The sequence below is a fragment of the Manacus candei genome, unplaced genomic scaffold (assembly GCF_025592945.1).
Source record: "Manacus candei isolate 608988 ecotype Guabito, Panama unplaced genomic scaffold, ASM2559294v1 h1tg000014l, whole genome shotgun sequence".
Taxonomy (NCBI): domain Eukaryota; kingdom Metazoa; phylum Chordata; class Aves; order Passeriformes; family Pipridae; genus Manacus; species Manacus candei.
The window spans coordinates 33,932,562-34,076,740 of NW_026138062.1; the positions used below are offsets into that span (position 1 = coordinate 33,932,562).

The 144,179-nt window shown below is 41.7% G+C and overlaps 2 protein-coding genes across 5 annotated transcripts; one reads left to right on the forward strand and one right to left on the reverse strand.

Annotated features, from left to right (window-relative positions):
• Positions 1-39,331: 39,331 nt before the first annotated feature.
• On the reverse strand, positions 39,332-57,192 carry POLR1D (RNA polymerase I and III subunit D). The gene is made up of 3 exons (XM_051779075.1): positions 57,058-57,192; positions 48,901-48,975; positions 39,332-40,712 (listed from the first exon to the last, which is right to left on the reverse strand). Exons 1-3 carry the CDS (start codon positions 57,081-57,083, stop codon positions 40,427-40,429), a joined length of 387 nt encoding a protein of 128 aa, XP_051635035.1. The 5' UTR covers positions 57,084-57,192; the 3' UTR covers positions 39,332-40,426.
• Positions 57,193-57,602: 410 nt separating this feature from the next.
• Positions 57,603-115,107, forward strand: LNX2 (ligand of numb-protein X 2). Of its 4 annotated transcripts, none has more exons than XM_051779022.1 (10): positions 57,603-57,879; positions 89,991-90,515; positions 97,526-97,764; positions 98,814-99,013; positions 102,586-102,957; positions 104,461-104,607; positions 105,822-105,999; positions 107,715-107,946; positions 109,714-109,872; positions 112,735-115,107. In XM_051779022.1, the coding sequence occupies exons 2-10, from the start codon at positions 90,115-90,117 to the stop codon at positions 112,868-112,870; spliced, it is 2,064 nt and encodes a 687-aa protein (XP_051634982.1). In that variant the 5' UTR covers positions 57,603-57,879; positions 89,991-90,114; the 3' UTR covers positions 112,871-115,107. The 4 variants fall into 4 exon arrangements, with proteins under 4 accessions (XP_051634982.1, XP_051634986.1, XP_051634984.1 ...); XM_051779026.1 differs by lacking the exon at positions 57,603-57,879 and adding an exon at positions 63,420-64,939; XM_051779024.1 differs by lacking the exon at positions 57,603-57,879 and adding an exon at positions 64,961-64,980.
• The last annotated feature ends 29,072 nt before the right edge of the window (positions 115,108-144,179 follow it).

Consider the following 144,179-nt stretch of genomic DNA (forward strand, 5'->3'; position numbering starts at 1 on the left):
ATGCCTAACTCAAATGCATGTGCCCAGCTGAAGTCCACTTGTACTCTCTGTGCTGTTCTGCCTCAGCTGTTGCCTTTTCTCATGGATGGAAGCTGTAACTCTTCGGAGCATGGACTCTTCAGAAGCCATGGGGTTGCCTAGTGTGGGCTGTGTGGAACCCCTCTACTTCCACTTTGACTTTTACACATGAATCATTGCTTTTTTGACACCTCTTGCAGCTTGTATAGGTGAGGTCAGAGCCTTTTAATTCTGCTCCTGTCCCAGAGTATGGAAACTAGTTAGAACCCTGTGTGGGTTTGGTCTCCCTGTCCTGGGATACAAAACCGATCCATTAGATTTTAGCCATTTCTCTTTACTCTGTATTTTCTCACTTTTCCCTCTAGTTTTTCAGTTTCACTGCTTCTTTGCATGCTTTCCCTACTTTTCCTTCTCTTCCTCAGAGTGTTTGTCATTTTCTCCATCACCATGTTCCCTCGCTGTATCTCTTTTCTTCTCTTCAGTCAGATCACTATCTCAGTAAATGGAACAAATCTAATCACTTTTTGTCCAGAAGTGTGAGAGAAAAGGTTTGAGTCAGAAGTCTTCCAATTATTGCCTCCAAAAGATAAAACTAGGAGGGTTGATAATGTCTTCTCCAAATTTTTCACATTATCCCGATGAAGGGTTAGGGATAAAAAAAAAAAGAGCATACCACAAAAGGGCAGTATTTTGTCTGCTGCAGATTAGGAGATTCTACTGTCTTGGTCACAGACCCATAAAAAGAAACAATAAGTTAATACTGCCATAAAGAGCAGGCTGGCAGAAAAGCAATGTTGCAATCTGGAAAGATGAGGAGATAAACTTCAGAAATTTCTGCAGATGTCAGGAGACTAATTGTGCCCAGAGGTGAACAAATACTTAAGCTCAGTCTTCAACATAGAATGAAAAAGCTCAGCAATTGCACAAACTGTCCCTTCTTCTTCTTCAGAGATTTTAACCAAACTTCCACTTGTTCTTTTTTTCATGACCAAGCTTAGATCAGATATTGAAATACTTTCCTTCTTGGTTAAAAACAGCTGGAAAGGGACTGAAAGAGGGGAAGGTATCAAAATTCCAAATCCAGGGTGGCTTTTTGTGTGTTCATTAGTATACTTAATGTACACACAACAGTGCCTAGGACATCCTCTTTGCTAAGTAATATACTGGTCAAGTTGCTTAAGTAAAAGATAGGAGACTCTCTGCAAGAGGAACATCATTATTACAGCAATGTTTGAAGGGTAAAACTATGATCAATACATGTTCTCCAGTTGTTTGGTCATTAAAATAGCCACAGATTTGGCTTGACCCAACGGAGGAATCAAGGTCACATAAAGGAGCTTAAATATCTGCTCACCAGTACTGGTATGACACAGACATCTCTTCCTCAGCCACTTCTGTGTCTGGTAGCCGGCAGGCAGTGCAGAGCCCTCTCTGAAGCCTTTCTGCCATCCACAAAGACTCTTCAGCACTGACAAAGGCAGAGCAAGAAAAAACGGAACTAGCCCTCATACTTGCATTTTCAGTTTTATCCCCTTTGACAGACGAGCTGTCCTACACCAAGAAAAAACAGACTGAAATGTGCCTGCCATGAGTTTCCACCTCACTTGTCCTGGACACTATCTGCCTTTCATGCCATCAAATCCCTTTGTTTCCTCATATCAGGAGAGTTCTTCCTCCCTTCAGAAGGGATAGGAGTTTTTTATCACCAGTGGTCTCAAAACTACATCTTCCTTTTGGAGCTGAGGCAGTGAAGGAAAGATCCTGAGCCCAATTTGCTTTGCTGTTCCAGGCAGGATTCTGCAGCACTTCAGTATAGGAAGCACCTTAATCTTAAGGAAGGGCAGCAGTACTTTGGAGGACACAGTGATAAACCTTGACATTGCTGGGCTTTCCTCTTCGATATTGCAGTCATTTTGGTACTTGTAGCTCACAAGTCCTGGCCTTATTGTCATCCTCTTCATGAAGCTCTTTGCCCAGGGTATTTACCTGGGCTGATCTGTTTTTAGGTACCACATTTTTCACCACCTGGTCCATCCATGTTTTGGTCAGAATGCTATCTTTGGCTTAGGGAAGCTTGGCTTGTCTCACCAGAGAGAAAAAACAAATCATTTGCAGTACTGAGTGCTTCCACGGAGAAAAAGCCATATAACAGCTCTCCCTTATTTTAGACATTTTGGGAGAGTTATTTTTAGATTTGATTACTAAATCAACTTTGTATAAATTACTAAATCAATTGTGTGCATTTTGTTTGCACACACCTTTTGACTTTACTATGGTACTTAATGTGAAAACTTGCACATATACATGCACATACACAGAGGCAGACACTGAGCATAAATACGTGTCTCTCCCAAGGCAGCAGAAGTGCAGGACTTACTTCTTACAGACTTTGTGGCTTAGGCTCTGCCCCTCAGGTTGTCAGGATTAGAAAGAACCTGCAGGTGAATCCAGCTGCAACTGCAGGCTGTTACTGTCCCCCTGGCCTGGAGACGTGGCCTCCTGAGGTTCTGGACCACTTGTCCCTGCCCTATGGCCACTACACGTGCTCCTGCACAGCCTGGGGTTGCTGGATTAGACAGTTTTACAAACTCATCAAAGCTGTATTTTAAAAGGAAGAGGAAGTATCTGACAGGTTTACCCCATCTTATTTAAGCAATAGATTCAACGGAGCATATATGTATTTCTTAGAGGAATTTAAAAAGGGTTAGGAAGGAAGAGGAAGGAGGTTTTATTGTAAGGAGGCACAACTGCAGGACTTGTGTTGTTTGTGGCATGCTATTACACGAGGGTGTGTGTCTGTATGCTGGTTGCTCACTTCCCTGGTATGTTGGGTGACCCAGCAGAAACGCATTTTCGTGTGGGATTTGGACATCCCACTTTTGTAAACATGAGTTTCCTGTGGGGAATGGCCTGTGGGGAGGGCAATGCACAGCACCATGGGTCCATCCAGGGGGCTGATCACGGTCAGCATGAAGCAGAGGGGCCCCATCCCAGCCAGGGATCCTGGGCAAAGTACCCCTATGGTCAGCTCTGCTCCCATCAGTTACCACCCTGCATGACCAGCCAGGATGCTGTGCCCATAGTTTCTGGAGAGGCTTTCCAAGAGTCCCTGACATACTTTCCTAAGATATCCCCAGAGGGATAAAAGGCTGGGGTCAGAGTAATTTGTTTCTCCACAGCAAGTTTGCAGGAACAAGCAGCATTCAGGGTGCTCCCCAGGCCCGGGGGGTGCAGCCCTCAGCTTCTCCTGCTGACTTTTGCTGCTCACTTTTCTCACATGGGGGATGTTTGTGTGTGGCTGTGAAAGGGGGTCTCTTGTTTGTACCACGGCCATCACCACGTAGCACACAATGACACACAGGCTGCTTGGGGATAGCCTCTGAAGTGACAGTGGCTTTGTGGTGCTGCTGGCTGGGTTTTGGCAGGTCACAGTGCTGGCCATAACCAGGAGTCCTCAAGCTTGGTGTCCATGGTGGTAACAGCTCCACAACTTCTGTGTTGTTGCATATTTCAGAAAGGCTTCTCTGCCTCTTCCTAGAGTAATACGATTTAGATCAGTGCTAAAATCTTGCTTCGAAGGAAGGAGACCTTCTGAGAGAATTACTGTATTGGTTGCATGGGATAGGGAAAAAGAGTACGAGAGCATGTGTGTGTTGTGCTCGTCTATTCAGGACTGTTCCAAGCTTGTCTGTAGGTGAGTTGCTCCTTTGAGACAGATGTTTGCAATCTAAATTAGGTCTAAATCTAAAATACTTTGCAGACATGACAGCAACTCCCATGTAAAACCTGCCCAGAAGTAGGTTGAATACCCAGTGAAGGCTGCTAATACAGAATCAAAATCATGACGAATGTTTTCCACTCTCTGAAAAACAAAGTCAAAGAAATACAAAATATGTCAGTATAACTAAACATAAGAAAAAAACCCCCAAACTAAACCCACACATACAAAGGTGCAAGTCTGAGTTTGAAAATCACTGTTGTGGTTTCCACAAAGCCTATAAGTATGCAGAATGTAATTCAACTGCTTGTTAGTTCAGGTTATTTGTCAGGAATCAATTCAACAGTGTAATGCTCTTCTGAGACCAGCTCATTCTGCAGACTCCCAATCACTTCAGAAGCTGCTGTCAGTGGGCTCTTTGCCTGGGAAGCATTGCAGGTCCTGCCCCATCTCTGTCACAGCTTGGAAATTTTGTTTGAGGTTTTAAGAATACTACCTTGTTTTCTGTGTTTCTTCTACATTTGAATTGTATTTCTCCTGTTTATATGAGCTTGTTCAACCCAGGCTATGTGGGAAAAGCAGTGTAAGTTCAACACCCCTTGCACATGTCCCTTTGGCGGCCCCTTCAGTTATGCTTGCAAGTGAGAAATAGTGAAGGTTACCACTGCTGCAGTTCTCTTAAGAGGAGGGGAAGGCAGCCAAGATAAGAGTGTGCACAAGGTAAGAGCACTACCACCTCCAGTTTCAACAAATATTATTGTTACTATTTAAAATTTAATGGTACAAATGAGGTAATAATTAGGAGAAGTTCTCCCTTGGCCATGGAAAAATGTCACTAACAGAGTCTCACAGAATAGCTCAGGAGAGAGAGGCACATGTTTCATTGGAGTTAAAAATTAACAAAGGACATCAAACAAAAAAATAACCCATTCATTTGATATTTTTTTAAAATTGTAAGTTTGGAAAAAAAATATGTTGCCATTAATGATGCATACCCCATTTGGTTTTTATTTCTCAGACCAGCATATCATACTTATTCTGTCACTGCTCCAATCTGCTGCTTAACATCAGCCTCTGGGCAGTTGGGCAAAGTGTATGGCTGCTGGCATTTGTCCACCTCTCAGCCTCCAACAGGACCAGTGCTGATGATGTCCTTACAAGGGAAAAACTACATCTATGCTTCTTTGCCTCAAATTAAACTTTATTTCTTAAATATTATCACATCTTCGGGTTTCTGGTCAAATGTGCTTTGAAGTCAGTGGAAGAAATGCCACCGCTCACAATGGCTTTTGAACACCTACCACCTTGCAATGCTTTTCCATGGGTTTGTAGTTGTCCCCTCTTCAATGGATTTGTTTTGTGCTGTTCTTCACACCAGCAAGAGGAATAAGTTTCAGCATCCTCTGATCCTCCTTCCACTTCATGGTTTATCCTCACAAAGCTCTATACACCATTCTAACATCAGAGGGTTCATGGAGCACTGTGCAGCCAAGCACCCCACGTCCTGAATGTACCAACAGCAACAGCAGGAGCTGCTGAGCTGTGCTCACACTTTAGAGGGCCTTCAGAGAAGGGAAGTCTTGTGTGACCAAATCCAAGGTAGGAGCTCATGTCAGGCAACACAACTTTCTTAAGATATGTTTACTACATTAGGGGTTTTGTAGGGAGCAATAGCATTATTTTCAAGCAAGTCCCTAGCTATCTGCTTATATCACACTTAGGCTTGGTTGATAGAATGGTTTGAGTATATGCAAGTCAAGTGCTTTCTGGAAAAGAACAAATTGGGAAGCTCTGCCCAAGAGGCATGTGAAGTGAGATACAGCCTGTAAACATGGGCATGAGGACCTGAACTGGTAACTGGGCCCTCAAGAAGCAGTAAAGCAGAGGCACAGTGGAAACATTTGGACCAAATCTTGCTCAGAAGATGGCCCCTCATCTGAAAATGAATGTAGAAGATGAGATTGCAGAGGCTTCAGGCTACACGCCTGCCCCTACTATGCTGCATTGCTGGTTGGGCCAGTGCAGCCCCAGAAGACAAAGTACACCCATCCATGAGGACAAGTATGTTCTCTCCATAGCCAGGCCATCCAAATTCACCATGCTCAGTCTGCGACTTTGTGTCCAAGTTATTGAGTGGATGGAAAGCTGAACCACAACGGCAAAGCAATACATTTAAAAACTAAATACTGTTTGTTTCACTCCTTATAAGTAGCCATGTTTTGACCCCTTTGCTGAAGAGATTTCAAGGGTCTGGGTCACTAAACTTAGCTTTCTCTGCTGGGACATCACTGACAATCATAAGCGTGACTTCCACAATGCACGTATCAATCATGGAACGCAGGAAACCACAATCAATGTATGGCCTGTCCCCATCTACCTGCACAGTAGCAACTATTTCCTGGAAGGCCACTTTTATGAAGCTTCACCTCCAAAAGAAGAGTGTAAAGCAGAGTACATGCTCACTGCTTGGTTTCTTCTGGAGGACAATTGCCCTGCAAGCTGTGCACAGTGCCTTCCAGCACAGGAGGCCAAATCCCAAAGAGAGAATAATAATGTGCCTGAGTCACATTTGCTACTTTGTCATCCATTACAGAGCTCTGCATCCAGAAGTAGGAAAGCACTGAAGAACAAGGGTGTTAGAGCCCAGAAACAACCAAAGCCCTATTTCTGTGTTAACCACAGTACAATATCTCCACCTTACTGTACAGACTTGATGAAAACTATGGTATTTTTAACCTTTGATGACACTAGGAGTCAGAGAAGGCTCTGAATTTACAGGTTTTACATCGGTTGACATTTTTCATTTTTTTATTAGTGTCATTAGAATAGAATAAACTCATGAGACATAAGGACATAAGTTCAATGCAATTAGTTAATATAATTAATAACAGGAAAGACGCTTGTCTTTCTACTGCAGAAGATGAAAACCAGCCACAAATATATTCTTGAGGTTTTTTTTCTGCATATGTCTCAAAGATTCCTTTGTCCACTTTCTAGATTGCTCTTAGAAATGCCTTTTTCAAGCAGTGATTATTCATGGTTTCACAATGGACATGGAGGTCACTATTAGAATCAAAAAATTAAAACCTCCAAATTTTTCTTTTGCCATTAACTTCTAATATGGAACAAAAAAAGTCTTTATTTCCTTCAATAATAGATAAGGGTCAAAGGCTACACATTAAAATCCCCTCCATTAGGCACAGTCAATTGAATTTTGAAGTTAGGTTTTCTATTCTGGAGTCTTGGTTGGGAACTAAATATAAGAAGAAGTCACATTTCCTGGAAAAAAAAAAAGCCTGAGGACAAAGGGACCTGCTCATGAGTGTTCACACGACTCTGGGCTATAGCAGCACTACAGACCAGGTTCTGACTCTTAGCTCTAAGGAGGCAGTGATGGATGATGTCCCAGTGTGAAGGCTGAGCAGTGATAAATGAGGCAGCCATGCTGAGCACACTCAGGGTAGCATGGTAGTTTTACAACACATCATAAAACAACACTGGCTGCCGCTTTGATGGACAAAACTCATGGAGACTGGAGAGGAAATATCAGTTGCCTGTGACAAGGCATTGGGAAGGTCTGACTGGCAACTGAATGCAAACAAGAGCACCTTTGCTGGTGCTTCTGCTGGGAGAGCAAGGACAGCTATTTTGTAGGTAAAGACAGCTTGTGCCTTTTCTCTGTGGCTGGCCATTGAGGAGCTGTGGGTCAAGAATGCTAACCCAGGAGACAAAATCTCTGAGGTGTTTTGAACCTTGGTCTCAGACACATAGGTATGGTGGGACATTTGGTACCTCGCTCCTGGACTTTGGAAAGAGACAGGTGCCAAAACTGTGTGGTAAAAAATTCACAGAGATTAACTGACTGAGTTCATGTTTTCACCAGTCCTTTGAGTGTATTTTCCTTGTTGAAGGTAGGTGCTCTCAAGCCTGGGTGAGAGGCAAGTTGCCAGCTGATACATCTTCAGCGACCAATTTCTGTGACCTGCAGCTCTGCGAGAGCAACCAGGGACAGCACTGGGTCTGGCTGAGACAGGGAGCTGGTGTGGGTGGCAGGGGGCAGGAGGGAAAGAGGTGTTGAAGAGGATTAAAGTGAAATCAAAGTAACAGCCCTTTGCTAATGCCCATTTCATTGTCTTAGCTGTTGGCCCCGGATGGCACAGAGTGGCATGGTAAGACCTCCAGAAACATCTGGCACAGTCATTGACTATGTAAGAGTGGGAGTCATCACATTCACCCTTGGCTGCCCAGATGCTGGAGTCAAGGGGAGGTAAGTCATCTGGGCTCTGCTGTAGTTCATGGAGGGAGGGAGGCATCACCAGCCATTAACTAATCCCCCAGCAGGGCAATCTCATTTCCCTAGAACCCCATCCCAAAACTCAGTGACATATATCACCTGTCAGAGTCACACTCCACATCTGAGCAATGACTGTGACCACACTGCAGTTACATTATCCAAAGCTGAAAACTCTCCTGCACATGACTGACTTTCCACATGTGAGCACATGGTGTTAAGAAGTTAAGAACATGCAGCAGTTCTTAGAGGCAATACTGAAGACAGAGAGCCTTTAAGACAATTTTCAGTTCCTTTTGCCCTTCACAAAGTCAGAGTGTCTTAAAAAAGGGCCCATCCTTTCTTCAATTGAATGATTCAATTTTTCTTATTTGATAAAATTTATTCTGTGTAATGGGCTAGATAGATGACCTACAATACTGGCCCTTTTTGAAATCCCTAACTTTCTTGATCCTGTAAATGTGTATGTCATTGGGGTTCTAGGTCAGGCCTGAAAACAACATATAGCTCAACTGAAAAAAAAATAAACCTTCACCAGAAGAAAAATGGAGATGAGGAGCATGGAGGCAGTGAACAGTGATTCGAGAGCAATAAATGGAAGTATTGATCTTAGGAATGAGAAGGTTGTCCTCCAGGCTCCAGGGTACTGAGTACATGTCCCCTCACATTGAACTCAGGGTGAGACCCCTACACAGAAGTATCTGACCCTCCTGTCCAGTCTTCCTCAGCTACCAACAGCAATGTGGTCCTGTGAAATGTATGCAAAGATTCAAAAGTGAGATGTCAAAGGGGGAAAAACACGGTGATGGAAAGTATCAGAAACCAAATAAATTGAAACAAGTATCCCGTCCTGTACACGGTCTGCTGCGCCTGCTATTAGGAAAGTTCACTTTCCTGTAGTAGACACCATCCCTATCACAAATTGCTTGGCACCTCTTCTTTGAAAAACCCTTGGTCCCACCTGTTGTCAACCCAGCAGCCTGTAATCCTGAAGTTTGGATTACCCAAAATTGTGTGACACATAACTACAGATGGTCCAATAATAGCAAGTTGGACATTTCTGAGAAAAATATGTATTTCTACCTATGCTTGATGCAAAATTTTTATTCACTGTGAAGTGGTGAAAGGACTAGACCTTCCTTAAAAGGGAATTTCTGCTCCTTCATTGTGCCTGAGATGCACACGGATCGGTAAAGATGTCATGAACTCTGAGCTTGGCTTGATACCCTGGGCTCTCATGTACGTACTGCAGAGCACTCTCTGTGCAAAGCAAGGGAGAAAGAAGCACACTTCAGATCCATGAATTGCTAAATTGCAATTCAGAACAAATGTTGCCCTACGGCTGCCAAAGTTGAATGCAGAGGAATAGGAAACCTGGATCCAGTCCCAGGCAGGGTATGTTTGGTCTGATGCAAACAAACATGTTTGCATTGATCTGGACCTCAAAACACAGAGGGAAACAAAACCAGTCCCCAAGCAGGAGGACATTAGCCCTTATGATTCAAGACCAAGATCCAAGAAATATCAATGGGGCATATATAGTGGCAGCTTTGCAAGGCAATGGGACCTCAGAACTACAGCTGTTGGCCATTGCCTGCACCCTGTTCTGCACCCATCCTTCTGCGGGCTTCTTGACCTGCTCCTCTGTGTAACCCTGCAGCATCCCCCATCAAGTTGGGCATTTTTACCCAGAATCCTCAAAGACTGGCTTTGTAGTTTTCATTTCTTTTTAACTTGTATTTGGAGAGAGATTAAGGCCTCCTGTTGTATGATTCCTTTTGATTGGTGCACTGCAGTGAAGTGTACACCTGCAAACTCCCTTTTTTGCATGCTAAGGAGTGAGTTCAGTTTTCCTAACCAGACAGTGTCTCCACTGGTTCAGGATCCTCCTCAGGTTCAGAATGAGGGTAGTCATCACTTCTGCCTCTCATCTCAATGATAAGCAATGCAGAGAGCTCCAGATCTCAGTGAATAATGAGTCCAGCTCCCAGATATTATGTTTGCAATAATAAATCTGAACTTGTCTTCTTTGTTTGTGGTGTTTTCTAACCAGTAGCAGCCACCTTTTCAAACTCTCATCTGCAATTTGGACACCATGCAACATGCTATGGCTGTTTCTTAGCCCAGGCCAAGAATATCTTATAACTGGGACTGAGAAAAATTAGAAATCAAGAGACATTCATCAAGTCTGCCAAACCTAGTAAACGGTAAAGCTCATTTTTTTTTGCTGCTGCTGCTGCTGTCAGATCAGCCTGTCCCATTTGCTGTGCTGATCTGGCAAAAGGTAACCCAGAGGAGGACTTTCTGTCCCATTGCAGACTCTCCCCACAGCGCTCTTTCCCTGTCCCTATGTCTTCAAGACATTCTCCTTTCTGCTCCTTTTTATTTGGTTGCTCATTTCTGTTACCTTGGACACAAGGCTTGTGCTTGTAGCTGCTCTGCTTTTCATCTACAGAACAAGTCCAGCTCCAACCACCATTGAGCCTCTGAATTAGATTTAGTTTTTTCTCCACTTTTTTTCTTTACTCTTTACTTTGTCTTTCCTGCTGTGGTCTAAAAAAATTATATTTGGTTCTTGTTTCATAAGCTAAGAAAATGACACATTAAAAAAACCACAACCATAACTGCTTTTACCTTCCCAAGTAAACAACATCCAAACTCCCATGTTCTCTTGAATGGATAACAGTGGTAACTGAACCTGGTGAAAACTCTTGAAGACAATTTTCTATCATATAGAAATCTATCATATAGACATTTTTGTCAAAATCAAAATGTGCCTAGGGAAGATACCAAGCATGAAAAATTTTCAGTTAGAAGAACTTGCAGTGGTTTTATTATTCTTTATTATTCCACACTAAAGGATATTGTGACATATTCAATTTTGATAAAGTCAAAATAAAATGATTTGATATTTTTATTCTAGTACTGGTGCTATTGTAGCACATATCATTACCTAACATTTTATTATGATGTTTTCTCTGTATTAAAGTTAAATGAACTGTAAAATGAAAATGTACTGAATTACCAAAGCAAAATCTTTCAAGGATCCTAAGTCATACTTTTTTTTTTTTTATTGAAATGTGAATTCAGCAGAAATTTTTAGGTACTGGCTTTGCTCAATATGAAATGCCAAGGAGTATTCAGAGCACTCCTCTCCCTTCTTCCAACCGCCTTGGAATGGAACAGTTGGCTTCCTGTTGCTCCAAGTACACTCCTATCCATCATGGGACTCCTTTTATAGGTAGCAGGTTATCATAATCTGCTATTATTGTGAAACACAATTCATGAGCTGCCAGTAACACCATAGGTTGGCTTTAAGGTTGATGTGTCTGATAGCAAAATGCATCAAGCACAAACCATGTCATAGCTACTTATGGGAAGAAAAATCATCTGCTTGTGCTCAGGAAATATCAAACCAACAAAAAACTATGTTAGTTCAAAGGAAAACACAGAAGCAAATAAAGTTCACATCAGTGCAGAGTAGACAAAATATCTGTTCTCTGCCTTTTGACTTCTGTGAAGCAGAATTTAATGAAACCCTTCTAATAAAATGCCAAAATGTTTGAACTCATCTACTTGCACCAAGTCAGGGTGCACTGACTACATGCTCACTACAGCTTAAGATTTTTGGTTTCAGTTTCACAGTAGTAATTCTTCATTAAATTTAGTTGAAATGGGATGTGTATTTAAAGTAAACGAGGATGTTCACATGGCCTTTTCATTGGATTGACTAAAGCTATTCAAACTCCTGATTTCAGGCAAGCCTTAACCATGTTCTGTCACTGATGAGGCTGAACTGATATGTAGAAGGAAGGTATCTCCAAGATCCTGCAAAGCTGAAACATGACATGGCTCAGTGGGAAGACATTATTGTACCATGAACTTCTAAAAATTAATTTTCCTGTCCAAACATTCTCTATTGCTTCTCAGATCAAGATAACCTTTGTACAAGTCTGTATGGAGCAAAGTGAACTTTGCTGCTGAGATTGGAATTCTAGGGAAGAGCCATGGGCAAATTACTATTGAATTTCTTCTTCAAGGGATAATTTAACAGCGATCATGTTCAGTATGATCCATGTGACTTTTGAATGGAGTAGAGATGATGTAAATTTCTCCTTTTTTTTTTTTTTTTCACAACTGTGATGCCAGTCTGTTTTATGCAGTGACTTAACCTTTTAGCCCCACACAGGTATAAATTACTTTGATGAAATGCTTACAGACCTGTAACCTCTTCTTGCAACCTCATCCAAAGAGTTGATCTCTAACTGACTTTCCTGCATTTGCTCACCTGTATCTGCCTTGGCACAGTGGAAGCAAAAAAAGCTGGTTTTAACAACAAAACCCCCACATTCTCTCCTTCTCATAGAAATCATTAAATATCTCATGAGAGACTTGGCAGTGGTCCAGTGAAAATTCCCTTGTCCTTTTGTTCTAATCCAGCTACCATGAGCAGAAACAACTAAAACTGAGGCTTTGACTCTAGAAGTGCATTGGTGTCGGGGTGGACCCTCCCTAATTCCTGTTTGCAGTCTGGGAGCCCTGTAAGAGAGTGGTTAGTCTTTACTGTGCATCCCCTGTAGACCCAAATAATAGGGAAAGCATGAACACTTGGTTATTCCTTTCCAAAAAGTGTAGGTAGCTTTTATTCCTTTCCATGCCTCCTGGAAACAGCCCATCTACCTTAGTTACCATCTAGTCCTCAAACTTGACAGCAGAGAATCATAGAATCACCAGCTACACTGAGTCGGAAGGGATCCATCAGGATCATTGAGTCCAGATCCTGGCCCTGTGCAGGACACCCCAGGAGTCACACCATGTGACTGAGAGCGTTGTCCAAACACTTCTTGAACTCAGGCAGGCTTGGTACTGTGACCATTTCCCTGGGGAGCCTGTTCCAGTGCTCAACCACCCTCTGGGTGAAAAACATTTTCCCTGATATCCAGCCTAAACCTTCTCTGACTCAGTTTCATGCCATTTCCTTGAGTCCTGTCACTGGTCATGAGAGTGAAGAGATGATGCAGTGCCCACCAGACCTGTCCACTCTAGAACTTTAGAAGCAGTGTCTTAGCTTTGTGACTGCTGTCATCCAGCTAGGATGCTAGTTATGGCACTCAAGAGAAGGGTGAAAGAATCATAATCATTATTATGCTCATTTCTACCAGACTTTGGTTCTACAGTATTTCCCTTTCTTTAATGTAGAGTTGTGACAGGACATGAAATACTGGGCAGCTGGAAGGTTTATTTCTCTCCATTGTCCAGCTGTGACTCTCAGAGCACTATAAATTGCTGAAGATGTTGCCTTCATGAATCTTACATCCTTCTCCAGGCTGATGGATGTGAGAATATGTATAATACCCCATTGTCTGCAGTCCTACATGATATAGGCACTTGCTCGTTACTGTACTTTGGCAGGATTGTCTCCTCATGTGTACAGTTTAATACACACACCGTCATCACCACAGTAAGATTTGTTTATATGCTCTATGTTTTAAACTACAAAGTTGTTAAAATGTTTGGGGCTTAGGTTTGTGGTTTGTTTTTTTTTAATGGAACTTTAACTTGCGAATCTAACATTTTTGGAGAAAGCTCAGATTGTTAAGGAATCAGCAGGACACATCACCAAGTTACAATAGGTTCACTTTCATGTGGATGCTGTAGCAGGCTAGCCTTCATGGAAAAACTCTGAATGTGAATTTAGCTAGTTTTGGATAAAGACGCCTTTCAGCGTCAATAAACACCATGAATGCAGCCACGGTAGAGTTACAACTTAATGAGATGAGGGGAAGTGCACAGGGTCAGGCCTCATCTCCCGGCCTCTGTCATGCTAATCAGCTGGGCAGCCTGCAGCTGAAAAACTGCTGGAATTTTTATTTGCATTTCATTTAGTTGGAAGGAAATTGACCCAGATGGTCCACAAAGGCAATAGAAGGCTGGCAAGCAGTCTAGTGCTGCACACTTTTCTGAGGGGCTGCACTTGTCCGCCCGTCCCTCTTGGAGCCCAAAACATAAAAGATTAAAACAGCGTAAGGGAATTGATTTCATGATTTTTAGATAATTTCCCTAAGATTTCAGAAAAGACCTAAAAAACCTAATTTAATCAGCCAGGAGCTCAATAGTAATTAAAGGGAAGAAAAGCTGAGATAATGAAAGAGGTGGTGGGGATTTTTGCTGTTGCTGGTGGGAACCTTTCTTAATTAGAAAAAGTCTAAAATCTAAATGATGTTAATGACGACAAGCATGAACACTTATTGCAAAGACACTGTATCCTTGGTCAGTTTAGATGATTGATGGCAAATCTGATAAACTTCCTTGGAAAAACCTAAAATAATTCGCTATGCATTTGTCTAAGCCAAGTATTTCTGTGTGTTTGCTCAAATGAACCATACTGGTGTCACTGTTATTCCTTTGGCCAAAGCTTAGATATTTGCACAAGTGATGTGTGATTCCACACCATCTGCTCATGGCTTCACCTATTTTGCTTTGAAAGCTTAATTAAAACTCCAGTAAAAATAAGGTCACTTCAGATTCCACCTACTCTTTCAGTGTACTCTAAGAGATTATAACATTTTAGAGCAAGTGCAGCAACCTCATGGAGAGCCAGCTGATGGCATATCTACTTAATTGCAAATTATAAAACATAACTGTAATAATTTTATATAAAGTATTTCATAGGGGCAAACTTTCAGACAGAGATTGTCATACCACCGTAGAAGTGCATGAAGCTGGAAGAAACGGCTGGGGATCCTTTATCTTCTAGTTGTACCAGTGAAAGTTCTGCCCACTACCTCCACCCTCCTGGAAGGGGGGAAATGGCCAGTCTCCAATTTTGTACCATCATTACTCTAGTCTGAGTGAAGCTTCTGTCTTTGTAGATAGTTAGGTGGCCTCAATCAGCAGTGTGCTAACCCCTCTGGTCTGGATAGTTATTGAACATGCGCAGACAAGTCTTCCCAGTGCGAGTCTCGGGAATCAAACCCAGTAACTTCAACAGAATTTTTCTGATTTCTACTTGTATAGAAGTCCAGTAAATCTGGACTAACCCCTTTGGGGTTCTGAATTCAGGCATGCTTTTGTTCTCATGACAGGGATTCTATCTTTGGGGAAATGTGACAAAAAACACTCCCACAAAACCACACAATAGAATGGCCACGCTGACAGTTCGTGCAGGAACAGAAAGGTCTGGGATTTTTCAGCTCCTTCTGGTTCTCTGAGGACTTGCAAGTTGGTCTAACTTGTGGCAGCTCAACTGCCAAGCAGCTGCATGAGTACACCACCAAGGTGACCCAAACATACCACCTGATCCCTGCTACAAGCGAGACAGACCTGATCTTTCCATTCCAAGGCATTAGTGACTCAACCAGGAGTTATCTCAAGGACTGTGACAATCGCACTTGAGCTTTGATTTTATAAAGCTGACACAAAGTATTGTCCTCAGTCCTCTATGCCAAGCAGATTGGGATAATTTCCATTTCCAGCACAGTCAGAAGTCCTAAACTGCTCCTGATGTTCCTGCTGATATTTCAGTAGCTATGAATGAATGGAAGAATGATAGGAAGTCATTAGCTCCTTTTCTTGATCTGGCAGTGGCCTCTTTAGTAACCATGGGCAATTTATAGGACAAATATTTATTAGGAAGACAAGATTTATGTGGTTCTGAAGACCAAATAGTCAAAATGTAGCACCTTAAAGTCATACCTATAAGGCAGGTATTCAGGTAATGCACTAATAACATTAAACCCTGAAGCACATGAGACATTGTTTAAAAAATTTTAAAGAGCTCTTTCCTGAGCAGGTACCAGAGGCTTCGCTGAAGGATGTTTCCCTGGAAGTAGCAGTGGTCTGAGCAATGTAGCAGAGTGAAAGACTTAGAAAGGTCAGGTTGGACATTCAACATCAATTGGACAAACTTATTCACAAACATGGGTGCTTCTGTCTCCTCGCAAGCCTTCTCAGTGCAGGTATAATCCAAATTTGGGTCTGAACAGGGACTCAAGGCTAGAACTCTATGGGGCAGGCCCTGATATGTAAGCTACATTTGGACTGGTACCTGAAATCTTAATGTAGAACCAAAATTGCCTCCTCTTCATACTGACACGGCAGAAGAAAAAGTCTGAGCTAAACACAGAGTTTTTCTATTATTGCTGTATCACTGCTGACCCAGAGCTGCCCCATCTCCAGTGTGTGAGATGCTCACCACCAAGTTGCTCATTTCACATTCCAGTGTTGCATGAAATTGCCACTCTCTGTCTGGGGTAGCTGTGGTGTGTAGGTGGACTGAATTCAATGAACCATACACAAGGGTAGCAGTAGGCTGGGCCTCCTAAGTCCCACTCATAAGGATGACCACAGGGCAGATGATGGACTAAGTTTGTTCTCTGGCCCATCATGCTCATGAAGCTCATGCTGAGGGAGTTTGGATGAGCAGAGTAGAAACGGAAGCTAATATAAGAAAAAGAAAAAAAAGAAAGAAAACATCTGTGAAAACCAGCAATTTCTTTAGAAACCCTTCAATATGGTTAAAGAAGCTTGCTATCATCCTGGCACATGTTTCAGCAGCTATCACTAAAAAGGGTTACCAAGACCAGAGCCATAGCTGCTGGAGCAGATGGAAAGATTCAGCTCAAAAAAGCTAAAATGAAACTAAAAGCTCTTAAATAAACTAAACAGTTCTGGGATTGATGAGTCCTGCAAGTCCTCACTGCAGGACCTTGAACACTGCTTGTTTCTAAGTATGTTTCAAAATATTTCAGTGTCCTTAACACATTTTCCTTGAAGACTGCAAAAGCCAAATATGTTGTTTAAGGTGGAATCTTGAGAAGGTCTCTGGCAAAACAGGAGGTGTTTATTCAAACATCTGGTGAGGAGAGCTACAGGGTGAGCTGGACACTGACTAACTCTCCCTCTAACTCTTCCACTCAGAACTGGGACCTGCACACCTGGGAAGGTGCAGGTAAAACAGAGAGCCCAGAAGAAGACAATAAGAATGACAGTAAGTTTGGAAAATGTGATATATAATGAAAAAAATGGAGTTACTCTAGTGTATGCCAGGGATTTTTTGATAACATTTTTCAAACATTACAGGAACTGCTGCAAAGAAGGAGCAAAATGCTCTTCATGCCCATATAGGACATGAAATAACATACTTAGGTGCAGTGTGGAGGCTCCCATAAGACACTAGAGACACTTGCTAACAGTATGAACAGTGAAGGAGTGGAGCTGTGCTGGAGAAGTGTGTGCTGTCCAGCTTGCAGAAACCACCAACTGACAGGTAAGGGTGACTGTGTTTTGTGGTGATGGTTTGTACTAAAAGACTGCTTGAAAACCCCTTCAGCCTTATTTTTGTACTCTTTTAGAGTGAATCTACTTTGATGACTTCAGCTTTCTGGGTACTTTTGGTTTGATTATGTAGAGTCACCTTACACCATGTGTAAGGATGTCTGCGAAGATTCATTCCTCTAAAAACAAAATAGTGTCAAATATAAGGTTCTAGTTTGTGGATATAACTCAGATAAATGTAATAGGTTTGCAAATTCTTGTCCTAAGTCTGAATTTGATCTCTGTGAACCTGATAGAAAAAGTGTTACAGAATTAGTAAAGGGAAATAATTCCAAAACAGCTAAATGATTTTAACAGAAGAAAAATCACACTACAGAGCCCTGCAGTTTAACTTAAAATTCAACAGAAAGTTAATTCATTAGTAAAGTCACTCAAGCTTGACTAATAACAGTCTGAGACAGAAAATCTAGCGATTTAAAGTAAACCCTTAGTTGCTTGCATAACTTGATGCATATGATGCCAGCTGCAGAAATTGCCATTTCAAACCTCGCTCTGGTTGGCACAATGGGAACAAATAGCTCTCAGCTGCAGGTGAAGCCTACCAGACCTTTCTCCTCAATCTTTGTATAGTGTCAGTTCTTCTTAAAAAACAGCCATTAAATTATCGCCATTGTCTTGGGGGAATGGTGATTGATGCCTCTTCTTTTATGCTAACTCAGCTTGTCTCTCTGCTCTAAATGGCCTTGTCTTTGGCGTGGATGTTGGTAGTACATCATTAGGTTTTGGTACACTTCGTGCTGCCTGCTCGCTCACAGCTTGGCAACCAAGGCTGTCAGATGACGTGGCCGTGCAGCAGATTAATACAACTCTCCCAAACTCCTTAATGCAAAAAGCTACGGGCTCCCACCTGCTGGAGCTCAAACAGGGTGCTTTGCAGGGAGTTCCTTCCCTGTGTGAGTGTTAAGGTGACAGGTAAAACAACAGGACTCAGTGCTTCTTGCTGTATCTGTTAGGTGTCATCCCAGCTGCCGCAGGTGGCTTGGGAGGATGCACACAAGGGAGTGGGAGCTACAAGAACTCTCATGATGGCAGTGGAGCCCAAACCAACCGTTTCAGGTGTTTATGTTGGCATTCAAGTGCTGTTGTTTTGCAGTTGCATCAAAAATGTGAGCTACTCCTTCATATGCTGATACACTGCAGAGGATGGCCCTTTTTTGTACACAGCTGATCACTGCTTGTAAAGTACAGCCACATACCTTTGAAGAGGGATCAAAAAGAGAAGTGAAACCAAGGAGAAAGAGAAAGCTCTAAGGGTCCGTAAGGAGCAAAAAGCCTGTTCTGTGAACACCAGTGCAAGCCTCCAGCAAACCCAGAGATACTGGTGGTTATCCCTGTGACCATGACCAATATGGTCCTGAGTGCTTTTTGCCATGCTGGCTTCCCTGGGAAGCACTGAGTGGTTTCAGAGGTGACTCACATTCATGCTGGCAGAGCAGAGGGTCAGCTGCTAGTCAAGAGCCACTTCCCTGCTGTGCCACCGTGCTGACCTGCGCTGGGATGGGGACTGGGCCAGGAATCAGACCTGACAGTGCTGTGGTTTTGGATCAAGGGGGTTGGCAGTCTGAGCTATGGCTCCAGCCTGAGTGAGCTGTTTCACTGTCTTCCTGCAAAGCAGGAATAGCTGTGGTATACTCACAGGTGACTTCTGAGAGTAAATTTCTAAGGAGCTGCGGGATTTTTTGACAAGGAGATTAGAGGGTCAGGGAGGACAAAGACAGGAGCGTTTGAAGATATTTTTCTTGTGTGAAAAATCTTCCTTCTAAGACTGTAAATCTTGAAATAAAAGAGCCAGTCTTTACATCTCTCTGTTTCCCTGTGTAGCATCACCCTTCACCTCACTGGTCCTGTTCTCCCTCTTCCTCCCTTGCCCATTTTGATTGTATGTTCTTTGAGCAGGAAAAGTTCCTTGTAACATGTCTGAATTGGCATAACATGCCTCTAGTGCTGGCTGTGGTTTGTCAGAGTAAAATGAGCCTTAAATACTTTATTTTTTCCTTTCTGCCCCTCAAATAGCCATAGTTTGAATTAACTGTGGTATTCACAATTTGTAGATTTCAAACTTACAAGTAAAGACAGCAAGTACTAAAATAAATAGACACATAAAAATTGTTATCTTAAAGAGATAAAAAAGCTTAGCCGATCAACTGTACATCACACCTGGGGAGTGTGTGAAGCTTACCCATGCATCTGTACTTGACAGATGGGTGGCCTGAGCACAGGGTTTGTTACTCAGGCTCATATTTTTAATCAGCTTCTGACTCAGGAGGCAACCTATGTGTGCTGCAGTCACCAGAGCACTTAGCAGATGTCATACAGACAAAATCTCTCCCACTGTGAGCCTTGTTTGAACTAAGGGTACTCACAGGACACTACTAGTGAGATTACTATGGTGTTCATGGTATAACATGACTCTATTTAGTGCATAATGGGTTTTACCTTTAACTCATTTTGTATTCTTTTTCATTTTCTTTTTAGGATAAAGAGAGACCGAGAACCTTATTTCTCCCATACATTAAGTACTGGGTGCAGTTCAAGTCTCTGCATCTCAAGAAGGATGTACTGAAGTAGAAGATACAGAAAAGGGCAATGAAAATGAGTGGGGGTGAAGCAGCCACTTCACGTGGAGAGACTAAAAAGGCTCCTTAGTTTAGAGGAGAGAAGGCTGAGGGGTTATGTACAAAGTTCACAAAAACATGAAGGTGATGGGTAAGGCAAACTTGGAACTGCTGTCCACTAAATCCCTTAATTCAAGCACCAGAGAGTGCTCTGGGAAACTTGGGGAGATTGGTTTAAAACACACACGGACCAGTGCATGGCTGGTAGCAAATACCCGGAAATCATGTCCATGGGAGGCTGCAAAGGTGAATAGTATCAGCAGGTTCTCAATAGGAGTAGACACCTCTGTGGCCAGCAGGCTCATGAGCTGGCATTCAGGACCCATGCAGGTACCTCCCACTAGCATCCCATCACCTCTGGAGCTGGGAGCTCCCAGCAGTGCGAATGGACCACAGCAAATGGTAAAAATCCTGTGCTCTCCCTCATAGTGGCTCCTACTGCCCACAAAGGAGACAGAGTAGGGGGGTCAGGGATCACTGGTCAGACCCACTAGAGTGTTTCTCAAGTTCACCTTCTGCAGTTTTCTTCCCCAACGGCTTCTTGCTCTCCCCAGAGCCCAAAGAAAGCTCTCACTTGCAAAGGGACCACCATGGACTGGCAGGAAGGGGGTGCATGCCATGGAGTAGATGGTTCTCATGTCTCTGAATGTGGTCCTGGAGTTACTTTTATTCTGCTTTGGTGGCCGGGAACAATACTCCTTCAATAAAGACACTGGTTTAGAGTGACTCTGTTTACAGCCAACTCCAAACAACTTTTTGCAAATGTTTTCCCAAATACAAAATAATAAATCTGCTTTGGTGGCATTCAACTCCTTCGTATCATTCCTTTCCAGAGATGTGAGGGGAATATGGTTTGTTACAATGTTCATGGACACAGAGCCTTTGTCAAACATGCTCCTCCATGAAGAATCACAGTAGGAAGGGATCATCTGGTAAATCTTCAAAGCTCCAGGAATTGCCCAATTGCACATTAGGAAAAAAGTGTCTCTAAGTTACCAGTTATGGCCTAATCACAAAATATAAAAAAGAAGTATCTTAGGAATGCACAAAGCAATAGTCAAGGAATCTGCAGACAATCCAGTGATTGCCCAACTGCTGAGCAGATCGCTACAGGTGAATTATAAATGCAAACAAAATCCTTTTACAGATAAATTTGCAAACAAGAAAATGTCAGATAAACTAGACTTGGTTAGAAGTCCTGTTCTAGTTTTTAAAACCTTGATTTGTACAAAATTGGAATAATAAAAATAATGGCTCAAAGGCCTGTTTCAGATATGGGTTGGGGTATTTGGGTTTTTTTCTTAAGTTTGTAATTGCTTCTTTTGAATGAACATTATGCCCTTGGAAGATATTTGGGAACTACAGAATTCAATCAAAAGCTAAAGAAACCTTCCTTTATCCCTCCATTTTTCCAGCCAACCTTTCTGTAAGGTAACATGCTGCCCCTACTCAACATCAAAGACCTTCCATGTGTTGTTTCTGCTGTTTTCTTTCATCTTTGATGTGGTTAGATATACAAAATCATAATTATGTGAATCTAGAAGTAGAAGCAGAGTCTACTCTCTTATAGCCTGTTGCTAGATGAAGGGGATTTAACCTGTTCCTGGACTTTCTTTGGAACACTCAGACTCATCAGTGATCCCCATATGAGCTGCTGTGTTTACTGAGGTCATCCATTTTATGGATTAAAGCACTGGATTTGCCCTGGTTCTGCATCAGGTCAGAGCTGGATGCATTCTGCTGGAAGCTCCTGAGAAAGCATTTTAACCTCTTCAAAGCTCCTGAGAGCATTGCCAATCCAAGGTGACCATGAAGAGATAGCTGTGTTCAGGGGGGAAGAGGAGAAAGGGTGGGATGGCCAAACTTTGCATGAACAGGAATCCAAACACAGCACTGCCTCACACCTCTCCCCTCTGCTCATTCCTTTTGCTGTCTTCACACCAGCATGTCTTCTGGACTCCCAATTGCCTTAATATCTCTTAACTTCTTAGTTGCTCATGCCTGTAAACAGCCCTCAAGATTCCAGCAGGTGAGATGTGAAAAATGAATGGTGAGACCTCTGGAAAAGAAAATCAGTGTCTTCAGATCCTGTGGAGATATACTCTGAGAGACTCCTTCTTCAGGTTCCACCCAATTTCTTCAGTAGTAAGGATCACCCACATTTCTGAAACACATTAATCCCATGTCTGTCTTGCCTGCAAGTTATTCCATGTACAGGGTGACATGGAGCTGGATGTGTAAGCAACTCCAGCTCCTGGGAGTGTAAATGACGGTGAGCACTCGAATATCTGGAAGGAGGAGATTTGCATCTAGCATTTGGCACAACACTCCAATAGCTAAAGGGCTTTATCCAGGTGCATGACTTGGGTGTCAGAACTGATATCCCATGACTGTCTGAGAGGCCATTGCAGTTGCTAGCACATGGGCATGCGAGGCTTGCAGTTCTGCTCCAATTGCTGGTGCTCAGGCCTCCACACACAGCCAGGCACACAGAGCCACTGTGCCCAGGAAAGTAGGTAGAAATGGAGTTTAAAGAGAAGATGGAATAGACTGCAGTGATCAGGCACAGAGACAGACCAGCAGCTTCATTACACACAACTAGCCCTTTAGATTTTCTTTCCTTCCATTCTCTTACATTTGTTTCCTCAAAGCACTTCTACCTCTTCATCCTACATTTAGTCCTTCCCTTACAGGACCTGCTGCAAGTTTTGTACTACCCCAAAATGTTCTTCCCACTCTTCTCATACTCTGTCCCACACCCCCATAGGCACTAACCCCCTCAGTCTTTAAGGTGAGCAGGGAGATGCTCGGTTAGGAGCTGCTACCCCCAGACCATGGGCCTGGTGTCTGGTCTGTGATAGCCCTGGAAAGGTCAGGTTTCTCCATCAGGTTATCTTAGTTTTCTCTGACTGGGTTATGGAGGTTCCTGCCCTGTCATCACTGTTCCTCTGTGATTCTTTGTGTTCACAGGGATAAGCTTTCAGTCACATAGCCTAATATCTCAGGCAGCTGAATCCTGCTCCTAAGGCTGATCAAGAAAACAACAGTTTCTGGAAAATTGTGCCAGATACTTGGATCATGCATGATAATTTTTATTGACATTATAAACTTGCAGATCTTCTCAAGGCAAGTTGTTGTTTTTGAAGATCTGTGTGGTCTGCCATTTGACTAAAGTTTACTTTCGTGTTTGTAATTTATTTTTATTTCTCTCCATTCTTCCCATTGTAAATAAACCATGAACTTCTGCCAGACAAGCAAGGTGACCAGTGTCATCCAGACTTGCACAATGACATTCCAGAGGCAAACCAGGGCCCTTGGCATCTGTTCTTGTCCCTATCTCCACAGGGCAGGACCTGCCTCTCTGGCCAATCTGGACTGTCCCTGACAGTTTATAAGCAGTCTTTTCCTTCTCAGACCCACAACATCAACTGGATCAGACACATGCAGAAACACCTCTGGGTCCATCTTTACTAGGGATGAACAAAACCCTCAGGTTTCAAGCTGTTTGATGTCTGAGTCCTAGTTGAAGATTAAATTAAGACTTAAGCCCATGTTTATTCTCTAAAAGCCCGGAGTTTTATGATGTGTTTCCAGGTAGAGTAAACACTAGTGTTAAAATTTGGCCTCCAAACACAGAAGAGGGTTTATTTCTATATATGTAAAAGCTGATCACTTCTATTTCCAAGAGTGCAGTTGACCGTGAGCATGTCAAGAGTCTAATTTAAAGCAACAAACCTCATTCCTGCCCATCTATGTGCTAGAGATTTAAATATTATTTATCTACCTCTGAATTTTGCTATTCCCTGTTGAACAGATAAGTTGGAGCAAAAAAAAAATGGCCAGAGGGACTGCCTGCAAGCTTCAACTTTTTTGTCCTCATTTAAGAGAGGGAAAGCTCCGATGAATTCCTTCAAAGCTCTTGAAAAAACTGGACAAAACTGCCACTCCAGCTATAGCCCACACTTCAAATGGCTGTGATATGGCCTTTTCTGTATGTTACATAGTTCAAGGAGGCAGTGAAGTGCTCAGTGGAAGATTTTGTATGGGAACTTTAACTTCCCATTCCATTTGACTTTTGGTCTTTAAAATACAGGTCAAATCAATGAATTTAATGAAGGCCATGGAACACAAAGGCTTTGCCTTGCATTTTGACCTAGATAAAGGAGAGTCAGTCCAGGTCAAAAGGCTTTAGCAGCACTTTAAGTGGTTAGTACACAAATGTGACAGAGTGTTTAGACTCTCAGAGACTTGCAAGACCCAGTGACAAGCCGTTAAAAGTATTTGAAATAGCTGCTTGAATGAACTTTGATAAGGTACTGCTATTGTCTTCCATTGTCTCTTTCTTTCCATACCAAAACACCCCCAAAAGAACAAGAGTCAATGAATGTATAATGCAGTCCCACTTTTACTGGATTTGGGGTTTCTTTTGGCCCTTTGGACTTTTTTTGTGAACAGTTTATGCCATTTTCATTCATTTCCCCACATTAAGCCTTTCTCAGAAGCTAATGATTAATGTGACTTGTCAGTAAGAGCTTTTAAAGTGCAATAATACTTACAGAAGCTATAACATGTCAATCGAACCTAAGATTAAGAACAAATTAAGAATAAATTTACTCTTACTGAACCGTCTTGAGAGATGGAGCTACCAAACGTGAAGGTGGTGGTGGCACTTTCCAGCTCCTACAGCACAGATCCAGACATCTGAGGCAAAGCTAGCTCAGAGCAGCAGGCCTGTACATTAAATCCTGGATTCATACCTTTCCTCTCACTGGGCTTAAATAGCCTGGTGAGACCATAAGGCATTTAACACACTTCACATACTCTATGCAGGCATCTAAATTAGGTGTTTGAAATCAGCTTGTTGGTAAAGGTAAGTTTCTATTATCAAAAATAAATATATTTTAATGGTGGACAACATACTGTCAGAAAGTGCCAGATATGCCAGAAAGCAAATCTCCATTTAAATACATAATTATTCTTCATTACCAGAAAGCATTTGTTCAAGGAAAACTGGTAAAATGCATAACAGTTCATTATGCAAGACCAAATTTGTTTAGGAAGACCAAAATCCTAGTTAATTTGTGCAAGGCAGAAAGGTTCAGTTTTGTTTTGCTTTTCAATTTTATTGTAAAAAGTCTGCTTCTTGAAAGCTTTCCAGGCCAGAGATCAGGTTCCCCTTTTATAATGGGAGCTATTAATGCCTGAAATGGGCCACTCTAAAGAACCACATGTCTGTTTCACATGGTTTGATAGCTCCAAGATTTTGCTCACTGTGCTTTTGGGACTATTCTCAGTATTCTCTATAGTGAGATTTTTATTGTATTTTACTCTTTTGTCTGGTTTTTGTGTTAGAAATTTTTCCTTTATTCATTGACCAGCAACTTTCTGTCACCCATCTTTGACTTTTCTTCTTACATCTGCATTAAAGCTGTCATTTACTTCTGCTTTTTCCCCTCTCTCCATATTTGACAGCAAAAGCCTTCATCAGCTTTTATCCCTTTTTGTTCACATTATGACATAACCTGCGCAAAGTGGCACAGCTCCCCAATTCTTGTATATAAAATTTGCAACATTTTTTGAGACGGGTCAATGCCCATTTTTGGGATCCTTTTCTTTATCTGAGTACCGTGTTAAAACTTTTTGCAGATGTGAGCTATTCAGGAGCAGCCTGCGGCTGCATGCAGAGATGGGGAAAAGAAGAAAAGGCCTTCCTATTTTGTGATTGCCATAGTAACTCAAACATTGCCAGGGTGTTTGTCGGTTTGGTAGGGCATAGCCAGGGAATTTTATTTCCTGTGCAATCAAGCCCTCTACTGGAGATCATGGCTTGTATGACACAGGGTTACAGAGAGGACAGTGGGCTTGTTAGGCCTGGATTAAGCATTTCACTTTAAAATAATACCCATTTGTATCCATTTTGTTCAACATAACAACAGCTGCTGGCCTTGGGATGACAGGCTTGCCTTTTTAACCAAAGTCTCGTATGACATTTATGAATGAGACAGACTCCATTCATTTTCACTTTGAATTCACACTGGTTATATTTGGTTGTTTGATTCTTTTTTACTTTAAGTTGTTCCTGCACTTATGTTCGTGGTTTATGAGAGGGCAAACTCCAGCTTTATTTGGAGTGTCTGATTGTCACTTTCATTTCAGGGGTAACAGTTTAAAAAAGAAAGGAGAAAGAAGGAAAGAAAGTATTTTATGTCAGTATAGTGGAAGATTTTTATTAAACCAATGGACAGAGATGGAGAAATAAACCTTCAGGCATAGGAGTTTTTCTTCAGACCTATACAGGAGCCGCAGACTTCAGGCAGAGAAGGTTTCTGTCTCTTTTCTGGATCAGCAGAAAGACTTGCTGCTCCAAGAACTTCCCATGTTTCCAGGCTGTGACAGACACAACTACTCCCTGCATACTGTGCTTTGCATGCACCCACCCAGGCCATTCTTTAGCCACAGCTGCTGCTGCTCCAAAGCATCCCAGCTTTCACCTGACCGTGGCTTAACCGAAAGGCTCCACTGAACTCATCTCCTGACCACCTTCTGCAATGGGTCCTCCAACAGAGGACTGGAGACAGATGCACTGATGCAGACATGGAAAGGAAAATAACAGCTTTTGGGGAGGCTATTTAAATGGATTGATTTCAAAGGGAGTTCAATTTTCTGATATTTTATGGTCATTTTCTGCTAACCTCAGGGCTGTAGGGAAAGGACGGACCCACCCAAGCAATTGCGATGAGGCTGAGAGTCACCTTTCATCCCTCATTCCTTCATCCCCCCAAAAGAGCTTGTTGTATTGGTTTGCATTTGTAACCCGAAGCAAGTAAAAAAGTGAGGACCCCATTGATCCTGGTAGCAAGTTTTCAATGCAGAGAGTGCAGGGGAGCTCTGCAGCTGCAGGTCCCATGGTCTTTGGCCCTGGTGAGCCTTCATGTTGGTGCTGGGTACGTACAGGACATTCGGATTTCAGTCAGGCAGCAATGACATTCCTGCCTGAGGTAATGCAAAGGAGCAAGGCCAGGATGAATCGTGCCTAGAGCTGGCATTTGCTATCATACCTCTGATCAGCCCTCCGTCTCCATCACCATCCTCACATAGCCAGTCCCGAGGTCAGGGCTGCCCTGAAGTCTTCAAGGAACTCAGGACACAGACACAAGTTTCATGTTCCCACCAGCTCCTCTTCTGACTTTCCTGCTCTTCCAGCAGGGCTTTGAGAGACGCACAATATTATCTTGACACATCTCTTCAACTGCATTCACTGAAGAATTCCAGCTCCATTTAAATATCAGCCAAAGTACTTAAAATCTGGCATATTGGGAAAGCTATAAGGGAAGCCTCCCTTCTATAAATCCAGACATGAAATTTGGCTTTTCTTTTCCTTGAAACATATCCTAGAGGAGACAGTCACCCTGATCTTTTTCCTCCACTGAAGCTCTTATTTATGAGCTTCCCTGACCTAGGACAGCAGTTTGGTGCAGGTGACCTTTGGCAGTGCCCTTAGCTGCCTGCAGAAAAAGCAAGATGGGGTGGGAGGAGAGAGAGTGCTCTTGGTGACATCAGCATGGTGAGCTTGGTATCAGATCCTGTCTGAAGGACAGAAGCTGCCTTACACAATACCAGATCATTAAAATGCTTCTTCCCTCCTACCCTTCTTTCCCTCCCTCCACCTTTCTCTCTCTCCCCCTCTCACTCCCTCCCTCACAGTGAGGTCCAAATTTTTCATTCTTGAATCATAAGAGAGGTTCCAAATTAGACAGGACTCGAAAGCTTCCTTCACTGTTGGTGACTGAGGGAACAGAGCAGAATAACTTTGATGACATCAGAAGGGCTACAGTCTGACTTAGACACACAAAGTACTGGGAAACTTTTAATTCATTGTGCACTCCACCATGTGAACCTGACATTTATGTAAACAAGACCTTTCTCAACTCTGTGTCCTAGTATCTTCAGGATCCAAATCCTGGCTTGCTGATGAGATGCAGGAAAAGCTAATGAAGACTGCAGTTATCTTTCTACCTACTTTGGAAATGAAATAAAATCACTTGCTTTCACACAGAGACTGAAGCAATGATATAATATTCAAAAACATCATTAACCAAATGTGGTGGTTCAAAGAGGGATTTTTCCTGCAAGTGGCATGTTGTTAATTGATTTGGAATCTGGTCTGTTTTGCTCTTCCATTCCAGAGTGGATTCACAGCTGTGAGATTGGTGGGCACGTCCCATACTGCCACACGAATTCACTTTAACCAGGCTGGAGTGCAACCAGGACCATGACCGATTTGAGCTGCTTGACCATGGAAATGCCTTCACTGAGCTGGTGTTGCCCACCAGCTGACAGTCTCTGACATTATTCACCCAGCCAAGCCCCAGGGAAGGTAGTACCCTGTGCCATGGGAGCTCTCCAGCTCACCCCATGCCCTTACCTTTTCCTTGCGGGCACTTCGAAGTCACACTATTAAGAACCAGAATGGGGATTAGGATAATTGGCTACTGGGAAAAATCTCTTTGGCCACATTTATTGCAGGATCTTCTTCCCCCTTTTCAGAAATAAATGAGTTAAGCTGATGTAGAATAAAGAAAAAAGAAAATATTGTACATTAGGATGGTGGAGTGGTTGATCTTAAGCATCTGTTTGCAATGAACTCCCTGCTTTTAGATTGAATAGTTGAGATTAATATTCAGCTATCTCCCTGAAGCAAACAGGATTGTAGCCCATTGCTACTTCTTTAAATATGTTTATGGACCTGGATCCAGATCACTCAGGCCACAATATCTAAGAAGCCTGAACATGCACATGGTTCATTAACCCATGGAAGATCTTCCTCAAGGTCAGCTTTCTTGTGTACTGCCCTTCCTACTTTCTGCACTGAAGTGGAACTTCTGAAGAGGCTGTCCAATATGTGCCCCTCTTCCAATGTGCTACCCCCCTGGTGGGTGGGCTGGACGGGGCTGTAGTCCATGACCTGCCTCCTTAGTGCCCACATCTGCACAAAGCAATACTGTAACCACTTGTAACTAACAACATCACCACAATAAGGCAGGAACATCTGGATATACCACCACTCTGACTGGGAGCAGGGTCTATCTGTCCTAAAAACTCATCGCTGCCCTGAGATAAATCTAGTGATCTCAAAAAGTCTCATGTGCAACCCAGAGGAAGACTTTCTTCATTAAAACAAAGCTGTCTACACTCTGCATTCTTGTGACCTCTCTATTTTGCCAATAAATCAAAATTCCTGTTTCAACTCTCCCTTCCCTTGCCCCAAAGAAACAATCCCATTGGGAAAGCCACCATTAATAAAATAAACCATCATGCTAGCACAGCTGATAATCATAGTATTCTTTAGGTACTTCCCCATTTCCACTACCAAGAATTCTTCCTCTCACATTACAGCAGGTAGAAAATACTATGGAGTTGGCAAGCTTTTATTGTGTCCTTTATCTACGTACAGTGAAATCAGTCCTACTGTTATCAATAGCAGTTGAACCTATAAAAAATCATCACAATATGATGAACTAAGGCTATGATGCTTGGAGATATTCATAACTCCTTGGAGATATTCAGAAGTCTTCTGGAGATGGTCCTGGGCAATGAGCTCTAGGTGGTCCTGCTTGAGCAGGTGGGTTGGACTAGGTGACCTCCAGAGGTCAACGTCAACCTCCCTGTGATGCTAAGTTGAGTGCTGGATGTTATAATATATATATCCAGTCCAGGTTCCACAATTCTGAAAAAAGAAGTTGTCTCAAAGGTCAGTCAAACACAGTGATGCATGAAAAACTATTGTTGTAGAAGCCTTCACTTGCAATCCATTTCATACCTTGCTTACTTATTTGCAGAAGAATTTAATTTTTTTTTTCCACATGGCACTTGATTTGTAAGTTTTACAAACCGAAGCAATTCAAAATACTGTACCTGTATTCAGCTGTTTTCATCATGGTCAGACCTATAAACACAGCTCTGGTTTGGTGGGACCGTGGTCTTTCCTGAGAGTGAGTTGTGATTCACTGGGCAGCAACCTTGCCCTTCTTACAGCATAGGAATTAGGATGGTAGGAATACACATTTGCCTTTAGGTTAGACATATTAAAATTCAGAATGTGGTGACCTTTGAAACAGAGAAGTAACATGCCTCTTATATAAATTACCAAATTTACTCTCCCAAATTTACTTATACGAAATATCTACTCAGTTCCAGAACCAAATGATAGGAAAAACTTACTAAAATAATGTGCCACATGATGTAATCCACTTCTAGGAAGAGCACTGATATGTCTCAGAGCTTGTCTTCAAGGTAGGCATGTCTCTTCACTACAGTTGTCACATTAAGGTTATTACGTGATACCTAAAATACATTGCTGAACAGGGAAAATCAGTAGACTGCTACCGCTTCTCACAAATTGTGAACAAACAGGGCTTAGAAGCTACTTCCATGATCTTATCCTTTGCAGACAGAAGGTTGCAGTGGGACTTAACTAAACTTTAGTTCACTGTGTATTGCCTCACCAGGTACTTTAACATGGCGTAAGCACAGAAGAAAGGTAAATAAAACCTGCAGCCAACTCCTCCTCCATAAGTTACATAGTGTACAGCTTCGTTGCTGCTGCTGCTGAAGAGAGGTGCTCAGACTAGATGCCTAATGGCACAGGAGAGAGGAAAAGAGCCTGTGCTAGCCATGGCATGGCTGTAGTTGGCTCTGGCCCTGGAAGGGTTAAATGCTTTGTGGTGAGGTGGGACAAACTTCACTTAAACTCAATTCTGTGGCCAGCCTGATTGTTTTGACACCTGCACTATGTGTGGGATGGCATGGTCTCCTTTGTGGTGCATAATGACACATCTTCATTATTGTTCTAATACTCTGAAAAAAAAAATCCCTAATCTTTCTGTGGTGCCAGTGACTGTAACAATGCCGGGACGTTTTATTTTCCTCCTTGCTCTCTTTCCCTTAACCCACTATTGTTGCCATAGCCACGATGGTGCAGTACTGCTGGTTCAGGGAAGTTTCTGTACTGTACCGCCCTGAGCTTATTGTTTAAATCTGTATTATTCAACTGTTCTGAAGATTTACATTTTTAATGGCTCATTTATGTAATCCCATAAATAAAGTAGCAGAAAAGCATCCCACACAAATGAGTGAATTGGGGTTTGAAAAAAGCTGCTGAAGCAGGTCACTCAGGGTCTCAGCTGCGGGGCCTTGATTGGTATCAGCGATATAACCACTGTGGCAATGGACTTAAGACCACCCAGTCAGCCCCAAAATGGTGCATTACCAGGGAATAGTGGAATGGTGCTATAGTTCAATCTCTCCTATTTAACAGGGAGCAGAGTTCTGCTGCAAAAACCATTTCAGCCTCAGACTCATTTACCTTATTGCTTTGACAGCTGCACCTCTCCTGCCATAAAGTTTAGATGATTAGCTTTTCCCTCCTTGCAGCTGATGGTGATAGGTTTTTTTTTCTTAACCAGTATATTCCTGAAGCTGATAAATTCCCTCTGTAGAGGCTGTGAATTCAAGCACCTGCCTGAAGAATTTGTTTTACAAACTGAGCACTGAGATGGAGATATGTTCTAACAATTCTAAGCTTCTCCCCAGTGCTCCCCTTGCTGGCTACCTCCCAACACATAAATCCTTCAAGAACTGTAAATCCCTCTGAGCAGCACAAGTGTATTTGTAGCTGTACTGGTGCTAATGAAAGATGGTAAAGATATTTTGTTTCCAGTCAGTTCTCACCCTTCAAAGTTGATTCTTAGTTGTTAACTCAAAGAACAGCCACACAGCTGCTGTGCATTTGGGGAACTCTTGTGTTGGGTGCATCTCCTGAAGCACCTTGCTCTCCAGGACAGGTACCAGCAGCCAGCTGCATGGCCCACACCTCATACCTTCACACTACTCCGCAGAGTCAGAGGGAGAAACCCACCTAACTCCAGCCTTGTGACCCTGACACAGCTTTGACTCCACCCCAGAGAGTGCCCAGGCTCGGCATGGGTAGTTTGCCTGGGGCTGCCCTGCTTGAAGTACTGCAGCCAGGCAGATGTGAGGCAGAAGCCTCGGGGCTGGAGGACCCTACTGATGTACCTGCAGAGAGCTGGTCCTCAGTACAAGCCCTCATTGCCTGGATAGCCTGGGCTGCATGGGAGCTCAGGTCACAGCAAGGTGGGGGAGCAGGGGCAGAGGGACAAGCTGGTACGGCCCGACAAACAGACACAGGACTGGCCATTTCTCTTCATTCCCAGTATTTATGGGGATCTCAGTTGGTGCAGCACATTTGGAAAACAGTTTGCTCTCCTGTACCTCGTGGACACCCTGCCGCTGCACCAGGGAAGCTCGGCGGTGGCATGAGCTGAGATCCCACCGTGGTGGGCACCTACCACGAGGGCCTGCCATTTCTCACCTCCCAAACTTGACAGGTAACAATGGGCACCATCCTTTCCCTGCCACAGGACAGCCAGGCCAGGTCCTCATAGCACTGCTCCCACATACCTTCCCTCCTCCCAGAAAGCTGTGGGAGTGCACAGCAGTGGAGACAGTCCCATTCATCCTCCCTGACTCTTCCCAAGGCTGTCAGAACAAGCACCAGCCAAGGCACTGGCTGGAGGACAGACAAGGCTCACGCAGTCAGGGCCAAAGCAACGTGACCGACATCCAGCACCCCAAGAAGGTCTGCTGTTACTGACACACCAGTGCTGCCCTCCCTATGCACAAACATTCTAGGTGCAAGGGAACAAGGCGTTTCCCCCTAATCCAAAAGCAAAGCAGCTCTTTACAGAGGTACACTGCGGGAAGCTCTGCTGGCAGATAAACCACAGTGGTCCGCAGGCAAGGGGCAGCCGGACAATAGCCCTTCCTCAGTTTACCTGCTGGATCTCGTTCTGCCCGGCTGCACGGAGCTGAGTCAAAGGAAGCTGCTCCAAGGCAGGGAGCAGGCAGCAAAACAAAGGCAGGGAGAATACCAGCCAGCCCAAAGGAACAGTGGGGAAGCTGGTAATTGGGCCGTGTGTGTTTGGCTTTCGCCAGGCTAGCAGGTTTGTTTTTCTCAGGCTGGAGCCTAGACTGAAAGAGACATGGAGCTACTAAAGAACTCAACCTAGAAAGAAGAAAAAAAAAAGAAAAAATGTTGGCAGCGACGGCTGGAGGTGAATCTCAAGTAATGAGAGTGCGGTGGGGGCTCTTTGCTCTTTCCCAAGGGCGGAGATGCCTGGGAAATGATTTTCAACAGGCAAAGAAAAATGAAGTTTAGATGAAATTCATTCCAGTGGACTTTTATTGCTAGTTTAACTTATTTCTCAGACAGCAGAGAGCTTACTGGGCGGGATGCAATGGGTCTTGCTACAGAAAGGTAGAGCTGTGCCTTCCTGGTCCCTTCCTTGCTGCAAGTTTCCTGTAGGGATCCAAGTCTAAATGGGACCTGTTGGTGAGGCAGACCTAGAACCACCCTCAGGAAGGGATTCCCCCACAGTGGGGCCGATCCTCAGTCCTTTTGCCGGCAGATGATGCAAGGAACTGCACATCTACCTGCAGGTCTGTAGCACTTCTTGCAGGCAGGATGTGTGCAGGAGCTCAGGGCAGACCAAAAGCCATGCTCATGCAGCACTACGCCTGGGATGCTTTATCCTGCTCTAGCCTAACACCTTGCAAATGTCAGGTGTCAGCACGGAGGACTGTGATTCCTTGTATGTATTTGCAAAGCACATTATAGATACAAAATTTTCAATAAGGTAACCAAACCACCCTATATCCAAGCCTGGCGTTAGGGAGGGAAAATATATTTGCAGACCCTTTCCCTTTTAATTCAGGGAGAACCTGCCTTGAGCCCTGCAGTCTTCACCTACAAGTAAAGGTGATGTGAAATTCTGCTGCTGGACAGGCAGTCTTGAAGGCTGGGGAAAGCAGCACCCAAATTGCGAGTCCCAGGGGGAAAAATGGGACCAGTAGGAGCTGCTGGTGATCCTACACTGTTCTTCTGGCTTTCCTCCCCCTTTAACCTACATGTCAGTGGCCCAATGGAGACAGAGCGAGGTGCTGAGTGTGTGCCAACCAGTTCAGCTCTGCTGACGGCAGCACAGCTTCAATGATTCACACCAGATGAGGGTTTACCCATTGGCACAGTACCATCTGCTTTTCTAGGAGCCCATGCTTTCTCACAGAGATTCATTCAACTGGAATGGTCTCAGGTATCTGACACGAAGGAGGTCTTCCCAGCAGCCATGCCCCACACAGCATCTTGCGGGAATCTTCAGGGAGGGACATGGAGGGCCAGACCATGGGAAACTTCACTCGCCTCTCCTTGAGGCATCCCCCAACTTAGTAACTTGAGACCAGGAGAGAAAGAAGGGCATAACACTCGGAGTCAAACTCTTTTCTAGATAAAACACACTCTGTTCTCCAAGGACTTTGCAAATGCCTTTGCTGCATGGAGGAGCATCAGAAACCAGCAATGCCATGAAACCACAGCAACACCACAGCTTTAGCAATGCCATGGATTATGCTGAAAAGTGATATTTTAATTTAGGGATCTGCTGCAGCAGATACGTCAAACTTTAGACATCCAGATTGATGCCAACCATTTTGCTTACCTTCGTTTTGGCTTTTGCTATTACTCTGGTATCTGCTAACGTGGTAGGGAGAGAAAACGGTATTGGAATATAATATACAGAATTAATATGAAGTAATAGCTTGCTTAGAGCCTTGGTTTCCTTCATATGTTATATTTATTTCTTAATATTGTTATTATTGAACTTAACAGCTCATTACAGCAACTGTTGGTTGTTGCTGTTGGATTAGCTGCTTGCTGGCATTTTTCTTTCTCCCTTTCTCATGTTTCCCAAAACCAGACTTCGGTTGCATTTACAAAATTGATATTGAGCTGAGTGTAATATCACTGCTGTAGCACTTTCTGCAGGCTTTCGCCATTCCATCTGTGTGTCCCAGGAAAGCATGGACAGCCTGGCTGGGCCGTGGGTTTCATGGCAAGTGAAGGACCAGGGATATGCCTGCCTGGAGGCAAATAAATGTGTGTGCTCCTGCTTGGCAGGAGGGAGATCTGAAACCACACTAAGAATACTGCAGCTGCTGATTGTCCAAGTAAACAACAGGTCATGTCCCTGAATTCTCTCTTCATACTACAGTCCTGTGTTCATGCTCCTCTTTCAGATACTCCATGACAAAACTGAGCACCCCCAAGCCAGAGCCTTGCAGTGGTCAACTGGATGGAGGCACAAACCAAGGAAGGATCTCCACAAATTGAACTTTACTGAAACTGCTAAACATACAATTTAAAAGGATTAATGATTAAGCAGCTGCATCATGTGGCACTTTTTCGGTATTATTCTAATTACCTTATGTTTGTGACAAGCATCAGAATCAACTCCACCAAGTTTCAGGGCTTGTGCCCTTAGCCTTAACGCTGACAAACAGTATGGATCTTTGTGATCTTAGCACAGACCCAAGACGGGTCAGAACTGATGAGAGAGCAGGAAAGATTCACTGTGCTGTGTTTGCCACCCAAGGGAACAGGAACTGGGTGCGATGGGGTAATCACAGTTCCTCCCACACAAAGGTGCACTGGTGCAGGTGGGAGGGTGGCAGAGAGCAGCAGGATTTCTGTTTTGTCAGCTCTTTGGGGTTGTTGTTTAAAGACTTAGGAGTTCAACTAAATCCCCAGTTATGCTGGTTTTCTACAGTGGTCTAGACAGCCTTTTCTCATTCAAAGATGAATTAAAGACCATTACAATTTTACACCATTAAAGATGCCATTGCCTTCACCTTCTGACAGTTTTGATTTTTGCCTTTGTGATTGTAGTGTCATACCCTTGTAAGGCACTCCCCGTGACTGTGTTCCAGCCTGCAATGACACTGAAATGATAGAACACGAGTCTGTTTGTTACGTGATACTCCAGACTGTAACAGTGCTTCATGGGTATACAGAGAGTCTGAGGTTATCAACATGAGGCTGTGATACAATTTTCTCAAAGCATCCACCTGTATCTATGCTGGGTAACCCTCTATCTCAAATTCCCACTATAGAGATTAAATTAATCCTGCCCTGCTCACTGCCAAAGCCGCGCTTAGCCATGGCTTGTCCACAACCACAGCCAAGGCTCGTGGCACTGGTTCCTACCAGGTCCAGAGATGACAGGGCTCCACTAGCCTGTGGGACCTTACCAAACATGGCCACATTGGAAAGCTGATGGCCACCTGCAGAGTAGCCCAACAGAATGGAAAATGGGTGAGGAACACAGCCTACAATACTTATGACCATGCAAAACCTATTCTTTATGGTTCAGACACATCCACAGAGAAAACCTAAGAGCCTATAAGGAAGTCATAGATGGGGAATTGAACCCTTCTCCAGAAACCTACAGTAACATTACAGGGGACCGTATCCCCTCCCCAGGGCACCACACCACTTCCCACACAATGTTTGTGCAGCTCACCCTACACAACCACAATATAAAAGATACGGGACGCTCTTGGGAGAGCTATGCAGAACTTGCACCGTTCCTTAGCCTAAACTCTTTGGCTCAACGTTCCAGTTGTAACACAAGGCTCATCATTTTGGGTAGCAGTGAATATTGTATGAACAGCAATTTTGCATAAATATAGCACATTCTTTTTGTTTCCTCTTACAAACAAAAGTTTATTTTTTGCTGCAGACAGAGAGTTAACGTTTTGAGATTCAATATGGATTTTGCCTTCTAGAAACATTTTATAAGGTAATGGCCTGAGAATGATAAAACCGCATTTAATAAATTTAGAGTCTAAGCAATACTGAAATGATGTAAAATAAACAGGGAAAATACATCCACAGTCTCCATATGAAACTTTGAGAGGCTGCTAAATATTTGGCATAAAAGTATTTGAGCTTTTTTTGTCTTAAGATTATTGCATCTGAAAATCAGTGTGTGAATATATATTTTTCAGGCTTTCTTTTAACTGGAGCTATGCACTCCTTAACATTTACTCTTGATTATTTCCTATTGACGGTCACTAAAACAAAGAGTGTATATTAATGCAGACAAGAGTTTCATTCATAGATGGTGAGCTACAACAGGATTATTTGCAAGTGCAAAGATCACTCACATGAATAAAGATTTGGTGGATCAGTGACTCCACCGGTAAAATGGATAAAATCCTTCTCCAAACACAATCCAGATATGTTTTCTTGCTACTTATCCAAGCAAGTCTGCATTTGTGTTGTTCCACTTTAATTAACTGAAAAGACATAATTATTAATGAGAGTTCTGATAGGACAGGAAAGGAAACATGCTTCTTGGTGATCAACTTGCAGCCACAATAACAAAAAAACTCCAGTTCTGTGCAGGAAAAGTAACCCCCTCCTGCTACATTATTCCATTGATCTACAAACATTTACATCTCTTTTGTTAACTAGTTTTCTGTAGAAATTTCATGATCAGTAAAGAATGCTCTTACAAGTGGACCTCAAGAAACTCCTGTTTTAGACTGGTACAGTCTAAAAAAGAGGGTCTGGTTTTGCCTTTAAGTGGTGTTATACATGAAATCTGTTGGGCTTTTCCTGGATGTTCGTGATTTTGTGTAAATAATTCAAACTGCATTTACAAAGGAGAAGAGGCTGTACAATAAACATAAGAACTGCATGGTACTATACCTCTGAAAGTCAAAACTAACGAAAGCATTTCATAAAGGCTACATAAAATGTTTTTTCCTCCTCTCCTCATACTGTTTTGTGATCTACATTCAGTATCAGGTTGATGAAAATGAACATTTGGAAGACTTCTGTCCAACATAATAATAAAGTCTAATAAGCAAGTTCTTCTGGCTGTGGGAAGAGAATAGCTTCATCTGAATAAACTCTGTCATCCACACTGTGCACTGAAACTAAACAGAGACAACATTGGTAGCTCATAGAGAAACAAGAAACACCTGTGAAGTGACACTGCAGGAACACTAAAGGTGCATTCCCCTCCCATGTGAGTAACTAGGCTGCAATGCACTACTACGGGAAGCCAACACCAAGAACACATTATTTATTGACACATTTATACTTAAGGACTAGGTACTTTTACATGTAACAAGAGTGCTGAGTTACAGCAGTTAGTAACACATTTTGAAAAGTCATGTCAAGTTTTAATTTTCAGGGTTAAATACTATCTTTAAGGTACCTTATAAACATGATGCTGGTGCTGCACAATATGAGCCACTGCAGACACAATACAAACCTGGCTTTATGCACCCAATTTTCTATTAAAAAATTCATCAGTGGATGATCACTGTGATCTCTTCTAAGTTTACCCATTCTGTGGTTCTATGAAGAGTTGCCTTAAGAACAGTTAATGAGCAGCACAGGATTTTGTGTTTATTAAGTATGCTTATTAAAGACAGCATTAAAGGATGGAATTAACCAATGCAAGATTAATAATTCATGTATATTCTTTAAGTCAGAAAAATGTGGAATTAGATCTGAACCTACCACCATTACCACCAAAACAGGCTTTCTCCAGTTATCTGTGTTGGTCATGTCAGATCCTTTAGTTGAGCATTTCCAGTATGTAAGCATTATCAACAATCCAGACTAATTTTGAAAGAATCAACAATAGTCCTTATTCTAAAGAGGTGTTTGAAGGTCTGACTGTTGAAAGTCTCAGGACAGCATATTATCAGCACGAGCCAGACCAGCAAGAATTCACAAAAATTTTTTCTGTGGAAAATCCTCAGTCCAAATCCTGACCAATGGTGAGAATAATTCTCTGCTGCAGTTACACCCATCCAGCCATCCAGCACCGTCACTGCAGCAGAGTCCAGCTGGTATTATAGCTGCTGTCCTTCCAAAAAGGATTACTAAGAGTACACAATCAGCTCCCAGCAAAATAAGGACTGCAAACAACTTCAGTTTATTTAAACCAAAGACAGGCCTACATTCTCTAAAGATACTACTCTTTCATTGATCCCACTTGAATTATTATAAATTTTCTGAAAGGCTGGGACTTCTGTTCTAGTGCTATAGTTCCTGCAGGGAGATAGAGGAACTGTCCACAGCTCCTCTGTGGAAACGTACAAGTGTCCCACTTCATTGGGTATGCTGATCCTGGCAGTTGCCGGTGGGCTCAAAGCCAGTTTAACTACCTTCCCATTACTCAGAAAAGTAATTCCCAGCTCACGCACTAAAATTCAGCCACAGCAGATCACCACTTTGGTCTTCCCATCCCCTAGCTAACAGGAGCTTTCCAAGAGACAGGTAAGTGCGGCAAGGCTAGGAGCAGACACGCCTATAGGTGGCACTCTTGCCCTGACTCAACACGGAAGGACCACGAAGCCCCGGTTCCCTTGGAGCAGAGAGTCAAGAAATGCATTAAAGCACTAATTCCACAAGGCACGTGCAACGAACATTTTCGATTTTATTGTCACCACACTTAAAAACATAAACCTGTGTTCAAAACAATTATTTCTGAGAACAGTGAAATACAAAATATTTCACACAGAAGTTTGTTACTGTAACACAAACAGAAGTGAGACATAGAATATGCCAATGTGTATTATTTGTGCTCCCAGTCACAAGTTTAAGAACTGTACCACTACAGAATTGTCACACAGGCTTGGAAAGTGAGCATTTGACTGGTTTTGAGCGTCACCTCTGCATTTCTAGTATTACACATTTACTTGGAAACTTCCTAGCAGTGGACAGAGAATGCGAAAATTTTGTCTTCAGGGTTTGTTTTGAAAGCACCGTGACAACAGACTGTTCAAACTACTTCCTTATAGAGGGAAGTCTAAACAGAGACAATTATTGCAGGTACAGCTTTTTAGGGGTAATGTCTATGGCTATCTATGATAGATTTGTGCATATACAATAACAAGCAAAATTAAAATTTTCCTGGTAGTTCCTCCTGAAAAGCAAAGCTGGTGTTGCCCATCTTAAATTTGTTCTTTTCATACTAAAGAAAGTAATCTCTTATATTCTGTAAAAAATGCATGTGCTTGGTCAGGCACTGACCAGCTTTCCCTGCCTCAAGATTCTGTAAAACTAAACTAACCCAAATAAGCAAAACTTTTTTATTGGTTAGCAGCAAAGAAATTCTGTAAACTTCACGCAATGAATAAATTTCTGCTTAATTTAAATCTATTTCCAAAAGAGTGACATGACTAAATGATTTGTACCAGACAGAGACACACGAATCACACTCCATCACCAAGACCCTAAGCTTAGTCAGAAGGGGACAGAGCAATGGAACAAAGGGAAAGGAATGTCTGCTCTAAAACGACTGAAGGATTTATGCTGCACTTTGCTTTTCTCTTAAAGGTCCCAAAGAAAAGTTTTCTAAAGCTACCTCAAGGTTACTTCTCACACAAGCAACTTGGTTCAAAACTCAGGTTTGAACAGCATCTCTTCCTGAAAAACTGAGACATCCCTGCTGTCCTACACTTCATGACATTCCTGACTTGTAACAGCGTGCATTTGTCACTGTCTTCTTCTCATCGCTTGCTTGATCGCTTTTCATGCTTATCCTTTGTGTGCTGGTTCCTGGTTTGGTGTCTTGGAGGAGAGTAGCTGACTCTCCTTCTGGACTGAAAGCTGGGTGTATATGGGTGAATTCTGCGTTTCTTTGGTTTTTCTTCTTTTCTGCTTTTGTTTGGCTCAGACTCCTTATTGTCTTCCTTTTGCTCACGTTCTTGGTCTTGTTCTTTTTGAGATGGTAATGTGTTTTTGATGGTATTAATAAGAAATCTTTTATTTGTACCAGCAAGAGGACATTTCAACCTGTAAAGACATTTAAAAGTGATCAAAAGACAAGATAAAAACATCCTGAAACAAGTCTAAGATTTAAACTTGTGATTTTTTTAAGATAAGTTTGTGATTTTGGCTTTCCTTGCATGCCACCTAGTGTAAACTCTCAGTACAGTAAAACATGTTCAATGTTATCTCCATTCTCCTTCTGTCTTACTCTTTATGAGAAGAAAATTATTTTACTTCAACATAGTGAAAATCCACACAATTTTCACAAGGTCGTGTGTTCGGGGGAGACAGAGGATGACAATATAATTTAAGGTTGATGGTGCTTAACTTAGCTATTCAGGAATCAAATATTTAGTAACATTTTCTAAGTCGAATCAGAACGGTTTATAAAAATGACCACCTTCTAAAGTCAGCATTATCTACTGGACTCTGATATTCAGGAAGTGAGATACATATGCACGAAGAACCCAAACAGCTGTAGCAATATAACATATACATGAGGTATATCAATTTTAACATATCTGGAAACTACCAAAGTGTACTACTTCTTTTTCTTAAACAGAAAGAATACTTATCCAACTGTTTTCCATTTTTTCTAACTGTCTCCTCTCACAGCTTAACACTTTTGCACGCAATTTATCAGCTTTGTTCAGTAAACAAGTATCGTACATTTCATTTATCTTGTTGGTATCAGCTGTACTCCTGCCCAGTTTATCACCTTTTAAAGAATGGAATGAGAAAAAACAAGTTTGAACATATTCCTACAGAAAGCAGAAATCACTCTGAAGACTTTGTTTATAGTTGGAGACACTGCATTGTTTGTCTTTACAACATTTTTGACAGAGGTTACAGGATTACTGTAAGAAAATCAGAGCTGTTGGAGATCACAGTGCCATTTACTGAATCAACCACACAGGAATCCTAACACCACACTGTTAAGATCATCTATTCTACTTGCATGTTCTGTGTAAGTGTAGAAACCATACCCTATTTAAAAACCTTTGACAACTCTAAACAATTAGAGGTATCAGAACAATAAGCAAATTGCAGCAAAGATCACATCTGATTATTTAGTATACTTCATGACTTAACTGGACATGGCATTTACCATGATGTTTTGCTTCAGGTCTGCCTACTAAGAATTCCTGAAAATTGTTCTTGTCCTAAATCCTCAAAGAACTTAGGAGACTAACTGTACAAGTATATACATTGAACAGCCATGCTGTTTTATTTCCACTAGGTATTTCCTGAGACATTCCTATAGCATAGCTAGTTTTAAAATTTTCTAAACTTTCTGCATAGAAATCTCCACTGTTTTGCTCAAACCCTGGTTCAAAATAATAATAAAAAGTCTAGATCTCTATCTAGTATAGCTGTTTCATAAATTAGGGAGACAATATTTATCCATTAATTGTATTACTGAGTAAAAACACAAGGCTAATAAATGTCAGTAGAACAGGGTTTCTACTTCAAGCTACATCACCTATGAACATGGTGCTGAACATGCCATGGCACAGGTTACACTGCAGACATAACACAAACCAGCCAACATTTAAGTTCTCCATGTATCTTATGCGAGCATTAAACTGTTGTAACTCAACATTTCCTACTTAGGAATGGAGCTTTCTCTAGGCTGCATTCAGGCAAAAACTATTTCACATTTGTTCTCCTTCCCCTTGCTTTTTCTTAAGAGCTAATGCATTGATTTAAGTGCTAATATATATAGTGCCAGAAGGAGACAATCTGCCCTAAATAAACTCATCTGGCTGAAGTATCTATTTCTTTTTGACACTATGAGTGCTGCCTGAGCTACACTAAGAATGAAAACTGATGAGAAATGCAGGACTTGAGAGTCAGTTAAGAGATGCCATTAGTTCACCATCATACAGTGATAAAAGTGAGCCACCAGGCTTTCACGGAGCAGCAGTAAGTCATGGCACTGAAGAAAAACATTAGCCCTTAGTTTTAGTGACCTCAGACTTCAACAAAGCAAATTCTGCCTTCAAGTCTTAAAGGAAATGAGATGTATGGCACATGCTACATTACACACAAGCACATGTTTACATATATCCATGGTATATACAGAACTCTAAAAGTGAACTGTATTAATCCACCAATATCTTTGAGAGCATTTCTAATCATAAGAAAATTGGTACCCCAAAGACAAGCCTTTGGCTCACTGTAGGGTCTGATCCTGCAATGCTCAATTCACTGACAGCTCTGCCCTCAATGTGAGTTCTGAAGGGCTGAGAGGCAAGCTCAGCCTATGCAAGGTGGAATACAATACTGCTGACTAGTAAATAGTGCCACAGAACTGATTTGAGAAGCTTTTCTTTATAACAAATGACAAAAAAACCCAAGACACGTTAAAGAACATTAAAGTTTGAACCGGAGCGTGCCCCAAGCAGGGCTGCAGGCATGACTGAAGCAAGCACACACCCTGCAATGCTAGAGCAGTCTTGTCTACAAAACAGACTCCGGTTCTGTCACAGTGTGTTCACTCAGCAATAAGGTTCATTTTTTGCTTTACATGCTCCAGTAAGCTAAACCAACCTATTATTACCAAGAGAATCTTGCCTCCCTCCACAGGTAAGTCTCATACACCCCAAAATCTCTCCACTATGCAGTGACCAAAACAGTGCAATGTATTGTCAAAATACAATGTTAATGTTAAAATGCAATGGCATTGTATTTTGAGAAAAGAAAAATTAAATCTGTTATTGTGAATGTAGGTCAAATCTTAACTCTACTTTTGACATTTTAAGTCAACTTCTGTGCAATAACACAGAATTTCCAACCAACACCTGCCATCCAGTGAGGCAGTGACATTCAGTACAGAAGTATATATACTATACAAGTTCTTAACAGCAGAAACATGCCAACACTGTTTAAGACACAAGAGTACAGTGCCATGCGCCACAGTCTTTTCTTTGCTGAGTAATGGGACATATCAAACAGGCTTGGCACAGCAAGGCTCATCATATAGAGTAAAAGCATATCTTTCCAGGAAACAAAGTTTATTATGGATGAACTGACAAGAACATTTCTACCATTTCCAAAATGCCATGGAAAATACCAAACTTAATAGAAGAGTAACTGAAGGCAAAAAAAAAAAAAAGGCAGCTAGAGGTTGTTTTGCCAAACCAACTAATCTATGCTATTACCCTTTCACAGGGGACCTCAAAGAAAAGGATGCCTGGAAGGACACTGCAAGCTTTTAAATATGGCCTTGGCAACTAGGTACAGCTGGCAGGGCTTTGTAGAACCATAGAATGGCCTGGGTTGGCAGGGACCTTAACAATCATCTACTTCCAACCCTGCTGTCATGGGTTCCTTTCACTAGACCAGGCTTCTTAGAGCTCCATTCAGTCTAGCCTTGAACACTTCCAGAGAGGAGACACCCACATCTTCTCTGGGCAACCTGTTCCAGTGACAACTTGACTTGGGATTAGAACACGTGCTCTGGTGACAAGATTTTAACATAGTTACTTTGCAATCTCTAACTGTGCCCTATTTCTCCTCCTCCTTCTCCTCACACTCAAATGAAAGACACAGGGGAATCACACTGCAGTGTTTCTGCACAGTCACACAACACCCATTCAAAGACAAGATGCAATACAGCATTTCACAGTTCCGATGCCCTCATCATCATTTCGTATTTTGCTATACTTCTAAAAGATTTGGTATTGAGCAGAAAGCTATCTATAGGAATGAAAGCAATTTTAGGATTGCTTTACAAGAAATAGAGTTAAAAATAATTTAATGCTTCCAAAATTTATCTTTTTGCAATTTCATCTGCTCTTATAATGCAGAGCTGAACAAATCATCCAAAAATATCCTGTTTTCCATTTCTTATTTTACATAAGCTTCTCAAGTAAGCCAAGAAGGATACATTCAGTTTAGCTACCAGCATCTTTGAGGATCAGACCTACACAACAGAGGAAAAAAAAGCCTCTAGAACTTTTTTCACACAGTAGCTTTTGTTACATTTTAACTACTTTTCTTAATTAAATGACAACAACTGCCTAAAATGGGACCCAACTACATTGCTATGGAAAAACTTATGAATTATGTACATAGCACAAAGAGAAACATTTAAGGAAAGCTGAACTTTTAGCTTTATTTTAATTAGACACACAGTGGAAAACCCCAAATATCCTATACCTTTATTCCATCTATATCCAATAGCTTCTGATGAAACAAGGATAAATTTATCTAACTATTCCAAGTATTCTCACACTGTTTGTTCACAACTTCTCACTCTGGATCCAGCTGGTCCTTCAAATGTTAGCTTCCAAACAGCTGCTTGGATATATTTTCTTATCTCAGAAGTTCCAGCATCACAGCATCGTCACTGAGATTCAGCCACAGTTTCTGCTCTCTTCTGCTCAAGATTTCCAGGATTAAGACAGCTTCAGAAGAGGATTCTCCCTTCCCCTTCTCTGAGACATTTCCTTATTTGTGATTAGCTGTACTAATGCTTGAGCCAGATACATCAGCAACAGGATCTACATGTGTTATCATAAGGATGTAGGAGACCCCCCAAAAAGAGTCACCATGGCCATAGAGTACATACAAAAGAAACATTCTGGGAACTAGAAAGACTGCATTGCTGAGTGAAATCTACAAATACGAATATCCAGTATTTCTCAGATTCATTTACCATGGATGTAGATACTGCCTATCTGAGCAGTCCTGAGAGTATGGAGACCAGGGAGCTGAGACTCTTAACCAATTAAGAGTTCATGTAGTCCACTGCCAATACTGACAGTTAGTTGCTCCATGCCCAGAGAGTCTCTGATGATTTCCCTTCCTGCACAAGCTCTTGCCCAATATCACTGCCAACTTCCCTGTTGGTTGCTTGTTCCAAACAGGGACAAGCTTTTCTTCGACTAGCCTCTAACCTGTACAACTTGCACCTCCTGCCCATGTCATCCACACTAAACTTGTAAGACAATGTAGCAGCAGCAAATAATTCCCCAACTGGAAAAAATACTTGCAACGCTGTCCCATATTTGAAGGCTGAATCTTTGTATGAAAGACTGAGCTAAAGGTTGACTGCTTTGTAAACTTTTGATGTACCTGTCAGCTAAGCCAGCTTGAATGCCTGTAATTTAGGCTTCAGCAGCAGCTGACTATCCATCTCAAATGATGAGATAGCAAGAAGTTAGGCAGGGGTGCTTGGGGAACTTTTTCAAACAGTGCACTTGAGCTATGGAGATTTAATCACTCCAGATGGTAAAAGAGTATCAACTTGAACCTGAAAGTAGTCCCAAAACAGCATTCAGAGGCTTGCTGGCTAAGACTTTGCTGCCACCAACATCCACTAGGAGACATTACTTTGTAATGGTATGCACAACGTAATTCCCTCCCCAGGAACGCCACTTCTCCATACACCTCCCTTGAACCAACTCCTGTCAAATGCCGCTGACTCCAGAAATGTATTTCCCAGTATTCAACGGCTGCTGGAGAGAAACATATGCTGGAATCAGTGAAGTATGAGCAGCAGTAGCCTCTGCTTCTCCTTACCCAAAGACAGATGGTAGAACATATCTTTTCTTCACAGTCCGAGTTGCTTCAACTTTCCAGTGCCAATGCAGGACTGATGGCCTTACACTAGATGTCTCCAGGGTTTGTGCATCTCTGCTCCAGGACTCCTCTGACAAAGGGTTGAGGAAATCCCAGAAGTCCTCATGAAACACACCTGTAAGCATTTCGAGTTTGGCAAGGAAGGAAGTTTTTGCATTTCACCTGTTAACGCTGTGCTCTTAGACAAGTTGGTGATGACTTCATCTCTGCTTCTATCAGTTATGCTTTGCAGGACCTGGTCTATTAATACACACTTCCATGAACCAACTTTTCTGCTCATTTCATTTGCTATCCACAAAGCTCTGAGCAGCAGTTACCTTCCTCTCAGTAGTTTACACCCTGGAAGGTTACATATCAGCCCTGGATGTAATCTCTGAAGACCTTCAGGATTTACTTTTTTCCAGGATCAGTTACATCTGAAAGCATTTTGCTGGAGTGTGATACTCAACCTAGCATAGTTAAATTTCCTTCCAATATCTTACTGATTATATAATTTCTGACATCTATATGCAATACCTATTTGTCAGGCCAGTTCAGAAGCACGAGAGCAGCACAACAGGACATGAATAATATTAAAGGGACGAGAGCAGTGGCAGCTTGCAGCTGCTGTTCTGTCCATTGTTCTTGCAGAACTAGACAGCAAAGGCTTAACAGGATTCTGCCTATGGGGGGTTTTATACCTTCCTTACAGCAACACATGCCAGCTGTACAGTACCCTATGCCAAACTCTACAGCAGCAGATTTGTGACAACTGGGATTACTACTAGTCTCTCTAAGGATAAATTCAGAAAGGGGAAAGTCCCCAAAGATGCATTACATACAAAGAAATCACCTCTGAGAGCATGATATCCTGAGCTGCAGACAGCCCGAAGCTGGGATAGTACCTTGAAGCTACTATAGAGAGTATTCAGAAAGATATTCAGCAAAGCACTGCCTAGGCACTGGGTATCAGCCACTGATGGAGACAGGGCACTGCAGAGATGGATCCTTTGTTTGATCCAGTATAGCTATTCTCATGTACCTCTGGAGAGAAAAGGATCCTCACTTAACAGTCTCAGTTTAGGATATCACCACAACAACCCCTATGTCAACAGTCTTCATCTGCCTGAAGCCTTCTCGACAATCCTCTTCACCTTTAACACAATCCTGGCCTAGCCAGACACTATTTTGCTCTAGTGGAATCTGCAGCTGCTCAGAAGAACAGGTCACCCTTGGCTATCCCATCCCCTGGCAGGTCTTGGGCATCAGGCTTTAGCAAACTGCCCGGTGCCACGAGCTGATCATCACAGCCAGCTGAACAGGTCCACTACTGTTTTACAGACAAGGAATAAGTAGCCAGACCCAGGAGCAGAAGCTCAGGCACACTCCCGGCAGCTATTCCAGGCTGCACAAGTTGCAGCGAAGTTGCACAAGGACAGTTGATTATCTCCCAGCAGAAATCTTTAGTCTCCATGCCTGGAATTAACTTGCGAATTCACAGTAAATGAATGCATATAACACTTCATGGTGCTAATTATCTGCACTCCTTTACCTGGCCAGAGTAAAAGCATGATGGATCAGAATTGTTATAGCCACTCTAGGGGATTCAAACAATTAAGCTATTTTAACATAAACGGTATCAACTGCATTCCTAGAAGAAATACTGAGTAAAACACACAGAAAAACCCAAACTTGCTTAGAAAACATAAAGAAATAATTTTTTTTCAACAAGACACTATTCAGAGCTACTAAAATTAGCCGAGAACTTCATTAACAGTGCAGACTTATCTTTTACTACTTTGGTGGAGGAAGTCAAACCTTATCTACAAATAAGTTTAATGCAGTCAGCTGGTGCACTACCTGTGTGAACATCTCTAGATCCAACAGCTTCTTACCAAATAGCTAATCATACACATTATTTTAAGATGAATGACTCTTCTCAGCATGTTATTACTTTTTAAATTACAATTACATGCATTACATTCCATTACAATCTAGCTGTAAAATCTGGACTACTGCATTGTATTTCACTTAAGTTTTAAATACTGTGATTCTTTTCCCAGTTGCTATAAAGGTTAGCCTAGCCCCTGGGTTTTAGGGTTTTTTTTAGTATTAAAAAATAGCCATCTTCCAAAACTGGGTTATACTTGAGTTCACTGAGTTTGGTTTTGGCTACAATTTACACACGAATTCTCTACTAAAGGATAGTTTATTACTTTCAATATAAGGCTTTAGGTTTCTTTGTTAGGCTATGGATTCTTTTCACTTAAGACAGAATCTAACCCAGTAATATGTGGATAGTATGTAAGCACATGCACACTTCAGATAGCTGACATTTTAAAGATTCACGAGCTTCCAACCCAAGCTTTGCAATTCCATCTATTATAAGGACATATTATTACAAAAGATATTCTCAATTTTCCAACTGCTTTGACTTCAACACATTCAGACAAGCAATTTCATGCAGACAGAACTTACTTGAACTTCTTACCTAGACTCAATTTTTTGCCCAAATTAATATGTGGATGAAGACAAATTATTTAAACACAAAGCACATAAAAAGGTAGAGACTTCTGTCACGCATTAAATACAAAATTTATTTTGGCATCAGCCAAAGCATTCATTTCCTCTTGGCACAACTTACCAACCCATAGCTCCCATTGTTTCAGCCCTGGTTCTCCCACGTTTTGCCTCTTTAAGTAACTCCTCCACAGCCTTCCTAAATATGAAAAAAAAGAAACAAGTCACCACTGGCGGAACACAAGAACTTGCCACTTTATGCACATATGTAGGGAAAGTGGATGGCTTCTTCACTGCAGTGAGTTAAGCATTAAAGAAGCTACCAAAATCACCCTGACTTTAAGATAATTTGGATTCCTATGCACCAAGACTGAAAGAAACATTTTGAAATATTAAAAACAATTAAAGTTGTTGCAAATACAACAACAGCCATACTAAATGAAGAACAGAAATAAAGTATGCAAAACTGGTGTATTACGCTGAAATGCACAGTTCCTGTCACTTCACTTTGGGAATGCTCTTCCCTCCTGTCACTTCGCTTAAGTTCTTCCTGAAGTCTTTCAACCACAGCAAACCTATTTTGAGCACAGCTGAACACCACCAGTAAAATAGCAAGCAGTCAGATGACAGTAAAATCACTGCAACTACAAGTTGTCAAACTGTACTAACTTCGTGTAACAGAGGAAGAAGAGAGCTCATCTTTGTGACTGTGATCTAGACATATATGTATGTATGTATATATATATAAAAACGGAGATCTGTAGATCTGTGCCAGGCAGGCTTCAAATATTCACAGGTCATAACTTTTTCCTTAAGAGTTCACATTTGAAGGGCTTTGCAGAGGAAAGTGTCCAAGACTTCCACAGAAACAACAGTACAGAAACGCATCAAAAATTGCAGTATTGCTTCTCTGTGCAGTAGTCTATTAATGGCACATTGGTTTAAAGTTCCTCACAGAAGTCTTTCTTATCTAAGGTTATTAGTATGGTCTCAGTAGCAACTGGGCTTGGGGTACTTCAAATCCTTTGTAAGCAGACATCTGACTGCGAGAACATGTTGCATATCCTGTCATACCACAGGCATTCATGAAAACCGAGTGACTACCCAGGTAAATTACCATCTGTTAGAGCTGCTGCCCCAAGATGCCAAGTACAGTATCAGCGACCTCACCAGCTACTGATGCCTTCCCAGGTAGTGGAAGTAGTGTGTGTGGGATGGTTACTTGCAAGAACACCAAAAAAAAAGAGTGCAAAATCAGGCTCTACCACTGGAACGTGAGAGATTTTACCTACACAGGTTTTCATGAAACTATAGCAAAATTTGTTTTTTCCCCAGACCCTGAATCTGCTATCTGAGCAGCCTAAGCTAGTTTACAGTGATGGCAGCAAGAACATATGGCATTATAAAAGCCTGCCCTGAGCCTTCAAACACCAATGTCAGACAAAGGTGAGGAAAGAAGAAAAAAGTGTCTGATTTTACTTAGCAATTACCAAACTTGGTGATTCTGTTTTCAGAAACCTGACTAGGAGGCAGATTAAAAGCCTGTCAAAATCCTACAAAAAGCCTACAAAATCTGTCACAATTCATAACTAAAATAATAGAGATGAGCTACAAAGCACTAATAAAACACATATATTTTAAACAGCTACAATTCAATTTTAGGGAAAATATCACGGTAAATTAATATGGTGACAGCGATTCTATTTACTTAGGTAAGAATTACAGGCCATTAAGTATTTGAGACTTTTTTTTTTTGTTGTATCAAAGATCAGACTGACTTGGCATTCATCTTAGAAGCCTTCTAAGTCCACACCTGCCTTCATTATCAAACACTGTTCCCTAATAATGGTCTTTCAACATCACTCTTATTCACTGCACCTTTACAAAGCCCTTTCAACTTGCACAGGCAAATTAAACACAATGCTCAGATCCTCTTCAAAATAACGTGTTTCCACTCACTGAACTTATATCCTCTACACAAGTAAGCCAAAAGCTATGCAAACAAGATTTTAAAATTTGCTTTTAGAGGCCTCGTGGGACTCCACATTCCTTGCTATCTTCATTTTTACAGCTTGGTTACAATACAGTCCCGTGGCTGCCAGCTTCAATTCAAAGAGCAGCAGCATGAGCAAAGGGAATGCAGCATGCAACTTTCACATGAGAACCACCCGAACACTAGGAGATTGATAGGAGGAAAAATTAGGGACAGGAGCACATTTAAGAACCCTGTCATCATTCTGGCATCTTTTATAGCAAGCACCACTTAGAACTTTCTGTGGCAATTCTTTTTGAGCAATCAAGCTGCAGAATTACAGTAATATGAAGGTACAAGCAGTGATATTTTTATCTTCAAGACTATGGTCCAAGACCTATTTACATTTCTAAGGTATTAGACTTTTTCCTCTCTCTATATTACAAGGTTACAGGCGAAGCTCCCGTTGCATAAATCCTAATAACCTGTATGACAAATGCATGTGCCAAAAGAATAAGAGAATATTAAAGGCTCCCAAGTCAGGCAAAATGAGAGTTATTTTCTATTCCCCACTCAGGAGAAGAGCTTCATCTTTTTTTCCCAAAAGATCAAATTGATAGACTGAAAAAATGAATAATTGGTAATAGAGGTATGTCTGATACGGTTACAGGCAATGAAAACAGAGAGACCACCCAATGTTTGTAATTACAAACGACTGCTAGGAGCAGATGTATCGTGCAGGATCTGACAGCCAAGGGGCCAGGCAGTCACAATTCAATGCCCAGGTTCAACCAGCAGCAAGGTTGAAAATCTACTCCCAGGAGGCAGATGCACACACCATGCACCTACACCGCTGGACACAGCAATCACAGACAGACACACAGAGTACTCACACCAACAGTTTCATCCTGCTCTTGTCTCTAGCCAGGTGTGGGAGCCCCCAAGTCTTCCGCCCAACTCCACTGCTGGTACAGGCCATCCCACAGAGCTGGCTGGGACTCCTTGGTCCCCCAATACCCAATCCAACCCACTGCAGTCTTGCCTGCAGAGACACACAGGCACACATATGTGTCTCCATCTTGACCTTACAGTCAGGTGGTCAGGACTCCCTGGTGCCCCCAACAGCTCCTCCTGTGGTCTTGCTCTTGGAGATACAAGCTCACCCTTCAGCTCCCTCCTTATTCACCCACTCACCAGCTACTCCAGTTTCATCTTCACCAGCAGCCACATGCTCCCTCATACACCCATACTTGCTCCAGTACTGCAACACAAATAAATAGGTCCCCAATCCCATTCCAGTGGCCGACATCTGGATTTGCTCCCTCCATCAAGTGTCCTTGGTAGCTGGCACCCAGTCTTCCAGCCCAGAGTCCCAGCCTAACTGCTGGCATCCAGGCCTTCACTTGTTCCAGTTGCTAGCACCATGAACACAGTTTGACTCCAGTTGCTAGCACTGTATACCCTCTCCCCTCAGAGTCCCTTACCCAAGAGAGAGTTAGAAAGGAATTTAACAGGAAGACAGGACAGCCTGTGATGATCAGGCACAGGGCACAGCTAGACAAGAGTACCCACCAGCACCCTATTCGCACATGACCAGACTCTTTTACACCCTTATTCCTCTAATTTCCCATTCTTGCTTCTCCCCAAATGACTTGAACTTATCGCTTTCCTTGCCTTTGGTTCCTCCCCTATGCATCCCATAATAAGCCATATGCAATCTCGAAATGTTCTTCTTCTGCATTCCTTAACCCATCGCACAAGCCTACAGAGCAACACCCTTAAGTCCCAAAGATGTTCCAGCACTGACTTGTCTTGATGGGTGCCATCCCTGGAGACCTAGGCTGTCTCCCAGCATCAGCCCCGGGGGGTGGGTCCAAAGATGACAACCATTCCTCTCTGACCTTATGATGGGTTACCACCGGCCACTGTGTCCCCATACTCCTCTGGGCTCATGGTGACAGAGCTCTGATGGACTGGTAACTCCTGGTCCTGGAAGAGGCCAGGACTGGGTGCTATTTGGTCTCCCCTCATCCGCCATGGTCTCTCTGTTTAGTCCTCTCTGGGCTCTCTGGAAGCTTTCGGCACATAACCTAACAAACTCTGCCGTCTCCGCCCATGCCATCATCTCATTAAAGATCCTGATGAGAACTCTAATGAAAGTATATCTACTGGAATGGCTTCACAGCACACAATCAGCTATGGAAGCACACAGACCAGGAGTAGGAGGGCAGCATTCCTATTCAACACCTCCCACAGTTGGAGAAGGGACTTCATCAAACCCATCTTCATTAAAGCATGAATAACTGTTTGCAGTCTATATCCCTACTATCCAAGCTCAAAGGCCAGGCTTCTCAGCTACTGCAATCCACAAAAATCATGCTTAAACCTACTTCCTGAGGCACTCTAGGTCATGACAGCAAGCTGCAAGCCCAGGAAAAAAAATTATCAATTTTTGAATTCAATTTTCTCCACGGACTTTTATGCTAACTATACAACTTATTTTTAACTGTGCATGGGACTGCAAATAGAAGTGGATGTTGGTATTCCGATTACATCTGAATAATTAATATCAAGACCTTCAGTCAAGTGAAGGACTGAAGACACTGCCAGTGTTATTTATAATTAATTCCTGTGAGCTGGTCTTATCTGCTCGCCCTTATTAAGAAAACTGATGAAAAGCAACGTCAAGAATAAAGCCTAAACCACAACATTAAGAGCAAGAATGAAGAAAGCACAAATATGCCACAAACTTCCTAATGTTTGTTCAAAGGCAAATACATTCTACATTGGGTATGTGAATGCTCTCATTCTTGATCGATCAGGTTTCGTACTTATTTAAATATTCTATTTGTCAGTCCCATGAGTGCTATTTGCAGTACATTTCTGTGCTGATATTCTCACCAGCTTGAGTAGTACTGAACATAATACTCCACTTCAAACACTGATTTTTAGCTCGCAGACCACATTTTTTTTTACCAGGAATAAGGAATACTGAATTCTGACAGTTTGATTTTAACTGTTAAAAACAACAGTAAGAACTATCAGTTTTCTCCAAAACACAAAGATTGCTCTTTAAAAAGTGTAATTGGGATGCCTGTGCAGCAAAAATGTTAGACTATTGATTCTCAACTCAACTACAGGGCTCTTGTTAGAGCCCTTGTGATTCAGAGCAGCATCTTCTTAGGAAACAGTTAATTCCAAGCAAATGATGCTCCAAACAAGCTTGGCAAGCACTTCTAAAGAAGTATGGTATCCAAGGTTGTGAAATATTTATAGCTATTGAAAGAGAGAACAGATTATGGAAGGATTTGGACACATAGTATAACAAAGCCACTTCCTCTGTATTTGCAGAGAAATGACATTTTTACGTGCTTCAAACACACAGAAACACCACGGAAACAATTCTGGAAGGAGAGGATGAAGAAATATTTTTTTTAGATAGGAGTAAATTGGTGACCTCTGTAATATCCCAGTGGATATTTAGTTGAAATAAAGTAAGAAAAGCACTGCTTCCAGAGGAAACAAACTGAACAGCTCCTACTAAGCTGATTTGTAACTTTTTCCATCTTATTCTTGGGTCATAACTTCACAATACCATTAATTATATGTTAACAGAATTCATAATTTTCTTAGAAGAATCATATGGAACCTCAAGACTCTGGGTCTTCACTGATGCGCCAGCAAGTTCACAGGAAAAAAAATCTCAGTTCATACTTCTATCAAAGGTTACTAGGTGAGATGGAGCAGACGACACAATTTTTGCTTACACACCTGTGGTATTTACAGCTTTTAGAGTTTTAAAATACAGAACATGCAACAGCCACACAGTAACTTGCAAGTTAGTATTCAGCTTTCTAGGAAAACATCACATTCGCTTCATATTAAAGTGAGGAAAACATCAAATGCAAGATCAAGAGAGAATCAGACACAGTAAAGCTGAAAAATAATATCAGGAAATGTGGCAATAAGGACGAAATAAAAGAAGGAAGATGAAGAGATCTCTCCTTAGATAATAACAAAAAAATAGGATGACTGACTTAACAGATCACTTTTTGGAATATTGGGACACAAAATTCGCTTCTGACCAGAAAAAACATGCATAAAAATAGTTACACTTCTTTTCTCTCTCATGGTAAATTAAATAAAACCCATATGTACAAAAACATTAAGTTTTTATTTAAGACTTATTCATTGCAAGCAAGCCTGAATTAAGAGACAGAGTACTAAAAATATTCTAGATAAACCCATTTTAAACACTAAAAATCCACCAAAAATAGTTAACACTGTGGCCACAGAACAGAAATGTCATTATTTGTATGCCAAAGTCATATTATAAAAAGCCTAAAAACCTAAACTACCATTGCAGTACTACTCACAGGAGAATACAATCAACAGGTTATTGAATATGAACCTAAGGAATAATGCCTGTAACCCAAAGGATAAAGGTCTGTGTTAGACTAGTAAGGGATTCGTATTGAAGATCGTACAGGGAAGTATATTTAGGGCAAGTAATACCCAAGAATGACACCTAAATGCACACAGCACAAACTGAATTTAGGGTGCTACTAGCGAAGTGAGCTGCTACGAAAACTGAGGGTATGAAAAAGTAACTAATGACAGTGGGATCCAGGACGGAAAGTGTTAACCGCCAAGGGCATTATACTGTAGTTATAATGTGTTTGGAGCCAATTAAACACATACAGAGGTGAGTAGCAGCATGGATTGAAGATACCAGACAGCTAAACCCTATCTTGTACCACTCAGTAAGTGACACTGAGCTTCATCCTCATTATCTACCATGCTGCCACAGAAAAGGAATAGCAAATCCCAACTCAGACTGAACCTATAAGGAAGGATAAAATTTCCACTATAGTTCCTGTGAAGGAGAGCACCAGGAGGTGAGCATGGAGCAGTCAGCTATAGCCAGAGAGCAAGCAGCTGTGCCCCAAACTGCCCAGAGGACTCCAAGTCCCCAGCACAGCGATAGCAACCAGGAGACAGCATGGAAGAACAGTGACACAGATTCACCCTGCTATGAATAAAAAAGGTTTAAGTTTAGAACGGCACTAGTAAAAATAACATTCACGTGTACATAGAAAGAAGCTTTAATTATTAAACTGATGATCTGAGAGCAGAAGTAGCTTACCAAGAATTAAAAGCCTCTTAGAAAGCATTATGCTCTCTAGTCTTCCACCGCCCCAGTACTATTGCTTTTGGCCCATGTGAAATACGTGCCAGACATAAGCAGAAAACAATTATTTTCTGTAAGCACTCAGACATCTCTTTCTTAAAAGATAAGAAAGAGATCCAGGAGGAGAACAGTTCAGAAAGCTTCTGGTCATCACTTAACTGTAACAGTTGATTTAAACAGCCACCACAAAAATGAACAACTCAGAAACAAACTTGCTAAAAAAGTAATGAAACAATTCCAATCACACAAATAGGACTACTTTGACACCAACTAGTGGTATAAACATGTAAAGTGTATTCCTAAGCAAGAGAGGCCTACTTTGAGTATCTAAATATAGAAATCTGTATTTTAATCTTCAATGTTTGCTCGGGAACACTGAAACTCACTATGCGTGGCAAGACGAATCCACTGGTCCCAACGAAACGCAAAGTAGAAAACAATTTTATTTTCTTGACAAAATAACTGCCAAGCTTTTTGTATTATTCTGTACAACAGGGTAATTTTAACAATTCGTCAACTGGCACATCTCCAGGACTGAAAACTGAAATTCGTAATAACACAAGGTGGGGAGTTTTTAATTTATTTTACTAAGTATAACAACTCACCAAATTGTAACTGATGAGGGATGAGCAACCTAAGACTTTCCAATCTTGTTTCTAAGCGGCACCAACACGCAGTACAAGAACAAGTTTGTGGCTTTTTTTGGAATATTTTATTTATTTTTATTTGTCTGTCTGTGAGTTGATAAGTAATGAATTTTCCTCATTCTGTAGGGAGATTTATTTTCTACTGGAACTCCAAAGTTGTGTCCCGAAGACACCACGGAAGCGGCTCCAGGCCGCGTTCCCTTCGGGGCACCCCCCCACCACACAGCCGGGGGTTGTCAGGGGAGAGTGGGCAGAACCCGGCGGGGCTCGGGTCCCCTCCTCTGCACCGCGGGCCACCCGCCCCCGGGCGCCCGGCCCGGGACGAGCCGCCCCAGGGCCACCGCCAGCCCCGAGCGGCCCCAGGCCGGCGCTGCCCGGGCCTCGCGGGGCGGGAGGCGCCGCCGGGCCCCGCAGAGGCCGCTAGCTCCCGGGACCGCTCCGCCGCTGCCCCCGCCGCTGCTCGCCCCTCACCTCTCCAGCTCCGGGTCCTCTTCCATGGCTCCCCTGCCGCCCCCCCGCCGCGGACCCTCAGGCGCAGGCCGCCGCCATCACCCGCTGGCGGCCGGGCGGGGCGGGGCGGGAGCAGGGGCCGGCGAGGACCCCGGCGGGAGGAGCCGGGGCGGTGCGAGTCGAGCCCCGCCACACCCCCCGGGCACCGGTGGCACCGGCGGCCGCGCCCCCCGTAAAAGGGAGTGCGGGGCAGTGGGCTCTGCTTGCTGGCGGGACCCCCGCGGACCTCTGCCGCCGCGGGGGAAGGGGTGGCGGGGCCGTGATTGAGTGTAGGGAAGGCGGGAACGCCAGGAGGCGGGAGCAGGACTGGGGCTCTTGGTCACGGAGCCCCCCCAGGGTTTGCCCCCCGGGCACAGCCGCGGGGCTCGGGCGGGCGGGGACAGGTCCGCGGGCAGCGCCGGGCGCCGCGGGGGCAGCGCCCCGCCCGGCCCCTCCTCCGCGCCGGCCCCGCCCGCGCCCCCCGCCGCCCCCGGCGCCGCGCTGCCGATCAGGCGAGCGGCGGGGACACCCCGGTCCCGGGCTCCGCCGCGTCCCGCCCCGGCCCCGCTGCCATAGGCTGCGGGCAGCCCGGCCCCGCGCCCGGGGCCGCGGCCGGACTGGCGGAACGCCGCTGTCACTTGGGCCGCGCCGCTGCCCGCGGCGAGGGGCGGAGGCGGGAGCACTGGCCCTGCTCGGCCCGACCCGGCGGAGACACGCTCCCCAAGTGCTGCTGCCCAGAGTTTGCCTCCCGTAAGGCGGGGCCGCCGCGGCTGAGGAGGAGAGCGCGGCGCGGAGCCGGCGGCGGTGAGTAACTTCCTTGCCCCGCCGCGGCGCCGGGCGGCTCAGCCCCGCTCAGCCCCGCTCAGCCCCCTCCGCGGCGGCGGCGCCGGGGGTTCCCGCGGGGGTGGCGGGGCCGGACTGAGCCGCTCTAAGGGGGCAACAAGTCCGGCAGAGGGGCCAGGGCCCGGGGCCGCCGCGCGGGGTTGAGGCGGGAGCTCGGGAGCTGCGTCCCCGCCCTGGAGCCTCCGCCTCGGCGGCGGGGCTCAGCCTGGCGGCGTTGCCCCTCTGCGAGGCTGAGTGGTAGGCTCGGGGGCTGGCGACCCGCCCGGGAAGCACCTGGTTCGGGGGTCCCCCGATACACCTATGCTACTCTCTCGTGTGGCTCTGCTAAAGAAGCTGCTGCCTGGAAAGGAGTCAGATTACTGCGTGCGGGGGAGGCAGAGGAACAGCTGCGAGCGAACCCCTGCTGCAGGAGCGGGTTTCAGGTTGTGTGTTTTACAGCTGCGCCAGAGGAACTCGGGGCTGGCTGCGAAATGCCGCTGGAGCCCGTGTGGTTGGCAGCTATTCCCAAACGTCGACTCCAGCCCTCGATGCTCCGACCCACACTTCCCGTTCATCTCCCTCATTTGTTAGCTCTTATTGCTGAAAACGTGGTTAGAAAACTTTAAACCTCGTGTCTTCTATGCTTTAACAGGGCATACTTTAAAATTATCACTGCTTTTGACGGAACATTAGTACTTGGCCAAGTAATTGAGAAAACAGTTGCTGGAGCTGTGGTAGTGGCGGATCTAGCAGCCCCTGGTGACTTTTCTTACCGTGTTCCTAATGCATAGTGCTGATTGTTTACTTCTGTAGAAATCCACTGTTAAGTACGTCCGAGCTTCCTTTAATTCCTCTTTTAATTACATGATATTGCGGTTTGTTTTTTGTCTCTGACTGTGAAGTTAAAAAAATGTCTGTTAGGGATTAGCTTTGGGCTACGTTTGATAGTCTTTGGAAGTAAATTTCAAATCATAAATGCTTTTGAGCATCTGTTCAAGAGAGAAACTGTTCTGAGCTAGACTCTCATTAAATAAACACTTTGAATTACTGATTTCATTTTTTTTTCCTCTACCCAATTCTTTCTGGCTTTGCAATGCTTTATTGTAAGCTGCAATCCAGCAGCAGATCAAGGAGGCTTAGGAAGAAACATCAGATGGTTTTGGTTAGTGTCCCTACCACTTGGAAAATAAACATGTTAATACCAAATGCTGCCCTGACTTTATTAACACAAGTTTCCTCAAAATGGAAATAAGTTATATCAATGTACTTGCTAGAACTATTAAGACTTAATGAGAGTCCTTCATAATTACTCTTTTTTTTTTTTTTTGCTAATGATCAGCTCACTGAGTAAGGAATCCTCTTTTCTGAACACAGTACAACATAAAATTATTTTCTCCAAATTCAGCAGGCTGCAAAGAACACCATTGTGCCCAAGTAGATTTCTTTTTTTTAATAAAGTTTGTAATATTATTTTTTAAAGTGCTTGTACTGTTACAATTCTAAAATGTGTGGATATTGGGAAAAAAAACCAGCATAATTTTAAAATAAGAGTTTAAGTACTGAATTTTTAAACATATTGACCCGTACCTTCGCCTTCAGTGACTTCAGCAAGAGAGAGCCCTGGGCCTTGGCCTCAGGTCTGAGACTTGCAAATACACTATGACTTTCTAACACTGGACTCAAATTTTCTATTACCAAAAAAAGAGCAACTATTTAGGGACAAAACTTTGCAAGAGGAATATAAGCTGGTGATTAAGTGGAAAAGTACTGTTCTCTTGGGACAGGTTAAAAAATAAGCCTACTAAAAGCTGTCATGCCAAAAATGTTGGCTTTGACATTGTAGGCTTTAGCATTTGCTTGGAGTCTTCTTTCTTGGAAACGCTGACCACCTCAGTGAAACTTTCTTTTTTTGTAACACTTTACATGTGCTGAACAGCCTGTCAGCCTCAGTTGTGGTATATATTTATGGGCCTGTGTCACTGAAAAACAGCAGAAGTGTGTTAGTTACCAGTTAAAACTATACTTGAAAATATTCCAAAATAACTCCAAAATAATCCCTTCTTCTTTTATCCCATTTTTCTGTACTCTTAAAAAATGTTAATATAGTTGAAAGCAGCTGTGAGGAAGTTGTACGAACAATATCAAAATGAAATGTGTAAAGACATGATGTGTACTAGACATTGAATTAATATAAATTATTGCCTTGGATCAGCAAGATGACGCTTGTTTAAGGAGCTATTAGACATTAGGAATTGTAACTAATAAGAGAACAGCATTCATTCAGTGTTAAAATGCTCCCTGGTGTAAAAGGCACCAGAGGAAGCTGGTTGCCTATTTGATACGGCAGTGACTTGCCTCTGATATTTGAAAATTCTTTGTTGATTTGCTATGCAGAAGCATTTTAATGTGACACCATTGAATTGCATGCTGCTTAATTGTTTTATTAGGTCAGTGGAGTTTGTTGTTTAGAAATTGTAGTGCCTTTTGAGAATGAAAATGCTTTTAAATATCAGTATTAAGTTATGTAATTGTTGGGTCATTCTGTCTGCAGAGCAATAAAAAGTAATAATGTTGTGGTTTGTGCTTTTTGGTTTTCTTGGTCCCAATTCTGTAGATGTTTGTGTTTATGTATGTTTAATTTTAAACATCCAAGTATTTCTTTTGGAATTAGTGGGTCTGTTCTTAGGCTTAATGTTAAGCCAGCATGTAAATGTTTTCAGGGTCAGGATTTATGTTCACAAAGTTCGTGGGATAAACCTGTCATATGTTTTCGTACTGATTGCTCTGTATTCTGCATGAGATAACGATGGTAGCTGACTTCTGCTTCTGAGCTGGGGACTGGTTTATCCACCAGCATGTGTGGAGGTGCCTCCAGCCCTGCCGCTGCATTACACGGTGTAGCACTGCTGTATCCGAGCTGACTTCATCTTTGCAATGTGCTTTGCAGTGCTACAGGCACCTCTTTCATTTCTGAAGTACTTTGGTGATATCAGAGATGTCATTCCTTTATGTTCTTATAGACGCTTGTTTCAGTTGATGTCAGTTGTGGGCTGGAACAGGGGCAAATACTGTGCTGAGCTGTGCATTAGATAGTGAACACAAAATCTAAAGTGTGCAGTGATTTGATACAAAGTCAGGTAATTTGTGAAAATGCAAGATTTCAAGTTGTTTTGCATTTCTGCAATTTTCCTACTCAAATAATGGGAACTACTTTCATTTTAAAAATGGAAACCTGGGGTAGCATAGCTTAATATTTGCAGTCTCATTTTTGTTTCAAGTAAGCAAGTAGATGTTGCTCTGGGGTTTGGAATGTTGTTAAGAATGTCTAGAATTTTCTTGCTGTTATCACAATAAGCCAGACCAAATTGGTTAAGAAAGTAATTGTTAAATTATAAATGAGTCAGATCAGTGTTATATGGAAGTCAATTTTTGCCCAGGAAGAGTTGGTTTACTTTGGGATAGAGTGATGGATGTTGTGTTTTGCCTGGCTGTTCTTCCTTCATTCCACAGAGGAATCACTGAATCATCATAGAATGGTTTGAGTAGGAAACGATCTTACAAATCATCTAGTTCCAACTCTCATGCCCTGGGCAGGGACACCTTCCCCTAGACCAGGTTGCTCAGTCCCATTTTGGAGGAGCTTGGAGGAGGTGATATTTCAATATTAATAAGCTTTTTTGGGCCCCTCTCCCCTCCATGGCATTATCCCACAATGCTCAAGCAAGCAGATCCCTGAAGAGGCTAGCGTCTGTTCTCCGGAAGCCAAGGGTAGTGACCCTGCTGTGCCCCTTCCTCATTCCCCTAAAGTTCTCAAACTCTACCATTCCAAGGTCACTGGAGCCAAAGCTGCTCTGGAGCTTCACATTCCCCACCAGCTCCTTCTGTTGGTGAGAACAAGGTCCAGCATAGCACCTCTTCTTGTTGGCCCATCTATCACTTGGAGAAGGAAGTGTTTTTATATTCCATTGGAGAGATGTTACGTGCTTAACCCCTGATTGATGGGCTGTGCAGGATTTTTGTGAAGAACCCGTGTTTGTAGAACAAAATGCAATGTGATGGAGTATATCCAGTGTATGAACTGATCCAGTTTTAAAATGCTGTAAATGGTAGTAATAAATAGTTTTAGATAATGAAGCAGAAGGAACTATGAGTTATTTATCCTTTTTCTAGCAGTAGAGCACAATGGAAAGTGGTACACATTAGAGAACCCACGTGTCTGGGCAAAAAGGAGGAACCCAGTAGCTGTAGAAGGGCAAAGTGGGATCAGGTTTTGGATCTGGTTGCCTGGAGTGGTATAAAGCTGTCAGATATTATTCAGCAGAGTGAAGAAAACTGAGCGACAGGCTTCCTACTTCTGTATTGTACATTCCTTGCAGTGGGAGTGATTTTAGAGTGTGATATAGACTGTTCCCGAGTCCCTGAGATCACAGTGCCACTGCATGTTTCCATGACCTTGTCTGAAGAGGTTGCACAAGTCCAGTGGAAGATGTCGGGATGCCAGTGTTGTGCATTCCCAGGGGCTGACTGGTTAGCAAACAATTTGAAATAAGCACAGTTTATTATTGGGTTCCAGTCAGTGTTCTTTATGTTGGCACTTTTATGACTCTTGCAGTTGTACTCATTGTGTAGATTTTTTTTTTATTTTCTTTGCATGCAATTTTTTCTTGAACCCAAGTTCTCTACCACAGAGAACCTCTCTTAATGCAGTGTCATTTTCAAAAATTTTGGTCCCAAAAGGCAAGCAATATCAGTGACGCAGGATCTTAAACTCTTACCTTCCTGTGGCTTTTTTTGTTCTTCAGATTGGTTCTAATCCTCATTTCTGAGTTCATAGATAGGAAGAAGAAAGCTAGTGCAGCAGAGGTTTTTGGCACAACAGAAGCAAATTGAAATTCAAGCAAAGCTAATGGAGGCTGACTTGTGTGCTGAAACCAGTTTGTGGAAAGTGATTTTTCATAGTAGCAGTCTTGTGCTTGGACAAGCTGTCGCGTTCTGCCACAGGAATGTTGTGTTTGCTTTGAAGGGACCAACCCATGAGGTTTGTTTTTTTTTCTGATAAAAAGCAACGTTTCAGAATCCTGGTGTGTCATGATTTTTCTGGCTATCGAGTTTTGGTTGGTATTCCTGAACAAAGTCTTAATTTAAAAAAAAACAAAGCAAAACAACAATAACTTAGCAGGTATCAGTGAGCCACCTTTGTTGGTGCATTTTACTTTGTCGTAATGTGAATGTGCTTTTGTCAGCTTACCTCATAGTCCCCAGATGAAAGGAGCTGTGTCATACTCTTACGGCAGTAGAACAGAGCCTATGGGGGTATGCCCATGTCATCCAAATCATTGCTCTAATTGACATCACTACCTGCAAAAACTAAACCTCTACAAGGCTCTTAAGCTAACCACATTTTTACTTCGACACAGTTGTTTTTTTCTGCTACCATCAGTAATGGTCTGTGCAGAATGATACCATCCAAGTCCATCCTATAGCTGGATAACCTACATCTAGAGCAAGTCACATTTCAAGGAGGATGCTGGAGACATTCTTGTCTGTGTCTGCCTCATGGATAGTGCAATGAATATCAGCAGTAGATTAAATACATAACTATGGGCTGTTAAGTTGCCTCTGTGCATTTGGAGGTTAAAAGTTATAGAAAAAAAACCCAGTAAAAACTATCGCCTCTTCATGCAGAAGATGGTTGCTTATTATTACTTCCAATAGCCCACCCTTTGTCTTCTTGCCTCTTCTTATTGGTTCTGTTCCCCTGCCCTGTATAATTTTCTCCCTTTTTTTTTTTAAATCAAATTGGTTAGCATTTGTTTATAACCAGAGTGAAATAGCTCTAAGTGAAAGCTGATCAATGCATCACAAGACCTCATAGATCCTAATATGTTGTGTAATTGTTCTAGTTGTGTTCAGAGAGTTTGCTATAATCCCCATTCCGATTGTACAGCTCTAACTACCCTTGACACAGTATTTGTGCACCACAGCTGTCATCCAAACCCACAGTGCTCCCCTGGGCTGCCCCCACTGTGAATTGAAGTAACTTGTTTTTTAAACTTAAAGAAAACTTTTTCAATGAAGCTTCTTCTGGAGCAGGTTGACGAGGATTTCCTTCTGTCTGGCCTCTTTTTCCTGTTTTTATGTCTTGTTTGCTCAAGAGGGATTTTCTCATCCAGTTATTGTTACTAACAGAAGCTAATGGAGGCTCACCTAGTGAATTAGTAAAATAGCTGTCCTGCATTTATGTTAATTAAAAATTAGTACAATTAAATTCCTGAACTGTTTTTGCAATTAGTGCATTGCTAATCTGTCATTGCTGCTTCTAATGAAGATTGAAGGTGTAAAAATCACAGGGTTTCCTGCCTAATATTAAACCAGTACTGAATGCCTTCAGATTTTAGATTTGCTTCTTAACTATTTTAATTCCTTTTAGATGTTAAAGGTAAAGCTAATCTCGATTATGATAAAAATACAAATATTTTTGTGTATTTGTGGATCTGTCATGCATTTCATGCAAATGTCTTAAAAAGACATGTAAGTTAGATCTGTATGTAGACATTACAAAGCTTCATAAGAATTCAGTGACAACCACCAAATGTATTTCTTTTTGAAATCACCAGTAAAAAAAGGTATCTGTCTACTTCATCTGGCAAAATAACCACTCTCCACTCTTGTTACCTGGCGGATGGCTCAGCATGTCTGTTTGCTCTAGATACTTTTATATTCTGTAGCTGGAAGTGACATGAGCTGGATTGGGCTTCCCCGCATGTACAACAGAAAATATACCTGTCGTCGTGTATTTATACAGTGTCAGAATGATCCTGTATAAATAATACTTATGGGCTTAGTTGTGTGAAGCATTTTTCCCCCCTTTGAAATCCATTTTGACTGGTAGCTGCTGACTTATATATTGGCTGTGGCTCTCCTGCTTTTTGCAGGGAAAATAACTTTGCAGTGAAGCAAAAGTGAAGGTGATTCAGTGGTGGTGAAAAGGAGAATCAGCAGCACATCTTGTCTGAGCACTTGACCTGAGTTGTCTTGCCGTGTAAGCAGAAAAAGAGAATCTATGGGAAAATTAACACTAAAGTGAGTGGTAACACAGAATTTTGGGTTACTGGAGTGTGAAATGAAACTGTTAACGGTCCTTTCTTCTGCAGTAAGGGATATGTGCCATTGACTAGAGAAATGTTGTAGAAATGTAACGGTTTCCTAAGTCATATTTTGAAAAGTTTGAAAAGCTGCGAAGCCAGGAAATGGTCAGAAGTGCCGTGCCACTATGAAGTGGAAGATACTTAATCAAGAACTTGGGTACAGCTTGACATGTTACCTCCTACAAACAATCAGAACCATATGGATTTCACAATAGCTATCTTTTGTCTTTAAGTAAGTCTCAAGTTTAGTGAAGGCAACTTAATTCACACAGTGATGTCAGCTTTGTGCTGAGATTTATTTATTTTTGCCTCACAGCGTCAGAGAGGAAGTTCTGTTTTAGCTGCAATACTGATTTTGAGGATAAAGATGTTTTGTTCTGGGGTGTTGATATAGGTGAGGCCGTGTATACCTGAAAACCTGCTAAGCAAGTTAAGTTGAAATGCAGGAGAGAAGGGATTTCACTTGAATGCACCCACGTGTGTTAGGAGCAGTTGCTATCCTGTATATACTGTTTTTCAGATGATGTATGACATGCTGAGTCTTATTTAGCCATCTCTATAGCTTGACTGCAGTGGTGACTCCATGGGGTATTCTGTAGGCATGAGAGTCCTTTTGCCGGCTTCTGCTCCCAAGGAAGTCACTCAATTCACCACAGCTATGATGGTGTGGTTATAGTAAAGCATCCCTTGTGGCCTTTCTTTGCTAGGGCTGCTTGTACCAGTCTGGTTAGCATTCTACTCATCACTGATCTTCCTTTACAAATATTTGTGCATATATATAAAATTAATTTCTTTATATAAAGAAGTAAAACAGCATAGAAAGGGAAAATACAAACCCTGTACTTACTATTTTCTTTCAACAATTCTCTCTTTTTTTTTTCAGACCTTAACTTAGAACTACTTCCAAATTTATCTCTAACATCTAAGCTTTTTTACTGAAGAATGAAGCAGAAATACAGTAGTAAAAAACATAGAAATCTGATCCAGTATGTTTTTACCGATTTAATTATTGTTCAGTTCTGTAGTTTTTACCTTTTTAATTGTGAAGTAACTTTATTCTTCTAGCGCTGGCAGCAGTTACAGCAGTGAGGAGCTTCAATAATGTGTTGTTTAAAGTAGACGATCTGTACAGATATTATTAATTATCAACATTCATTATAGAAAAGTCATGAACAGTTTATGGATTTCATTGAGGGGATTTTTATCTGAATCGCCACACCAAAAGTTTGGAACACAGTAATTGTGTGATGGAAAAGTAGTAACCTTTATAGGATAAAAGGAGTTATTTTCTTGATTTTCCAGCTGATGAGTAAAATATGTAAAAAGACATCAGTAAAAGACATTGAAAAACATATGATAGCAAAAGCATAGTCCACAGGCTGTTCTGTCCTCAGTTTTCTGACATAAAATAAGCCTGCTTTTCAAATTTGAAATAAAGTGGAAGCATTTAAAGATGTGGAATAACCAATCATTTAATCAGATATTAGAACTGTATGAAAACATATTTAAATATTTTAAAAATTAATTTAAATATATTGATAACAGTCTTTATTAGAAAAAGTGCTTTGCTTTTACATGAATTGACAAGGATTAGGATTTAATAGTGAATTAATTACTGTTTTCTGTTTGAGGGGGGGAAATATTTTCCCCAAAGATACTGCTTTTAATGCTGCCATCTTTCTTCCCAGATGTGCTCAAATACATTCTACATTGTTTTAAAACAACTCTAATCTTTAATACAATTATCCGTAAACTTCCTTTGTTTACTAAGGGATTTTTTCAGATTATCAAATCATTTTATATACAAATCCTCCTTTTCTTGGCGCATACCATAACTCTCGATTGCATGCCTGAGGCAGTGCCCCAAATGAAACCAACTGACATCAATTATTGATGATTACTTTCTGCCCGCTGGGAGGTGAAATCAAGTCTCCGATCTCAATTCAGGATTTGTTTCAAACGGAGGGTAATGAGAGCGGGTGCAGGGGGACTCCAGAGCAGGTGCACTGATTTGCAACATAAGCATAGGCACGATGCTTATGAGTATGTGGGATTGAGAAGAGAAAATGGTTGGAGCCAAAGTTTTCATGTGGTTTCAAAGAATTTGTTCGGTAGTTTCCTAGAAGCCACACATCAAAATGAGAGTGTCTCACTGTGGTCGTATTTCATTGCACTGGAGCCTGGGATTAGCACTTAACAGGAGGGGAGAGCCCCTCTGTCCCAGTTCTTCATCCCACCTAAATATGACCTGATCTGATTCACTGACTCCATCAGTCTTCATGAGCTGAAACTGTACTCCTTATTTCTCGTGCACCAGTAACTGTCTTTCAGTGGGGTTTCCTAAGTGTGAGATCAAGCAACCTAACAGAAACTGGAAAACTGGAAGGCAGTGGGTAAGCTAAAATGAGGCATTTCTTAATTTTGTAAATTAGCTTGCAGCCCGAGTCATCATGTTTTAACATTGCTACATGTAATTTTTGGCACTGTCTTTTTAATGCAACAATTGCAGCAACTTCATTTTTAGTAAAATCCTTATTGTTTATGAGGTTTAGAAGGCGCTGGCAATACTGCCTGAACTACAAGACAACTTAGAGACGGGGAAAACTTTATTATCCTATAGGAGAAAATTAATCTGCTTTCTGGAGGACAAAATAATGAGTGAGGATTTGGGTCCAGCCAGGTTTCCTCCACTGCAAATTCTTTCCAATGTTGACAGCCTCTCATGAGCCTGCCTGCCTGGGTCTCCCAGCAAAACATTCACTCTTGGGTGTTTTTTTAGTAAGCTGTCTTTAGACTTGCTAAAAAACAGAAAAAGGAAGGGAAACATACTTTTTTTTTTTTTTAAGAATCCAGCCTGGAATTTCTTGGGACAGAGCAAGTTGTGCAGGCACATGAGCATTTTTCGTGTTTGAAATTGTCAGAATCTGTTGTATGGATAAAGGTCAGATGTGAATACAAGAGTATGGCGTTTTCTCATCAGGACTGCTCCTCCATCCTCTGAATTCAGTTCTAATGCCAAATGTCGTAGGGAGGAGTAAGTGAAAGAGGATGCATCTTCGAAGGGCAAATCAGTGCAGTGAGAGCTTCCCTGGTTGTCAAAAGCCTGAGTAAGCAGGTGGGGCTGGCAGCATGCCCTGAAGGTTAATGCGTCGGTCACAAAGCTGGAGGGGGAGGTAAAGCCCTCCCTTCTGCCGGGGTTCTCAAGGAAGATGCCCTGAGAAGGCTTCTGGCTCCCGCGTCTCATTCCACCTTGGGTGCAGGGAGAAAGAAACCGTAGCTAGGACTGAGAAAATGCAAGGCTAAAAAATAATTAGCCAAAAAATCAGTGTGTACAGTATTGGTGGCATTTAGAACCACGTTGGTTTCTTTGGTGGGCTCCAAGCAGCAGCAGGGCCAGTGTTTCCTTTCTTTTGCAGCTGAGCCGCCCTCCCGACCGCCCCAGCTGCCTGCCACACTAGCTGGGGTTTTATGGTGCCTCTGAGGCTATTCCTGGATGTCAAGTCTATGCTGGAGAAATACTGCCAAATTTTTTTTAGCGTTAATGCAGGAGAGGTCTAGCTGAGCACAGAGACAGTGATATTGTTAATTTTCCAGACTGTTGCTATCTTACTCTCAGCTGTCCTTAGACAGCCTCACCATTTTATGTTTCCTCTCTAATGGTGTGAGCCAGGATGTCATAATATCCAAAACCAAATGTACCAGAAAATACAATAAATTAGAGTCGGGCTAGCAGAGTAATTGAAGAATAAACTGAATTTTAAACAACACAGGATTGTGTTATGAACTGATTGCTATGCATAAAATGCACCGGAGGAGTGTGACTTCATATAGATTTACTATTGATGGCAGCATTTCCTAGATTGCTACTGGTAGTAAAGAAATGAAAACGATGTGAACTTTTGAGTTAGTACCACAACATATTGCGGTGAAGGAGAAGTACCATTCTAGTTACACTGCAAAGTAATTCCAGAAGAAAAATTTTCTCGGTTCTTTATTTATTTGTTTAAGAGGTTTACATGAATTTAGCAATTCTTGAGCTTATAAAAGTCACAAAGTAAGTGCACACCTTGGCATGGAAAGAACTAAATTTTCCCTCAACTTTTAATGTAATTCTTCTGTAAGAAATTACTTAGGAAATGTAGCAGTAGAGTGGATTCCTCTCAATTCAGAAAGTTGAGTCGAAGGACTTTTAGGGTCCTTAGGGAATTTTAAGGTTGTTTGCCAGTAAAGTTTTATGGCAGATAGTCTTCATATTTTTCTTTGAATAAATTTTTCTGGATTTTATTTCATTAAAAGCAGGCAATGCACATACATAAGGCATTTTAAAAATAACCCTCTAGCTGTCATGCTGGTAGAGATGTAGGGACATGGCAGAAGAAGGTGTGGGTTTGTGAGCTACAAGTTACTTCAGCTGAGCCCTGGAAGCTGAGCATCTGTGTTCTCCTGGTCTCTTGAAATGTGAAATGAGATAGTGCTAGTGAAAAGCACCCTGAAGGTTGCTCATACAACCAGAAGCCATGGGAAAGCCTGTGGAAATGCAAGCAATCAGTAGCAGGTACTTGGTAAAAGATAACAAATGGTGTTTGAACTGCTAGGTTGAAGAATCTGTGTGGGTTGTATGAAAGCGGGTCCTGTGCAGAGGCTGACCTGTCGATGTTAAAGTAGTCAAACTTTATATGCAGAGAAACCTAAAAAACACTTTGGGCAATATCTTATTTTCTAATCTTTCTAATTTTGAGAATGGAAAGTCAATTTTGTAAGGATGAGATTTTTGGTGACAGTGATTCAAGCTCAAGGCAAGACTCTGCCACTTGAAAATTACGTTGTGCCGTGGAAGCAAATGGAAGGGCTGTTCAGTGGTAGAAATCAAACATGAGCCTTCAGTGGCAGGGAGGGCAGGAACAGAGAAGGGCAATATTACTGCACTGAAAGAATCTAATTTTGTAGTGATAAGCAGTATGATTTGTTTAATTGAGTGCTTTTAAGTTTAAAGGTTTAAGTTGTATTTAAACATGAAATGATATTGTCTGTTTTCATTATCGTTGTAAAATTTAAATAAGGTTCTCTACCAGCAATGGTAATGAAATACTTTGATTTTTGAACTAATTTTACTAAATAGTGAAAAAAGGTAGTTCTTGTGAGATAAATACTTGAATATATACAGTAAGCTTTAGCATTATTAAACTAATTCAAAGTGCTGTTAAATCCCTTGATTTAAATTATTTCACTGTGCCATGACCTAGTGGAATTAGAAATTAATCTGGAAGATGCAGTTAATAAACTACTTATATCCCCCATGTAATACTTAAAATTAATTATTTTTCTGTATGTATTTTGATCACTTAATAACTTATCTCCTTGTATCTATCCTGTATCTCCATAGAAGTGGGCTGAGGGATCACTGGGAGGCAGGAGGGAGGACTGCCAGCTACTTCATGTCCCTCCAGGCTGCCAGGGGAGATAGTGAGGGCCAGATTCATAAGCTGCAAACTTGTGTAGCAGAGAACTTCAAACTTGTGTAGCAGAGAACTTGGGAGAAGGCTGCTATAAAGGAAAAAAGAATCTTTCTAGCAATGGGGGGGGAAAATAGGCAGTATTTAACCCACTTAAAAAGAAACAAGCAGTACAGGAATTCGTATAAGAAGGTTTTGAGAAAGGTAATCTTCAAGACCTGATATTTCTGCTTGCTTCAACAGCAAGTTCTGATATTTTGTAAAAAATTCAGAGCTCTCCTGTGCTAGTGCTCCTGTTTCTTTCCCTCTGTCCTGCATCCCAGGTGACTTCTGGTGAGTAACAAAGCACTGTTTATCTTTGAGAGCTTTCCCCAGTGGAGCACAACACTTGTAACAAGAATTTGTACGATTAAGTTTTTTTCTAGCTGTGGTCAGTCTCTTTTCTAGTGCTTCTTACCTAGTTAACTTAGCACATGAAATCTGTGTACCATGGATGGGCTCTTAGTGCAGGTAAGACCACTCAAGAAACTTTGAGTGCAGTTGTTAGGGAGGAGTATGATGGGTAAATGGAGTTCTTGCTGAGAGTTGTGCAGCATGATTTTCTTTCCAAATGTTTTTGTGGCATGGAAGAAGGTAAGAATTTCTGATAAAGTTTATTGCAGTAATAAACAATAGAAACAAGTCTGGTTTGGAAGCTGCAGACAATTGAATCATATATTACAATTTAAACAATATATTTTCTATAACATTTAGAAGCAGAAAATCTAAGCCATTTTTACAGGGTGAATGCATCTTGGAAACATGCAGCAGTTATCATGATTAACCGTAGGAAGACAGCTCCATGTTCAATCCTGCAGTAAGGTGCCTAAGAGTCCTTCGAGGAAGGTCACCAAAGGGAATATTAACAAGGAACCCAAAGGTGCTGTAGCTGGGGCATGGGGCACAGGTGGTACTTGGGACCTACTGGTTTCTGACTTAAATGCACATGCTCACACATGAAAGCTGGAAAGACTTAAAAAAACCTGAGAAGTTTACAAAAAAATAATTAGTGGCAGGTTTGTGGTATTTATTCAAGAGCTCTTCTTCCCTTGTCTTATTGGTAAGTAGACCACAGTGCATAGTGCATAAAAGTAATGGGAAGTTTCATCATTTTATAAAGATGTTTACATATCTGATGGCATCGCTGACAGGCAGCTAGTACAGCTGGGTATGTCTGATAATGGTTTGCTACAGACTGAGTAAATATCATAAACACCTAATGATGGGAAACCCTCAGGAGCAGTAAACATGACTAGTTAATACCACTAGGTAAAGATTTCACTGTTGGATGCAAAGCTGCAGAAATGTGTATTTAAATGTGTACACGCAAACTAATCACTTCAGCAAGGTACATTGTATAGTGATGCTATTGGGATCTGCATTTGATCGTACAAATGGAATGCTTTTCCTGTAGTAGGTGGCAGGGAACCACTGTTATGTAAGGTCATTAATGTCATTCCACAGCTACTAATAGGGGGGACAGGTGGGATGAGAGATCCTGAGGCCAGCGCACAAGGTAGCCAGATCCATCCTTGTATGCCCTGCTGCTGCAGTGTTGCACTGCTGAGGATCATTTTATGGTATGTTGTTGAATCCTGTAAGGAGAACCTTGTAGTCTGGCAATCAACTTTGCAGTGGAGACTTTAATGCTTGAAGAATCTCTTCAGTGTGTCATTTTAAATTATGTATACCCCAAAGCAGGTATAAATCACATAATACCAGGTTGGGAGGGACCTCAAGAATCATCTGGTCCAACCTTTGTTGGCAAAAGTACAACTAGATAAGATGGTCCAGCACCCTGTCCTCCAGATGAATCTTAAAAGTGTCTAGAGTTGAGGAATCCACCACTTCTGTGGGGAGATTATTCCAGTGGCTGATTGTGCCTCTTATGTTCAGTCGGAATCTCCAAAAGGTGACTTGTACGCCTTGTGTTTTCCACGTGTCTCCTTGTGAAATAGAGTCTCCAGCTTCTTTGTAGCCACTCTTTAAATACTGGAATATGGTGATAAGGTCTCCCCTAAGCCTTCTTTTCTCAAAGCTGAACAAACCCAGTTCTCTCAGCCTCTCATATGGCAGGCTTTTAACTCCTTTGATCACCTTTCCCCTCTCTGGACCCTCTCCAGCCTCTTCACATCTTCTTGGGATGCTTCTAGTGTGTCCATTAGATAGGGAGATGAACAGCTCATAAATTCAGATGTTACTTTGTTTCATGTTCAGTGAAATAGACTATGATGGTTGTAGTGCTGCAACACAAAGGCATTTTGAGTTTCATAAATGCAAGAAGGAATATTAATTCAATTCAGCTTTATCCCTGAAAAGTCCAATGATAAAAACAAGGAAGAGCCTTTCATTTATTTTGTTATGTTGTTTTCCTGCTTTGGTAAGAGCTGCTGCTCTTCAGCCTTGATGAAGGATGTAGCAGCTGAAAAGAAGCTTTCCTCGTGTGAAGAAAAAGGGTGAGAAGTTGCAAAATGAGTTTAGAAGATAGTCAACAGAAGTATTTCATAGGGCTTACAGAGGATCCCTTTTTATGAAAGTGGGAGAACTACAGATATAAACAAAGTCCATACGTGAGGCAGTAGTTTGTTTGAAGTGGCATACTACTAAAATGTTGGGTTTTTTTCCTTCCAGCTCTTCCACATTTCTGAAGAGGGCATGGAAAAAGAGGAGTCCATAAAGGTTAAGACTTTTATGATTGTCAGTGACTTTGAGGTTCTTGGGTAAAGGCATTAAATAAGTGGAGTATACAGTGGCTGTATCATGGCCGGTATGTTGTTCTGTCACACCTTACAAAGTTAAAATGTCATGAGTTCAAAATATGTTTCCTCATATTTATGCACAACATAGAACAGCACAATTGCTCAGCTAAATAAACAGGACATTTTCCATTATAAGGTGCCATTACCTTTGTGTGTTCTTGTCATTTATGAAATCAGCGGGTGGTTAATTAAATTGCTCCTTCGGACTCTTCTGGAGGCTGTGTATTAATTATATTTTAGTGGTGGTATGCACATTTCTCAACTTTGTAATGAGAGTAAAAGTTGTTTACCGCTTCCTTCAGAAATACATTTTTGGGTTTGGCGTTTGGTTTTTTTTGAGGTTAGTATGATAAGAGGTTTTGTGGTAGGTTTTCTTTCCCATAAAATCTCATTATTCAGCTGTTCGTAGCAAACATGTAACATGTTTAGTTGAAATGAAATCTTAAAATGTTACATTTCCTGTTACAAAGTGCTACTAGAACTGTAGTCTGTGTGTTAAACCCAATGTTGTTGAAGGAAATAGATTGATCACTCAGGAGGAGAACGTTCTTCCTTTAGCCACTCAGGTCTTTTGAAGACATGGCTCCTGAAGGCATTTTTGGGGCTCACATAGTGAGTTCTGGTTCAACCTGTTGGCTGTCCTCTGCTTTCACAGTAGTAGAAACAATACTGGTGTTTGGGATTTTGGAGGGAACCGTGTGACAGCAGGGCTGGTCTGGGGGGCAGCTTCCATGTGCCAGAGTAAGGGCTCTGTTTACACTCCCTTCCTTTGCTGTGTGACTTTTCACATGCTGTTCATACAGCTAAGATCCTCATGTTAAAAATTTTGGTATCTTAGCAAATGCCATTTCTAACCATGACTTCATTTTAGTTAATGACACGTGCACGCTAAAAGAAGCCCTCTGTCAGCATCCCTGACAGAGGAATGCTGTAGCCAAGATAGGTTTATATTTGTTCTCTATCTGAAATGGTGTATTGCAGGTAAATGTAAAAACCTAAAGAAAATGCCCCTAACCTAGCATAAATATCATTGACATTGTTGTTTTAGTGCTGTTGGAAATGTCTCTAGCAGAGGTGAAAAATTTCCAAGTGTTCTCTGTTTCTGAGATACCATTACAGGTTTTATCTAGTGGGAAGGAGCAGAATGGGCCTCACTTCTGAGTGGACGATTTATTTAAATGTTCTGGTGGTCTCCCCAGGGTGATGTCTCATCTAGGCCATGCAGCTCTCCTATGAACTAGGAGGACATCAGTCCTCTTCATTATACTTTTTATCCAAGTGTGTTTGTTTAAGACCATGCCAAGCCAAGAAAGTCAAGAAAAACAATTTTGGTAGTTTTTCATATGGGTAATTTACTTTGCAGTCATATTTTCTCAAGTGGAGAGTGGGATAAAGACCACCATGACATCTTCTGAAGCGTCCACTGAGACTTCAAACTGAAGCCCTCACCACTGGAGCATACTTGTCTACTGCTGATTTACTGTGGTGTTTGTAAATTTGGGTTGGTTTTTTTTCAGCCACTTCACGGAACTAAGTGAAGGGAGAAGATGGTTGGTTATCACATTTCGGTGGCTGTAGATACTCCTGTATATCATTTATATTATGTCAAATATAAGGGGAAAGTAATACTAAAGTATTCAATTTGCAAGTGATGTTATTGAAATCCAGTATACTGGACTTTATAAAAGCTGCTGTGAAAGATAGTAGTTTGTAGTTTGTGAGTCTGCAAATATGTAGTGTATCTAGTATTCAAAAAGCTAGGATCTTAGTTAATTTGAAAGAAAAACAATACTCTTTTTTCTCCTTCTTTTTTAATTGAAAAAAGTAGAGCAATTTCAGGATGTAAAACTGACTTTCTTTACTGAATATGGCTGCAGTGTTGAGATACTGAATTATAAAACTATACAGAAATTGAGATTTTTTTTTCAGAAAGTATGTGCAGTTTTGAGAACTGTTTCAAGATTTCACTTTCATTTCCTTTTTTCAAAAAACCAGAATTTTCTTAAATAGACAAGTAGAAGAAAGAAAAAGAATGTTATATAATCCAATTTGTTGTTTTTCTTGCAAACATTGTGTTCCTTTACATAATATTTATAGCATACAGCACACGGAGAGCACGACAAGAGACTTGAAACCTCCTGTATGTGTTGTGAAGCCACAATATGCATGGAGTTACTGTAAGTATTCCTGCATGTGTGATGCCCACGCACACTCACCGAGTGTGCTTACAAAACTGTGATGTGTGAGATGTAGTAGCAATGTTTCATTATGCATTCATGAGGAATTGCTGGCGACATTTTAGCTTGCAGTTAATTTTAATATTAGGTTTAGGATTTGGAAAGGACACAATGTAAGAGAGTGCAGATCCTTTACCCTGGCTTCTCCCCTGGCTAGTGTTTCCTGAGCCGCAGCTATTTGGACTTCACTCATATTCGTGCGAGGTTAGGTGATTAATTTACTGCTTTAAGTAAATCAAACCCCAAGAGCTGCTTGGTGATTATGAGAGGAACTGGTTCTGTTTTAATTACCCACTGGTGAATTAATTTGTGTATACCAATATGCCAACAACCTTTTTCCTTGAAGTTCTCTGTGAGGTGATATCCCCTCCTCCAGGAGGCCAACAGTATATTCTTTTCCTTTATGCTGGGCAGGTATGCTGTGCTCCCTTCTCACCTCCACTGGGATGGAAGGGTAAGAAATGTAGACCAAAAAGGTGAGGAAGAGAAGGAGCTGTCATGGTCTGTGTTGCAGGTTTTGTAATAGAACCTGGGTGCCGGCTGCCAAGGAATTGTACCAGGGTGTTTCTGGGGCTCTGCTCAGCATTTTAAGGCTGCTCCTCTTGAGAGTCTGGGCGCTGGGTGCTTAACTGCAGGTTAGACCTTGTGATGAGAATTAGAAACAAGCAGTGAAGGGATTGCTTTTGATTCAGTTTGTTTCAATTGCATAGGCTATTCAAACATGAAGTGTAAAGTGAGTCTCTTAAATTAGCTGGTTTGTGCTTTTGTTTATTTATTTTTTTTTTAAATTTCTCTTTTGGAGGGTTTTTCCTAAATTATATGTTGTTTTTAGCAGGCTGAATACAATGGCTCTTTATGGTGATTTGCATGAATGTGTGTGAATTTTTAAAGATTAAAAAAAATATATCTTTGTGTGGTTGTAAAAATTCAAGTTTAAAAACACCATTTCGTGAATTACTTGAGGTATCTTACATAGTATTCTTGTAGTCAGAAGGTGAGAAAGAAGTAGTGAAATACAATGCAACATTTATGCAGATACAAGCAGAGGTCAGCATATGTTCTGGCTGAAATTAAACCAGTGTCCTCCTTTCTCACAGCTATTTGTATTATTTATAATTGCATGAGATGTGTATTGAGAGGGTGGCTGGGAAATAAGCTCTTAAATACGAAAGCTCTTTGGTCTCCTAGGATACGTGTGGAGTAGTGTTTGTACAGTTATCCATAAGGTTTTCCAATGGGCATCCTAGAAACCTTGGTAAACTTCCAGGTAGCCTTCATAAACACCTTGCAAAAAAAGGTTGCTTGTTTTGCTGGGTGCTATGCAACACATGCAAACTTTAGGTAACACAAGTCCTTTGATTAAGATTTTTTTAAAATCAGAAGAGGATGATATACTCCTGAAAAACAGAATGAGAAACTGAAGATCATTCAGACTTTTGTTCCTTCTTTATTTATTAAATCTATTTGCTTTCAGGACTTGTTGGTATGTAGGTATTTTGAAATAACTGCACTTAATATTTTCAGCTGGAAGTGTTTATCCCAAAGAATATTCCACATTTTGCTGTTTTTCCAGGATTTGAGGAGGGGAAGGAGAGAGGGGAAAAAAAATGAGAGAGCAAGTGAGGCATCAGGTGTGGCTGTTAGGAGGTTTTTTAGTTGAAGATTTGAAATTGTTGGTGAGGTTCACTGGTTCTGTTGGTGTATTTTCTTACCTTAAGCATACTGTGTATCAATGTTTACAATAATTATTTGGAATACAGTTTTATAGCTAGTTCATTGCATGCTCTGGCTGTCAGTTTTTTGGTATTGGGAATCTCTAAGCCAGAGTATCTCCTCGGTTACATTTGCAAGTCTGAAGGGAGTCTGGAGGGCAGTGGAAAACTTGGGTCTTCAGCCAGCCAGTGCCTCAGTAGATGTGCTGTTCTCCAAATCTAGCATCCAGAAACAAAACACCTTTTATTGGATATAGGAAAGGTACAGTGATTTATTTTCATGTACTCAGTGGAAAAAAAAACAAGACTCTTTGTAAACCCTTTCTGGTTTATATTCCATTTAGTAATAAGGATTCACTAAAGCTAAAGCAACACAACATACTCTAACAGCAAAAAAGTATCAGTTCAGAATTTAACTTTATTGAAACCTAATGTTCAATTAAATTGGTCCGTGTGGACAAGCAGTAAATCTGAGTTCATAAATTTCTAGTCTCAAAGTTTACAAAGGGAAATTATGCAAATTACTCCCTTTAGCCAAAGTATGCTATATTATTGCAGAAGCTTTCTAGTGTAACTTCTCAGTTCCATGAAAGGTTTTACCTTTTCCATCTTAAAATTCTTCAGCTGGGATGGCCTTTTCATGACTCCATCCTCCCTATGTCTTTTATTTATAGTCACTCAACACATGGAGGCAGCCTAGTTGCCTGGGATATTACTTGTTTCTGTGTTCTCATCCCATATGACTGATATTAAGAGACAGTGTTGCTTGTAGTTGAGTTGCTGCTTTTAAAGTAAAATGTCTCCTTTGAATGAGACTCTCATCATGTTCTTGTCTGCATTTCTGGTTTTCACATGAAGTACAGGATAAAGGCTTTTAATTACCCTGTCTGTCGTCCTCTTGGTTCACTAAATTAAAATTATTAGATTTTAACTGTCAAAATCAGTGAAAATCAAGGCTGTTTTTTATTGCAGTATTAAACAGTTCTTTATGGAAGCATAAAAGGTTGGTTTTCTGACACAAGTGTTTGTGTCTAGCTGGAAACTGGTAACTGTAGAGCAGACTCCTTTTTGTGGGGTTGATACAGAAGGGACCCTTCTCAGGATTAAGTGTGCACTTCTTTTCTGGGTGTTCCTTAGCTTTTTAGCAACTCTGCTAAGTGAAAATGGCTTGTGGCATTGTCTTTAAACCCATTAAACCCTGTTCTTGTGAGCCATTAGATTGCTGTGAACTTGATGGTAAGTTTGAGCTGCTTCTTACGGGATCTGGAGTTTATGAACAGGGACTTCACAGGTGAACTTCTGAGTAATTTCTTGGATCCCTGTTGCTGATAGGAGCAGAGAAACTTGGAAGTGTGCTATTTCCAGATACTCCATTGCATGGAGCTAACCTGGCCTTACCAACACAGCTGCTGCTGCTTCTGTACGAAGGGTAGGCAGGTGTCTACAGCAGCACTGGTGTTCGTGTGGCATTTCTGGTATCTCGTAGTCTCTTTGCACAGCACTGCGACTTTTTTTCGTGAAAAAGAAATATATCCCATGGGAATGTGAGTCCTTATCTTGGAGACACCATAATACTTTGGGTTCATTTACACAGCTCCCAGTGCAGCAGGATTGTTGTGTCTGATGGTTTCTGGCTCTTGGACAATATGGCAATTAAAAAAAAAAATGTTTATAAAGCTTGAAAAATGTTTCATCTAAGTATCTGGCATAAAACATGAGAAAGTGTTTAGCATAGGTTGGGAGTAAAAAAAGAAGTGCAGAAATAAAAGAGAAATTGAATTTTTTATGTCTATGAACCTAACCTAACTTGTTGAGAAGTGCTTCGCTTGTGAAAATGGGTGTTGTGGTTAAGGAGTGCAAAGAAGATGGGTACTCCAGAGGGTGAGTTGTCTGCCTCTTAAAGACCTTTTTTCAAAAGCACTGCTTATGAAGTACTATCCTTCAAAGCAAGACTAGTATTTTAAAAGCTAGCTCTTAGGGGTTGAATGCATAGAATAAATTAGGAAGTAAAAATTGTATCATCCCCCACAGAATCTCAAATGCAAAATTTCAGCATGTTGAAAAGAGATTGGACAGGGAGGAGGAGGAGGAAAAGATTGGCTCCTTCCCAATGTAGCATGCCTCTGTTGGCCTCTGTTGCTGCAACCATTTTGACCATGAATACAGAAGAGTGGTGCCTAAAGTTAGGAATCTGAACGGCCTACCTGGTGGGGCTCTTTAGCGCATTTCTCCTTTCCCACTCTCTTCCCAAAATGTGGTGAATCAGAATTGCCTAGTGACATGAGTAAATGTCTTGTTGTATATGTTTTGCAAATTTATGATTAAGTATCTAAGAACTGAAATGCATTTTTCTTTCATAATTCTAGGCCTTTTTTTTTTTCAACAACTCCGTTTTTGTTCGCTAGATGAGCGTAGCAGTTGGGAGCCCTGATGCCTCCCCACCCTAACAAACTTCTGAGCTTTCTCCGTTTGCTTGTAGCCTTCTGTGAGGATTTAACTCTCTTGTATTGAGCAATTTTATTCTAGTTTATTTCTCGATTTATAGTTCTTTACATATATTATCTGTTATATATGATTTCTGCATATGGCTCTCAGTTTGATGTTTTACATAGGTGCTGCCACTTTACTTGTCCTCAGTGTCATTTTTTTTTTCTTTGATTTGATTTTAATTTGTACTACTCACTTAGAAGGTAATGGTTTTCAGTTGCCTGCCTTTGTTTAGGAATGTTATTTTTTCTTAAACAAAGAGAACAAGGCCATCAAGGAAAGTGGCCAGAAATGCTGTAACAGCAATTCAGTTCTCCCTCCTCCACATTATTCATTCTGCAAGGGTGAGTTGGAAGATTGCTGCTTAATATTTAGCCCCTGTCACTCATGCGAGAATACATACCAGGACCTCTTGGCCTGCTGTGTGTGTGCTGCTGTGCATCTTTGCCAGCATTTTCACTTGAATCTTAAAGAACTGTTTTCCAACAGTGTTCCCACTGAAGTAGTTTCTTTCTGAGAGCAGTAACAGGATTCAAGGGACACACTGTAGCAGCCAAACTTTGCACCTCAGGTGGATAAATAGCTGCGCTGTAAAAGCTTCCCTATGTAATAGGTGGTGAAATTCTGGTTTTATTTATATATGTTTGTGTGTGTATTTAACATGCAGTTAGACAAACTTATGGAGAAAGTATTTCAAATAAACAGCTGGCAAACTTGGTTAGGGGATAGAGAAGTGTTTTAGGAAAAATATTTGATTTTTTTTTCATTCAGCAAATGTTGTCTCCACTCGTTCTTGGTGGCTGTGTAATTACAAGGGCTGAAGTGGAGAATGTATGATTCCTATAGTGGGACTAAAAAGCAGGCTTTGCTCCATGTTTTTTGTCTCTGTCAAATATGTATAACCAGACTTGATTTTACATAGTCAACTCAACATCCACTTCCCTCTCTGAATCCTGTCTGGAGGCCCCAGATCAAGCACTAGTCTACTGTGCATGTAAATATCTGTTTACATACAAAGTATTTAAATGGTTTTTATTTAAGATAATATTTGTATATTTTAAGACTACAACTTCTAGATCTAACATGTTCTTGTTATGTAAATTCTGATAATGTGTGGAGCCATACATTTTCAATATCTCTACAGAGTACATCTGTTGAGGTATGACAGGCAACATAAGCAGAAAGTCTCAGTTCAAAGGTTTTATTTTCTGAAAAGCATCCTAAAAAATAGTGTGGGGGTATTTTGTACAAATATAAAAGAGCATGAGGACAAGTCACGCTCTACCTTTTCTGTGTGCCCAAAGCTGGGTCAACCAGCTTTTTACACATACCAGAAAGAAAGTTCTCCCTGGAAATTAGGTGGAAATTAAATTATATACAGCAGCAGAGTTAAATTTCTTCAACAGATTTAATAGGGAGAGGCACAGCCATCCCCCTAAAGCATTAAGAATCAAAGAACTTACCTTTATCATGGAGTTAATTCAAGTGACAGCTAGTGCATGGGATCCTAATGTCATTCCCAGGCACGAATAGGGACTGCTCAGGTGTGGCAGTGCTTTAGGGATGAGCCACCTGCTTGCTGAGGAGTGACCAGAGCCAGCCCAGCTTTCCCTGATCCCTGGTTGTGCTGGGCTGCAGACCAAGTGGGGTGGTTGTGGAGGTGAGCCGGTCACTGCCTGCAGTATCCCTGCTCAGGGGCAAGTCATGTCTCCTGGCTAATTTGGCCTGCGTGTAGGTAGGCTGAGTTAAATACTCCTTTGACTGTGGGCTTAAAGAAGGCTCTTATTTTCTTCTTTTTCTGAGAGAGAGTCCTAATGTGATGATATTTGTTTTCTTTCATTAGGGAGAAAATAAGCAGTTTAGGCAATTGCCTTAGCTCTCCAAGTGATGCTCCTTAGCTGCTGGGGTTTGGCAGGTTGAGGCTGGAGGCTGAAGCTGCAAGCTTCAGACCAAGTCTAGACCATCCTCTGCACTACTCTCCTGTACTTTCAGCTTTCTTCCTCTGGTCATGAGTTCTCATGTGTTCTTTTCAGCCCATGGGCACTCGCTCCTGCAGAGGACTTTGCCTCCTTTCCTGCAGGACAAGGACAGCATGGGGCTTATCATTTATCTGAGCTGTCTCTAAACCGAGTCTTCTTGGCTCTGTCTCACACAGATCTTAGAAATGCTTGTTTTGAGAGAGATTGTGGGGTTTTTGTTAGCTTAGTAGGAGGTAGCTTTGTTTTTTTTCGTGATGTGGCTAAGCAAAAAAACTGCTTAGTAACAGCATAGTTTACCTTTGAAAATAGCTTTCCACCATCACTCAAGTTGTGGTTGATGGGGGAAACCAGCTGTAACAAGTTATGCAAGGTAGCATATGCCTGAAGGAAGAGATGGGCTGGCGTTTCTCCTTGAAAATAGTTAAGTCCTGCAATTTAACTATTCAGAAAGTTCTTTTATCCTTTACACCCCTCCACCCCCAGCTTCTCTCTGTCATCAAAGCTATTTTGCGATTAATCCCAGTGCTGTCTCCCTGAATTTCCTCCATGCACACCCGCAGGGCTGGGGGCTGGTTATACAGAAGAGCAGAAAAAGGGAACATAGCTCTCAGATTCCTTTAGTTTCTTTGGATCTCTGCTGCTCCTTAAAATCTGAATTAATCAAATCAAATTCTCTCTGTGCGTCTCCAGGAGCAAGCTACATTTAATCTAGTTAAGTGTTTTCTGTTCATCCATGAAAGTCCCCTTTTCAGGGCAAAGTGCGCAGGGGAGGGCTTTCCAGAAGGTTTAGCATCTTGATGGACAGCTTTCCGCTGCCTTCATATCTCCGAACAGAAAGGGTGGCACATATGGCAAGGGCTGGTGGACAGATTGCACGGCAGAAAATATCCATGGCGGATAAGCAAATGTTTTACTCTTTCTTGCCTTTCTCCTCTGCTCCATCAGTGAGAAGAAAGCTTTACTAATTGTCTCCTTATCGTGGATTTTTGACTCTTGGGGTACTCTCTTTGCTTCCACTGGATATAAAAGCCCACCTGTTACAGCAGGTGTAATTAGATACTGCTTTCCTTATTTTTGCACTAGGAAGGAAATTTGTCTTTGGGTCTCCTGGCAGGTAAGAGTGCATTATTTTCACTTTCATTTCATTTTACTTTTTGTTTTTTCACTGCTGCAAAAAACTGGAAACAGGTTTAGAAACTTGAAGGAGGTTTCTTGCAGATCTTTTTATTTGCTTAGACCTAAAAGTTGCCAACCTGCTTGGTTGTTGAGATACCTGGGTGCATCTTGAGTTGCCAGGTGCTTGTCCCATGTTTAGGCATTCCTGCAGTGTGGTGGCTTCTGACACCAAATAGGGTTAGCCTCCAGAAAGAGGCACTTTTCTTTCCACTGAGCAGAAAATTTAATTTACTTAGAGAAAGGGAATTTTCTCACAAATTATAAAGACAGCTCCTGCCTCTCTTGTGAAGTGGGATGGCAGAGGAGGGAAGTACTTGTGAGCAATACTTCACTTAGGTTGGGCAGCAGTGGCTGCCATGCCTGTAGAGGAGAGGGTGCAAGCTCAAGTTCATTCTTCTCCGGCGGGGTTCGTACTTCCTGCAGACTAGGAGCGGCTCTCATCTGGCTTGGCTTGAGTGTCCTACTTCCTCCCTTTTCAGCGTTAATCTTGTTCAGTTGGAATATGGAAAATTTAATCTGTAGATGTATCTTCATTAAAGATTCATACTCTTACCTCCTTTTCTTCTATTCTGAGGTGATTTTTTAGATGTAACTCTGTATTTGCTACAAAGAATGGATATTTCATTGCAGGGACCTCTGTACAGTCACAGTGCTCATCTTCCCTATCTCATTCGAGACCAATTTGACTAACATAAAGCTGTTTTAATCTCCTGGTCCCAAAATAGAAGGCATTCCATTTGTGCCACGGAAGATGGCTGCAAGATGATCTTTGCATGTTTGAGCAAAACCTTCCTGCCATTTGTTTTATCTTTGGGCACCATGTCCCTCTCTTTCCTCCTGTTAAGGATGTTGAGCATCCCTGGGTTTGAGGTTGTGGTTTTGGGAGGTGGGCATCATCCATCATCTCTCCTAAGGATGACTAGTCTTGTGCTTCCCTTTGGTGTCCCTGTTCTGTACATCACTTCATTTCCTGGTGTGATGGTTGCTTGGAACCTCTAAACCTCTGTAGGCAGCCGTGGGGCAGAGAGGGCAGCACAGACATTTCCTCTGCCGGTCCGCTCGCGTGGCAGCATCTCACACCCTGATGTACAGCGGGGACCCTTAACGTTTCAATGGTAATTAAAGCCCGTAGCCCCCTAGTTGCCATGGAAACACAGCACTCTACAAATATCAAACACAGCTTACAGTCCTGTTAATTTTTCCAAAAACACTTATTCCTCAGATTTAAGCAGGGTTTTGCATCCTTGAAAAATGCCGTACTGTGAAAATACTCAGCAAGGGGAGTGCATGTGCATGTTTTTTAAGGAATTGCATGTAAAAACCCTCGCTCCTGAGGTGGGGAAGGAAAACTGTCACCTGTGACCCATTGCCTTTGCAGTGATAATGGTGTCATCACCTGGTGTAGGGTTGACATCTTGTCTGTGAGGGCATTCCTTTGAGGGAACCAAAAGGCTATCCCAGAGGCCAAAAAATAATCTATGGAGAGGTGGTTTTACTGCAAACTTGGCATTGCCTGGTTTTGGTTCAGTGGAACAAAGTCACCATTCAGGTACAATATTATTTATTTTGAATATAAAACTTCCAGTCACTCTGTTGAACACTTAAAAACATGGAAAAGGGTTACTTGTTTGGTTTTTTTTTTTGGCACCAAAATAGGTGTATTGGGTAATTGGCATGCGGTGACAGTGTGTCTGCAGCTTTAGCAGAAAACTGCCCCAGGCTAATTGCTGTGCCCTGTCCATATCTGGTAGATTTTGTTTCCTGACTTTGAGCTGACAGGTGCTATTTTTTGACAACACTTTCATTTGTTCGCATTTTCAAAAGACAAAGAGTCTTAACAGGATTACTGTCTCATAAACTTGGACTAGAATTGTATTGGGGTTTGGTGTCTGAAGGCAATGCAGCCCTCAGATATCAGTATAATTAACATGGCTATTGTAAAGTCAATACATGTTGCTAGTACTGCTTCACTTGTTTGCTGTATGGCTTTAATATTAAAGCAGAGATTGTATCTAATGAGCTGGGTCACGCTTATGGGAAGATAGGGAATAACACTTTTCCCTTCTAGTGCTGTTCACTAGCTGTTTATTCTCATTATGTTTTTTATTAGTTTCTTCTATTTTTTATTCTTCCACTCAAGCTAGGGTCTGCTTTGAGAACAGTTAGGAATCATCAACCTGATACCGTAATTCCTATGAAGACTACTGGACTGGAAACTAAGAACTAATGTTTAATTAATGTTATGATGTGGTTTTAAGGAATGGATTTAACCACTGTCTAGTTTCCCTTTCCTGGGGCTTGTGTTGATCCAGCCCTGACTGCTCAGACATCCTGTTCACAACCCTGGCATTTGAATAAGGCATGGGAGTTTGGGTATCATGGGACCCTTCCTAGCTAGCATAGGTACTCAGGTGCCATTGACCATGGAGAACAGGCTTTGGAAATCTTGTGACATTTTAAAATTAAGCCTGAAATCCAGGTTGATGACCGTACTGTTGTTCAGTGTTACTGATCAGTTTGTGTTATGTGTTGCCTTGCAAGGTCAAATCTGACTGACCAGGAAAGGACTGCCTGAATTCAGGGTCACATGAAGTCTTCACCATAGCTGTCAGAGTTTTTTCCATACCCTCCCTTTCCACACTGCAGAGGGATAAGGAAGGGATATACTGAGGCATTTCTGTACTGCCAGGAGGCAGCAAAATTTTAGCCTTCTGGGAGGAGAAGAAGCAGCAGCCAGTACCTGGTGGCCTTTAATCAAGTGGAAATATGGGTGGATGGTTTTTCACTTGCAGTTGGTTTAAACTACATGGTAGAAATTAACCATTGATTCAATGGGGAGATAGATCTCGGTGTGAATATGTCCATTCTGGTGTAGAAAGTTGTTAGGCACAGAACTGAGATTTACATCCCAGCCATTTTGGGACACCAGAGTCCAGCAAAGGAACAGAGGTGTCATTCATCTAAGGGTGCTCTTTTGACCTTTGCTTTTGGTTGAGAAAATTGCATAGGGGATTGCAAAGAAAATAAGAAATTGTGGTATAGTAAAGGTAATTTTTGAAGAGGTTAGTTGGTAAGACAGTTGTTCTATATAGTTGTTTGCTTCTGGAGAATACTCAGGATTTTTTTGTAAAATTTTGACCAGTCAGTTAATGGACTCTAAATCTCTAGGATTTTATTGAGATAATTTAGAAATAGATTACTTAAATCCTGAGAGCATTAATTGCAAAATACATATTTCCATTAACTTCAAACTGGAACTAGTGTTAATTATTTGTGACTTACGTAAAGACAACCATAGTAAAAAGGCCAAGTTATTGTTACAATTCCAGTTTGCTTGTGGTTTGTTTGGGGTTTTTTTAATAGTGCCTATTCAGATAGAAGGAATAAACATTGTGAAATCTGATGTAGGTATAAAACCTGACATCTTACGCTTTTGTAAAAATGTGTCAGGCTTCTCCAGAGAATGTTAGTTGAATCAATAAGTCAGAACTAGAGGAGGCCTAAGGATAAGGCTGTCTTTTGCAGCCTAAAAATCGTTCTCGTGCACACTCTACTCAAAAAAACTAAAATAAAAATTTGCACAGTCAGATGTCCAGTCTTGCCTGGTTTCCAGATGGATTGTGATTTAAAACTGAAAGCAGGGCAGCACCTGCACTATTTGACTGGTTTAACGAAGTCCTGGGAGAATTATTTTCTAGGGAATTATAAGACTTGAATAACAGGCCTGGCTGGCTCTTTTACCCACTTCATATTTTTTATAATTCTGGCTATTTTTCCTGTTTACAGCTTTCCTGAGCTGTTATCATCCTGTGATGCTGGTGATCTGCTGTGATAACAGATATAGCAAATAGTATAAGGGATGCAGAAAGAGGGTTGAAGTAGGGTATTATAAATGGCAATGCTCTAATACTGTGGATTTCAGGGGTATAGTGCTTTACATCAGTGAAATTTAGACCTTGCCTGCCATCCCAACTGTTGCTCAGACTACAAATATTGTGTTTGTGGACTTTGAAAATAAGCTGATATTTTGCACTGGGAGCAGATAGTAAAAAGTCTTTAAATTGATAATTAGGCACCACAGTATATGAACAATACAAGTCCTGGTGAGTGATTCCTCAGTGATGGAATGGGCTTGCCCCAAGTACAGCACAGTAGTGAAAAAAGCAGACAGAAGTGTGAAAGTACAGAAATCTCGATTTTTCTATTATTATTATTTTTTGTTATTTTTTTATTTTTGAGGGATATTTTATTTTTTGTTTGTTTTGGGGTTTTTTTGTTGTTGGTTAGGGGGGTTTTTGGGTGGTGGCAGTGGGATTTTTTTTTTCCTTTTGAATCTTCATGTTGTAATCCACTATCTGTTTCTTCCACAACTCTGCTGGCAGAATGGTTGTGGAAGGGTGATGACATCAGCTGCAGAAAAGGTGGTGGGGTTACTTCATATGGCATTTGTTAATAGTTTAAGCTAACAGGACCCTGGCAGCACCAAGGACTGACTAGAGGCAATGTCAGCTGTCAGCAGGAACAGCCTACCCCTGGCCTGGAGTGGCACCTCTGCAGCAAAGCACAGCATTCAGAAACTGGGGTGGGTCAATCGTGGTGTCTGCTCACCTGCTGCAGTGGTGGGCCATAGAGTGACTGCCTGTGTTTCACTCAGGACAAGCTCTTGTGACTTCAGTGAACAGAGCCTGTCTCTGGATATACGTTTCCTAGGAGAGAAGACTCGTTGTGATAATTTTTAATATGGCAGTGAATACTCAATTGCTCAATAACTTTTCTGATTTTACCTTTTGTTCAAAATTTATAGTAAGCTATTAAAAAGAGTTTTTAACACATGCAAGGATTTAATTACAACCTTCTAAAAGAGGGGCCACAAGTATCTTTGACCACAGCAAGTCACACAGCTCAAAGTATCTCGTGAGTATATTTACTGTATGACATTGCCTGGAGTTCTGTCACAGACTGCTGTGTGAGTTACGTAGACTTCAAAGGATAGAAGTGCTAGAAGCCTTCAAGAAGGTGAATTCAGGATGTTCACTGTCAGGAGTCCATAACTGGAGCTCCATAATAGCAGTACACAGAATGGTCCTTGGGTTTTTCTGTAGCCTTACTGGTGTCAGACTTGGTCCTCTCTTGGGACCTGGGTTACTTGGAGAAGGAGGAAGAATCCTGGTCGTAGTCAATGGTAGAAGTGAGTCTACCATTTGGACAATGCACTCGTGAAATGGCTTTTGCTGCCTGTCTGCCTGTCCCTTTCCCCTGCCCTGCCTGTTGGTGTTGCAGGTAACCCCAAGTACAATACGGCACGCACCACGTGTTCCTTTCCTGGTGCCCTGAGTAGCAAAATAATTTGGTAAAGTTGCAAATCAATGCAGTGTTTTTCTAGAGCATTTATCTGGTTTATTTTGCATTACATAAAGAACAGCCATTAGATGGTTCTCATCCCTTTTGCATTAATCCGGCAGCACAAATGCAGAGCTGCGGTTTGAGCACGTGGACCCCGTGCGCTGCTCTCCTTATCTGCTCTCCAATCTTTGAGCTCTTACATAATACGTTTAAGACTGTTTTTTGACTAATCTCTTTTGGGGTCTCATTTTGCATTCTTGATCTCCAGCAAGAAAGAACTGCTGTGCTCTTCTCTCGTGAAATCCTTTCCAGAAGGTGCACATTATCTACTACGAGACAGGGCAACGATGAGCATCAATTTCCACAGCAGAATAGAAGCCTGGATTACAAATTACTATTTAATCCTTTTTGCGTCAAAGGATATAATAATCCTTGTAAAATGTGCTCTAAGTCTTGTGCTTGACTGTGTGAGGTTAAGGGGCAAAAACCAAAACAGGGAATCTCTTAAACAGTAAGATATAGTGAAACGCATGTATTGCACATGAATTTCAGAATATATATTTAGTACTACATTTCAGCAGCTAAAAATAAAGGTGATGGGCTGGTACCTAGACTACTAGTTTTCATTTCTCCGTATGGTTGCTGCTACTCTGCTAGAATACAGTAAGTGTCTGTCATGAGTGTTGCCTGCTGAATTGCAATTAAGAATTTAGTCACAAAGTAAGCATTGCTCAGATTTGCTTCCCCCACCACCACTGCGAACATTTACCAAAACTAACAAATATAGAGGTCTCTTAAGACTGTGAGAAAATTTGTTTTATGTTCTAAATCATCCTGTTTTGAGTGTCAAGCAGTGTAATTCCATAAGGGAGAGAAAGGTAAATAAGGTTGGGAGAGATAAGGATTTAGTGTTGGAAATTGCAGACTGACGGCTGCACAATTTCCCGACCAGGCAGCTATTTTAAGAGGGGCAAAGTTTAATAACATAAAAAGTTTAGAAAATAAGTCCCACAGTGACAGGCCTACAGTCCTTTATTGTCACATTGAGTCTGCTGTAACTTTGTTAGATAAAAAGAAAAACAGGATTAAGTTGTTTGAAACCAACAGCTTCATATGATTAGTTTATTCCATATTTGTGTTACTGGCCTCTCTACTAAATCAGGTGGGTCATATTGGATAGAATCTGTCCTTACTGCGTAGCAACCCACAGAGAGAACCTGAAAATAAGTGGTGACATATATGCAATATTACTAATGGAAGGAACAGGGTAAGCCGTTTGCTGTTATTTTTAATGCACTCTAACTTAGAACTTTACTAATAATGTAATATTCTGTATAGTCAAAATCCTAAAAAGAGAGTAGAACCAGATTAAAATAATAATCTCATATTAAAGAACACATTTAATTACTTGGTCATATAACTGTTATTCCACAATAGGGTATTTTTGTGCCAGATGCTAATTATACGCTTCTAGTGTGACATTGCATAATGCGGTGTCCTTGCTGTCACAAACTGGTCATCTTGCAGGTGAAAACTGTGCAGTGCAGCAGCTGTTACAGAGACATTAAATGTTTGTGTTGTAAAAGGAGTCATACTTGTAGACTTTTTGTTTGCTCTCTTCTATGATAAACTTAGAGAAAACAGGAATATTCCCTTAATCTATCTAGCTGTTGTGTTATAATAAACCCGGAGTTGAATGTTTTGAAAAGAATTTTCATATTTAGTGCAAAATGAATAATTTATTTTTTTATTTGTTACAGAAAATGACATTTGATTGAAGAGCATAAGTCACCCTGGAAGAAGCTTCCCTATGAGCTTTACATGAGCAACCTCCTCCTATGAGGAGGAAGAGGAGGAGGATCCGTCAGTCTTCTTAGCTGTAAAATGGGGACTACAGGTGATGACATGGCAGCAGTGGAGCAGAATGCCTCCTTGAACCCTCTGTGCTTTGAGTGTGGCCAGCAACACTGGACAAGGGAGAACCATCTCTACAACTACCAAAACGAAGTGGACGATGACTTGGTCTGTCACATTTGCCTTCAGCCCTTGTTGCAGCCGTTGGACACTCCCTGTGGACACACTTTCTGCTACAAGTGCCTAAGGAACTTTCTGCAGGAGAAGGATTTCTGCCCGCTGGATCGAAAAAGACTCCATTTTAAACTCTGCAAAAAATCCAGCATCCTTGTTCATAAACTGTTAGACAAGCTATTTGTTTTGTGCCCCTTCTCTTCTGCGTGTCAGGAAGTCATGCAGCGATGTGACCTGGCGGCACATCTTAAAAACAGGTGAGTGGTGCCAGTGCTTGCATTGCATGTTTCTTACACCCTACTATGCCAGTTTGTATAGCAGTAGAAATTGGTGGCAGGAGGGCGAGAGAGTTAGTGATGGCTTTTAAATTCCCTGTAGAAGACCCTAGGAAATGGTTGGTCTGTGACTATGTACAGCTAGAGCACTGGTAGTATATCACAGCAGAAAATAGTGAAGACTGCTTGGATGCAGCCATAGGGGGAATGACGTGATTCATTAGAAGTCTGAAAAAAATTATTTGTCAAAAAAAATGATAAATGAGGGTTGATTATGGTAGGGGAAAAAGGCTGAGGGAGGGGAAAAATTAGAGATGTGCAAAGTCTGTCTGCAAAGAGGACAGAAATAATGCAATAGGAACAAAGAAGATTTAGTTCAGGTTTTAGGGAGAAAAGCTTTATAATGGTCTAGCACTGGCACAGATTGTTTATGTGGTGATTGTGCATTTCCCACTTTCAGAACATTTATGAACATGTTAAACTAACCTTTATCAGGAATTGTTATGTCAGAATTGATTCTGCTTTGAGATAGGCAGGTGGACAGGGTACCTCTCATGACTGATGAACCTCCTCTGCTTGCCCTCAGTCTGGTCCAGCAACACTGGTGACCACCCAGGCAGAAAGGTTCATCTGGGAGGTGCATGGGCCTATCCCATGAACTTCTTTCCAAGTCTTGGTTTTTGTCCATTTGGAGACCATCTTTAGGTGAAGGGTGATGTTACAGAGGGAGATCAAGAGTCAGGTACAGTGTGAGTGTGCGTGCAGGCAAGTGCTCCACAGAGAAGGAAAAGAGGACAGCCACCACCTGCCTTGGAAACAGTTTGTTCACATTCATATTTCCAGCATGCTGTCTTCCTGCTTCCCCACATCCTGAAGGCTTCTGGGGATTCAGAGCCTGGGAGGACCCTGGGCATTCAGAACACTGAGCAGCTCTAGACTGATGAGCCTTGGAGCTGCCTGGGTTTTGTTGGTTGTGGTAGTGCAGTGTCCATGTCAGGGAGATATGGGGGCTAATGAAGAGCCTTTCCCTCTGCGTTTTTTTCTTTTTTTATTTCTCCCTGAAGTTTCCATGTCAGCTCAGGCTCCTGCTTGTTTCCTTCTGGCAAGTAATTTCTGATCTGTGTGATTACTTGCGGGTGGTGAGAAGGCCTAATTGTTTGTTTCATTTATAACTCTAATATTAAACCGATTTGATTTTAATAAAAGGTAAAATGCTAGCAAGACTACTGCTAAATATTTGATTCGTCTTCTGGTTTCCCAGTGTTGTATCCCTCACCTCTTCAGTCCTTTTTCCTTGGTTGACATCTCTTCGAATGATATTAGGGTTGTTTACAACAGAGTCATGTAATTTTTTTGTACATGGAACAGTGTGTGTGCCATCTTTAGGTATACATGAAATATTCATTTACTTAATGCAAAAGGTTATTATGAAATCTGAGTGAGCTGAATCACTAGCTTTTCCTGTTTGTCGGCTGGAAAAAAGCTTTCAGTTGCAGGAGGCTGCTCATTTTCAATTCCTTCTGTTGTCTTGGGATGCCAATACACATTTTGAGTATATGGTGATTTACAGTTTTCAATTAAGTTTATTTGCAAACATCTGAACACCTGTAAATTATCATTGCTGCCATAAACGATGGCAGCAACTGCGTAGTTTGAATTTGATTCTGTATGGATTAGTGAATCCAGTAAAATTCTACTACTGATCATTACATTTAGGAAAGAAATATAAAATTCAGTATTATTGTAATTGTCAGCATAGATTAATATAAACCAGTCTGAACAAGCCTTTACATGAGCTGGTTTGTTTTTCTAAGAAATGTAGTATGGTTTGTTACTTTTCAGTGCCTAAAAACCTTCACACTCGGGTTTTCCGGTGTTGTTTTAATCGGCTCCATTTGAGCATAAAAGCTGGAAGAAAATGTTATCATATCCACTGGGTACCTCAGAGTGTAAGGTTACTGCAAGATGCTCCAACAAGGAGATGAGAGGCATGAGACACAAACTTCACAGTCACTAATTGCACTCCATGATACCTCATTGCATAAAAAAATATTCTTGATTTCTCAAACTCTGAGTTTCATTACATTCACTTGCAAACTGTAGTTTTCCAAGTTAAACACAATACACATAATCTGATTTTAAAGAAAAAACCCAGAAGTAATATTGTATGATTTTTTACAGTCACTTGGTACAGAAAATTTGTTAATGTTTAGTAAAGTAGGTGCCAATTTAATTTCCTAAATATCAAAGGTAAATTGTGGTTCTTGTCTGCTCTGAAGCCACTTAACTCCGTGTAAGCCTCTCACGTCCTTGGGTGGGAGAGAAAAGTATGCAACAAAACCAGTCTTTTTTGATTTTTCTGAGTCTTCTCTGATTCACAAACCTAGTTAACTCCTAGTGCCTTGTTTTCTTTTTTTTTTTTTCCTCTTTATTTTTTTTTGTTGTTTTCCCTCTGGCAAAAGACAAACCAAGACCCAGACGCTTAACTTTCCAGAGCAGCACCAGGTTTTACTTTGAATTGCAGTTGTAAATCTTGCCACCAGAATTACTGCTTAAGGTCACTTTGCTAGCAAAGTTTTATGAGCAATAGCAAAAGCATTTGTGTTGCTTCTCTGCAGTCTTTGCTTAAATACGCATCCTGCTTGGAAAATGATTTAGTGCAACTGGTTTGAGGTTATTTAGTGTGTTTGCTTTTATCAAACCTCTAGACTGGGCAGAAGGTGATGGCATAAGTTACAATGAATTCTTTCTTTATAGTAAGTAGTCAGTGAGCAAATATGTTTTTCAAGCTCCTACTGTTATTTCACAGAAATACCCTGTAAACTACATCTCAATTTTGTATGAAAGCTCTTTTTATCAGCAAAGAGGGATTGCTGCTAGTGTTCCAAGAAGTCAGCTTTTAAATGAGAAATATAGCAGATTTGGCTACCAAAAAAACAAACAAACAAAAAACCAGAACAACAAAAACCCCAAACAAACGAAAAACCAACCAAAAACCACAAACAAACCAAAAAAGACCATTTTTCTTCTCTGTCTGATATGAATTAAGAGAAATGGAAGATAAAAGCTATGCTTCGTCACCGTGCAGAACTGATGTTGAAGGGGGGAGAGGAAGAAGTCGATGAATATAAGCAGAAGCTTGTTTTACATACCGAGAACTGCCCTTCAGGTTTCCTGTTAAATAGCCAACTTTAGCTAGTTGTTTTAGTATCATAGAATAGTTTGAGTTGAAATCTTACTCTTGAGCATCTTGATTCATGAAAGAAATAATTTTTACAAGTTTTAGAAAACATTCCCGCCTTTCTCGCTTCTAGCTAAGATATTCTGGCATTGTAGGTAGATATGAAATGCAGTTCCTGTAAGACATGTTTCAGTCTCAATTCAGCCCTTAGTTATGCAATTCATTTTATGAGAATGGATTCCTGTACCCATACAATCTTCAAAGCTTGTTTTGATCACAAGATGCCCATCTGTGTACATTACTTGTTACAAGATTTAGTCCAAAATGTTCTTTATCCCAGATATTTGACAATAGCAATATTGGTAACGGTGTGCACCTTTAGAGATTTACTGGCGCTTGTTAACTGTTACAACTGCTGTATGGTTCTGCTGTTTGTGAATAATACATTCCTACTGCTAATAAAAATCTTTAAGTTGCAAGTGGAAGTCAAAAATCTCCTTATAGATGTGATTGAATACCAATACTGGGCTTTGCTGCTTGGTAGGAGGCATATGGTGTTTAAAGACCTAAGAACTGGCATCCTGTGAATCAATGTCTCCACTGGACAACTACTTTCCTGGCAATGCAGTTGCACTATACTAGGTTGAAAGTCATAGTTTGTTACAATTAGTGGTTAATTTGGGGAAGAATCTGGAGGGGTTTTCCTCTTTTTTGCCCCATACAATACTGCACAAAAGGGATTCCACTGAACTGAGTAGGTGTGCTCAGAAGGCTCTTTACGTTTCTTGATATTAGCCTTTGAAATGACAATTAAACAATATTGGCAAAAATAAACCTCAAATCTATTTATATTTTGTGTGATGACTTTCATCATCTGCCAGGTAAAAATGGGAGAATGTGTTCTGTGAAGGAGGGTAGAGGAGGACTTGGCTGTGGTTTAGAAGGCTTTGACAGAAATAGGACACTTCCAGGGCTGAGTTTTGTGCTGTCCTGGTTTGATACAGTTTAAAAAAAATAAAACTGGAAGGTGTGCTTTGCCATCTCCACCAGGCCCTTTGGTTTCCTCAGGCCTTGTGAGCTGGCTCAATCAGAGCCTACAGCACAGCGGTTTGGTAGAAGATACCTAAAGGAGTATGTGGTTTGCTGAAGCAGTCTATAACACTGGACACTGCTGTCTAGGCTCAGCGGGATTGAAGCGTGGTCCTCTTGACAGCGTCAGTTTTGAATAGTTCATTCCCCTCTTTGCTGAAAAATCCCCACTCCTATAGCAGAGCAGTTTAGGGACAGCAAGGATGTGCAGCTTGGGGTGCCTTTGTGCTAAATTCTTATGGAGCAGTGTGAGAGAGCATGTCTGTCAGAGCTCCCAGAGATTTCCTCTGCAAGAGCATTTACCTCTTGCTGTGTTGCTGCAGAAGTGAGTGATGGTGGAGATTGTTCCTTTTTTTTTTTCCTATTGCCAGAGTTAAGATTTGAGGGAGCATGAGGCTAAGCCATCAAGTTGAAGTATTTTAGAAATTTAGAAATTTGCATCTCTCCTTTTCTTGTTTTTTTGGGGATTCTGGTTTTGAGGTTTGCATTGTGAAATGGTCAATGTGAGAAATTTCCTGCTGAGTTTTACGTGACTCTGGCCACGGAACAGATTTCTTAGCTGATCACCACTATATCAATGGTTTTATGCAGTAAATATCACTTGGGCAAAATCAAGAAGTAGGGTTGTGTTTAATCATTAAAATCAGAGAAAATTTTTCACCAAGCATAACCTTTCAAATAATTTTCATCTTTTATGCTTGCACTTTTCTTCACTTTGAAGAACAAGATGACCAGCAGTTGCTCTGGGGAAAGCCCTAAGAAATTTTTTTCTGAAATGCGTCATGTTATTACGTGAACTGTCTCTAATGTATGTTTTTATGCATATTTCAGAGCATATTTGGGTTACCTTTTGCTATTCTTCTAAACATGGGGAACAAAAAGCTCCAGGAAAACTTTATAGCACCTTCCCAATACCTACAAGGGCTACAAGAAAGCTGGAGAGGGGTTTTTTGCAATGGCATGTAGTGATAGGTCAAGGAGGAATAACTTTAAACTGAGAGAGAGTAGATTTAGGTTAGATAATAGGAAAAAAATCTTTACTGTGAGGGTGGTGAGGCACTGGAACAGGTTGCCGAGAAAAACTGCAGATTCCCCATCCCTGGAAGTGTTCAAGGCCAGGCTGGATGGGGCCCTGAGCAACCTGGTCTAGTGGAAGGTGTCGGTGTCCCTGCCCATGGCAGGGGGTTTTGAACTAGGTGATCTTTGAGGTCCCTTCCAAACCAAACCATTCTATCATTCTGTTCATATCATGACTATATATATATATATAAATGATTTAATGACTTTTATGTATCTCTATATATATATCACTTTATGTATGTATAACATGGCTGGGGGTCACAAAAGCTATCAACATTATTTGTAATGTCTATCAACATTATTTGGACCCAAAAACTTTGTTATTAGGTTATCTTCAAAATCCCTCATGTTGAAACATTCTAACCATATATTATCAAATGCCCTTCACAGAGTACCAGAACAGAATTGTGATTCTCAAAATATTCTGGTTTAACAAGTTAGGATATGGTTAGACTTCTGCTACCTTTAACTCTGTTAACTCATTTCTTCTCCCATTGCAAAAATAAATAATTGCTTCTTTTGTTATAACAATCTGTCAAGTTCCCAAACACTGAGTCCTTTCAAGAACATGTTTCCTTTTTTTCTGACAGTGCTACAATGTGAGTGTTTTTAGGTGGTCAGCAGCTTCAGCAGCAGGAGCTTTAAGGACATCAAATACTGTAAGAAGTGATATATCAGACACTGGCAAAACTGTCACAGAGGCAGATGTAAGATTGGTGTCCACATCTAATTATCTACACATAAATGCAAGACTATTCCATAAATGAAGGCTTTTCTTGAATTTGCAACATTGTAGCCCTTCTTTCTTAAACATAAGCAAAAATAAATATTGCATTAAGAAGAATGGAAATTCACAAAAATGAGTTTATAGTGAAAAGTATCAAATGCTGAGGGAGGATTGTTACATAAGGAAAAGTAAAAAATTTTACCTCCTGTGTGAAGTCAGAGAAAACAGGAGAGAGAAGGGGAATGAAACACCTGCTGGTCCAAGAGATGATGAGCAGAACTGTTACTTTTGTTGAACTTCTCATACAAACTCCTAGACAAGCGTAATTTTTTTTTTTTAGTATTTTAACAATTAGTGCAATATGGGTAAAATTTTCATCTCTTTCCTCCCTCAACCCCAGGAAAATATGATGCTTACTAAGGTGAAAAAAGATTGCTTCAGTGGGTCTCCAAACCTGTCTTTGAAAGGGCTTCTCTTATGTGGCTTTTTTTGCCAGTCTTGTTTAGTCCTTTCAGCAAGGTTATCTTCCAGAAACTGAAATGTACAGAATCCACCTTCTAGCGCAAGGGATCCCTGCCCATGGCAGAGGGGTGGAACTAGATGATCTTTAAAGCCCTTTCCAACCCAAACCATTCAATGATAACAAATGAAGTCCACATTCAGAAGCTGTTACAGTACATTAAGTTCATGGCCAAAAGTAGTAGACATTTGGGGGAAAAGGCAGTATTATCTTGGGTTTTTGTCCACTAAAATATATTTTGGCCTTAAAATTCAATGTGTTTAATATTTATTTTTAGGATGAGTTTAAAGCTGTGGCTTTGAAGAAGGCTAATTCTGTTCAATGGAGTACTCAGGGATTTTGTGCTACGAACATGGCTGCAGCCTTGAAGTATGGTATAAACCTTGTCTTCACAGGTGTCCTGGGGCTTCTCATCGAAGGGTTGCTCTGGAGAGAAGGAAAACGAGCAAGCTGCAAGCAGAAGCAGAGGGCGAGAGTGGTGTCGGTGGGATGGAGCAGCCCAGCAGTTTATCTCCAGATGCAGATCAGGGAATAGTGCCAGCTGAGCAGAGCTTTACCTCGCCTGCCCTTCCCACATGGACAGACGAGTCCGGCATCGACAATCCACCTTTTGAGGAGAACACAGTAGCAGACAGTATGTCATCACTTATCTTCTCAAGCCTCTTTTATCAGATGTGGAAACATTTGTGGTGTCAGAGCTTGTCACTTACCAACTGTGAATGTGCATCTTCATCTTCGGCTCTTTTCTTTTGCAATTTCTGGAGAAATGTTACTGGGTTTTGGTTAAGTGTAAGTTTACAACTGGGATAAAGTCACAGGAAGGAAAGAAATATCTCGGTGTGTGTCAGATACCATGCTGGTATGTATCATGTCATGGTCATGGTGCAGTAGTTCATGTTAATCTACTAGTAGGACTGGCCTCACAGTGAGATGGAAGGAGTGTAATGTCTGTAAAATTACAGAAGTTGTTTTCTAAGATGAGGTTTGTGTTTCCCTCTTCCTCCTTGCCCCCAACTGGATCAGCAACCTTCCTGCACATGGAGTGCTGTCCTGCTCGAGCAGAAAGGCAGCTGAGTTACTCCTGCATCCATCTGTACTGAATGAGCAGTAACGCCTCTAGCATCTGGAATTTTAGAGAGGAAGTGCTGAGCCTTACCACAGAGGAAGGTGGTCCTGTCCCCATCTTTCTCCTCTGTAATTGCCATCCTTTGGCATTCCACCTTTCCTTCTTTAGTTGTCTCCATGTTTCCTTCAGAAATGGGCTTCTTCCCTTGACCTAGTAACTCAATAGCGGCTCCTAGTGCAATTGTGAAACCAGCTGACAAAGAGGTTACCATGAGGTAACCCCTAAAATACATTTTTATCATCGTCACCAAATGCAAATCTGCAAGCAACCCAATGTATAAAATTTATTATAAGGAACAGGATCCAAAGGATTCGGGTATCCTTTTACAATCCAAATAACCCCATTTCAGGAAGCATGGATGCTACTAAGTCATTAGAGAGCTGTTTCTAACCAGTAGGAGTTTCATCAAGTAGTGAAACTAATCTGTTTGCGCTTTAGTTTGTTGTTAAACCACTGCTTTGTGGCCTCTCTTACATTATCCTTTGGTGATTTGTTTTATTGAAAATGAATAAGTAGAAAGGATATTAATCATCTTTCTTTTTTAAAATAATTGGCAGCAAATCAACAGCCACCTGCCTTGCCTGAAGGAGAGATCACTACTATTGAAATTCATCGGTCCAATCCCTACATCGAATTAGGAATTAGCATAGTGGGTGGCAATGAAACACCTTTGATCAACATTGTCATTCAGGAGGTTTATCGAGATGGGATCATTGCCAGAGATGGAAGACTTCTTGCTGGAGACCAAATACTTCAAGTATGGAACCTAATTGTGTATTCTATCTGCTTGCTTTCCATTCACTCCTTGCAGAACTGCTGTTAAAATGAGATGGGAGATTTTCCTTGTCAGACTATGTTGTGTCAGTGTTAGCATTGCAATTATCAGTTGGAAGGCAAATTAATATTCAGAGCAAAGCCTGTTGTTTTAGTAGTTTTGGCTATCATGCTTTATGTTGTTTCTCGGGCCAGTCCCTGGAATTTTTTCCTCCTTAGCATCTCTTATCAATGCTTAAAATACAAGTTTATTTTTCTGTTTTTAAATGCTGTGGGACTTGGTCCTTGTCTCAACTTTATGCATGCATTTTGAAGGAACCCAAAGTTATTTCTGGCTAACAAGTTGGCGTAACTTGTTGTATATAAAAAGCAATTTGTGGAATGTAAGGCTGGCTTCATCTAAACTGCTATTTTAATCTAGCTTCACTGTTATCTTCCAAAAGCCTAGGCAGTTGACCTGCATCTTTCAATATGTATGAAAGAGTCAGTGATAGTCTTCAATGGCATGATTTGAAGCAAGGTGCACTAAGTATTTTCAAAAAAAGGGAAAATTAAAATATAAGTTGGTTTTGATTGTGTATTTTTCTATGGTTTTAAGTAACTACCACAGACAGTATAAAAAGATCAAATTCTTTTAATTTTGACGTTTTAATTTTTATGTTAGGGGAAGGGATTGTTTATAGGACACTTAAGAATGGCAGTAACTGAGTGCTGCATAAACAGGACAGTCCTCCGGCTTTTTTGTATTTTTAATCATTCCACCTGGAACAAATATATTACTGTCAATTCAAAAGTACTTCAGTAAAAATGATTGCTTTTGATCTGGCAGCCTAAGATCAGTACAAAAGTAGTATCAGCCTTCTTTATTTCACTGTTTTGAAATCAAGCTGATAGAAGTAGCTTAAATACAGTAGTTACACTTGGAATGAAATCAGTTTGCACTTCAGAAAATAAAGTCCCTTTTGAGAAACATGCCTTTTTCCTCTCCTGGAGTGTTAGCATAGTGTCTGGCCAAGAAAACAACCCAAGAGGTTTCCAAAATGTTGTCTTTTCAACAAGTAATTGCAGACACTGATTGAATGCTGCCTCATTTATTTTGATACTAAGGGCTCCACTTGGTTGACAGAATTGAGAGTTTGAGCTCCAGTGAAGCTTTGGAAATTCCTGCTATTTGGGTAGGTGTCAATTACAGTTTCCAAGGCCATAAATGGCAGTACATTGACTGTAAATAGGAATTTACAAACTGCAGTGAGTCTTCCCTATGAACATGCTGGCAGTGGGGCTGTCAGATGCTAGGGGGGTTTCGAAGGGAGAGGTACAGAGGTTAAAAGCCAAACTTTTTGGAAGTTACAATACCTTTATTTCTTTGAATTTACCTGTGCATGTGCTGAGCTGTTATATTAAAATGACCAGACTCATTCTCTGGCGTCTGTAGTTGGGTACAGTTAGATGCAGCCCACCATGCATACTTTGGTTTGATATTTCTGAAAATGTCTTTAGGGACTTTTATGAGCAGTAAAGGTCTAAAAGAAAGCCAGAAAGGACTATGAGGTGAAACTCAGCATTTTCTTGCCCGGTCAAATGAGAAGTATTACCCTTTTAAGATCTGTGGGAACAGCATTTTGTAACAGCTCCATAAAAGTTTATGTTGTCTGCAAGGTACAGATAGGTGCCTAACATTTTCAAAGTGCTCTAAAAATTGTCTCTTTTTTATGCTGGACTGTGACTGTAATTCACGTAAAGCATGTCCTAATGAGAATCTCTTTCCCCAAGAAATGCTAAGGCTGTTTTATTCTGAAATTGTGAACTGCCTTGTAGAAAGAAGAATTACATTTTATTGCATGTATTCTTTGTGCCCTTTGAATGCTTCTGTTTTTATGTATTTACTTTAGCTAGAGACAGCTAAAAATAAAACTGGACTTAATTTAAGGGCTCTGATGGATGAGCCGTAGTGGTTTTTGTGGGGGGCAGCTCTAAATGTTATTTCTCCTAGCTATGTCCCTCTTCCCTTTGCCCAGGGTTACAGCCTGTCTCAGGGCAGTAGCAGAGCAGGACATGACCATGGTTTGGTGTCTGAGCTCGTGGTGCCGCTGGCAGCAGTGGCTTTGGCTGGGCTTTGTGCTGGGGGTGGCTCAGTGAGGGTACAGTGCCCCTTCACCATTCTGAAACTACCACAGCCAAATGGTTTGGCACAGACCTCTCGGAGCCCCTCAGCTCAGACGTGTGATGTAAATGCGGCAGCTGTTGTACATAGATTTCTAGGTCCTTTCTCCTCAGACATTTTAAGCTTTAATATTGCTATTAGATGGTGAGAAGCTGCAAGTTTATATTTTTACTGAGGTTGCAATGGGGAGCATTAGAAGGCATAGGTAAGGCAGATCAGTGTAGATCATTTGATGTTAGTTTCTGTCTGCTGAAATTGCGGGGCAGGGGTTCCTCCACTAAGGCACAATAGTATGTTCTGAGGGTGAAGCTTTAGTGTTGACTTTGAATCCCTTTTTACAGGACAAGGCAAACACAGCTCTTGTGCTGATTTTTTGTGGTGTTTCTGTTTTCTGCCAAATCTCATTGCACTGTCAGTTCTTACCTTATTCTACAAGAAATGACTGAAGATTACTGATCTTTGTATCAGTGGGCCAAACACAATTCTTAGTTGTAAGGCAGGAAAGTTTAATTCATTTTTCATTTACAACTGGATTTTGAGGGATACAGCTTAGAAGTCTTAAACTCTGACCTAGGTAAAGTCTGTGGAAAATCACCAAAGTTCGCGCTAAGACCTGAGAATTAGGACAACCACCTTTTTCCACAATCCTAATAAACAAATTTCATTATTCTGGATTCTGAGGTTTGTTGGTTTTTTTTTTTTCATGTTGTGGAGGTACTGCTTATTGTAAGACACAAGCTTGCTTCAGAGATTTTTATGTATTCTTTTTATAGCTATTATTTTACAGTTTTAAGTGATGCTGGGCTTGACACTGAAAGCCAAAGTTCTTGGCCTGGAGAACAAACAGTGTTAAAGATCTAAGGAAGATAAGTATAGGAAACAAGGAGAACAAAACCCCTGGCCTGTGATGGCAGAGGGTGTTCGATGCAAGAAAGATGTTGTCACTTTTGTGGGAAAAAACCTAAAGGTGTACCAAGTTCAGATTAGATAGGAAAAATTTCTTCACAAAAGGGTTGTTAAGTACTGGAACAGGCTGCCCAGTGAGGTGGTGGAGTCACCATCCCTGGAGGTGTTTAAAAGACTTGTAGATGTGGCACTTGGGAACATGGTTTAGTGGTGGACTTGGCAGTACTGGGTTAACGGTTGGACTTCATGATGTTAAGGGTCTTTTCCAACCTAAAAATAAATTTTTAAATTGAGCAGCCAATATGAGTTTGCAGGAGATGATGGAAGGACAAGAGAGGAAGTCTAGTAGGGTCAGATATGTAGGTTGCTCTAAGGCTGGTTTTGCAGTGAGTGAATTTACTTCAGAAAGGAAAGGACTTTATTTCCATAACCAGGAACATATATATTTCTGATATATTTTTGTTGTTGTTGTTGTTGTTTTGCAGGTCAACAGCTTTGACATCAGCAACGTGTCTCACAACCATGCTCGAGCTGTGCTTTCCCAGCCTTGCTCAGTGCTGCACCTCACAGTGCTGAGGGAGAGGCGCTTCGGCAGCCGCACACACAACCACGGGGACACCCCCAGCTCCCTGCGGGAGGACAGCTTCCAAGTGACGCTGCACAAGCGTGACTCCAGCGAGCAGCTCGGCATTAAGCTCGTGCGCAGAACAGATGAGCCAGGAGTTTTTATTCTCGACCTTTTGGAAGGGGGGTTGGCTGCTCAGGATGGCAGGCTCTGCAGCAACGACCGCGTTCTTGCAATTAATGGACATGACTTGAAGCATGGGACACCAGAGCTTGCTGCTCAGGTTATACAGGTAATTTGCATTCCCTACCTGAGCTCAGCTTTATTTCTTGGGAAAAGCCTGGGGTAGAGTCTGTCCCAGACAGAATCAGTCATGTAATGCCTAAAAGCCTGTGGCAGTACAAATTGCAGTGATCTATGTTCTGGAAATAATAGTGCAGAACAGGATCTGCTTTTGCAACTAACAGATGAACATCACTTCCTCAGAAGTGAAAAGTGTGTTAGTCTTCCCTGGCATGCAGCCTGAAGGTTAGAAAATGGCTCATGTGAGCGAGCAGAGTAGCTTATTGTAGCCTATTGCTTAGCAGAAAAAAAAAGAGGATTATTTTTATTCTATTTATGTATGTATTGTATTTTAATCTGCCAGTAAGCTCTGTAAAAGTGGGCTTTATTTTGTATTGATTTGCCTGTGCATGGAATTGAGTTGGAACAGGAAAGTAATTGTCAGACTTCTTGCTGTCAACAGGTGGCAGCTGGGAAGTCTAATATAGGTCTTCCATGAGTTCTGCATGGTAAAACTCATTTTTTGAGTGTTCAAAAGGGTTTATTCCCCATGTCTGGCTCTGCTCTGGACACGACTGTTATCCAAAGCTTGATGCAGTGTGACATATGACCCTTCCCTGTTCCCACAGGAAAACCTTTACTCTATGCCTTTCTCCCAGTCTGTAAGGAAACAGCTGCAACACTTTGCTACTTCCTGCTGATGGGATGTTGGTGAAAATTGCTCTGTTTTTAGGAAAGTTGGAATATACCAGTAGTAGGTTCTTGCAGTGTAGTGCAGTCATCTTTGCCTAACCCAGCACCACACAGAGAACTCTGATACAAATGAGTAGTAAATATTTGTTTCAGGAATAATTTTAAGAACTTTCCTTGCAGTGAAAGGAAAATAACAATGATCTTGGGAATTGTAATTTCAGTTCCCAATTTTTATATAGAGTGATTGAAATTTAACATTGGGTAACTTTTATCTATTAAGGTGTGGTTTTGCAGCAATAGAAAGAGTTGATGTTTTATTTAACATCTGATAACTGAGTCTCCTGATATTCCCCAAACTCCAGAATTTGATGGTCTGCTCATGTATAATGTCTTTCTTGGATGTGTCTTTGGGAAGTACCAGAGGTGTTCAGAGCTTTTGACCAAAATCTGCAGATCTGGAGCCATCACACAGGCATTTCTTCCATTTATTGCTATGTGTTGCTGAAGTTCATGAAGAATGCAAATGGAATGGGGTGAATTTTAAGGTTTGAAGCTTTGTAACACAAACTGAGCAATGGTCCTTTTGACAAGGGATTTCCACTTGATGTAGATGTAACATCAGAGGTGAGGGAAGAGTGTTAATATCCCCTCCATTTTGGGGAGAATTGCAAAAAGAAGCAAGTAAGGAACTGTGTAGTCTAAGCAGGAACTGGAAAATAAGTTCTGCTGTTGTCTTGTTTCACATTTTTTCATGTTTTCTTCCCTCTCTAATAATCAATATCCTATCAAACTTGATGACTTTGTCTTATGTATTCAACAGGCTAGTGGGGAGAGAGTGAATTTGATCATCTCTAGACCCCTGAAGTCACAGACAGTCAGTATTATCCGAGACACCGGAACTCACAACAGCAACTCACACCAACACCAGTCCCAGCAGCTGTTTCACAGCAGACCTAACTCACATAAGGTTGGTGTTTCTCCTTCTTGGAGGTATAAATACCACTTTACTCATGTGATGGTCCAAGTGTGTAGCAGGGCAAAACTAGAAGAAAGGACTATATCTTCTTTTTTACCTAATGAAAAAAAATTGTGATGACTTTCAAGTATTCAGGTCCTGCATCGTGTCTGGATTGGGAACAAAAGACACACAACAGCTTTTCAGTATGTTTTGGGATTTGTGGACTGCAGTGAAAGAAGCAAGTTCTATGAGCTCATACAGCTGTAGTTGTTAGACCTTCCTTGTCTAAGACAGTGATTCATGTGTTATTCTTGCATGGAAGAACTGTCATTCAAGAATGTTACGTTTTTGTTGCCACTGTGCTAGCTTCAACCAGGAAGGACAGGAGGTGTGGTGTCCACGATCCAGCTTATAAAGAGCATGTTGGAGGAATGTGTCATCTCCTCCATGAGTCAACAGTCCTGGCTGCAAGACGCTGAGTTCTGCATTGTCTCAAGCAGGGAGAGAAAGGCAAAACGAGGAGACTGTCATGAAGCTAATGTCAAATTATCTGGAAGACCTGCAGGAATAAAACCTCTGCTTGAGATGTTCTTGTAGTTAGAAAAATACAACTTCTCACTGTTAAGAAGTTGATTAGCATCAATTGGCCTTAGTTTGTGCTCTGGAGAGTCTACATACCAGCTGCAAAAGAAAACATGATGTATAAGGGCTTTAAAGGGTCTCTTATTGTCATCATGAAAACACATGTGTGTTCATTTCTTAGGAGCTTCTTTGTAGTTCTGGACAGTTCTGGGAACATCATGCTGATGTTCACCATGACACGAAAAGATTTGTTTCTGGTTTGTCTGCAGTCTTTTGACCGTATGAATTTCTAGTGTCGTCCTAAAATTGAGCCTGTTCCAGTGTAGGATGTTAATTAAAACTAGATTGAGATTTTCAAGATAGGCCTTTATAAACTTTCCATCTATATTTAAATATCTACATGCCATGGGGGTTTTGTTGGGTTTTATTTTAGTTTGGGGTTTTTTTAGGGAGAGGTAGTCTGATCTGGAGGAAATTCAGCCAAAGCTGATTTCCATTACTTAGTCCTTCTAAATTGTTCTGTTAAAGTGCTAAAGTGTAGTTCTGGGGTGTATTTAGTTGCGTTTTGTTCTGGAGTTTGGGTTTTGTTTGGTTGGTTTTTTTCCTTAGTTTTAACAATGTTATTTATCCTTATCAAACAGGATCTCTCCCAGTGTGTTACATGCCAAGAAAAGCACATTACTGTGAAAAAAGAGCCACATGAATCTCTGGGAATGACAGTGGCAGGAGGCAGAGGCAGCAAAAGTGGCGAACTGCCCATCTTTGTGACAAGCGTGCAGCCTCACGGATGTTTGGCAAGAGACGGCAGGATTAAACGAGGTGGGGTTTGACTTCCCTGGTGCCATGGGTGACCTCTCATTGCTTTCTGATGACTACATTCTGTGGAGTCAGGTGGTGTCAAAAAGTCTTTCCACAGATGTAGGGAAATGCTTATGGATGCTTTTCTTCATGATTCAGTAATAGAAATACAGTATTTAGTATCACACTTCCACCTTTTCTGGGAAGGGGATGTTTAGAGTGTGATAGCAGGGGAAGCAGATAAGACCAGGAAATGTCTGGTTAAATTCTTTAAAGCTGGCAGTAATTCCCTGATTGCTGGTCTGGTGGGATGCTTTGCTCTGTAGCACACACATCCTGGTTTTGTGTTTAATGTAGTGGGCGGGACCACATCTCTGTCCAAGAAATCTCTGCTCCCCAGTATAATATCTGAACAGCAGAGATGCTCTGATGACAGGCCACAGTTTACCCATGCTAAGTTTACCTCAGAAGCCACATCAGTGTTGATCCTAGTTCCCAAATGTGTTCTCTTGGGTTTGCTGGTCTTCAGAAGTGTTGCAGCACCTGCCCTTATTCCTTGGCTTTGCAGAAGGGAACAAGGAGGTTAGACTCAGCATAGGTTAAGGCAGTCCTGCATGACTGATAGCAAAGCATTTGATGATTAAAACGTATTGTATGTGAAACAAAGACTGCCTGTAATATATCTGCAATTCACAGTCCACAGAATTACAGAATGTTTTAGGAAAGAAATTTAGGAAAAAAATTTCACAGATTGTACATTTAAAAAGAACAGTGTGGGAGCATCCTTATATGCTCCCGAGAGAGGGAGATTTACACCCACACACCAGCAGGTATGCTTTCTTTTTCTGTACTGTGATGAAAAACACACTTGATAGAAGAAGTACTATTGTTCTTTCATTGTGTAACATTAAAGTAGCCACAGCAGCTACTGGGAGGAAAAACCTTTTAAAAACTGAGTCTTATTCCGAATGTGATCCAGGTGTTCACACTTTTGCTTTGTTTTTTTCTGGCTTTCATCGGTGAGACGTGTAAAAAAAGGAAACTGTTGCTGCTTCAATAGTTAGTAACATTCTTGTTTTCATCCTGAGACTTTTAAAAAATACTATGAAGTTAAATTTTAATTTTGGTTGGTTTTTTAGTGGCTTCGACTCTTTCCATATTATCTTCATAGAGATGCTCAGTTTCTTTCTTTGAATTAACTGGGTTTTATACCAAACTTTCCAGTAGATTTCGAATTCCATTTTCTTCTCCCAAGTAACAAGTTAGAAAACAGATAACTTAAAACACTCTGTGGAACCCTGCTTATCTACAAAAATCGGTTACTTTGAGGTGTCTGTATTGTTCCTTCCAGCATTCTTCCTTCACTTGTAAGGTTAGAGTGAACATAAGATCCACTACTGGAAACAATTGTCATGGCATCTTCAGTAGCAGTTGCAACCGAGCTGGTGAAATGCTTAGATAATTTCTATTTCAAATTTTCAGGGCAGTATACAATTAAAGCCACAGTATTTGATGTGTTATGGGGAAATAAATTATACCAATCCAGCTTAATAGTCCAATACATTAATGTTTTGAACTCTCAATGTAAGGCTTCAGAGCTGTTCACATTCCCAGTCTGTTAGTTCAGACTGTCTCAGGTCCAAAAAACACAATATGAAATGAAACTGTGGCATGGGAGGTGCTGTCAGTAGGAAGGACTGTCAGACTGATGTGGTCTCACTTGTGCCTTTGAACAGGTGATGTACTGCTGAACATCAACGGCATCGATCTGACTAACCTGAGTCACAGCGAGGCCGTGGCCATGCTGAAAGCTAGTGCTGCCTCTTCCATAGTTGCCCTGAAAGCCCTGGAAGTCCAGATTGTAGAAGAACAGCCCCAGGCTAATGAAGAGCAATTGAGTACCATCAGTGAAAATGAATATGATGCTAGCTGGTCACCATCATGGGTCATGTGGCTGGGACTTCCAAGGTATGGAATGAATCAGTAGAGTAATTAGTTAGCTGTTTTAAGCTAAGTCCAAGAGAGATAAAGAAGCAGAGACCTTATTAGTTGCAACACATCTGCCATTATTTCTGCCTGCCTGACTATATTTCGTTGGCAATGTGCTTATGAAGCAGACTGTGAGCAGGAGCAATGTTTCCTTGGGAAACTCAAAGGTGAATAGACTGGGTTCGTCCCTTCACAAATCATAGTGACTACCCATGTGGAATCTTCTCATTGAACACAATTCATCATTTATATTGTTTAATCATATAATAACTTTCTGTAAAATACCTAAAACCAGAGTAATCATTAATAAAAATACGAAGTATATACCCATGTGTCTCTTTGCTAATCTACTACCTGAATTTATGAGGCCAGGTATTTAACTTCAGAATATTGGATTAGGCTTTGGCCGTTTGACACTCTTGACACATCCCTTGTCAAGACTGTAGCCATGTAACTATAGACACACAGATGAACCTATAGTTATAAATCCCCATCTTTTTTTTTTTTTTCAAGAATCCACTACCATCTCTTCCAAACACAAAAACTCTTCAAGGTTTGCAGTGAGCTCCCTCCCCTCGAGTAATCTGTAATCTGATGGACATCATGTTTCATTTGTACTCTTTGGTTTTCACTCTCATGTGGCTGCAGCTATAAACTCATTCTGGCATTGCTTGCTATCAAGAAGAGCTTCTGCTACAGCAAATAGTGTTATTAACTTCAGTCAGGGCATGCAGGTTAATTCCTTTTTCTCTGATAGAGTTACTAGGTCTGTACTTTAAGCGTAAAACCAAAACAACAACCAGACAGATTGGTTGCAGAATGCAGCCAAAGATAACAGAACTAACTATGCATTGGTCCTCCAGAGATTTCACTTTTTCTTAGTTTAACTGTCAATTAATTTCTCTTTTATTCAAGTATAAATAAGTTACCTAATCTCGATAAATGACTCTCAGTTCTGGTAAAAGTACTCCTTTCTATGCTTCAGCAGTGGGTTATTTCTTCTATACCACAGATGCCCATGTATGGCTCCTAAAGTTATGTTATGCATTGTGCTGCTGTTCTTAAAAATAGTAAAGAACTTGGCCTCTTTTTACTCAAAAGTTAATGTCTGTGTTTTGAGGGGTTTTTTGGTTCTTTTTTTGGTTACGGTCATTGTCAACTTCATTGGCAAGAATTAATTTTCACTAGAGAAGATACCATATAGCAGGACAGTTAGTAAAGCGTGATCTGAATTATTTATGTTCTGTGTAATAAAATGATTAGTCGTGTATATTTTCATTACTGGTGATGCATCAGTTCAGAGGTAAAAAAGATTGTGTATGGAATTTTAATTTTTACTTAAAGTAGAAAAAGCCTAAACTGACTGGGGGTGGAAGAAAAACACTCTGCATTTTTGACTCTCGAACTAAACACATCAGGTATCAATTTTCCACCCACATTGTTGCCACCTGCAAAAGCTCTAGAATGCTGTTCTATTACTGTCAGTTTACAGAGTTAACTGTGTTTAAGTAATTGTTCTAGCACTGCATTATTTCTTTTAAAACACTTTCCTGTCTCAAGATTGTGGGGTTTTTTGGTAATTGGTTTGAATACTGCAAAATTACTCTGGGAACAGAAGTCTAATCACCATCCCTCCCCTTCTCTTGCACACTTAACACAGTGGTAATGGTGAGACAGCAGATGTTGTGCCTACTGTAAAATTATACACAGCTTTTTCTCTTGCTATCCTGTGCTTCCATTCCACAGCTGCCTACATAGCTGCCATGATGTAGTACTGCGGCGGAGCAATTTAGGGAGCTGGGGCTTCAGCATCGTCGGTGGCTATGAGGAGAACCACACAAACCAGCCTTTCTTCATTAAAACCATTGTTCTTGGGACTCCTGCGTACTTTGATGGAAGATTAAAGTAAGCTAATATAATAGTGGTAGAAATGCTAATAGTAATAACAGCAACAAACCACTTTTAAATAGTTACATGCTGGTGCAACTAATTGTTTAAAGAAATACACTGTAGGATCTTGTGCTGGGGGATCGTGCAGCCCTGTAGCGCTTTGCCTCCGTGATGAGTGTGATGCAGGGAATTAACAGGGAAGGGATATCTGTCAGAGAGGATGGTTGTGCTGACATCTCTGCCTCTCCTGTGCTCCTCCCCAGCTGTGGTGCTGATGTCACCTGCTGTCTCCATCTCCCTGTAGATTTCTTCTTTAGGCCAAGAGAAATGCAATGTATATGTGCAGAACTAGCTAGCTTTTGTCTTCCTAGAGAACAGCTAGAAATAAGAACTTATCTCTGTAAAGTAGGGAAAAATCTTTTGTCCTTTCATATAACTTTCTGAAGCCACTGCTGGAAACCCTGGTACTGAAGATGGGTGCTGCTGCTTTAATGGAAGGGCAAGAAAGTAGATGAAAAATATCTCTGAGAAGATTGTTAAGGAATCAAGTCCCCATGGCAGTGCCCTGAGAGTCATTAGTTGGCAGGAAAGTCACTGATAAATGAAGCAAGTTCAGCAGAGGCCCTTGAGGTGGTAGGAGCTGGAGCACTTGCCCCACAAGGAGAGGGCTTCAGGGGCAGCCAACAGCCTCTTCCAGTACATAGAAGGAGATTATCAAGGAGACAGAGGCTGAGCTTTTCAGTGATGCAGGGCAAGAGGATGAGAGACAGCAGGCACAAACTGAACAAACAAGGTTGAGACTGTAAGGAGAAACTACTTCCCCTGGGGATAGTCAGGTAGTGGCATAAGTTGTGTAGTCTCTACCCTTAGAGGTTTCTGAGACGTACCTGGGTAAAGCTCTGAGAGTCCTGGTGAGATCTTACAGCTGACCTTGCTTGCAGCAGAAGGTGGACTGCAGACCTCCTTAGGTCCCTTCTAACCTTAAAAATTATATGATTTTACTTACACGTTATGTTTGGATGCAGCCCCCAGGTCTAGTATCCAGATACAGATCTTAGCCTCATGTAGGATTAGTTCAGAACTAGGACTTAAAATTCCTATTTAAGTTTCTCTTGTTCATAAACTTGATTTTGTGAAGGTGGCAGTCAAGAATATGCAACTTGAAGTTTCATGGCATGATTTTTACATGTAGATTTGCTTACAAAGTAACTTAGGAAAAAATGTGCTTACGCTTAGAGCCATGACAGTAATTGATTTTTCAGTTCAATGGCTAAATAAATAAATGAAAAAATAACTTGGCTGAACACAAAATTACTTTTTTTTTTTCCAACTGTGGAACAGTTTGGATTAAAGTAAAGATCTCAGTTCAACTCAAATAATTTCAGGTTGAGGACTTAATAACTAGAAGTTTTCACACAAATGGAAATTCAGGCATCATTCCTAAGAAGGGGGGAAGAGTCAGCATGGTCACATTTAGCCCCTTGTAAAGAATGGAAAAGATGCTCGTGTGATATTGTGATATAGTACCCTTGGTTCAAATGTACTGTCTCGCTGAGAATATGGACTTAAAAATGGGCCATTAATAAGGGAAAGCTCTTTAGAATCTGCATCTTGAGTTATTGTGGGGCAGGTCTCTTTAAAGCTGTTCTGTTTTGTTTAAGTTATCTAAATGTTTTGTTAGGCTAGAAGGGAAGGTGGTAAATAACTTTACAGCTGAATAGTTTAGACAGTTTTCTGCTTACATGATCTGTCTAGTGTGATTTTATAGAAGGTGAAATGACTTCAGCAGAAAGGCTGGGTGAGTGAGATGCCACTCAGTGAACCGTAGCATTGTGGTTTGGGTGATGTGGTTCCTTGGTTCTGACAGAGAAGGACTTCTGAACGCACATTTGACTGGTCACACTGCATCCTCTTCCTCTGCTCTAGCCAGGTGGAGGGCACCGGGAGAGTTCAGGAAAGCATCTTTTTGCCACCCATTTCGGTGCCTCCAATAACTGGGAAGATCAGTTTCGGGAAAAGTCCCGTTTGATCTCCCAGGTCATGTTCAACTGCTCTGGGGAATGCCAAACACCACGCTCAAGTCACAAAGAAGAGATGTCTGGAGATGGAACAAGCTCGACATTGGAAGGACTTATGTGCCTTTTTGAAGTTTCTCTTGAGTGTCTGAAAAAAACAAAACTTAATCCTTTGAGGTCAATTTTCTCAGGGCCAGCAAGCAGCACCTTCCAAAATTTCTCTTCCCTGCTTCAAAACACAGAGATGCTCCAACTTCTCAGTTGAACCATCTGCTGAGGGAGATTTCAAGCCAAACAGTTATATTTGACAAAATCATAAGCCACTGAAAACAAGGTTCTCGGTTGGGATGTGGTTGGTTGGTAACCATAAGTATCTTTACTTACACCTCCTACAGTAAAGGCATGTTTGGTGTAAATGTGCTATAATCCACACAAACAAACAGAAATGCTTCTGTCATGCACGTGCTACCTCATTATCTTCTCCTGACTCCATTAGGTCTTTCCAACTCGCTCTTTTCACGTTTCCCTCTAGGTCTGTTCTTAATACAGAACTATCTTTGTATTAGAATTGAATTTTAGCAGTTTGGGAATTTCCCAGATAAGTTTCATAGAATCCTAGAATATTTTTAAAGTTGGAAGGGATCTTTTAAAGGTCATTTAGTCCAACACTCCTGCAATAAGCAGATATATCTATCAGTCGTAGGACAGACTTAAAATTTGAACCCCTTTGGGTTTTTTTAGCTACCATTCCAGCCTGATGCAAACCCCAGCAGTGCAGTGCTGTTTGTTGGTGTGTACTAATTACAGCAGAGCAGGACTCATAATGTCGTTTTTTCTTTTTCTTCTTGTGTTTTTTTTTTAGGTGTGGTGATATGATTGTTGCTGTAAATGGACTATCCACGGTTGGAATGAGCCATTCTGCACTCGTTCCCATGCTGAAGGAGCAGAGGAACAAAGTGACTTTAACTGTGATTTGCTGGCCTGGAAGCCTCATATAGATGTGTGAATCACTTCTGTTCAAAGCAGCATCTTCTTCTAGATAGCTGGCACAAAAATTTCCTCTATCTTTTTTTCCCCTATTAATACAGCTGGTTATAAGCAGGGCCAAAACTGCTGTATTTTCCTTTTTTACAGGCCTCTCAGACTTACTCTGTATATTTTTCCAGCCTTTTCTGTTTGCTGTGTCTGTTGCTGACACAAATGCAAATGTACACAAGCTCACAGAGGAACTCCCACTCCACTATGGTTGTCATTGAGTTTTTCTCATCAGGCTTGTAGAGTCAGCAGAAGAACTTAGCAGTTCTTTGGGTTTCTCTGCACAGTCCTCAAGTTATATATGATATATAAATGTACATGTGACCGCTCTTCCCTACAAAGAGAACATGTGTCAGTTCCAGAATGACACATTTATCTGCTGCTATGAATCAAAACCTGTTTCCAAAGGTACATCTCTTCATTTTGTAAGCCTTTCCAATTTTGATTCCATATTTCAGACTGATTCAAGTATTCCATCTTACTCATCAGAAATTACTTGGTCCCCCAGATTTTTTTTGCAGGGCATCAGTGTTCATAGAAAAGTAGGACAAAAGCCTGATATTACTGGAATTTTTATAAAGTGCAATAATTGGACTCTTTGTTAGGAAACTTTAATATATTACAGAGTTTGTACCCTATAATGACAAGAAATATGGAAGTAATTACCATTGCAATGCTGGCAAGAATACACGTGCCCAAGGTCGCCTTTGAGTAAATGGCTTGCAGTATTAGACTTTACTTCACAAATGAATGTTTTGCTATGTCAGAGAATTTTGATGAACATTTTTATGAAGATCATTTTTACCATTTCTATTGTAGTTGTCAGCTGTCTTTATTCAAGTGTGGAAACAATACTTTGACTTGTACTTTCTAAATGAGAGAATTATTTCCAGGGAAAAAAGCAAGCTATTAAGAAACCATATGTTATGGTTTACAGGTGGGCAGGCTAGAAGGAAGACTCTTTGATTTCAAGTCCAACTGCAAAGTTCACTCTTACTCTGTCATCTGCTGACAAATGTGCAAATGCCTTGATATCAAATGCTGAAACGATCTCTTTGCATTTCAGGATATTTTTTTTTCCCTTTAGAGAGCACCTGCTATTAAGTTGTCGGTAACACTATTTGTGTTGGATTGTATTTAGTATTTTTACAAACGAACCTGTAACTTCTAGACTTTGCCTTTCCATGATATTTGCAGGCTAAGCACACATTTGTGTAAGAAAAGACGGGTGGAGCACAGAAAAGTGTGCTGACCTGGAGCTAACCCTGTGCGTTGTCAGTGTTCTCAGTATTTGCAAAAGAGCTTCATTTATAAACCAGGTTCCCAACCGGAACTGATTTTCTGAATGACCTCTGTATTGTATTATTAATTACCAGAGAATGTATTTGAGAGTCACAGCATATTTCAATTGTGAAGCATGAACTTTATTTTCAGACTTAGCTGGTATAATATTGGGGCATATTATCGCATGTCATTAATTCCAGTAGCTTTGTTTTCAAAAGAAATGAAGTTACTCTTTTGCAAAAAAAAGAAAAAGAAAAAAAAAGTAAAAAGCTCATGTAAGTGAAGTGGGTTTATTCCTCTCTGTAATGTATACTATCAGTTTCATTTCATAATACTAAAATACAAAAGAATGTCCTCTCCAGTATATTACTGTAGTGAGAATCCTTGTTTCTGAAACAAACACCAAATTTATTTGATACTCTAACTAATTTGAGAACAAGTTTGCTCCCATCCTCAGATGGTGTTTAACTGTATGCTTTGCCCTTAATGCAGACTTTTTTGTAAAGTACATCTTAGTGTAGACTTTAGGGAAGTTTTTGACATATGTATTAGATTTAATATTTTTTATTTTAAAAATTACACTTTTCATTCAAAATTCTGCAAAGATATTTTTAGATTTTTTTTTTCCTTTTATATGTTATATGTAACAAAAGCATGGGTTAGCTTATACTGTGCAGTTTTGTTTCTGTGTGCTGTAGCTTTTGATCAGAATATTTAGTGATAAAACGTTTCAGAATAAATTCGCTTCCTGAAACATTTTTCCCCTTTCTCTTGTAGCTGATAGTTGGGTTTGGTTTTCTGTGCCTTCTGTTTTAAATTATTTCAAGTTTATTTTTTTTCCAGATACTGCTATCTAATTGTATGGTATTAATGAAGGATGAATGAAAATAAAAGTTCATTCTACACATTGTAATAACTCAAAGTATTGTCTCACTCTTTGCAACAGATACGGGTAGCTCAATCCAGACTCAGTTTGAAGGTTATTTTTCCTGCCGTGATTTATCATAAATTACAGTTAACGAATGTACCAAAAGGGTCTGAGGGCATGCTCATCCTGCCAGGGCAATATACCAGCTGTTTAACTAGAACTCAGTGCTGAGAAGTGTTTCTGAAGTGGGGGTAAGATCTGTGCCTTATGGTACTTTGCCACAAGTAGCATTTCCTCTTTCCCCCTCAGTGCCAGCTGGTACTGATCAGCTTGAGGATGTTTTCACAGCAGAGATTTGATGCAAGGAGACAGTCCTGCTGGAAACATCAGTTTTACAGTGAAAACTTGAGCCTCCTGGTTATCAGTTTCCATCTCCTGCAGGCAAGTATGCTCTATCTTTAGATGTCTGCAATGCTAGAACAAGTCTAAAAGCAATTTCTTAATGAATTGCCGTAAAGTTGCCTAGAGTCTGTATTCTTACTCCTTGCAGTAGTTAGTGGGTTATGAATAGTTGAGTTGCTTTGACACAAAACTGTGCCTGTGTACAGAAATGCAGAAGAAACCACTCATGTCTGCCAGTAGACTATGAGGTCTTGTACTTCTGTAAGGTAAGAGCTGGACCACCAGAGGTTTGGTTTACGGACAGATGAATGAGTTCATTTTTGCACCTGGAGGTGCACAGAGCTTTGTGTAAGGTGGTGGACTTAGTCACCTGTGTGCTGGATCTTCATGGGAGGAACAACTTTCCCAAACGACCCTAGGGATCTCAGTTAGGAATGTAAAATGGTTTATTCTGCTTCACAGCATGCCAGTGAAGTGAAATTTGAAGGTACTTCATTTGCCACTCTAAACTTTCTGTTTAGAGTCAGGAGCAACTGAGGGGGGAAATCAACATCACAGAAGAATTAAGAATTCATATATTTGCAAATTCCCTAATAGATTTGGGGTGAGTATAATCAAAATCTAAGCCTGGTTCTCAGATACAGTGTGACAGAAGCAAGGCAAATTCCTTTTAGTTAAGGAACTTGATCATTTGCTTGTGAGGCAATTTTAATGGATCATAAAAATTTATTAACAAGCTAAGGTAGGATCATGCCGAGTTAAAAGTATGTGTATGACAAGCTGGGCAGGGGTGGTGGCAGCAGAAATGGAGTTAAGACCACATATGTCTGATGCCACATGGCCCAAGATGTTATAACACCAAGGAAGATCAGTGAACATCGTTATCGCAATTGTCTCAGGCAACTTTTGGGCGAGCTTACTCACCTAAAAAGTGGTTCTCTCTTGACACATAGAAAAAAGAGAGACAGAAGTGACCTTGTCATACCTGACATAAATCTGTCCAGCTAGTGAAGAACAGTCCTTAGATGACTTATTGCCCAGAGGATGGAGAAGGCTTTAGGCTTCATAGTTTTGGGACAATTCAAATAACATTATATGAGTAAGAAAGCTTAATCTTGACTAAATGTTGGTGTTGTCCTTCTGTTTGTTGCCGTATCACATAGATAGGTCTCATGAATGTTAGCAGTGCAGTATGGATGCAACACCTATGTCAGTGATGCATTGCAGTTGACACAATGGTGATGAACTCCTGTAGAGTCATGCAGAAAACTTCAGACAACTCAGAAATCAAATTGGGCCAAGAGTCCGGTTAAAGGCAGCCTGCTCTGCATTGGCCATGGCATTCACTGTGCCTGAAGCTGTTTTAGAAGGAGAAGAAATGTGTTTGGGTTTGGGGGTTGTTTTTGTTGTTAGCTATGCTGGTAAAGGCTGGCTGGAGGAGTCCGTGGGTTGCAAGCACAGCCAAGCAGAAACAGCATGCTTCTCAGTAGGGAATGCCAAGTTGGTTTTGCCGAAGGACGGATGAGAGCCAACTGCTCCCGTCACAGGACATGGAGGAAATGGGAGAGAAATGGAAGGCCACAAGTCTCTTCTGTGATTCTTGGGGACAAATATTGTATCTAAGAGGGGCTGCCCCTCTTCACTCTCCTTCCTGAGTGGTAGTAGCCTCAATTCCCCGCACAGACTTTTCCTACCCTGTCTTAGCTGCAGCAAACAGCTATAGAGACCCTGTAGAGACCATGGCTCAGGTTTAGAGAAAAGAGATAATGGTACTGAGGCCACTTTGCATCCCACAGCAGCCTGCCACAGTGGGGAATAGTAGCTTCGGCTACGTGGGAATCAGTGGTCCCAGTGGTGACTCAGTCTTGGGGGTCTTGCGAGGAGGTGGTCTGTAGAACAACCACCCCTTTCTTTTTAAGATGCAAATGCAAGGGTTGATGTAAACACATCAGGAGCTCTCTCTAACTCTGGTCTTGGAGCTAGATTTGCTAACACTATGGATCCATAGCACGCAGAATAATCTCTGCTGTGAAGGGAGTTCCTCTAGCAGCTCTGTTTTACTCCCAGTGTATGACAGTGCAAAACTACCAGGCAGCAAGACCCAAAATGCTTTTTTTTCTGCCCCTAAACAGGCAGATATTGAACCTTAAGCAGCTTTAGGGCAGGCCCGGCCATCTGACTGGTTCCACAAGCCCTTTCTCAATGAGCAGCTCCACTAAAGCCAAATGAGCTGGGTTTGCAGTTTGGGCACAGCTTTGTGTGGTAAGGAATGAAGTACTCAATTAAGGAACCCATTTGGTATTTCATTCAGTCTGGGACAAACCAAAGTGGCTTTGCTCCCAGGTCTTGCTATAAAGTGATTGTGGAAAGCTCCTGAAGAGAAACCTTTTAATCAGATTAGAATAGATAAAGAGTATAACCCCTTGGTTATACAGTTGAGCTTTCTAATCATATTAAACTTTAATACTGGCATCACTGCCATATTGGAACAACAATCGCAAAAAGCTGTAAGCATAAAATATTACAGATCCTTAAACATATTACAAAATGTCATCCACTAAAGTTAAGAAATGTTATCGTGTTTGGGGAAATGTGCCAGCTAAAAAAAAACAACACCCGGGAGGCTGAAGTCCTATGTACATGTGCAGATTAAATGCAGCACAGCAGAGGCAAGGCTTGACCTTTTTGTTTCTTACATTTTTATTAATTAAATTGCTTCCCAAGCAGCTATTTCTGCCACCACTATTACCCACCTTAGCCCTCATCTACCCGGGTGCTAAGTACACTTAACTCTTTTTGCAATCAGTTAGTGTGTCCCTTGTTGGGGGATGCAGCAAGAGGCGGTTCCTCTTTACTGGTGAAACAACCCTGGAAAGAAAGAGCATCAGCTCTCTCGCCACTCCACTGCTGCAGTCATGGCTCAGCATCCATTGGTGCTTAAAGCCAGAGAGACCTGAAGCCAAGAGCCGAAAGAAAGGGTACGTTAATGCATTTCAAATGCTAGATTTAAGTGGGTTGATTTTCTGGCATCTATATGTTTCTATAGATCCAAGTTTCCTCTGTGAGTCAGGTTTGCAACTACGAAGGACTCTGCTTGGAATTAGTGGTCTTACACTGCAGCTGCAAGTCCTGCTGGGATGCCTCCAGGCTGCCATGGCTTTGAATTGTAGCAAATGATCATGGCTGTCCCTCCTTGAGTGGAACAGTCAAGCAGTAATTCAAAACTGAAGGTTTTCTTTTCTTCTTTCCTCCAGCTGGAGTTGCCTCTTCCCGCAGACATGCTGAAGATGCAATGTGGTTTGTTTTGATTTAGTAGAGTGAAGGTAGCAAAGACCTCAAATTTAAACCACACAGTCCCTTCTGGCTGCAGTGTGAGTGTGGCTGGCAGCTTGGCTTGGGGTGACATCCATGAGGGCAGTCAGGACAGGCCAGGAGCCACCACACTGTTGCAGCCCTCATTCTATCCTGGGGAGCTGGTCCAAGGATCCTAGGTCAGCTGTCCAGCTGCAGTAATTTCATCCTATTTTCATCCCAAGATGAAAATCACACCAACCTGTGTATTGTTTTCACCTTGGAGTGAAATTTTTTCAGCTAAATATTTTGCATCTCATGGAGTCTTTCTCATCCTTCAACTAAATAGCATTTATCCTCAGATTTTTCTTCCCAAACTTTCCATCATTTTTTCGACCTTTTTGCATGTTTCCTGTCCACTGTCCTGCTGCAGTGATGCTTAGCTGCTCCCGTACAACCATCTAAGTGCTGTTTTTTCCAATGCATTTTCCAGCCTACTAATGCCTCCTCCAGGCTCAGGGTCTCTCTGCATCATACTCTGACAGGTAGTGCATGGGGAGGCATAAGGGGTATTTTGGGCTTTCCATCACTGCTGGCACTGATGGTGCTGGATGTGCAGCATGGCACTGGGACATCTGCTGCGTTTTCTGCTCCCCACTGTAGGGGAAACATCATGACTGGGTCTTGGAAAGGTCCCCAGTGCCCACCCCAGCACCCCTCACGCTGGTGGCCCCAGGTTGACGGGAGGGGACCTCACTCTAACAGCCTGAGAAGTTTGGCTCTTTGTGTTTCTTTGTGATTGGTGCCCTGGTAATTATGCACCTTATGAAGATACGCGATGTAATCATACCCTTCTAAAAATGCCTTGGATTAAAAGCTTTTCCTGGGTCTTTAGGTGATGGGCCTGCAATTACAGAAAATGAACTGCATTTTAGCTTTCCATTCAAATTAATAACAGTGGTTCTCCAGTTGACTCTGTGAGTAGTTAATGGAACAAACTGGATGCTCCACTACAATAAGGGTTTTAAAGCTATTTGAGAGAGATTCTGTGTTTCAAATAGGAAAATAATTCACACAATGCAAAATTATTTTGTGTTCACATCTTTGTGAAATAAGGGCTCTATGTAGCTTTGAGATGTAACTGTTTATCAATAATTATTTCAATGTGTTCTTCCATCCCTTGGTACGCTGGGAAAGAATGACCTGCAGAGAACTCTGGAAAAAGAAAAACAAGTCAAGGAATTAATAAAGCTGAAAGGAGCACCAGCCTGACCTGAGCTGCATGAGGGGGGTTTACCATAAACATTGAAAAATAGATTTGTGTGAGTTCATGCAGGGCAGAACATGAAATATTCTGAGACTTGTTGAATTTTAGTTACTCCAACTCAGCTCAGTTAAGCTCCAATAGCAAATTTTGAAGTGCTGCTGATGGGTTGCAAATGATCTCAGGGAGAGAGGAGCCAGCCCCACACTATATCCTAGTTAACTTGCCCTAATGGGCAGGGGCAAAATAGCTCACACCTCTTCTGCTGCATCAACTTCCTTCCTTTCAGCTTCTTGCCTGCAGAGTAGAGGTGCATCTAGTGTATCACTTTCCACATGGGTGGAAAAACAAGTGGTCCCTTTTTCATATGAACTGCACAGAAGATGGACCAGGATCCAACTCTGCACCTCTCCTAGTGAAGCCAGTCCCGTTGCTCCTCTGTACCGGGGATACTGGAGGTCCAGAGCAGATTCAGACCATTTTTCCCATGTAGCAGATGTACTGCAAGGCCACCTTGTCTCTCTTCAATATCATCACCCGCATGCCACCAGCCCTGCCCACTCCTTCAGTGCCACGGTTCACCCAAGAAATGTTTCAACATCTTTGGCCCCCAGTCAGCAAGTCACTGGCCGTTGCAGGGCTGGACACCGAAGGGCTGATAACCATAGGTCATAGTGCAGCCACTGCTTTCCAGTACTGGGCACAGTGGTTTTTGGAACCTGTGACCCTGTCTCTTACTCCTCTGCAGACACCATTTCAGTGGGACACTGAAATGTCCTTTTTATCTCCCATCCATTTGTGTCCCGTCACTTTGGTGCTGTGATGGTGCAGCAGAAAGGGTATTGAGTGCCACAAGCAATTCCCTGCAATTGACACTGGGGCTGGCTCCCTGCTCCTGGCTCCTTTAGCAAGGCAAGAAGAGCCCTGAGCATTCCCACCTCCTGCTCAAGATGTCCTTTCTTCAGGCTTGTCCCCACAGGGTCTGGGGTTGGTCCTCAGTCCCACACACTGTGTCTTGCTGAGGGCTGCTCATCTGTACTACCAGTTTTACTGCCTATCCCCTGGATTATAGCATCATCTATGCGAGTTTTATTACCTTCCCTGACATCAAAAATAGTTGCATTTTCAGGGCATATTTCTCAGCTGTCCAGAGCAACCTGAACTGCAATCTAAAGAAACTGTATTTTGCAAGGAGCTTCTTGAATGAAAGATTTGCTCTTTTTTTTTTCCCTCTCTCTCCCCCAAAGTATTTGCCAGAAATCCACTGAGACATCAATCACAGAGAAATATTTCTCATCAGCTGAGTCTCCTGGGACTCACACAATCACAGGAAAATATTCCCTCAGTCACTGACCCTGTACACAAACGTGTACTGAGCTGCCTCCTCAGGTACCCTCCAGGAGGATGAGAGGCACCGATTTCCAGCAACAACCCAAAATCCGTGGCCTGGGCCCAGAGCTACTTGTAACAGCAGTGCTTGCACAAGGACAAGTTTTGGCAACATCCTGCTTCCCTGACAGTTTGGATGTGGTCAAGAAAGAGGGTGTGTAATCAATCAGAACCTCAGGACATGAAACTGTAGGTAATTTTCTAGCATGTTTTATAGATATATAACTTTATGACCTATATATTATGTATTACTCACATATTATAATTACACACATAACTAACTAAAACTACCTGTATGTTACAGGTAACAAATTACATATAATTACCTAAAAGTTTGCAGCTTTTGGATGGCCCAATGGGCAAGACTGAATTTCAGTTTTTCTCCTTCCAGACTTACAGCTCCTCAAGTAAGCTCTGCTTCCTTATGCAGCTGTAAATCAGCCTTAGCTAGGTTAAAAAAACCACTCACACTCAGTTACCCTGTTCTTCCTTCTCTACTGATTCACCTTCCCCTCACTATTTGTATAGTCTACCTTTCCCAAAAGACCGAGACCCAGGAAGGTCTGACCCCACCACCCTGGGCAAGAACCGCTGCTGCAAGTACAGCCGGGACAGGTGCTTCTACCCCAGGGCAGGCTTTGAAGGCATCCAGCTGCAATACTTCTGTCTACACTGACTTGATTTTATGTCTGTGTCGCATTATTTCTGTTGGCATGGAAGGCGGGAGGAAAGATTTTTCATCAGGAGTGGAGTCAATCGAGAGGCACCGCAGAAGCATCTTTTGGCAGCTGGCTGCTGCTGCAATCCTGCCTTCCGTGAGACAGAGGAAAACTTGCCCCAATCTAATGAAGTCTGAGGCATTTGTCTGCTTTTAGAAAATCCTTCTTTTATGGCTGTGATTGGTTAATTCTATTACCAAATAGATCAACTACATCCAATTCTTCGTGTGTGTGTGTGTGTGTGTGTATGTGTGTGTGTTATGGTCTCATGGGCCACGTGACTATGCTGCACATGGATTATCAACAGAAGGTCTCTAATGGCTGTGCCTTAATTCGTGCTCTGCTGGCACAAGAAGCCACAGCTCCTCAGCTATTGCTGGTGATCATGGCTGGAGCACTCAAATGCCTGTTCTTTGAGATATAATTACCAAAAAAAGACGTTCCCTAAAAAAACTCCTCTGTGCAGAACTCCAAAGCAAATCAACCTTTATATACATGTGCTAGAAAGAGGAGGTTTTAGTGCCAATGCTGCCAGTCTCCCACTCAGAGCCACTCTGACAATTGGCCTCATCGTCATGACGCTGCCCAATGTTGGTGGCCTTGTGGGGGCCATCAGCTGCCCCAGGCTGGCAGGCTCTTCTCAGGCACTGACCTCAGCTTCCTCTCAGGGACTCCAGGTAAAGTCAACCAGAGTGAATAAGATCTGAGGCTCACAGCTCATCCTTCAGTTGTTACTTTACACATGAACAGCGAGATGGATGTCTTCCTCGGTTTTGAGTAAATGCTCTGTGAGCCGTACCCTTCAGAAGCTTTGTTACTCTCCCACTGTCTCCTGTTCACAGCGAAGACTAAGGAGGTGCTCACCTGTATTTGACAGCGTTTGTTTACCAATCAAAATGGAAAACTTACAAACTTTATCTCGAGGGTGGAAGGCTGAGCGAAGAGATACATGTTTGTGATGCAAATTTTCCCTTTGTTTGTTGTGTTTCTTCATTGTCAAATAGATAAAAGCTAAGCAGGGAGCAAGGAGGAAACCTGGCATGTTGTGACAGGCACTTGCAAATGACAGATAAAACGTGCAGATTCCAGCTTCAGCCAGGTGTGTCTGACTGTCACTCCATGAGTCTTCGGAAGATTTCAGTATCAGGTATTTTAATTAAAAGTGCTCAGCCAAGTCAATACATTTCTCAGTGCAGAAACAGCAACAGACAAAAAGGATTTTCTTAAAATTCAGCATGCACAGCAACATCCCCAAAATTTAAAAATAAGACAAGAACGTCTTTAAAAAAAAAAATAATTAGAACTCAGATATACAAAACAGAAAGAGCAAAATAGACCTCTGGGGAGACTGCAGGTAAGCTTCAGCCCAAACTTGGAAAGAAACGTAAGCTTTGGAAGTCTGGAAAGACTCGTTACTGTGTAATTACATTGCACTTGCATACCTTGAAGTAAAACATGGCTGCAGCTGTGCAATCTTTGGGCTACACAGGACCTTCAGGATGGAGTAGAATTTCACCAGACAGGCACCTCTGCCACCAGCAGTCTGGAAGTGAGGCATGAGGATAGAGGTGCTCTGCTCAGACACAGGTATCTGTCATGTCGATACCTAATGTTTATATCATGGAGCTTGGGCTTCCTTTTTCCTTAATGGAGAGAAATTGCTGCTGTTCATCTCATCCTAATGTAGTTGTCTAAAATAAATCAGATGACTCACACTGTGGGCATAGCTTTTCTTTTCCCCTATCTTGAAAGGGAGCGGGGATGAGCAGCTGATGTACCAACTTTCGCACAATTGTGTCTAAAAGTCGGGGAGATAAATCCTGCCATAGACAGGAAGAGGAGTTTTCCAAATCAGTCAGATGTAAAGTCCCTGAGAGAGGCTGCTTTGAGAGCAGTCAACAAAATTTAAACAACAAAGAACATTTAATTTCCCCTCATGGGATGCAGGCAACATCAGACAATGCTAAGCACACATGGTAAAATGAAAATGGGTTGCCCAAGGTAGTCCCAAGGAGCAGGGTACTCAGAGAGGTCTGTGCTGTGAGAGTGATTACCTTAAGCCACCTCCTGTATGGTGTTCCTGGGCTGGAAATTGTGCATCTCAAACAAAACCCAGGTCAAAGCTTGTGGTTTGGGTGCTGTCAGGGAGACATGAGCTCTTTCCGGGTAACATCGGGTATCTCAAGAATGAGCCACCCCCTACAAATGGCTGCATCCCTGCTGGCTGCTGTTGTCAGCTGCAGGGAGCCAGGCAGTGATGCCAACTGCTGTTAGGGCACCCAACTTTGGGGTCCTCAGTTTCATGGAGGTAAAATGCACAGTCAGCTCGTTGGCAGTTGTGGGGAGGGCCCATGTCAGCCAACTTCACCCATCCAGGGGCTGATCATCCCCTCTAATCATGCCTCCATGAGCAGCAGGGAGGCTGGGAAGATGGTCCCTCCACATACTTAGGTGTTTGCCCAAACAAGATCTTGGATGGAGCTCAGCTGGAGCTCCAGGCCAAAGCCTGGAGGCTTTCATGGCCTCTGACTGATGAGGTGGTTACCTGAGCCCTAAACCTGGCTGAGGGGGTCCTGTCATCACACCATCACAACCAAGCAGCAATGCTGGGATGTAGACTTAAATAGTAGACAGTTATATCAGGCATAAGCAGTGGCCAATTTTAAAGTTAAAAATAATGCATTGGTTTGACTATCATGGTAATTCACGGTTTCTCAGAGCCTGATACACCTAAACTGAAGAAATATCAACTCCCACCTTGAAGATATTCAAAAGCTGGCTGGACATGGTTTTAGAGAACAGGCTTGAGGTGGCCCTGCTGGATTAAATGACCAGAGATCCCTTCACACCTCAAACCCTTTGTGAAATCTAAAAGTAATGTAAAAGTAATACAGAAATTAAGAATGGTCTCAAATAAGCTTTCCCTGAAGGACAACTGAGATTTTTGAAAATAATTTCATCACTCAGGAGCCCTTTGTGTTTGAAATTTCATTAAAAAAATACGCTTTTGTGGAAGCCTGCCAAGATCTACAGCTCACCAAGCACTTCCCAGCAGAGTCATCCTCTTCCCACCTGGCTGGACAGGGGATCATCACCACCACCATTCAGCAGCAAGGCAGCACCAGGGCATCATACTCTCCTGGAGCAGAGACTCTCCTCCTGGCCTGCCCCTGCTCCTCTGCCACATGATGGGGACGGACGTGGCCTTGGTGCCAGGCATCCCTCCATAGTCACCCCATGGCATCCAGCCTCATGTCTTGGTCCTTCTGTTTGGATTTTCATGTACATTATGTAGACACTAGTGAGATATGGACACTGAAACCTCATCCCCTTTCTCCCCTTCCATGGTTCTGCACCTGGAGGGAAAGAGTATACTGATGTTGTTTAGATACAAAAGTAAAAAGAAATAAAAGGAGCAGAAGCAAAATAATTCTTCCCTGATGGAAAGCTCTCCTGTTTGTTCAGATCATTGCCATATCAGCAAACCCACATGAAAGTACCGTTAATACTTTTGCAAGACTAATTAGGTTTAAATTGGGGAGAAAATATTGTGCAAATAACTAGCCATGCATAAAATCCTCAGTGAAGTTTAATCAGGAGTGGTAGAAAACAGGGAAAATAGTTTTTATTAGTGCATTTACACCATCTTAGAATTTCCCTGAATTGTGTTTTACCTTGGCTATAAAAATGAAAACATTTAAATTTCTTTAAAATTACATTTGACTTAATTACAGCCAATCCCTAATACCAGCAAACAACCCATTTTGCCTACTTTGCAGCATAAATAGCCACCAGCCTCATCATTTCATAAAGAGTTGTTTTTCTACATGATGTTCTCTATGTGCAGAATGTTAATAGCTACTATAGCTGAATATGAATAGGCTTTGTAGCTCCACTTGAAATATAGAAAAATGGCCCAGACATTAAAAAAGATAAAAGGGAAAAGGGCAGTAATGAATTTAGAGGAAAATGAACATTAATGGTACTAGCATTACCTCATGTTCCACATAACAAATTATTGGAAATCTGTCAAGCACACCAAATTATCTACTCATCTGCTGTTGTGGGGCCCTTTGGAGCCATCCAAAACCAGCAAAAGCAAGACAATTTAAGCTAATTTTACTATTTATAACAATAGAACAGACCATTAAGATAAATTAATGTCATTATCAAGTTTCTATGAAAATGACAAATACCGCTATTTCAAGCAGCTTTAGAAGCTGTTGACTATAATGAAATGTGCTGTACAGGTACTAAAAAGAAACACTCCAAGTAATTATTTTCTAGTAGCTTGTTTGTTTCCTTCACATTCATTTACTTTCACCACAATTAGTTCTGTACACAATATATGGTAACTAAACAGTCAACACTACGCAGCATTAGGACTAATTGGACAATTATGATGCAGTTTTTAGCCTTTTAGATCCTAAAGAGAGCCAGGAGTAAACATTTTAGAGGCAACAATAGCGGCACCGCATCGATTTGCGAGGTTGGAGTTTGAAGGAATACAAAGCAATGCGAGAAATAAAGCCAGGTAAAATGCTTTACACAAAACAGCCCGAATTGAGATGGTTATTAAATGATCTAATTGCTGTGGCTCCAAGCATGAGGCTGGATGTGGCCAACAGAAGCCAGCTGGGGTTAGGATGTTGGAGCAGGCAGCTCCCGGGTCAGCTGAGGAGCTCAGGCAAGAGCAATGCCAGGTCAGTGCTGGCAGCCTCCGGGCTTGGACCAGTGCATTCAGCTAACCAACAGCCAGTGTTACACCAGGCACAGCCAGAAAAAATACATGTCTTGGGAAGATTTATGTGTATTCTTTCAAAATTTCCTCAATGTTGTGTCTCCGAGTGTTTCACATGTACTGTCCCATCCCTCTACATCTTCAGCACCACTGTGCTAGACAAAAGATTATGCAAAAAGAATATATTTTCTTACTGCTAGTGTTGCCTTTTGGTTTTAGAGGATAAAGAAAACAGAAGCTCATGGTGCCTCCTTCTCTCTGCGACTCACAATTTACCAGAAGAGGCTGAGAAGAATACACATGTACTGCAAACACAGCACAGATGTGGCTTGATAGGTGAATACATTCCAGCCAAAGCACCGATGTTCAGCTGCATTAACCAAGCACAATGGAGGTAGTCATGGAAAGCTAGGTGGAGATGTCATACTTTTTCTGGACAGCCTTGTGGCTTTTTCACCCCCACGGCTTGCTCACACAGAGGGAAAGAAGAGTATGAGGGAACTTAGCATCCCTCTTTGAACTCCTTTTCACTTTCCCCATTTCTGTAGCTGCCAAGCTTTTATCTGCTCTGTGTGTGGCATTTCATGCCAGCAACATAATGAAATAATTTGCATATTTGGACATAATTTCCAGGGAATCATCTCCAACTTTAAAGGCCTCGTATGGCTAGGGTGTGGGGTCAATGTGAGATGCAGGGAGAGCTCATTTGTGTGATGCCAGGAGAACAGCAAAGCAAAGCTCTGCCTGCATACCTGCTTGGGGACATGCAGGTTGGCCCAGGAGCCTCCTCCATGGCTCAATCTCAGCAAGAGGTTGAGCTGGAGTCTCTCCAAATTGCTGTGTTGGAAGCCACAATCCCTGTGCTCAATTCCCTGCTACAAGGGAACGCTCTGCAGGGCAGACTGTGCAGGGGGGCAAGCTGTGTCAGTGAACTCCCAAGAGTTTGAGGACAGGGTTCTCTGTTCCCAGGGCCACAAGGTCATCTCCAGGTGAGGAGCAGGTGAGGGAAGCACCAAACTCAGCTGCTGTCCCAGCTCCTCTTCCTCCTGGCCATTCCCTGTCCTGCATCTGGAAACACCACCATGAGACAGCGATATCTTGGTTTGGCTGCTTATCAGTTCTGTATTGATAATAATGAAAGTCAGTTAGTCTATAAAAGCATTATCACAATGTTCATTGCATTTATGACATTATATTAGTACTATCCATCAGAGATTTTTTGAAGCAGAGGTTTTCTTTTTCATTAATTAGACATTTATGAGAGAATATTAAATCTGACAATCCATTTTAGAATTTATTACAGAATAAAGAGACTCCAGCAGAAATCCAGCTTTGGTTTATATGACTGGTTTTGCTCTGAATTTAACAGGAGTTGCATCTACCTGCATCAGTGCAAATTTGACTCAATGTCCCTGTGATGGACTATGCATCCACCAATTTTAGGGTAGGCTTAAACCATCCACCCTGCTCACAGCTGCTTCTAAAGGCTGGAGATGCTCAGGTTATGTGGGCATGCAAAGGCAAAGGTTCTGTGAACTCTCACACCAGGATGTTTTTTAATGCTTTTTTTACAGTAAATGCCTAAGTGAGTGCTTAAAAAAAGTACTTAAAAACTGCCTAAACCTCTCTCAGAAGCAGCCAGCACACAGCAGGGGATCAGTGAGCTCAGTCACTCAGACGGATGCCTAAACCCTTGGGACCTTCACTTCGGTTTCTGTTTTGTTACTGTCTTTGGCCCTTGTGCTTTGCCCTGCATTTTTCATTACCTGGGCAGATACTTGCATTGTGCCACCTCAAAAAGATCCTAAAAGGAATTAAAATTCAACAGCTGAAATGGGTGACGATCCAGCTGCTGTCCCCTCAGCCAGCCGCTGTCAGCAGCACTGAGGCTCTCAGTCAGGGTGTGCAGGATGGGGTGGCTTCACCAGGGGACATCAGGGTCTAGCAGTCTCCTTGGTGACCAGGAGAGCAGCACCTTTCCAGGTGGACCAGGAACAGGTGAAAGGCACAGGACAGCCATGCATTGTAAGCTAGTCTTCTCAGTCTGCTGAGCCCTACAAAGAAAAGGCTTTTGAAGCCCAGAGCCAGATTCAGGGCAGTAGGGAAGGGAGCAGAACTGTGTCCAAGGAGGGATGAGGAATTCAGGGAAAAAGCAGGAAAACATGTCCCTTGTGTGCCTAAAGGGCTCTTGTGGTCCTTGCGTGCCCAAACGGGGCTGAAAGGCGTATTTTAACTGTGCACGTTAGTCACCCTAACACTGTATCCACTCCTGGCCTCTGCAATTTTGGAAGCTGTTCTATATTTAAGAAGTTACAGAAAAAAAACCCCAAATAAATATTTCAAGACTTGGAAAAAAACACTGCTGTGAAAAACCTGAAAAGCTTATAAAGTGTAGTGATTGCTGACCTTGCTACAATTTGTATGAAATTTTGTTCAGAGAGAAAATAGGGGTTGCAAAGGAACTGTGTGATATAAAGTCATAGCAAAATCTGAGGAATGAAGCTGCAGCCACACAAATTCAGCCCGATAGCGGAGTGCAGACCTCCACCAGGCAGGGTGCTTAACCATTAACTCTAGTGCCAAAGGCAATACCTCTTGCCAGCTTAAGGCCAGATGCCTGTATTCCCACACAGGTAATTGGGCTCCAGACAGAGGCAAGCAAATGAAATGTAATAGCCTGTGATAGACAGGCAGTCAGCCCAGGTGATTTGAGGTACTGTCCTGCCCTTAAATACTGCAAATGTATGAGAAGAATCTGCAGGCTGTAGAGGTAGGTCAGCAGGGAACTCACCTGGGCACGCACCTAAGATACATAGCAAAAGGGACCATGATGGAAAAAATGCTTAAATGCCACAACTGTAGCACATTTGCTGATTTTTCCAGACTTTAACTGTAAATAAAATACACTATGGGAAATTTCAAGAAAACAGGATTTTTTGTGTGGTCCTCTGCATGCATAGGACTGTGGTGGAGGCAGGAAGGAGAGATTTATCACAGGACCCGGTTACATCCTTGAATACCAGCTCTCCTTGTTCCACTATAGGCAGATGAAACCCCACAGATACCCACACCCTTCTTTGTCTGTGATGAAGACAGCTGGAGGTCAGGTCCAGCTTTGGCAGCCACGGACACTGCGCTCGCCCTCGGTGCAGAAAAGCAGACCCAGCCAGAAAGCGTCAGATGCTCGACAGGCAACCAGCCCCATGTCTAGCACCTCGGCTGTACTGCCAGGTGCCTGGCTTCTGCTCTTCCCTCAATGGATGCTGTTTAGCATTTTCTTTATGCAATAGTAATAAAAAATTAACACTTTGTCTGCAAGAAGAGGCCCAAGTAGGGAAATGATTGTGCTTTTTAGATCCTTCAACCTGGCTCTTGCCAAAACTGCTTTTAATCTGTGTATGTGTGTTAAGGAAAGAGACACAGACAGACAATGGAAAAGCTGCAGGTGCCCTGATGAGGATACAGAGAAAGACAGAACAGAGCTTTTCCCCATTTCTTCATGCTTTAGCAGGAGACACAAGGCAGCAGCATCACCATGGCTGGCCCTTCCCTCCTGCCCTTGCTTATGCAATACCCAAAAAGTCCCAGCTCACTTGGCTAGTCCCTCTGCCATGGCGTACAGCACAGAAAATTATCAGATTTTCTGTCCATCAAGCTGATGCTTTGCAACAGATCCAGCCTGAATAACCCAGAAAACCATGTGGTCGTTGGTTTATGTTGTTCTGACCTTTTCAGAGTTTAAGTTTTCCCTCTATACACCAGAAGTACAATCTGGGTAGTGAAGAAATCTCCTCCTCCCACTCCCACATGAATTTTTCCTTTCCCCCTGCTTACAGCAAAATCATGAAGCCCTGATGTAAGCATGCTAAGATCAAGGCAATGAGACAGTGTTCCAAGTCTGCAGGCAGCCTGGCACAAGCCACTCCAAGGTGTGGGCTAGCACAGTAATTTAAGCAGCAGCAAACTAAAATCCAAAGCCATCAATGTGCAGTTTACTGAAAATGGAAGTTTGTGAGCACAGAGACAATACATTAATGTACTAGCAAACAAAACAGCACCAAACTGATCCTGTTACATAGTGAGTCAGGTGAATTTCATCAGTGCTCTCTGTTTTAAGAAACAGATGGATTTTCAAGGACTTTTCCACTCAAAGAGCACAGGTGGCAGGAACCTGGTGCAGAGCCGACAACTAGCTCACTGCAGTGCTCAGCAACCTGCAGACATGATGCTAATAGCTGCTTTCTCCAGACTGGTTGCAGGGAGTCAGCCTCTTTTGGAGGAGAAAGATCCACAGTACAGGGTGTGTCAGGCTGTACTAAAGGAAAAACTGTAGTCTCCTTAATTGTCTTTAAGCATCTCTCCTTCCCCCGGAGAAATCTACCACCATTCCATTCTAGAATGGAGAAAAGTGTGTTCCCTTCCCCAGTAGCTACTGAAAATTACACCTGGGGAACACAGTTGCTCCCCAGAACAGATTACCTGACAGTAACTACTGTCCCTGCATCGACGGAGCTTTTTAATCCCAGCAGTACTTCTTGCTTTCTCCAGTGAAGCCTCCTGAGAAGGCTGCAGAGGTGGGTCCAGAGGCTGCAGCTCACATTTGCTGCCCCTGTGTGAGTAGGTGACCTTGGAGGGGCCTTGCCATGGAGAGTATTTCCTGCCAGGTGGATGACAGTGAGTTGCCTTTCCCTTAACACCCTGTGCGCACAGGCAGCAATGGGCTGTCTAAGCCTCCCTCCAGTGCCCTGTTACAATGAGGAGCTTCTGTGCCTTTGATGGCCAAGCCATGCCCAGAAGGTCCCAGCACTTCACCCACATTAGATGCCACTGGGCATCTAATGCCCTTAGGGATAGGGATGCTGTCAGAAGGATCATGTCTTCTCCATCTAGCTGTTCTTGGCCTGAGAGAGGTCTAGGGGACAAAACACACAACCTGTGGGGTGATGTGGGGATTATATGACTTGCTTCAGCAAGTTAAGGAAAGGAACTGGCACAAAAGTTGTCTAGAGATCCAGATTTCTGATTAACCTGCATGTGGGGAGACAAAGAGCTCCTGCCATGCCAGAGGAGACCTTGACCTGCCTGCTTCAGGGGTGCAGGGGGATCTGTTTGTGCCTACCCCTGTAGAGCCCCAAGGGCATACATGCAGGGTACAGTCACCTTACCAAGACAGAAGACTCAGAGGCGCCCACAGGCTGTCAACCTCCACAGCTTATCTGTCATATGTGGGGAGGGCTGGAGCATTGACTTATTTTGGCCACAGTGAGGGAGAGGAAGGGCATGCACACACAGAAAGCTGACAGGGAAACCTGCTGAGCAACACAGTCTTGTGTCTCATATCCTGGAAATGGCTTTTAGCTGGAAACCAGAGGGAAAGGCATTAACATGAACACATCAGTGTGCCACTGTGGTATTTGAACTAAGCATTTTATTGCAGAACAGCTGTGGAGTCTATATGAGGGACACAATTACATGTGCATGAAGACTCTCAGGTATCAGGAGCAGCTCCTGATGCTCTGTCTGTGTGCTTGGGCTCCTGAGTAGTAACAGGGGCACACTGATAGCCTGGAAGTATGAGAGTCCAAACATTCCCGATATCAAACAAATCAGGCCCTCAGGCTACAGCAGCCTCAGGAACAGGCATTCCTCTCAGGAGACAGTCTCTGCTCTGTGGAGCTATCTCCACCATTAGGTGCTTGGTTAGTCAGGAGACAAAGCAATCTGTCTGTTCACAGCCACCAGCGACACTTCTGTAACACCTTGGTGATGCTGGAATGGTACTGGGATATGCTGCTGGAGCCTGACAGTGTCATCTATCCCACCACTGCAACATCAATGCCACTGCTGATCATGAACGTCTGCCCTTGCGTGGGCGTTATCAGAATGACAGTGGGGCACTGCTGCATGGGGGATCCTGGTGTCTGCACGTGAGACATGTGGTAGGACCTTGGGGACGTGGAAAGCACAGCCTCCGATTCCATTTCAAATGTATTTGTATTGTGTGCATTTCCACATTGCCAACTAACAAGACAGTCAATCCATATTTCCTCCCAAATCCATCTTCAGCATTTGCTTCTGCTTCTAGTCTGCCAACCAATTGTGCCACACAGGGTGTGCAACACAGGGTGACCAGGACCATTGTACTTACTTTGATGACAAATTTTTGCAAAGTCATTTTTCAGCTGTTTGCCTCAACAGTCATGAAACTGATTGTGCCAGTAGAGCACAGGTGGTAGCATGGTGGGTGGGAAAGAAAGGGCAGGGAAAGGAGAAGAGAGCAGTGGCTGATGAAGAACTGTCTCCACGTGAGGCTGCAGCTTTGCAGTGAGCAGCAATGCATCTCTGCCCCCTCACTCCTGCAGCATGTTCCTTTGCCCACCTGATACTCTTACATCGTGGCTCTGGAGCAAACATTTTGCAGCCACATTGTGGATCAAGTTAGGGCTTTTGGCCTCACCTCTAAAAAAAGTCTGCAAAATATTTATTTTTAAACCAGATCAGTCTTTCAGTCGTGACTCCCAGCACAGATGTAAGTTTCCTTATAATTCAATGGGTGGTATGACACAGCACGTAGCTGGAACAAGAGAAATGCAATTTACAGCGGCTGCTGAGACTGCTTCATAGAGTAACACCACTGAGCACTGTAAGTCAGGACCAAAGTGGGATGTGTGGGTCCACAAAAGGCTTCACAACAATAACCACATTTTTCGGCACACACACACACACACCCCGCCCACACATATGCCCTTTTAAGCCTGGCTAGCGAATCTGCTGAATGGCTAATGATGTAAGGCTCCTTAAAGGAGTTTGGATTTCTTTTAAGATTGGTATGATAAAAACAAAGGAAGTATGTGATGTACATTGTCACACTTTCCTCTGTGATGAGGACTGAAGAGATTAACATGAAATATCAATTGTTTCGTGATATTGTGGTCCATGAATTTTATCCCCAAAATCAAGTCCTATAAATAAAAATGCTTAATAAATAAATTAATATAATAAATAAGGCTTAATAAATAAATAAATCTTTCCAGCTCCAAGATGGACCTACTGCTGGCTAAGGCTGAGCCCATCAAACCTGACAGTAATACCATATTTAAAAAAGAAAATACATTATTGTGCAGAAATAATTGTGGCCAGAGAAGAGAGGAGTGAGTATATATGGGAGAAACAATTCTGCAGACACCACAGTCAGTGAAGAAAGAGGGGCAAGAGGTACTCCAGGTGCCAGAACTGAGATTTCCCTGCAGCCTGTGGTGCAGACCACGTTGAGGCAGCTATGCCCCTGCAGCCCACAGAGAATCAGAGAAGAGCTGATACTCTTTCTTCAGTGGACCTATCTGCTCACACTGCTGTGCCCTTTTAGTTGAGAAATAAATCCCTTAATAATAATCCCGCCATTACCAGGTGTACCAGGGTGATGAACTGCACCCCAGGGCCCCAGTTCCACCTGGGGAGCTCACTGCACTCTCCAGACAGCAGTTTGCACATCACCTTTGCCGCTGGCCTGAAGGACACAAGCAAGTCATGACTAAATCATGAAATGGCAGCTTGAATTAAACAGTGATTCACTTTTTTACAGCCCATTAGTAGCAAACCATCTCTAATTGCAATGATTTGTGGTAATAAATGGCAATTAATATCAGATTTGTCTGGGAGAAAGATAATTTGCTATCTAAAATGAAACAAATTTGTATACAGGTGCTGCTCAAAGATATGATTGGAGTTGCACATGGGGACCACCACAGAAGGTTAGACCAATGCTGTATTTGGTCAGGACAGTTACAGGAGAACTTGACAAATAAAACATTCAGAGTTGCAATTGCTGTGGACCTTGCACTGACTACTGAAAAGTATGATTTCAAACATAAATCTTAGTGCCTTCTCCAGCCAGGAGACTCTACAGCTCTGCCAGGACTGAGATTCTCTGGCTGCCTGGGAGAACATCCAGTCTTTTCATCCAAAGAGTTGCCTTAGATATTTCATTTCCCACTTGCTTGCATCTTACCTCCAGGTACAATGAGGTCAGTAGGAGCTTTGCTTCACCCACCTTCATACGTGCTTTTTCCTCTGTGCACAAGGAACTTTGTGCTGATACTTTTTTTTTTCTTTTTTTTTTCCCCCAGAAATCTCCCACTCAGGTCCCTCATGAAGACTCTTACAGAAATGGGGCTATCATGAAAGTTCCTCCTATGAAGATTAATGACTAATCTAAAGTGGTTAAAAGACATGAAACAAAAGGTGAAAAAGATAAGACAGTTTTTCATAATGAAGCAGATAACCACTGGGACCTGTGCTGGCCAACATTTTCATAAATGATTTGGACAAGGAGTGAATAGTGAGGTTACAAAGTTTGCTGATGTTGCAAAATTGTCAGGGAGCAACAATGACAACTGGGTATGAAGAGCTGCAGATGGATTTTATGCTGTGCAGTGACTTTGAGGACAAAACAGAAGCTGAAAACCAGCATTGAAAAAATGCTAAGTAATGTGCATGAGGGAAAACAACCCTAACTATGGATGTTCAGTGATGGGCTCTAAATTAGGTATTATCACCAGGGAAGAGATCTTTGAATAGCTCTCTGAAATAACAGGTCATTACTCAGTGGTGGTCAAGCAGGTAAATATGATGTCAGGAGTTATTAGGAAACAAACAGAGAAAATTAGAAAACACCATTATGCCATAGCATGGATGTACTCAGACCTTGAATACAGTATTAGTTCTGGTCCCACTACCTTAAAAGCATGTGCTAGAACTGACAATCGATGACATAAGGATATTAAAGGTATGGAATTGCTTTTATGGGAAGTGACCACAGATATGAGGATACTGAAGTTTACAAAAAGAATGAAGACTGATATGTTAAATTACTAATAACATTGAGAAAACAAAAGAGAAAAGCTATTTGCTGTTTCTCAAAGAACAAGTTTTAAAAGGAACAGAAAATACTTAAATTTGATAATTGCCACAAGATATAAAATACATAAAGGCACAGATGAGTCTCTGCTACTGCTTCCTTCTCAGGAGGAGAACTCTTCACACTCTTCCACTCCTCCAGTGTGGGATCCCTCTCTCAGGAGACAGTCCTCTGTGAGCTTCTCTGACATAAGTCCTTTCACAGACTGCAGCTCTTCATGAACTGCTCCAGCGTGGGTCCTTCCACAAGGTTCAGTCCTTCAGAAACAGAAACTGCTCCTGCATGGCTCCCCTGCAGGGTCACTAGTCCTACCAGGAACCTGCTCCAGCACAGGGTCCCCACAGGGTCACAGCTTTCTTTTGGCCATCCGCCTGCTCTGGTGTGGGTGGGCTGCAGTTGGATATCTGCTCCACCATGGTCTTCACCACGGGCTGCAGCAGAGTCTTTGCTGTGGCACCTAGAGCACCTTCTACTGCTCCTTCTTCACTGGCCTTGGTGTCTTCAGAGCTGCTCCTCTCACATATTCTCACTCCCCTCTTTTCTGACTGCAATTCACTTCTGCCCAATAACTTCTTTCCCCTTTCTTAAGTCTGTTATCCCAGAGGTGATGCCATCATCGCTGATGGGCTCGGCCTTGGCCAGCAGCATGTTTGTCTTGGAGCCAGCTGGCATTGTCTCTGTCAGACATAGGGGAAGCTCCTAGCAGCTTCTCATAGACCACACCTGTAGCCCCCCACTACCAAAACCCAACATAGTATTATGAAGCATATTACAAATTAACCACTTTCCCCAGACACTTACTGTAATAAGTATCTCTAGGCTGAGCCCCTGTCAGGGTGGACCATGCCATCTGCATTTAGAAAATTGCCTATACATTTACTAAAGTGAAATTTACCCGTTAATTAATCCTGTCAGTGTTTTCTCTGGGAACTGTTATTAGCACATTGAGCTAATTACTACAACTAACAGCACTAGGAGTGTATGTCTGTGCAGGGTGGGGAGGAGGAAAGGTTATCCTAACTAAATAATGGAAAGGACACCTCATGCTTACGTATATATTAAAATGTAAAGTCAGAATAACGTTGGAACAAGACAAATTTGCCATTTTATTTTCCTTCCATACTGGAAACTTTGCTGCAGGGGGAAAAGTATATTCAAAACATGATAGAAATCTTCTGAAGCTGATAAACCAAAAAGAACAAGAAATTCTTTTAGTTACCCATTCCTACATAATTCAGTGATGTTCAGTGCATTTAGACCTAAGAAAAGGAAAATTAATATGTGTAACACTGTTCAGATCAATACTACAGCAATACTACTCAGTTCCTTCAGCACTCCTTGCTCAGGATATTTTCCTACTTGCTTGTGTGACACCAGCACCTGGAGACCCTGACTGGATAGGAGGGCTTGGATGCACCGCAGAGTAAACTTGAGCTGCCCAATTTCTTCAGTGAGGTGAGCCAGGGTGAATGTGGTAAACTCTTGGCATGCCAGAACCAATCAACTACATTAACTTGAAACTTTTCATTGAGGTTTATGTTAAAAGATTTTCCTTGTGTGTCCCACAGGTTATGAGTTGGTGTGCAGTCAGGGAACCAGGGCTCAGTTAGTCTTGTTTTATGTCATAGCAGCTGCATCCCTGTGATGAATGTCACTGTATGAACATCAAGTGAAACACAGTGAAAACTCCTTGAGGAGCCTGCTAGCTAACCTGACAGGGAAAATGGCAGTATAAGTAAATGGAATTACTTTTAAAGGTCTTGGAGTAGAAGGAGGCAAATATTAAATCCAGGAATCTTAACTCCTCATTGAGACGCTGTCCTGGTTTTGTCCAGGATAGAGTTAATTTTCTTCTTAATAAGCTGTGTTTGGGATTCAGTGTGAGAATTATGTTGATAACACACAAATGTTTTGGTTGTTGCTAAGTAGTGCTTACCCTCAGTCAAGTACTTTTCAGTGTCTCATGCTCTGCCACTGAGGAGCTACACAAAAAGCCAGGAGAGAGCATGGCCAGGACAGCTGACCCACACTGGCCAAAGGGATATTCCATACCATGGAACATCATGCCTATCATGTAAACTGGGGGGTGTTGGCCAGGACGGAGGCTGACTGCAGCTTGGGAACAGGCTGGGAATTTTTCAGTGGGTGGTGAGCAATTGTGTTGTGCATCACTTTTCTTTCTTGGGTTTTATGTCTCTCTCCCCCTCCTTTATATTATTATTAGAATTAGTATTATTGTTATATTTTATTTATGTTTCAGTTATTAAGCTGTTCTCATCTCAACTCCTGAGTTCTATATCCTTTTCTTTCATGATTATTCTCCCCATCCCACTGGGGAAGTGCATGCAGGGGAGGAGGGGAGGGGAGAGGGTGTATGTGAAGTGAGTGAGCAGATACCTGGTATTTAGTTGCCAGCTGGGGTTAAATCACAACAGTAGCCTTGTCAGCATACACAGTTGGCCACCTTAAACATCTCACAATTTTTTCCTTCTTTTAGAAATGCACTGTATGTTGCACATGGCTACAGAGGAAAAAGTATTATTTTAACAAGTCTCCTCCTTCTTCACACACTCGTAGTGCTAATATAGCTGTAACTGCCAGTATTGGCTGCAAGTTTTCAACATGGACAACCCTCCACCTTCAAAGTGGAATCAGTCAGGGAGGGGAATGGGAATCTGGCAGCAAAATACAGCTGGCAGATGAGCACATTATCCAGCTGACAGTTCCAGGACACGCATGGTTTGAACACTACACAACACCCACACACGTGGGCTTTCCAGAATCACATAGCAAAGAGGATGGGATCTGAAGGCATGTGATGAAAGTGAATATTGGGGACATCTTAGAGATCCAAATGTCCAAACTGGTGTATGTGCTGAAAACTAGGCCAAGCTCCACAGGCCTGCATCCTTGAGGGAGAAGAATCAACTGCTACTCACACTGCTCCATACATTACACAAGGATGAAAACTGAGGGTCCTCTCTTCTCAAGATACTGCAGAGAACAGAACATATTTGTAAGCAAAGGACTATATAGGGTCACTGTAAAAAAACAGTCCACCTCAATTAAACATAATTTGCTTTTACTAATTTCATTGTAGTACAATCCTTGTAACTATAACTACCTGAATCCTTAAGCAAAGATATGTGCAGGTATTTACTGATGAGCCCATCAGCAGTCCCAGTTCTTCAGCACTCTCTTGCATACACAGTTTTTCTCAAGCCTTTTATCCCTTCGAAGTCAGTAGGACAGTCCCTATGTGTAAAGCAGTTCTTACACAGAGAATCAGACCTTAAGTAATGCTTTGTAAACCCGAAAGCATTTTGTGTTTAACAAAGAATAACAAAAAGTGTTTCTTTTTCAACAAGACAAAAATACTTTTACTGAAATCAGGTCCCTGACCTCAAATAGAGAACAGGATTACTTCGTCTTGCTAAGAATTTCACTCAGCCTTTTTCTGATATCCTTCCTTGCCTCCTAATACTGACAGATTTCAGCTGTATTCCTCCAGAAACCAGTGGATTCTCCTGTGGCTAAAATAATAGTATAAATTGGAATGCTAATATACTCCTTTCAGCTGATTAATATCAAGTTGTAGAGAAGTGAATTCAGCTTGTACTTATATTATAATTTCTATTAACTTCTGCCCCCAATCTCTCTGTAAAGGTACTCTAGCAGAGAAGTAACATGAAATAAGCACAAGGTGCAAAACAATTCTAGTATTGAAAAATGAAAATAAGAAAAATTTAAGGAAGAACTTCATCTGTGTCATTCTTGCCAGATGGCTGCTTATTTAAGTAATCAAGTTAAGCAAGATGTATTTACGGCTATCTTGTTTAATTTGATTATTTAAATGAATAAACTGCCTGTAAGGCAGTCGGGTTTTGCACATGTAATCAGGTCACATTCAACTCCGGTTCATATTTGCTGGTTTTGATATGGTTAGTTCACCACTTCTTTATGTAGCTAAAGTGTTTTGCTTACATGAGGAATGTTTTGGATCAGATGAGAATTACCCTGATGCACCAACTGATATTATGTTAATGCCTAGCAGATTAATGGTCTAGAAAATTTGCATATAATGAACACAGATCATAACCCTTTGCTGAAGTGCACATCCCTATGTGCCTGTCCCAGATAATGGGCCCTTTTCCTATCAACAGGGAACCGAGAAGGGAGGACAAGCAGGTTCTTTAATTCCTCTTTTATGCATTCCACAAAACTACCCTAGTTACTGCAATGGGAGTGATTACGCAAATGACATTATGCAATTCCAGCAACTGAATTAACACCACCCTAAGATTCTACATTTGTTCAGTCTACAGCAGGTATTTCCAACCCATATAGACTTCCACAAAGACAAGTGCTTATATGGTCAATAAACAATGATGTTCTGACCTTTTTTCTGGCAAACTTTGTAAGTGGTTATTATTTAGGGCTTGTCCAAAAATTTTCCACTGAAACTGTTTCTATGAACAACTTCAAGTTAAAACTGAATGGCTTTTCCTTTTTTTTACTGAAAGGATGTCTCCTGTCTGTGGAATATTCTATCCCTGCTGTCCCACAGCACATTTGTGTCCCAAACAAAGCACATTTGTTTCCATGGGGACATGCCATTTTGAATACTCAGAGGAACGCAAGAGCTGGGATCCTTTGGGCTGGGTGGGTTGATGCACCACAGGCTGGTCCAGCACAGGAACAGGTTTCTTAGAGAGGCAGTTGATGTCCCGAGCTTATCACTGTTTAAGAGGCATTGGGCAATCCCCTCAATAACATGCTTTTATTTTTCGCCAGCCCTGAAGTGGTCAGGCAGTTGGACTAGATGATTCCTGCAGGTCCCTTCCAACTGAAATTATTCTATTCTATTCTGTTCTATTCTTCTCTATTCTATTTTATTCTTTTTAGGGCTCAGCTTAACTACTGATGCACAATTCACCAAAATTAGTAATTGTACTTTGTGAAATTTAGTCCAGCTAGAAAACCCAGCCTGGAGAGGGTAACGAAGGTATGAAGCACCTTGGGGAATTTCCGTATCAAAGCATTAAGGTCTATAATTTGACCAAATCTGTTTGAAAGGAAAAGATCAGTAGCTTTGTTCACTGTGCAAAAAGATACTGATTGCCAACCAAAAACTAATTATTGAATTTCACTGAATATATTCAAATTTGGAAATTTTGTATATTTCTCCTGTTTTTCTTGAAGTCGGTTTCTGAATAGCTGGGGAAGGGTGCATGGGAACATGGAAAACTAGGTTCACGTATCTAGCCTGGAGCAATGTGAGGTAAGAAATTTTGGTATGAAACTGATAGAGTGAAAACTTCAATCTGCCTTTCACTCCTCTTGAGCAAAGCCTTTGGCTTCTATGAAATGCAACATTTTTCACAATATGTAATTTTATTGGAAATGTTCCAAAGGATCTATGATTAATACTATTAAAAATAAAGAGAGAAACAGTGGGATAGCCTCTATATATTTATTCATACATTTGTTAGAGTTATTTTATATAAATCACATTGCTTGGCTCATGACTGTTTTATTTTTTTTTATGTAATTAGAAGAAACTGTTTACCTTTTAGGGCATCAGTTAATTGTATTTCAAGCTCATAAATTACAGTTGTTTTTCATTATCCACATATGGAACTGTAAAAAACAAAGCAAATGCTACTGTTATAACATGGCATTCCTCTCCAAAGTTTACAAAAGCAGGGTGAGCTAATGGAAACAGAACCACTAAATAAAGCACCAGCTGGCCTGGTTTCTAGGCTTGCTTTTAACTTTTTCCCTTTTTTGGCCATTTCAGAAAAGATACTGTGATTTCTCCCACTTTATTTTTAACCAGACATGAAATAGCTAACAATAATTCTTATCTTTGTCACAAACATGTTGAAACATGTTGGTTCAGATTAATAAGTATGAGATTTGCGTGTTTAAAAAATAATTCCGGCTCTGTTGCTCTAGTTCCTCGTAAACAAGCAGACGAACAAGAAACTTCAGTTTCCCTAGGTATGCTCATGCCCTTACTTGTTAGGACCAGGCACAAATTTTATACTACCTTGAAGACAGGTAAATGCTATAAAACTGTGGATTAGTAAATTCAGACTTTACTTGTGGTCAGTAATACTTATGGAACTTCTCATTAGTACATTTTGCAGAATGATTTGCCTTCGACAAATTTACATAGAATAAATGCATGTGAGCCTTTACAGTATGAATAAATTCTACTCAGTCTTTCTAACACCATCTATGTTTGACAGTTACTTGATCCTAGCTGAATATGGGAATAATTTGTTTGATTCCTGAGTGCAATTCTATATTCTAATGCAAAGCTAGTTTCTGAATTTCTTATCAAAACAATTACCTCCTGCTGTTCTGTAAAGAAAAAATTATGACTCATTTCTGTGGCTCCACTATCTATGTTTAATTTACTTAAATAACTTATGGTCTGATACCATGTAAGCATCACTGGTATATGAATCTAAAAATATACATAAACTGTTTGGAATGCAAAGATGTCTCAGCACAATTAAAGTGCTTAAAATTATTAACAAATAAATTTTCAACCTTCTACTCAAATACAGGTTATTTCCTTATATTTCAAGTGGACTGAGCTTGTAGGACTGTAATTGCTTCTAAGGAAATGCATACATAAGGGTCTCCATTGTTCATTAGAATGTAAAAGGGTAGCATCATAAAATCACTCAGGTCCTGCTGATTCCTGAACTGATTCACAGATAAGTAAGGTGGTTTTTTCACCCAAGCTGAGGTCATAGTCCAAAATTCTTGATATACCATTGGAGTAGATGACCCTCCCTGAGGTCCATTCCAACCTGAATTATTCTCCAATTCTGCACTTCTATCACAAAGTACTAAATTGTCCTTGACAGATGTTTCTCCTGAAGCCAAAAGCTTGTTCCTATAACCCTATAGCACGTGGAGGGAGGGCAGAAGGGAAAGGGGAGTGAGACTATTGAAATTACACATGCACTGGGGGATCTAGAAGCCACGAATGTACAATGTCTGGGATCAGGCAATTTACGCAGGAGACAGAAAGCTGATGCAGCTGTGAGAAGTTTGTCGTAGATGCTGTCTGAGAGCACATCTGATATAAAGACAAAAGACTGAACATTGTAGGAAAAGGTGATATGCAAAAACTGGATGATAAGTTTTCCTTATGTATCTCATGGAAAAATCCAGTCTGAATTCTGTTTGGAACAGAAGGAGATGGAAGGGCAGGTATGGATTGGTGTATATGCTTTGTTGCTGAAGGATGTAATTTTTTTCCCAAGGGTATAGTAGGTTTTTTTAATAGGATGTTGATATCTTGGACCATGTAGAGGAGCACATATAGGGAAAGCTGATCTTAGAGAACATACTCAGTTTTGCTTAGATCATATTGCAGAGCCAGTGATCCTGGAAGTGGACTCCATCCTTATGGGAATAAAACAGAGTAAATTTCAGAGGTACTGTGTGATTAATTCTGGAGGAGGCTTTGTCCCTTGTCTCAGGCACATGGACTGCACCTACCCAAAGGAGAAAAGTTATGGAAAGCCTATAAAAATGAGTAAGATGTATAGAAGCATGTTGGTTTATAATTCACTTTGAAAAAAATTAGGCACAGTGAAGTACTGAAGCTACTGCTGAGATTTCAGGAATAAAAAATATGTTACCAATAGTCAGGAAGTATGAAATACCATAAATCATTATTTTCTGACAACCCAGGGATCATAACTGATGTTTTTTCTTGTTCAAGATGCTATACAAAAAGCAAGCAGTTGGGCAGTAGTCAGGAACCCTCAGTCTTTTGAAGGACTTTTATTTTATTAAGTTTGTCTTTGAAGCCTTGAGATAACAGGAGAGTCCTAGTTAAGTGCTCAGTGCAGTATTTCTTTACGGTTCATGCAGACTATATTAGTCTGAGCACAGCTACATTCTGATAGGCATGGTCCAGGTGTATAATTAGGGAAAGACACTGCAAGGAAAAAGGGAGATAGGTTCTAAGTGGGCAAAAAGATGAGAGGAAAAGCACAGAGATGAAGAGACTTGTCCAAGGTCACGGGGCATGTCAGTAGCGGCGCTGCAGTCAAAATTCACATCTCCTAACTCCCAGTCCAAGAATCACCCAGACAACAGTAGTATGAGAGAAAAGATGTAGCTGAACTTAAGGTTGTGTGAGTCCAGGGCTCTTTGGGCTGCTCTTACTCTCCTTCTCTGCTGCTCCATCACTAAAAGTAAGTCATGACTGCTGACTTGTAACAAACAAATAACCTTACTTCAGTGTGTCTGCAGCCATCACCCTCACAACTTACTTTGCAATTCTTCTCTCCAAGCTTCCACTCAGTCTGGACCGTTTGATACCTGCTGCCTTTGTGAAGCTTTTGAAATTAATGCTTTAAAGCC

What these genes read in the sequence shown, in the direction of transcription:
- POLR1D (XM_051779075.1), bottom strand. Translation starts at nt 57,083, where the DNA reads ATGGAAGAGGACCCGGAGCTGGAGAG. An exon ending in GAGGACCCGGAGCTGGAGAG is followed by an intron (nt 48,976 to 57,057) that starts GTGAGGGGCGAG and finishes TTTCATATTTAG; the next exon opens with GAAGGCTGTGGAGGAGTTAC. An exon ending in ACAATGGGAGCTATGGGTTG is followed by an intron (nt 40,713 to 48,900) that starts GTAAGTTGTGCC and finishes ATGTCTTTACAG; the next exon opens with GTTGAAATGTCCTCTTGCTG.
- LNX2 (XM_051779022.1), top strand. Translation starts at nt 90,115, where the DNA reads ATGGGGACTACAGGTGATGACATGGCAGCAGTGGAGCAGAATGCCTCC. An exon ending in GCGGCACATCTTAAAAACAG is followed by an intron (nt 90,516 to 97,525) that starts GTGAGTGGTGCC and finishes TTGTCTTCACAG; the next exon opens with GTGTCCTGGGGCTTCTCATC. An exon ending in TTGCTGCTCAGGTTATACAG is followed by an intron (nt 102,958 to 104,460) that starts GTAATTTGCATT and finishes TGTATTCAACAG; the next exon opens with GCTAGTGGGGAGAGAGTGAA.